Source organism: Neolamprologus brichardi, chromosome 22 (assembly GCF_056152115.1).
Source record: "Neolamprologus brichardi isolate AB-2024 chromosome 22, ASM5615211v1, whole genome shotgun sequence".
Lineage (NCBI taxonomy): Eukaryota > Metazoa > Chordata > Actinopteri > Cichliformes > Cichlidae > Neolamprologus > Neolamprologus brichardi.
The window spans coordinates 19717360-19858809 of NC_142124.1; the positions used below are offsets into that span (position 1 = coordinate 19717360).

The 141450-nt window shown below is 40.2% G+C and overlaps 13 protein-coding genes and 3 pseudogenes across 14 annotated transcripts; 12 read left to right on the plus strand and 4 right to left on the minus strand.

The window, feature by feature from the left end:
* Window positions 1–1964: 1964 nt before the first annotated feature.
* On the minus strand, window positions 1965–9459 carry LOC148096747 (C-type lectin mannose-binding isoform-like). Its single transcript, XM_087834830.1, has 3 exons — window positions 9435–9459; window positions 6905–6973; window positions 1965–2398 (listed from the first exon to the last, which is right to left on the minus strand). The coding sequence occupies exons 1-3, from the start codon at window positions 9457–9459 to the stop codon at window positions 1965–1967; spliced, it is 528 nt and encodes a 175-aa protein (XP_087690956.1).
* On the plus strand, window positions 6088–6799 carry LOC102787740 (lactose-binding lectin l-2-like). Its single transcript, XM_087834801.1, has 2 exons — window positions 6088–6180; window positions 6363–6799. The coding sequence occupies exons 1-2, from the start codon at window positions 6096–6098 to the stop codon at window positions 6797–6799; spliced, it is 522 nt and encodes a 173-aa protein (XP_087690927.1). The 5' UTR covers window positions 6088–6095.
* A 17296-nt stretch (window positions 9460–26755) lies between the features above and the next one.
* LOC102787247 (galactose-specific lectin nattectin-like) lies at window positions 26756–28237 on the plus strand. The gene is made up of 2 exons (XM_087834816.1): window positions 26756–26936; window positions 27284–28237. Exons 1-2 carry the CDS (start codon window positions 26849–26851, stop codon window positions 27712–27714), a joined length of 519 nt encoding a protein of 172 aa, XP_087690942.1. The 5' UTR covers window positions 26756–26848; the 3' UTR covers window positions 27715–28237.
* A 3686-nt stretch (window positions 28238–31923) lies between these two features.
* LOC148096748 (galactose-specific lectin nattectin-like) lies at window positions 31924–33432 on the plus strand. Its single transcript, XM_087834889.1, has 2 exons — window positions 31924–32083; window positions 32478–33432. Exons 1-2 carry the CDS (start codon window positions 31996–31998, stop codon window positions 32906–32908), a joined length of 519 nt encoding a protein of 172 aa, XP_087691015.1. The 5' UTR covers window positions 31924–31995; the 3' UTR covers window positions 32909–33432.
* A 3681-nt stretch (window positions 33433–37113) lies between these two features.
* LOC148096749 (galactose-specific lectin nattectin-like) lies at window positions 37114–38625 on the plus strand. The gene is made up of 2 exons (XM_087835224.1): window positions 37114–37277; window positions 37672–38625. Exons 1-2 carry the CDS (start codon window positions 37190–37192, stop codon window positions 38100–38102), a joined length of 519 nt encoding a protein of 172 aa, XP_087691350.1. The 5' UTR covers window positions 37114–37189; the 3' UTR covers window positions 38103–38625.
* Window positions 38626–39986: 1361 nt separating this feature from the next.
* Window positions 39987–41719, plus strand: LOC148096750 (lactose-binding lectin l-2-like). Its single transcript, XM_087834831.1, has 3 exons — window positions 39987–40007; window positions 40287–40413; window positions 41286–41719. The coding sequence occupies exons 1-3, from the start codon at window positions 39987–39989 to the stop codon at window positions 41717–41719; spliced, it is 582 nt and encodes a 193-aa protein (XP_087690957.1).
* Window positions 41720–45018: 3299 nt separating this feature from the next.
* On the plus strand, window positions 45019–46185 carry LOC102791868 (lactose-binding lectin l-2-like). The gene is made up of 2 exons (XM_006788082.3): window positions 45019–45106; window positions 45752–46185. The coding sequence occupies exons 1-2, from the start codon at window positions 45019–45021 to the stop codon at window positions 46183–46185; spliced, it is 522 nt and encodes a 173-aa protein (XP_006788145.3).
* A 700-nt stretch (window positions 46186–46885) lies between these two features.
* On the plus strand, window positions 46886–48363 carry LOC148096751 (lactose-binding lectin l-2-like; annotated as a pseudogene).
* Window positions 48364–49860: 1497 nt separating this feature from the next.
* On the plus strand, window positions 49861–53017 carry LOC148096752 (lactose-binding lectin l-2-like). Its single transcript, XM_087834832.1, has 4 exons — window positions 49861–49942; window positions 50547–50686; window positions 51577–51703; window positions 52584–53017. The coding sequence occupies exons 1-4, from the start codon at window positions 49861–49863 to the stop codon at window positions 53015–53017; spliced, it is 783 nt and encodes a 260-aa protein (XP_087690958.1).
* Window positions 53018–55889: 2872 nt separating this feature from the next.
* On the plus strand, window positions 55890–57056 carry LOC148096753 (lactose-binding lectin l-2-like). Its single transcript, XM_087835032.1, has 2 exons — window positions 55890–55977; window positions 56623–57056. Exons 1-2 carry the CDS (start codon window positions 55890–55892, stop codon window positions 57054–57056), a joined length of 522 nt encoding a protein of 173 aa, XP_087691158.1.
* Window positions 57057–57755: 699 nt separating this feature from the next.
* LOC148096754 (lactose-binding lectin l-2-like) lies at window positions 57756–59978 on the plus strand (annotated as a pseudogene).
* Window positions 59979–69536: 9558 nt separating this feature from the next.
* Window positions 69537–76841, plus strand: cdca7l (cell division cycle associated 7 like). Its single transcript, XM_006787696.3, has 10 exons — window positions 69537–69677; window positions 71176–71319; window positions 71410–71510; window positions 71815–72040; window positions 72189–72254; window positions 73602–73784; window positions 74149–74304; window positions 74444–74593; window positions 75491–75627; window positions 76338–76841. Exons 1-10 carry the CDS (start codon window positions 69630–69632, stop codon window positions 76357–76359), a joined length of 1233 nt encoding a protein of 410 aa, XP_006787759.1. The 5' UTR covers window positions 69537–69629; the 3' UTR covers window positions 76360–76841.
* Window positions 76842–78250: 1409 nt separating this feature from the next.
* On the minus strand, window positions 78251–79597 carry LOC148096755 (uncharacterized; annotated as a pseudogene). The gene is made up of 6 exons (XR_015717134.1): window positions 79562–79597; window positions 79371–79442; window positions 79169–79270; window positions 79054–79114; window positions 78888–78955; window positions 78251–78777 (listed from the first exon to the last, which is right to left on the minus strand). The product of XR_015717134.1 is annotated as an uncharacterized LOC148096755 (transcript).
* A 1969-nt stretch (window positions 79598–81566) lies between these two features.
* Window positions 81567–90168, minus strand: sp4 (sp4 transcription factor). Its single transcript, XM_006787695.3, has 7 exons — window positions 89523–90168; window positions 89167–89237; window positions 87825–88175; window positions 86533–87733; window positions 85647–85845; window positions 84359–84558; window positions 81567–84062 (listed from the first exon to the last, which is right to left on the minus strand). Exons 1-7 carry the CDS (start codon window positions 89527–89529, stop codon window positions 83791–83793), a joined length of 2301 nt encoding a protein of 766 aa, XP_006787758.2. The 5' UTR covers window positions 89530–90168; the 3' UTR covers window positions 81567–83790.
* A 22218-nt stretch (window positions 90169–112386) lies between these two features.
* Window positions 112387–114282, plus strand: sp8a (sp8 transcription factor a). Its single transcript, XM_006787694.3, has 2 exons — window positions 112387–112422; window positions 112899–114282. Exons 1-2 carry the CDS (start codon window positions 112402–112404, stop codon window positions 114096–114098), a joined length of 1221 nt encoding a protein of 406 aa, XP_006787757.2. The 5' UTR covers window positions 112387–112401; the 3' UTR covers window positions 114099–114282.
* A 973-nt stretch (window positions 114283–115255) lies between these two features.
* On the minus strand, window positions 115256–135036 carry itgb8 (integrin, beta 8). The gene is made up of 16 exons (XM_006787693.2): window positions 134428–135036; window positions 133423–133508; window positions 129454–129625; window positions 128520–128626; window positions 127950–128089; window positions 127552–127717; window positions 124881–125039; window positions 124666–124761; window positions 124399–124491; window positions 123224–123364; window positions 121534–121948; window positions 121186–121408; window positions 120960–121063; window positions 119188–119310; window positions 117981–118147; window positions 115256–116896 (listed from the first exon to the last, which is right to left on the minus strand). Exons 1-16 carry the CDS (start codon window positions 134519–134521, stop codon window positions 116771–116773), a joined length of 2412 nt encoding a protein of 803 aa, XP_006787756.1. The 5' UTR covers window positions 134522–135036; the 3' UTR covers window positions 115256–116770.
* Window positions 135037–141450: the final 6414 nt, after the last annotated feature.

Genomic DNA, 141450 nt, shown 5'->3' on the forward strand with positions numbered 1-141450 from the left:
CTTGCTGGTCCTGGGTGCTCTGATGCAGAGCTGCACTGTGTGTCAGAGGGAACCAACCTTGTGTCCATCCAGTCTGGAGGAACATAATTTTTTATCTAAACCTTGTGTAAGACCTTAAGTGGTGAAAATGTCTTCACTTGGATCGGACTCAGTGACATTCACAAAGAAGGCAGATGGATGTGGTCTGATGGATCTCAAGTCAGCTTTGAATTATGGGGTCAAGGAAAGGAGACCTGTGCACACATAAACTTTGGCCCAGATGTAATATGGAATGACCTCGAGTGTCCAAAAAAACCTTTCTTTTGTATGTGCAACTCGCACATCGTCGTTAGGAATTTAAAAGAAAAAGATATGTCTGATACAATTTACTAATTATGACTGTATAAACTGGGTAATGCACATTAAGACTGCTCAGTAAAGATTCATGTTGTTATGATGTCATGATCCATGATCAGATGTTTACTTTTGTTTATTTGTTTGTTTTTTGTTACACACATTCCATTAGATCATGTGCAGGTGTGTGCAGCTTTCTCCTCTCTGCTCCAGCTGAAAGCCACCTCGGCCCTCTCGCTGCCTCCTCTCACTGTTCTTATTGTTAGAAATAAATATCAGATGCACAATTTGCATTACATTTATTTACATTTATATTGTGATTTACATTGCATGTTAAATATTGTTCAATATTGTGAGTCCTCCTGAACCCATTAAGACATTTCGTATTAAACATCCTGACATTCTGATGTTATCTAACTCCTGGGCTTATGTAAAGCATGATAATATAATATATTATTATGCTTTTTACAACGACATGAATGTACTATTGCTGTGTATTGGTATGGCTACTCGCCATACCGATACCAACTAGATTTTTAAATCTTAATATAAAATGAGTAACAGTAGGGTGGACATTAGGTAAGGCTGCACTTTTTGCAGCGATCTTGTGAAAAAAACTATTCTGCACGTATATAAAACAGGTCCGCGGCTCCGAACCATAGTAAAGGGACTTCTGGCTAATACGTCGGGTTCCGTGTCGGGCTCGTAGCTGAAAACGAGCTTTACTTTGTTGTCTGGGTCAACTTTTCTAACGAGAGACAGAGAGAGGAGTTGAAAGGCTGCTCCAACAGAACTTATTGTTTGGGAGAAAAACACAAACAAAGCGTACAGTCGAGTCTTAATAGCTTACTTACAACTGGGCTCGTCAGACACTCTTTTTGGCTGCAGTGGTTATTATTATATTTACATGCTTCCAGCTCCCGCTTCTGGTCGGTGACAACTCGTACTTTTCAACTCTCCTTTTTCTCCCTCTCCCTCGCTCACAGACACATAACAGGTATGGCAGTCCATTCTCCCTGCAGCACGGACTACACTGCCCATGAGGCTACATTCTTTAGGGCGATGCCTGTAACACTCTGCCTGTTGCCTTCTTATTAAATAATTTTTTGAATAATTTTTTAAAACACTTCTTTACGTCATTATATGGGCCGCAAATAGGGATGACGTGGACCGTTAGATTGAGACACAGGTATTACTGCCTCTTAATGTGTGTTTTGTCTCGTTTTACACCAGCGTGCAATTACCAAAAATAGAGAGGGCATAGCCTAACATATGAAACAGGAAAACACCGCTATGTAATCCATTTGTTTCAACAAAGTAACTGTATTCTAAATACCAACCCATATAAACAGTAACTGTAGTGGAATACAGTTACTCATATTTTGTATTTTAAATGTGTAACGGCGGTACATGTATTCCGTTAGTCCCCAACACTGGCTGTGAGATTAACACAATGAGTAAATATTCCCTGTGATCCACCATCTGAGCTACCAGTGGATGATTCTGTATTCATGAAAATCAAGGTGAGTGAAATTTAATGACTTTTGCACAGACACACAAAGACAGGTTACAGTGTGCATTCACATCTTTATTGTAGCATTGTACTAGCAGGAACAGAAGGTTTGGTGCTTCTAAGGACAGGTAATGCGTGTTGCACAAACATAAGGTAAATTGGTAGCACACGTGTAGTCATTCCATTTCTTATCTGATACTACATTGGTGTGAACACAGTGTTCATTTCCTCCCTGATTATCTGGTTGTGCTCGACTCCAGTAGACAAAACGCAGTGGACAACCATCGGACCACATCCAGGTGCCTTCTTTATGGTTGTCACTGAGTCCAATCCAGGTGAGTCCCTCTGCGTGGTCAAAGTTCTGGATCAGGTTTTTCACAAAACTCTGTTCCTCTGTATTGCGGATGGACACCAGGTTGGCTCCCTGTGACAAACAGTAGACCTCTGCATCAGCCCAGGTCATGCGGGTGGCGACATATTTGTAGCAGCGGTCGTTGAAGCTCCACCAAAACTGGGGACAGGCTCCACGGTGCAGTTTAAATTTCCGTTCACCTGAAAGGAAAACAGAGTTCAGGGCTGGATGAAACTGTTAAGATGTTGAAGAGATTTTTTTTCTCAGAGTCACAGAAACAGAGGTGAAAATGCTCTGCTGGTATTGAGTAACTGCTTTATTAATTGTAGTAACTGAGCAGCAGAGAAGCACGGCTGCACAGTTGAAATAATGCCACTGGTCAAATGCATTCAGCAAAAGCTTTTCCCTCATTCACAGTTACAAAGAAGAGGAGCATAACTCTTTGTGACTCTTTATTTTATGTAGTTATATATTTATTGCATGGTAAAAAGCCTTATCAAAATCATGAATAATTAAACAGGACAGGTCAGAGCTACGAAAGGAAAAGTAAAACAGATGAGTTAATCTAACATAAAGAGAACAAAGTCCTTCCACACAGAAGGATCATCTCTTTCATTTTGGCAGGACAAATAAGTAAATAAACTATTAGGACATTAAAACGTGTTTGTTTTTTGTTGGCTTGCATATTTTTCATTCTTTTATGTTTATAGTTTGAGCACCCTAGATTATTACGATTTATTTCTTTTCTTTTAAAATTAACTTCTTTGTAACTCGACTGAGGAAAATTTGTTCTCTTTTCTGCTTGCTGTCCTCGGCTTTAGGGCTTCTCCACTACTAATTATTACATTGTCAAACTCAATTTTGCCCTTATCATGTGATCCGGCCGTTTATCCTATCCATTTTTTCTCACTGTGCTTTAAATATCAGATATGATTTATAAAAACATACAAAACTCAGCAGACAGAAGGCACCAGAATCCAAAGTAGGCGGGTAAGACACACACACACACGCACGCACGCACGCACACACACACACACACACACACACACGCACACACACACACACACACACACACACACACACACACAGTTGAGAAAACAGGTAAAACTGATCAGTGAGACAAAGAACATAAAACTAATAAAATATAATTGCACAAGTTAAAACTTGCTGAACTCTGGCACTTTCATGTTTTAGTGTTTTCTTTGTCTGAGCAATTGTCGCTTTATCAAGTCATTAAAACATCTTATCAACAAGAACATAATAAAAATTATACCAGGAAATCAAACTCTGTGTTTCGGTAAACAACGATTAAAACCCCCTCCAAAGTCTATGCTCACTGTTATAAAAAAAACCCTTTATGTTGGGATTTTCTGATTCGTTTATGTTGTATCATTTGGGATATTTACAGTGTATTTCCCTTCCTGCCCTAAAATATAACAGATGTTTTTTAATTGCATTTGCAGTGAGATATGATATTTAGAAGTGCATTTTTGTCCTTTATAAACCTCCCAGTGGTTTGGATAGACAGAGGTCTTTAGTGACTCTAAGAAGACCTTCCATTATTGATTGATTCATGCACTAAATACCCCACAGTATTTGCTTGTCTTACACATATGACATCCCATTCTTAAGCTAAAGGGTTTAATATAATAAAAGCCCAACTCACAGTCTCTAATTCATCCCAAAGGTATTCTGTCTGATTGAGGTCAGGAGTTTGAGCAGGCCAAATAAATTCTTCAACAAATTTGCTCATCAGTGCCTTTATGGGCCTTTCTTTGTGCAGTGGTGCAAAGTCATATTGGAACAAGAAGAGGCTGTTCCCAAACGGTTCACACAAAGTTGGAAACATGAAATTGTCTAAAATATCTTGGTATGCTGAAGCATTAAAAGTTCCTTTCACTGGAACTAAGGGGCCAAACTTAGTTCCTAAAAAACAACCCCACACCATAATCCTCCCTCCACACTCCCTGACACTCGGACCGGCGGCGACCTTGGGTCTCTCCTCCTCCTGCCTCCCCTTTCCCTCAACCACCTGCTGGCCTCTGTGGAAGCTCCGCCATATAGCCACCACCAAACAACGGAGTTATTTTTACGCCAGCATCCTTTCATTGTTTATACCATTACAAACAAACAAACAAACAATTAACATCGGCCCATAAAAACAAAAAATATCCATCAGCCCACAGGGCAAATGCCCGGTATGCCCGATGGCCAGTCCAGTTATGACTGTAAATATCCCAAATGATACAACACAAAACAATAAAAAAAAATCCCAACATAAAGTGTATAAATCTTACACCTATGAACATAGTCTTGGATTTTAATGACTCCAAGCAGGCCTGCTACAGTTTCTTTTTTCTTTTGTTTCTTTTGTTTCTTTTTTTATTTTCTTCTTTATAACAGTGAGCATAGACTTGAGAAGGTATTTTTAAATCTTTGTTTACAGAAACGCTCACAAAGTTTGATTTCCTGGTATCATATTGATTATCATTATGTTGATAAGATGTTTTAATGACATGATAAAGGGACAATTGCTCCGACAAAGAACAATAAAGAAGAAGAAAATCCCAACATAAAGTCTATAAATTTTACACCTGTGAATATAGTCTTGGATTTTAATGACCCCAAGCAGGCCTGCCACAGTTCATTGTGTTGTGTGTTCACTGTTATAAAAAAACAGTTGAAAGGTTTTGTTTTTTTTAATCTTTGTTTACAGAAACGCTCACAAAGTTTGATTTCCTGGTATTTTCATTATCTTCTTGTTGATAAGATGTTTTAATGACATGATAAAGCGAAAATTGCTCAGACAGAGAAAACACTAAAACGTGAAAGTGCCAGAGTTCAGCAAGTTTTAAGTTCTGGGATTATTTTTTATTATTGCCATGTGACCAAGTGAGACAGTCGCAGCCAGTGTGCTCATGTGCGCTATATGAAAGCATTTGTTTAGTATCTCTTGTAAATGAAACTAGCAACCACAAAGTAATCCGTCTCCCTTTAGAACCCCTGAGACATATATTTTAGTTTTATTTAGTTTTACTTTCTTCTGTCTCGCTGATCAGTTTTACCTGTTTTCTCAGCTGTGTGTGTGTGTGTGTGTGTGTGTGAGAGAGAGAGAGTGCATTACCTGCCTACTTTGGACTGAAAAGCATAATGACAGAATAATGCTGATATTTAATTAAAGCACAGTGAGAAAAAATGGATAAGATAAACGGCCGGATCACATGATAAGGACAAAACTGAGTTTGACAATGTAATAATTAGTAGTGGAGAAGCCCTAAAGCCGAGGAGAGCAAGCAGAAAAGAGAACAAATTTTCCTCAGTCGAGTTACAAAGAAGTTAATTTTAAAAGAAAAGAAATAAATCGTAATAATCTAGGGTGCTCAAACTATAAACATAAAAGAATGAAAAATATGCAAGCCAACAAAAAACAAACACATTTACTAATAAACACATTTTAATGTCTTAATAGTTTATTTACTTATTTGTCCTGCCAAAATGAAAGCGAGGATCCTTCTGTGTGGAGGGACTTTGTTCTCTTTATGTTAGATTAACTCATCTGTTTTACTTTTCCTTTCGTAGCTCTGACCTGTTTAATTGTTCATGGCCTTGATAAGGCTTTTTACCATGCAATAAATATATAACTACATAAAATATAGAGTCACGTTCTCCTGAATGTGCCAAGAGGAAATGACTGTTCAACAGTTAAACAATTATGAATTTCTTTGGAATTTGATTTTTTCAGGCTTATATTTAATGTTAATGGAGAGTTTTGGTCTATCTGACCAATGATATCACACCAGCAGTAAAAACACCCACTCAGGCAGCTATAAAAGAAACCATCCTACATAAAGAAGCTTCAGCAGCTCCTCGTCATACTGTGAGACTTAAAGCTTCAACATGATCTTGCTCCTCTTCTTGTTTGGTCTGGCTCTGGGTGCTCCTTCTGAGTCTCCTTCTGATGACAATGAAGTGAAGCAACAACCTGCATTTGACCAGTGGCATTATTTCAACTGTGCAGCCGTGCTTCTCTGCAGCACATAAAATAAAGCAGTTACTCGTTTCAATACCAGCAGAGCATTTTCACCTCTGTTTCTGTGACTCTGAGAAAAAAAATCTCTTCAACATCTTAACAGTTTCATCCAGCCCTGAACTCTGTTTTCCTTTCAGGTGAACGGAAATTTAAACTGCAACGTGGAGCCTGTCCCCAGTTCTGGTGGAGCTTCAACGACCGCTGCTACAAATATGTTGCCACCCGCATGACCTGGGCTGATGCGGAGGTCTACTGTTTGTCACAGGGAGCCAACCTGGTGTCCATCCGCAATACAGAGGAACAGAGTTTTGTGAAAAACCTGATCCAGAACTTTGACCACGCAGAGGGACTCACCTGGATTGGACTCAGTGACAACCATAAAGAAGACACCTGGATGTGGTCCGATGGTTGTCCTCTGCGTTTTGTCTACTGGAGTCCAACACAACCTAATAATGAGGGAGGAAATCAACACTGTGTTCACACCAATGTAGCATCAGATAAGAAATGGAATGACTACTCGTGTGCTACCAATTTACCTTATGTTTGTGCAACACGCATTACCTGTCCTTAGAAGCACCGAACCTTCTGTTCCTGCTAGTACAATGCTACAATAAAGATGTGAATGCACACTGTAACCTGTCTTTTGTGTGTCTGTGCAAAAGTCATTAAATTTCACTCACCTTGATTTTCATGAATACAGAATCATCCACTGGTCGCTCAGATGGTGGATCACAGGGAATATTTACTCATTGTGTTAATCTCACAGCTAATGTTAATATAATGAGGAAAGAAACACCCAAAATCTATATTAAACTTTTTTTTTAAATTGTTTTGCTGATAAAGCCTTATTAAAATAAAATACAGTCAAACTAACAATAAATTACTTGTACAGTGACTCTAACCTGAAAGCACCAAAGAAAGAGTTCAGCACGTCTAAATAAGAGATGTTGCTTTTGTCACAGTCCTGGGTCAGTGACCCAATGTTACTACTATTATCTTTAAGTTTTATCTTGGTTTATTACTACCAGTGTTTTGGTTTCAGTTTTGTATTTTGAGCTCCCCAGTTTATCTTGGGATGTGACTTCTAGCTCTTAGGTTTTGGTTCCCATGCTTCCTCTGTTCCTTGTCTAGTCTGTGGCTGTGTCTCAGTTCAGGGGCTGCATTCTTTGGAGGCCGCATTTGAAGGCTGATTACGTCACAGCGACGTGACAAAGGCTGTCCAAATTTGAAGGCTGCTCCAAATGCGGCCAACAAATGCATCCCCCTTTCCCCCAGATTTGAAGGATGGGTCGGGTGTATGCTTCATGGCCCAACCTGGCTTTTTATAAATAATGGATTTGTATTCATGTTGATGTTTGAAGTCTGAACACTCCAAGTGCACATGTTTCTAACGTTTGCATTAAAATGTACTTTTTCAGAGCCAAATGTTCCAGTTGAGTTCTGTTAGATCTGCTGTAGAGTTGTCATAAAGAGCTGCACATAAAAATAAAAAGGAGCACACAGTTATCATCTGTGCATGAAATCACTCACTTCTAAAGACACACTTACTCTTTGTTGTCATTTATACTTCCCAGTTTGTAGTAAGAATGTGTTTAGAGCACAGGATATAAATTGTATTTACTCTTCAGGGTGAGACTACATGCTTTTGATGTAATTTTAATTTACTGTTTAACATTTAGCTAATTATTGATTTCAACCCAAGCTAAAATGCTGCTACAGACAAGTCACCAGTTAGCAAACTGAACATTCGGCTTACAGATATATTTAACTAAAGAACTTTTTATGCAAAAACGCTGATAAACTCAATTTTTTTGAGTTTTCTTAACTTGGAAAAACTAAGTAAGCTGGAAGTTTTGCTTCTCATGGATTATTGATTAAAAGTATTGACATAATCATCACCTCTTGTTTCTGAAACTATGTTTTGGGATAAAACTAAACTTCCCTGAAAAAGTGAGGGTTAACGAATTAAATCAGTCAGTATTATTAAGTAGATTAACAATTATCTACTCACAAACATAAGTTAGAAAGATTCAATTTCTATCAGTAATTAGTTATGTAATGTACTGAGAAGTATTGGGTGGACTTCACCTTATTTGTTTTAGTATTTCATAGCCTTTAATATAAGGGACTATTTACTAAAACTATGTAATAAAATTTACCTAAACAGAATCATTGCAAATTGTTACAAATTTACTGGTTAGATTCTATCAATTGTTTTTACAGTGTATTCTTTACTTTAATTGAACATAAATGAACATTCAGATTAGAAGAAAGCTTTAAATATCCTAACTTAAAAAAAAAGTCACAAAAGGAAGAAAAAAAACATTACAACTTCATATGTATTAATCTTACAACTAACTAACAACAACTGATGACAGCCTTGATTTTTATTGTCTCTAAACAGGTCTGCCACAATCAGGGCATTCATATTCTCATGTTCTTTGTTACATAACACATTGTTTCGTATTCATTTACTGGAAAGGATTGTAAACTTCTATATCATCTTCCTGACATTTGCTGATGTGTGTGTGTGTGTTTTTTTTATAATACAATCAAACCATCTCTGATAAACCACAAAGTTCTGCTGAAACGGCCAGAGCTCAACAAGTATCAGTAAATAGCAAAATAATATTGCTGTGTGATGTCTTTGAGTTGTTTATGGTTTTTAATAAAAAACAAATCATGTGTCCTGAATGGATTTTGTATAAAAGACTTTAATTGCAAACGTGATCTTACAAATAAATAATACTTTATGTTGCAGTAAACCATGTACAACAATGTAAAACTGCACAAAAAATAGAGTTTTGTTAACTAGAGAGTTTTGCAATGACATGTAGCTTCTCTCACATATAGCTTTGAGTTTTTGGTCCCTTTATTTTATGTTTATTCTATTCAGTGCTTCTCTGTCTGTTTTCCACTGACTCTGTATCATGTTTAGTTATGATTTTCAGTCTGTGTCATCCATGCCATGTTTTTCTAGTTTTACTCTTTAGCTTGAGCTCTGTCTCTCTGTGTTAATCCTTTAAAAGACCGGCAAGGTACCCAGCTTCTCTCTCTCTCTCTCTCTCCCTCTCTCTCTCTCTTTGTTCTACCCCCAATGCGAGGGAGTAACAGCTCAAGCTGACTTAATTCAGGTGATTCATGGCCAAGCTCACAACAAATAGACCTTGGGGGACATGAGTGCCTAGGTTGGCTGAGCATTTGACCTTGACCTTCATTGTTAACACCCATGCTTCCAAAAGTTGACCTTGAAGGAAATGTCAAGATGTTCGACTAATGCCACTCTCCAGTGATATGCAGCGAGTGCTACGCTGTGGGCTCTTGCTGAATGAAGCTAGGACAGCCACTGATGTTTCTTCATTAGTGACAGTTTTCTTGCGTCCACATTTTGGCAAATCCAACACTGAACCAGTTTCACGAAACTTAGCAAGCAGTTTGCTAACTGTAGCATGGGAGATGGGTGGTCTCGTAGGGTGTCTTGCATTGAAATCTGCTGCGTTCACCAGATATCAACACAATTTCGATCCGCTACTCACGTGTTAACCTCTTCGACATGTCAATGGCTGTGAACAAAGAGAAACTTGTAAATAACTCATGAAAGAATAAAGTTATGTTGAAACCAAGCACACCATTGTCTTTCTTGTGACATTACCAATAAGTTTGATGTGTCACATGGCCCTCTTCCTATTGAAAAAACAAAAGTTGTATCCAAGATGGCCGACTTCTACATGGCCACCATGGTCACCACCCATCTTGAGGAGTTTGCCCCCTCACATATACTAATGTGCCACAAACAGGACTTTAATATCACCAACCATTCCCATGTCATTACGGTATATCCATATAAATGGCCCACCTTGTATTTAATACCCAATATTATGAGCATGCTTTTTGAACATGAATTTCACAATTCATCAAAGGACATTATGGTTTTTGTCATTCTAATATTTTTGAAGGTGCCTATGGTAAGTATCTCATTAACATTTAGTTTGTTCTGGATTTAAAAAAAAAATCATAATCTTGTTCCTCGACTTCTTTCTGTGTTTCCTTCAGCTGACCATGGAGCTAAACTACTACGTGGAAACTGTCCCACATTCTGGTACAGCTTCAATGGCCGCTGCTACAAATATGTTTCTGCAAGCATGGCCTGGGCTGATGCAGAGCTCCACTGTGTGTTTGGAGGAACATCAGTTTGTGAAAGTCCCGATCAGCAACTTTGACCCCACTGAAGGATACACCTGGATTGGACTCACAGATCTCCATAAAGAAAGAGGCTGGATGTGGTCTGATGGTAGTCCAGTGGATTTCACCTATTGGACTTCAAATCAGCCAGACAACATGGGAGGAAATGAACAGTGTTCATAAAAACTTTGGTATGAAGTGGATTGACAATCGATATTCTGAAAGTTTTCCCTTTGTCTGTGCAACTCGCTGTTCTCAGTAACTGAGATTCTTACATATTAAAGAACTAGTAACAGATCATGATCAATTATTATTTTGCGATTACTTACATATTCAAAGTAACTAGGTGTGTTGAAATTAATGAAATTAACAGTAACTCTGAGTGTACATAGCCTGTCATGTAACATGCAAACAAATTTGTATGTGTAAAGAATTACACCTGTTCTAACCTACATCTATACAAAGATGACCGAGGCTGATCTTGGTTAACTAAAAAAGGAAGAGTATTTCAGTTGAGCTGATTCCAATAAAATGAACTCTGTCAACAAGAGGATCTTTGTGTGTTTGTGTAAGGGAGTGATCAGTGGTTGTTTTGACACGGGGTGCAGCAATATGATATCCTGATAAGTGCTATTAATAACTACTGATCAGTACTACTACAATTTGTAGTTATAATAATTAAACCTTTACAATAGCAGAGAACTTTTATTGTCTCACTTCCAGGAACGTTAAACACACAGAAAGGGTAAACAGTCAAAATCAACATTTTAAGCCATATGATGATGATAATGCTATTGAGAAAAATCTACTTGTTGGCAGCTCCAGAGGTCACTTATTATTTTTCCGCATCATAACAAAATCTGAGCTATGAACTCCAGTTTATAGCTCAATGGTAGAACATATGTCTAGTTGTGGCTGCGTTGTGGTCACTAAGGACAGGGCTGAGTTTGATGAACCTGCTTCCAGGATAAGGAACCAAAAAAGAGCTGGTTGATGTGATGACGCTCATCTCCTCCTTTTGATGTCAAATTCTGTAATGGAGAGGAAACTAAAAGGAGCCTAGAAGCCTACATGGTTGCAACAGTGTTTTGTCACTGTTATAAAAGTATTGTTCTTAAAGCAACATAGTTAAAAACCTGTATATAAAAAGATTACAGTGTAAGATGATAATTATGATTCTTATTACTTCCCGTTCTGATGCTGGGTTTAAATTCACCAAGTTATCTTGACAGTGTCTACATGCCTAAATATACACAGGTGCCACCATATGATTGGCTGATTATTTATCTTAATGAGAAGTTGAACAGCTGACCCTAATACAATCTAATACAATCTAAAATGTCAAAAAAGAGCAATAACTTCCCTCCCATCCAATCACATTTTACTTTGTCACTTCTTGATTCAAAAGGAGCATTTTATTCTGTCAAAATATTGCAGAAAATAAATTTGCTTATAGTTTTATCACATGTCACAGGAAGCTTATATTTCTGATACTGAATGCAGGTGGTAGATTCAGGGACACAACAAGTGCATTTGGCCAATGATATCACAGCAGCAATGCAAGCAGCATTTCTGAAAGCTATAGAGCCTAAATAACTCGAATATAATCTTCTTTCAGTGTTTGGTTTGGCTTCTTGAGATGAACTTGAACTTTCCCTGTATCAAATTCAAATGCACTTAGACGAAACAAGCTGTCAATGAAAGAGAGTCAAATAAGAGAGAGTAAATAATTTGTTTATTTATTTATTTATTCCTCAATAACTCAATCATGATGTCATGAGTCACTTGGACTTTGTGGACATCCACGGTTACCACTTCATGCATAATGCACCTTATATGTGCATGTATATGTATATATATATGTATATGTATTTTTAGTAAGTATGGTGTATGTGTATTTGTACATCTGTGTGTGCATGTACATGTCTATACTTGTTGATACTTATAGATAGCTATTTCTTACATAGTAATAGTAGTAGTAGAATAGTTGAAATTTATTACTTGCATTTTTCCACAAATCTATATCCATAACACACTCTGGGTATGTGTGTACATAGAACCTCAGCTACTGTTGAATACATCATATTATCTTATTTATTTTGTATTTCTTGACTTTATATTCTGGTATAATCTTTGTATTCTTCTGCTATCTGTACCTGAGCGCTGGCAATGTACAAATTTATGATCAATAAAGTTTTATCTTTTCTTATCTTATCTTATTTAATGTCTTAATTGCTTATACTATAGCAACTGACATAATAAATAAAACAATGTGTGGGGCAACAGGAAGAGACCTACATTATCTTATTTGAAAATATTAAGGAAGAAAAATTTTACACTCTGTTTTCTTTTCTTGATTCATTATAGGATATTACAAAAAAATAATCTAATTCTATTCCTTTAGCATTTTAGGTGTAAATTATTTATTTATACAATCTGAAAAGACCAAAGGCATAACGTCCTGCAGGCCCACAGGTTAAAGGGGTTCCATCAATTATGGCAGGTTGTTCAGCAAAGCAGCCCCAGACTACCAACACCATGTTTGACTGTGGGTATAATGTTCTTTCTATGAAATGCTGTGTTAGTTTTATCCCAGTTTTATTTGCTCTTTCTAGAGGCTCAGTGGTTTATAAAACAAAATCCTCCCTTCTAGTTTCTCTTCATTGTTTCGAGTTGATCAGTCCCTTTAAAACATCACAAAAATTGTGATGTACTTTTTAGAAGTGCTGGATTTTAATGTATATGGTGCAAGTTCCATTACAGAGGCTGAATGCATGTCTTACACACACCCTTCAACATACACCACTGGATACATTCCTATCTTGAGTTTGCAGTAACAAAATCTTTTTTGTTGAAGCTTCTTGAAATCTCACAGGAGATCGTAGAGAGGTGGTTGTAAAAGGTTTTGTAAGCACTACCTAAGACAATTCTATGTAATCAAGACAAGTGTCATAATTTCTTGCAGTAATAAAAACTACAGTTGTTCTTGAACTGATATTCAGATGCAGACACAAAGGTCACACTTCAGTCATTGCACACAATAACTCATTTTTATATAGCATTTCCCACACACAAAGGCAATTCAAAGCATTTTACAGAATACAATAAAACAATTAAAGGTAACATCAAAGGAGCTCTTTTAAGTCAATCTGTAATTTGACAAAACGTAATTTAAAAAAACACAGTATGTTGTGACTTCCATCCACACATAAAGCTGCTGCCAGTTGAGTTGGTTTTTGTTTGTTTGAAAAGTTTGCAAAAGAAACCCATTCACCCAGCCTCCCTGTCATACATGCCAGTGTCAGGTAAATAACATGCAACCACCTGAGGTGCAGGAAAATCTGAATACTTGTGTCACCATAACAAATAAACAAAACATAGATATTCACTTTGGCTCTTACACAGTACAAGCTGTTTTTTAATAATAATGATAATAATAATGATAAATGTTATTTATAAAGCGCCTTTCAAGACACCCAAGGACACTTTACAATAGGATAAAACACATAACAAACACACTGAGGGCGATCGTGGCTCAAGAGTTGGGAGTTTGTCTTGTAACTCGGAAGGTTGCCGTTTCGAGCCCCGGCTTGGACACTCTCGGTCGTTGTGTCCTTGGGCAAGACACTTCACCTACTGCCTACTGGTGATGGCCAGGGCTGATGGTGCAATATGGCAGCCTTGCTTCTTGCACAGGGCAGCTGTGGCTACAACTGTAGCTTGTCTCCACCAGTGTGTGAATTTGAGAGTGAATGAATAGTGGAGTTGTAAAGCGCTATATAAATGCAATCCATTATTATTATGGAAAAATGACAAAACGAAGAACAATAAAACAAAAGAACAAGATACAATTAGTGTTTCTAAGTTTTTCTAAATGTAGTTGTTTTAGTCTCTTTGCACAGGAGCCCAGTCTGTGTTACAAGAGCTTTATTGCCATTTCTCCATTTGGGATCTGCCCAAAGAAACACAATCACCACACTCAGTATCTACTTTCAAGATGTAGTTTTATGGGAGAACCTTTCCTGAGTTTCCCTTTTAATGTCCTCATCACTTTTTTATACACTCATTTGTTTTTATCTGTTTTATTGCCATTGACAACATTTTATCTGTCTTCCTTTAAACTTGATGATTTTATGACATGAGTGACGGTTGGGTTTGCTGCCCTTGTGAATTACTTTTTAGCACTGACCTGGAAAAGTGCTTAATAAACATTATTTAGACTATTTTATGTTCACTTACAAAAACACATAGTGGCCAGCTTTTGTATGTCTATCTATAAAACATGCCTGTTTTATTAGAAATAGCATAGGACTACAGAGGAGTCGAAAGTTTCTACTAATATTTGAAAGGAATTTATATTTATGGATCGTGAGGCTGACAGTGTGTCTCAAAATCTGAAGTGCACATGTGATGTGATCTGTTTAGCAGTCGATATGTGCACTGTGTTTAATGACCTTAGAACAAATAGGCCTTGAAGTTTCTCAAACTTTTCCTGTTCAGGAACTGTGGAATTGAACTTCAAAACTTGTGTGTAACTCCTCAGTTTTTGATATAGACACTCATACAGAGGCCATGTTGTCTTTTTTATTGTTAACCATGAAATGAGTTCACTAATTGTCATCACTAAAGAAATGCTTCCTCCTTTTAATTGCCAGTTGCAGTTTATTTTTATCCAAACACACACAATGCACCTTTCTGATTGACTATGATGTGTTTATACAAACAGATAAAAACATATTATTACACTTTAACATGTACAAGCCAGAAGGCTTAAATATTTGTTGCTGAGGGCAGAAAAGAAGCAGGTCAGAGAGATGATGGTCACAAGTTTTATTTGCTGTTAAATTCTGAAATGAAGGGAAACCATTCAGATGCTCTATTTAGCGTCTCATAGGCCTTTATTGCCTAAATCTATTTAAATGGTGAAACACAAAAGTCACAATTCATGTTTGATATTTTATTTATCAGTTGTTCCATAGAAAGTGTTATTCTCTTTCACTAAAATTGAATTTTGGCAGATTCTTACTGCAGCACAAACCTCCTATAGCATGTTTAAAAACAACAAATTAAACAAAATGAATATATTTGAAATATCCTGCCCATAGAGTGAGATGCCTCGATGGGGGTTTGCTATCTCAGAGTTTGCACTTGGTGACCTCCAAGTCAACCATGAACAGTCATCTCTGCTACGTTTCTTTTCAGTTTTTTTTAATTGACACTAAGCTGGCCTGCTATAATCAGTTTATTTCTGTGCTGTTATAAAAACGAAAACAGTGTAGAGAGTTTTTTGCCTCATGTACTGGAAAAGCTCAGATACTTTTATTTCCCCTTACTGGTATACATGTTCGATGTTTTTCTGATAAGAAATTATATTTTTATAATATAATAAAAATATAATTGTCTGACTTTTATTGAGCATCAAGCAAATTTATTTGGCCTCCTATGATGTTCTCTGACCTTTATCTAGACAATGACCAATGATATCTCAGTGATCAGTGAAAACAACCTCTCAGGCAGCTATAAAAGAAACCAGCCCCAAATCTCTGCAGAGACCTGAACATCCTGTAGGAAGAAGCTTCAGCAGTGTAGTTTAGCACTAAGCTCTGTGAGCCCTTAATTTAGTAAGGCCTATATATATGAACTGTCATATAAAAACAATACAATAGTCACTTTTAGTGACACAGACATGTAAACACAAATCTGAATTATTCAGAGTTGTAACTAACTATTTAGTTTTTGTCAGAAGGGCTGGTCAGTTTGAATTGTGCTAGTGGAAAAAGGGGTAAAAGTGAAAGTTTTGAAACGCATTTGACTGATTCCATCATGTTCATTGTTCAGAAACACTTTCAGAGGCATAGAAAAGAAGGAAACCTGCCATCTGGTCTCAAATTTAGGATCTCAGCAGTACAGATCAGTTTAGTTTCTATCACTGACAAAATTCATGATCTTGTTCCTGTCTTCTTCAGAAAACCAGCGATTCAAGTAACTGTCCCCTATTCTGGTGGTACTTCAACAACCGTTGCTATAAGTATGTAGCTACACCAGTGAGCGGGGTTAATGCAGAGTTCCACTGTTTGTCACAGGGAGCCAACCTGGTGTCCATCCACACCAGTGATGAAGAGAGTTTTGTCAGATCCCTGTTCGGGAACTCTGACCTTACTCAGGCACCCACCTGGATTGGACTCAGTGATGTTCACAGAGAGGGCAGATGGATGTGGTCTGATGGCTCTGTGGTGCACTTTTCTAACTGGCTTGCAGGCGAGCCAAACAACCTGGGAAAAAACGAACACTGTGTGCAAAACAACTTTGGTCCTGTTAAGAAGTGGAATGACGACCCATGCTCTCGTGGTTATCCCTCTGTTTGTGTAAAACGCAATGCTTGTGTTTAGAAACGAAGACACTAATTCAACATTAGACAGTTAACCTGTCTAATGCACCTGAAGTGCAAGGCTGGAGTAATGAAATTTAAGGACTCTGTAATACTATATTAAACAGGTGTTTTCATAATGCATTTGTTTGTTTGGTTGTTTTTCTGGATAACTTTAAATCAATAAAATGAAAGTGTTGCACAGCAATAGCCAGTTACCATCTCTTTTATTTCATGATTATTATCTTGGTTTCTTTCTTATTTAAATGCAAGAAGAATTCTTTCAAATAAGGAGCTCGAGGACTTCCTGGGCTGTTTAAATGGGCCAGAGTAAAACAGAACAGCAAATCAGTGCACAGAGGACATTAGAGCCAGTGTCTCTAACACACCCTGCTGTCAAAATCTGATCAAAGTAACCAGTGCATGACAGAGTGGTCAGAATCCAAACACACATCTTTGTCTGCACAATCAGCTCAATGAGACTTTAATGGACTGGACTGGTACTTTTTTTAGCACCTTTCTACTCAGTTGAGCTCTCAAAGTACTTTCTACTTCAAAGCTTCAAATACAGCAGCATCTCTGTAATGTGATTTACTTTTGCTGTGACAGCAGAATACTACTACAAGTGTGCTGTGTACGTTTTTTTTAGGGTTCAGCCATGTAGAAGAGCACTCCTGAGAGGAAAAGATGTTTGTGGTTTGAATTTTCACAGCTGGAATGTAACTACCTGTTATTTACTTTGTGGCCACTTGAGGGCAGCAGAAAAAAAGTCAGTGTGACACTGCTGATGTCAGATGATTGATTAACAGGTGACTTATCAATACTTTAAGATGCATTATGATGAGTTGTTTTAAGCATGTGTGCATGACAAATAACACGTTAGATACTCTGTAGTAGTCATATATCTAATAATAATAGTAGTTACATATTATCTTGGAATAATTTATATGTTGAAATTAAAAAAAAAAAATCTACCTTCACGTGTTACAATTTATGTGATACTCATGGGTGATTGAAAGGCTGTGTGTTCATCTTTAAGATCCTGACCCCACCTGGGCAGTGCAGATCAGTCCTGTCAGTGACAGAAAGCATGATCTTGTTCATCTTCTGTTTAGTCTGGCTCTAGCTGCTTTGTCTATGTGAGAGACAGGAAGTGAGATACAGCTTGGTGAAGGTTCTGGTTCTGATACAACTTCAGTGTCTGCTCGGCACTCTGGTGCTTATTTAACCACAGCCATGACCAGGGCTAATTCAGATGTTGTTAAGGGTAACAATATTGAGAAGAAATGAAATGATGCCATGTGTTCTGATATTTTCCTTTTATTTGTGGAACCAACATAGTGCTAGAAACAAAGATACCTGCATATTCAATAATCTGTTCACCTGTGACATGCTCACATCCATGGTCCTCCACATTAGCTCCCAGTGTACATTTTTATGTTTCTGTGAACTGTTTCTATTACTTCCTGTTTACACCACCAAGTCCGTGTCCTCGTTCCTCTGTCCATAAGACACACTTTGAAGTAGAATTTTTAATTTATTATTTAACATTTAGGTAAATAGTGATTTAAATGTGAGCTAAAATGCAGCTACACACAGGTTACAAGTTAGCAAAACTAACTGTTTGCAAATATCATATCAAATGTCATACAAAGGCCCTGTATTAGTCATTTTAAATATTAACTTGTACATGACCGAGACATGAAAACACACACCTCAGTGAATTCTTCAGGGATTTAACAATTAAGATGTAACCATGTTTTGTAGCCAGTTGAGGGCAGCAGTTGATTAAGTGAGTGTGACGACGATCAACCTGCTCTTAAACGCTGTAATGGAGGAAATCAACACAAGCATATTTTGCTTTACGAGCCATCGTTAAAGTTTTGGATTTTTTTAAACAAAAAACACACAGTGTGTGTGTTTTTTTGTAGACTATTCTTCTAACTCTTAACAGACTGCTAACATGTAAGCAAAAGGCTATATTTGTTATTTATTTGTAGTAAACTGAAATAAAAACACATTACTAAAAAAATCTATTCTAAGATTCATGTGACACATGACTGTTAAGTTAGGTAGAACATGAAGTTCTTTGCTGACCTGTTTATCTTATTTGTAGCTGTGCAAAAGCAAAAGCTTTATCCAGTTTCATATTATGACAACTACAACAACCACTCTGAAGTTTATACAACAAAAACAAGACACTGGGTGTCAATTTAGGGATCTACAGTTCTCAGCTAACACTCTTTGACTCTGAAAGTGAGTCAAAGGAGTGAGGCTGACTCATGAAGTTCAAGTACACTTCTAGTTTAACATTTGAGAACAGCAGCACAGCACTATATCTGATTTTATGATTCCACTGGCTGTAGCTCAGGCGGTAGAGCAAGTCATCCAGTGATCGGAAGGTTGGTGGTTCAATCTCTGGCTCCTCCAGTATGTCAAGTATCCTTGGGCAAGACACTAACCCCGAGTTGCTCTCTGATGCATCCATCGGAATATGAATGTGTGTGAATGTAGTTAGAAAGCACTATGTGCATGTTGTATAGAGTGCTTTAAGTACTCCGGGAGAGTAGAAAAGCGCTATATAAGAATCAGTCTGTTTACCATTCACTACTACTACTCTCACACTTCCAAACTAATGACAGGCTACATGCTTGAACATTATCGGTGTTTAATGTGGCTGCTATTTTATCAAATTAAGTAAACTGGCCTGTGTGAGCTACCATAGAGCGAGATGCAGGGTACACCCTGGACAGATTGCCAGTCTGACAAAGGACATGTTATTAGCAGTACAAGAATAAAGATTTTACCATTAGTAGAAAATTTAACATTAGCTGCACTAGGTAGTTAGTTATAGGTGCAAAAACTCCATGTGTTGAGAGGTAGGAGGGAATTAACATTTTATTAACATTCAGCCTGGTCTTATTGAGCAACAATGCAAACAGCTCTCCCAGTCCCCACAGACTGTGAAGTTTTTAAAGTGTGGAAGCAAGAGATTATTAACAACCAGGTCAAATTTATGGGAAACTGCATGAGCTGGCAGGGACCATCTGAATGCCCTCCCCGGCTTTCTTAAGACTGACAATGAATAAATAAATAAACAATAAATAATAAACAATTTGTGAAATCTGTTACGTAGATTTCTTACCAGGAATTTTACTAATAACATATGGATTGCAAAATTTTAAAATGCAGTAAACTATCTGCTGTGAACCACTTGTTGTTGTGGATTAAACAACAAAAAAAACAACAATATAAACCAATATAAATACTGGACATTTCTTGTAAATCACTGCAGTAATTTTAAGACCAAAAGGAACTTTTACACACAGGTAAGAGGTAACAGAAAGTATTTACATGACACTGTTATGAAAAAAAAATCTTCTTTGTACTTCAGGACAACATTACATTTTTTCAGTGCTTTATCATTTTAGTGCTTGTTGTTCAGCTAACGCCATCTTTTGCATTACATTTAAACTATCGTCACAGCTAGTGACAAAATAAAGACCTTCCCTCTACATATAGGAAGCAACTGCCATCTCTACCTGTCTGTGAAACTTTCTCAGTAAATGGCATTGGTGTGTTTTGTCCTTTAATAAAATTAATAAAAGAAGATTTATTTCTGATTGCAATCCAGAGTATATTAATAAAACTGGTCTTAAGATATCTGCAAACTTTGTGACATCATGTTGAATTTATAATAAAGTGTAACTTAAAAATAAGGATTAGGGTTAGGGCAGCCCTGGCATCGATTCTGTTCATAATTTTTATGGACAGAATTTCTGGGCGCAGCCAAGTGGCCGACACGTTCACTTGGGTCTCAGACTCTCATCTCTGCTTTTCATGGATGATGCGCTTTTGTTGGATTCATCAGGTGATGGCCTCCAACTTGCACTGGAACGGTTTGCAGCCAAGTGTGAACCAGTGGAAATGAGAATCAGCTACTCCAAATCTTAGGCCATGGTCCTAACCGGAAAAGGGTAGAGTGCTGTTGTCCTCTAGCCCTGTAAACCCTGTGTTAGAGAATAAAATTAGTATTAATGTCATGTTAAGTGGGTCTAACTCTTGGCTCCGCCTGGAGCCTGCATCCACACCACAATTACCTAGAAACCAAAATCAGTGAGTAAATACAAACTTCACACTTGCAAACAACTGTAGGGTCATAGGAGTAATAAGGCATCCAACACCACAGACACAAGTGTGCCATGTGCAGTTTATTTCCCCAAATCATTAAAAACACTACTGTTGCCACAATTTCCCCAAATCATGGATCATCCCATCTGTTTAATCAAAACTACTGTAACCAGTAACTTTTCTTAAGTAATGTCACTCACTTGTTTTCACACTATGAGCTCAACAGTGATATGATAATGAGCCCAACACTAAGATGTTCTGTAATCACTACACAACCTGCTTCATTTCACTCATGTCTGCCTGTGTGATGCCAAATCCTCCACAAAGACCCTCAGAAAAAAAAAAAAACATTAGCAGCGGAGCGTCCAGAGGTCAGGTCTGGATCAACAGATTCCAGAGGTGCTGCTGTAAATCATGTGGTCAGCCCTCCCTTTCTGTGAAAGGAGTGATACTGATTTTAACACAGTATGTGTTAAAATGTGTATTCATTGTGCATTGAATACACATTTTCCCACTGTACTGTGTTACTATAACCAACAAGCAGCCAGTAAAACACAGTTTCCTCCACACAAAATCAGTAACACAGAAAAGTGGCAGCTAAAGGGTCAAGTCGGCAAGGCCCGCCCACACTCATGTGGACTTCCAGTCTCTGCTGTCCTCCTGCTCCTGCAAAACAAGCAAACAAAAACACATACATCCACATTTTTTTCACTGTTTGGGGTGGATTAGGCATTAGAAGTGACTAATCCTTAAATAGTTACTGTCTTCTCAATTTCAAGTCAGTCACACTTGCTCCACACCATTAGTCCAGTCACAGTCCATTCATATGCATTAATACCAATGACATATATTTGTACCAATCAGTGCTGACAGTGGAAAACCGTGCACTAATTTAAGTATATACTGACAGCAATATTACGTCATTCCAAAAATAAAAACAATTCTTATTGCTTTTGAAATGGATTGAATTGCTACAATCCTTTTAAACACAAGACTCATCTAATATGGTCAGCGTCCTAGGTAGATGTACTTCTCCTAAGCCATTGTAATCTGGAGAAGCTCACCTTGTATTTGCTCTCAGTAAAGTATTTTATAGCACTTTTACTCCCAATCTTGCAGGCCTGCTTTTAAATCACCAACACACAAAATATCACTCCCAGAGGGATGATACCTGGCAGGTTTTTTCCTAAGTGCACTGTTGCAAAAAAACCAAAACATATTAGGCGTTGTTCAGGACATGTCTAAATATATATGAAAAAATAAACCTGTGTTTCTCTTACAAAAAGAAAACAACCCTAACCTAACTGGCAGAATCAGTCTGGTACTAAAACAAAAAACCCCAAATCTGCCAGAAATCACAGGAAAAGTTTTGCTTTCTGGTGACACAACATGCTGTAGGGATTAGAGCCTGCCATGCAGTGCTGCAGTCACTGCTTCTGTTCATGTTCCCCTCATCATATTTACTGGTTGCCCACAAGTGCTCCAGAATATCACACAATTCTGGAAAGTCTGGGGCCAACCAACATAGATCCACCTGCTAAATACACCGAGAAATTTTCCCCCTTTTTTATTAGCAGCTGCACAGTTCCCGCAACACTAATGTTTACCATTAAATGCTTCCTAAAAACTTCATGGCAGTGTTTCATCACTGGAATGTGAATTTCTTCCCCAGGTCTGTGCTTTTTACACTCATTTTTCATTTTCACAGACCCAATCATTTCATTTAGCTTTTCACCCTTTTTTTTTTTTTTTCTCCAAAAGTAAACGTGTAACATGTCATCATGTATTTCACAAAACAAGTTTGTTTTTATGTAATCAGAGGTGTTTATCTGGGTGCAGGCTTCACCCATACATCAGAAACAGGAAACTCATTTCAACACTCTGCTACATCTTATTCACTATAATCCAGTCATCTTTCCTTGATCTATTAACAATCAACTAATTTGCATATCAGCTGATAACCCACTAAGCTGACAGGACAACAGAAATGCATGTTCAAAATATTATCACAAAAGAGAATTTCCTTCATACAGTAAATTACTTATGCTGCACCAATCAAGCAGAAAGCATCTCACAATTCACTATGTTAACAACCAAATTTATTGTCTGATCCCTGTTGGTCATACCAAATCTCTCTTTTTTTTCCCCCTTTCACAAAAGTTAAACTGTTGTCCTGCAACCTAGAGACACTCAACATTTGATAACAAGTGTCTGTTAAATTTACACTGTTTTAACACTGATGAGACATAACAAGCTGATCTTCATTGCATGTGTGTGTGTGTGTGTGTGTTAGTTGAGAGGTTCAATGGATGTGTGTGCAGTGGAGCTGCATATTCAGCAGGGCATGTCCTTAAAGCTACATTTCCTTCACATTTCTCTGTTTATGTGTGTTTGTGTGCATTTTATTTTTACCTTTGTTGCGACTCTTTCTCAACCTCCACAAGACAGACAGCCACAGTTTTCCAACCCAATTTTCACATTAACAACAACAGACTTCATTTTTCCTCCATGCTCTCTTCCCACTTCTCACAGCTTCTGTCTCTCTCCCACATCTGCAGCAGTTCACGGTTGTGGCGTGTCAGGAGCCCAGTGGGCTGTTCTTCTTCAGCTTTGCCTTATGTCTTTCACTCTTTTCAGTTTCTTCCTTTCCCATTTCAACTCCCAGTATGGCAAATATGAAACTCAGACAGTCTTCTCAAGTCCATTCATACACAGTGATGTCGCTGGTGAACCTCTCAGCTTGTGATTGGGAGCACATGCTTCCATCGACAATTGCATTTGTACATGCTGCTGAACCCTTTAAGGTTTAAGGTAGTGACCGAAAGAACAAGATTTTGGATACAAGCGGCCGTAAAAAGATTTGCCTTAAGGGTGGCTGGCCTCTCCCTTAGAGATAGAGTGAGAAGTTAAGCCATCCGAGAAGGTCTCAGAGTAGAGCCGCCAGTTGAGGTGGTTAGGGCATCTGACAAGGATGTTCCCCCGGACAAGCTGGAGGAGGTGGCTGGGGAGAGGGAGGTTATGGGTTCTCTTCTTAGGCTTCCCCATGCCTGGCCCCAGATAAGCGGAAAAAGATGGATGGATGGATAGTAAATAAAATGTAATTCTCTATTAACCCCAGTGACTGTGGTGTTTGTAAAAGCATGTTTGTTTTTTTGTTTTTAAATCTCAAAACTTCATGAACTCGTTAATATGGAATTAAATGATCCTTTAACACTTGAAGCTACTGTAGGTCATGCTCTCCTTCTGCACTCCCGAGCTGCCAGCCTCTCTCACCTTTTCTCTTTGTTCATGTTTGATTGTAGGAATGGAGTCCGCTGTGCAGGTCACCAAATACTACTGACACAAGTACCTGAACTTTGCTGTACTGTAATTTATTGTATCATAAAAGTCCTTCTTGACAAAATGAAACATTTAGATTAGATGTTAAAACGTGAGCTCTCCACTCCCTTTTTTCATAACAGGAAACCTGCATAAAATTGGATCAATTATGGAAGGCCTACTTAGAGTAACTAAATAACTCTCTATACAGTAGTTTCTATATACAAACCAATTGAAGGCTGTAAAAAGATAGATGTGCACTTACAGTTGTCAGTTTCCACTGTTAGAAATGTTACCAGGAAACTTCAGTAAAGAGATATGGTGGAAGCTCAGATGAACAAAGCTTTAAGATGATCACACAAACCTCTCACGAGTGCCAAATATCTGCAGGACAGTGTAGCTGACACAGCAGTGGTAATGATCTGCTTTTAGATTAGACTGGTTACTGCAGGGGTTTTATTTTGGATGCTTTACAATTGTAATAGACACAAGGGTGAAGTGAAGTAAATCTACTAAACCAAAGGTGTTAATAGTTGATCTATTTTGTCATTTACTCCAATCAGGCCTGCCACAGCAGTCACATATCTCTGGGTCCAGTACTAAGAGAGGATCCTCTTGATTGTGTGGAGTTCATTCTGTCTTTGTGTAATGGAGCAACTCAGGAGTTTTTACCTGCTAGAGCTCTGACCTGTCCTGTTTGATTAGTCATTCTGCTGATAACGCCTTTATGGTGCAATACATACAAATCACACAGCAAAAAAAACAAACAACATTTGTTCCTGATTTTGGAATTTGATCTTTTTTTTTCTGGTTTGTGTTTAGTGTGAAAACACCCTCTCAGAAAGCAATAAAAGAAAGCAGCTCCAACTCTGTGCAGGAATCCCGTACAAAGAAGCTTCAGCAGCTCTTCATCAAAGGTTGAGACTTAAAGCTCCTACATGATCTTGCTCCTCTTCTTGTTCAGTCTGGCTCTGGGTGCTCCTTCTGAGTCTCATTCTGATGGAAGTGAAGTGAAGCTAAAACTTGGTAACCATCCCATACCCCTGGAAGCTCTCACAGCTTCTGTCTCTCTCCCACATCTGCAGCAGTTCACGGTTGTGGCGTGTCAGGAGCCCAGTGGGCTGTTCTTCTTCAGCTTTGCCTTATGTCTTTCACTCTTTTCAGTTTCTTCCTTTGCCATTTCAACTCCCAGTATGGCAAATATGAAACTCAGACAGTCTTCTCAAGTCCATTCATACACAGTGATGTCACTGGTGAACCTCTCAGCTTGTGATTGGGAGCACATGCTTCCATCAACGATTGCATTTGTACATGCTTCTGAACCCTTTAAGGTTCAAGGTTTAGGGCAGTGGTGCTGTCTGTTCATCTTGTTGACTCTTGAAGTCAACGCCGTGGCTCTCGAACTGCATTTTGTCTTCAGGGAGAGATTGATCGTCCTCGAAGCTTGTTCTTCAGGCTAAAATGTACAAATCAAAACAGCTCACCGTTGCAGATCCTTTGCAGTGCCTCTCTTGGTTCTTTTAAAAATTCCTGCATGTGTGAGTCGCTGAAGCACACCCCGCGGTTCCCCCTTTTTGAAAACAATGGTGGGACTGAGGCAATTTTACCTCAGGATGGCCAGTCACCGCGTGCCCGTGATTCAGCAAAACCCACCGGAAGAATCCTGCCCGACAATGCCAAATTGTTGTGGAAAATTTAACAATAACCTGCAACAGACCCAGTGAGCTTGATTTGAAGTGGGTTTAATGAACACATTGCAATGTGGAGAGAGCATCCCAGTGAAACACCAGGACCATCTCTGAATTGTGGCCACCGCCCCTACATCTTATATACAGAGACACAGACAAAGACCATTCCACAAACTCTTACATGTTGGCCCCTCTCACGGGGGGGCTATACCTACCACAGAGAGAATTATGACCTTGTTTTCTGCTTGGTCGTCACCTAAGGATTTACATCCCTGATAAGCAGAAGGAGCAGGAAACTTCAGTAAAGGGATATGGTGGAAGCTCAGATGAACAAAGCTTTAAGACGATCACACAAACCTCTCACGAGTGCCAAATATCTGCAGGACAGTGTAGCTGACACAGCAGTGGTAATGATCTGCTTTTAGATTAGACTGGTTACTGCAGGGGTTTTATTTTGGATGCTTTACAATTGTAATAGACACAGGGGTGAAGTGAAGTAAATCTACTAAACCAAAGGTGTTAATAGTTGATCTATTTTGTCATTTACTCCAATCAGGCCTGCCACAGCAGTCACATATCTCTGGGTCCAGTACTAAGAGAGGATCCTCTTGATTGTGTGGAGTTCATTCTGTCTTTGTGTAATGGAGCAACTCAGGAGTTTTTACCTGCTAGAGCTCTGACCTGTCCTGTTTGATTAGTCATTCTGCTGATAACGCCTTTATGGTGCAATACATACAAATCACACAGCAAAAAAAACCAAACAACATTTGTTCCTGATTTTGGAATTTGATCTTTTTTTTTTTCTGGTTTGTGTTTAGTGTGAAAACACCCTCTCAGAAAGCAATAAAAGAAAGCAGCTCCAACTCTGTGCAGGAATCCTGTAAAAAGAAGCTTCAGCAGCTCTTCATCAAAGGTTGAGACTTAAAGCTCCAACATGATCTTGCTCCTCTTCTTGTTCAGTCTGGCTCTGGGTGCTCCTTCTGAGTCTCATTCTGATGGAAGTGAAGTGAAGCTAAAACTTGGTAACCATCCCATATTCTAAATCTTCCCTCCCCTCCTTTATTTCAGCTTTATGTGTGTGTGTGTTTATTATCTTAATTACATTTTAGTCAAACACACAGATTTTTTTCTGCATGTCAGATGGGTTCTACTATACTGTATAATTATGATAAAGTCCTGCCTGTAAACATAATAAGAGCAGCTTACTTCACTGCATGTTTTAACTTTCACCATGTCAGCTGTGCAGACATGCTTTTCTGATATTCTTCAGAGGTTAGATCAAAGAAAAATATCAGTCACACTGACAAAAACAGTTATTGTTTGTTTTTCATTTCATTTATTGTTGTTCTGACTGCTGTGTCTTCTTCAGATGACCACAGAGTTGAACTACGGCAAGGAAGCTGTCCCCTGTTCTGGTTCAGTTTCAATGGCCGCTGCTACAAATATGTGGCCACACATATGAGCTGGGCTGATGCAGAGCTCTACTGTGTGTCACAGCGAGCCAACCTGGTTTCTATCCACAGCAGGGAGGAAGAGCAGTTTGTTAAATTATTAATTAAGAACTTTGACCATGCTGAGGGATGGACCTGGATTGGACTGAGTGACCTCCATAAAGAAGGCAGATGGATGTGGTCAGATGGTTGCGCTGTGAGTTTCACCTACTGGAGTGCTGGACAACCAGACAACACTGAAACAGTTGAACACTGTGTTCACACTAACTTTGAAGCAAAGATGTGGAATGATAACACATGTTCTGTCAATTTAGCTTCTGTTTGTGCAACGCAGATAACCTGCCCTTAGAAACTCTGGGGTTACAGGGCCCATGACAAAACATTCAAGCACGTATCTGGTGTCACAGACATGCGCTTGCATGTTTCATCAGCACGCATTTAGTACTTTAGATAGGGATGAATGCAGAAAATACACCTCCTCACTGATCTTCCCAGAATTGATTTTAACAATAGATTTTCCATATTTGTAGAAACATGACAAAGGTTTTGTTAGCTGTAGCTCAGGTCACCTACTAACTGGAAGGTTGGTGGTTCAATCCTAGTCTGCTCCAGTCTACATGTCAAATATTCTTGGGCAAGATACTAACCCCATGTTGCTTTCTGATGTATCCATCAGACTGTGAATGCTGTGTGAATGTTAGTTAGTAACAACTTAGGAAAAAGTGCTTGTGTGATTGGGTGAATGAACAAGTGTAAAGCGCTTTGAAGTCTCAGAGTAGAAAAGCACTCTGTAAGAACCAGTCCATTTACATGAACAGTCAATCACTTCAACTCTGAGATGAATAAATAAAATCCTTTTAACCACCCTTTAAAGATTGTGTTATAAAAATGTTTATTTTTTTCCTCAAAACCTTACTGACCTCCATAAAGAAGGCAGAAGGATGTGGTCTGATGGTTGTGCAGTAGATTTTGTCAGCTGGGATGCAGGACAACCAAATAACTGATGCAAAGGAGTGGAATGACTGCCCATGTTCTGTCATTTTACCTTCTGTTCGTGCAGTATGGATAAACTGCACTCAGAAACTAAAATTTACATTTTCCCTGCACTGTTGATGCTATCTGTCTTTAGTGTGTTTGTGCAAAAGTCACAAAATTCCACGGATGTCGATTTTCATAAATGTGGAAACAACCACTGGCAGCTGCACTCAAAGGGAATATTTACTCATCGTCTCAATGTCAAAATTTATGAAAGCAAAGACTGTTTTTGGTGCACAAATAAATGGTTAAAACTGCTCTAAAGTAAAAGGAATGAAAAGCTATAAATGAAAATTCATGATCAGTGCCTCCATTGTGTATCTCTGGGGTTACGAGACACGTCTGCGACATCAGTTACCACATTTCATCTGTAGTAGTTGACAAACACTAAGTATTACAAAAGGAATCAAATGGAAAAAATCAAGTCTAGTTAGGATCTGTTGTTTGGTTTTATCCCAAAACACACACACACATCGAAGTATATCACTGAGGAGGTGAGGAGAGAGGTACAGCAGTAAGTGTCTACAGCCACAGCCTGTAAAGCTAACATCCAAAGAAGAGGTTTGACTGTTCTTCAGGACATGTCTAAATATATATGAAAAAATAAACCTGTGTTTCTCTTACAAAAAGAAAACAACCCTAACCGAAAAGGCAGAATCAGCCTGGTACTAAAACAAAAAACCCCAAATCTGCCAGAAATCACAGGAAAAGTTTTGCTTTCTGTTGAGACAACGTGCTGTAGGGATTAGAGCCTGCCATGCAGTGCTGCAATCACTGCTTCTGTTCATTTACTGGTTGCCCACAAGTGCTCCAGAATATCACACAATTCTGGAAAGTCTGGGGCCAACCAACATAGATCCACCTGCTAAATACACCGAGAAATTTTCCCCCTTTTTTATTAGCAGTTGCTTTGTTCACGCAACACTAATGTTTACCATTAAATGCTTCCTAAAAACTTCATGGCAGTGTTTCATCACTGGAATGTGAATATCTACCCCAGGTCTGTGCTTTTTACACTCATTTTTCATTTTCACAGACCCAATCATTTCATTAGCTTTTCACCCTTTTTTTTTTTCTCCAAGAGTAAACGTGTAACATGTCATCATGTATTTCACAAAACAAGTTTGTTTTTATGTAATCAGAGGTGTTTATCTGGGTGCAGGCTTCACCCATACATCAGAAACAGGAAACTCATTTCAACCCTCTGCTACATCTTATTCACTTGTTTTATAATCCAGTCATCTTTCCCTGATCTATTAACAATCAACTAATTTGCATATCAGCTGATAACCCACTAAGCTGACAGGACAACAGAAATGCATGTTGAAAATATTATCACAAAAGAGAATTTCCTTCATACAGTAAATTACTTATGCTGCACCAATCAAGCAGAAAGCATCTCACAATTCACTATGTTAACAACCAAATTTATTGTCTGATCACTGGTTGGTCATACCAAATCTCTCTTTCTTTTCCCCTTTCACAAAAGTTAAACTGTTGTCCTGCAACCTAGAGACACTCAACATTTGATAACAAGTGTCTGTTAAATTTACACTGTTTTAACACTGATGAGAGATAACAAGCTGATCTTCATTGCATGTGTGTGTGTGTGTGTGTTAGTAGAGAGGTTCAATAGATGTGTGTGCAGTGGAGCTGCATATTCAGCAGGGCATGTCCTTAAAGCTACATTTCCTTCACATTTCTCTGTTTATGTGTGTTTGTGTGCGTTTTATTTTTACCTTTGTTGCGACTCTTTCTCAACCTCCACAAGACAGACGGCCACAGTTTTCCAACCCAATTTTCACATTAACAACAACAGACTTCATTTTTCCTCCATGCTCTCTTCCCACTTCTCACAGCTTCTGTCTCTCTCCCACATCTGCAGCAGTTCACGGTTGTGGCGTGTCAGGGGCCCAGTGGGCTGTTCTTCTTCAGCTTTGCCTTATATCTTTCACTCTTTACAGTTTCTTCCTTTCCCATTTCAACTCCCAGTATGGCAAATATGAAACTCAGACAGTCTTCTCAAGTCCATTCATACACAGTGATGTCGCTGGTGAACCTCTCAGCTTGTGATTGGGAGCACATGCTTCCATCGACAATTGCATTTGTACATGCTGCTGAACCCTTTAAGGTTTAAGGTAGTGACTGAAAGAACAAGATTTTGGATACAAGCGGCCGTAAAAAGATTTGTCTTAAGGGTGGCTGGCCTCTCCCTTAGAGATAGAGTGAGAAGTTAAGCCATCCGAGAGGGGCTCAGAGTAGAGCCGCCAGTTGAGGTGGTTAGGGCATCTGACAAGGATGTTCCCCCGGACAAGCTGGAGGAGGTGGCTGGGGAGAGGGAGGTTATGGGTTCTCTTCTTAGGCTTCCCCATGCCTGGCCCCAGATAAGCGGAAAAAGATGGATGGATGGATGGATGGATGGTGGATAGTAAATAAAATGTAATTCTCTATTAACGCCAGTGACTGTGGTGTTTGTAAAAGCATGTTTGTTTTTTTGTTTTTAAATCTCAAAACTTCATGAACTCGTTAATATGGAATTAAATGATCCTTTAACACTTGAAGCTACTGTAGGTCATGCTCTCCTTCTGCACTCCCGAGCTGCCAGCCTCTCTCACCTTTTCTCTTTGTTCATGTTTGATTGTAGGAATGGATTCTGCTGAACAGGTCACCAAATACTACTGACACAAGTACCTGAACTTTGCTGTACTGTAATTTATTGTATCATAAACGTCCTTCTTGACAAAATGAAACATTTAGATTAGATGTTAAAACGTGAGCTCTCCACTCCCTTTTTTCATAACAGGAAACCTGCATAAAATTGGATCAATTATGGAAGGCCTACTTAGAGTAACTAAATAACTCTCTATACAGTAGTTTCTATATACAAACCACTTGAAGGTTGTAAAAAGATAGATGTGCACTTACAGTTGTCAGTTTCCACTGTTAGAAATGTTACCAGGAAACTTCAGTAAAGAGATATGGTGGAAGCTCAGATGAACAAAGCTTTAAGACGATCGCACAAACCTCTCACGAGTGCCAAATATCTGCAGGACAGTGTAGCTGACACAGCAGTGGTAATGATCTGCTTTTAGATTAGACTGGTTACTGCAGGGGTTTTATTTTGGATGCTTTACAATTGTAATAGACACAAGGGTGAAGTGAAGTAAATCTACTAAACCAAAGGTGTTAATAGTTTATCTATTTTGTCATTTACTCCAATCAGGCCTGCCACAGCAGTCACATATCTCTGGGTCCAGTACTAAGAGAGGATCCTCTTGATTGTGTGGAGTTCATTCTGTCTTTGTGTAATGGAGCAACTCAGGAGTTTTTACCTGCTAGAGCTCTGACCTGTCCTGTTTGATTAGTCATTCTGCTGATAACGCCTTTATGGTGCAATACATACAAATCACACAGCAAAAAAAACAAACATTTGTTCCTGTTTTTGGAATTTGATCTTTTTTTTTCTGGTTTGTGTTTAGTGTGAAAACACCCTCTCAGAAAGCAATAAAAGAAAGCAGCTCCAACTCTGTGCAGGAATCCTGTACAAAGAAGCTTCATCAGCTCTTCATCAAAGGTTGAGACTTAAAGCTCCAACATGATCTTGCTCCTCTTCTTGTTCAATCTGGCTCTGGGTGCTCCTTCTGAGTCTCATTCTGATGGAAGTGAAGTGAAGCTACAACTTGGTAACCATCCCATATTCTAAATCTTCCCTCCTTTATTTCAGCTGTGTGTGTGTGTGTGTGTGTGTGTGTGTGTGTGTGTGTGTGTGTGTGTGTGTGTGTGTGTGTGTGTGTTTATTATCTTAATTACATTTTAGTCAAACACACAGATTTTTTTCTGCATGTCAGATGGGTTCTACTATACTGTATAATTATGATAAAGTCCTGCCTGTAAACATAATAAGAGCAGCTTACTTCACTGCATGTTTTAACTTTCACCATGTCAGCTGTGCAGACATGCTTTTCTGATATTCTTCAGAGGTTAGATCAAAGAAAAATATCAGTCACACTGACAAAAACAGTTATTGTTTGTTTTTCATTTCATTTATTGTTGTTCTGACTGCTGTGTCTTCTTCAGATGACCACAGAGTTGAACTACGGCAAGGAAGCTGTCCCCTGTTCTGGTTCAGTTTCAATGGCCGCTGCTACAAATATGTGGCCACACAGATGAGCTGGGCTGATGCAGAACTCTACTGTGTGTCACAGCGAGCCAACCTGGTTTCTATCCACAGCAGGGAGGAAGAGCAGTTTGTTAAATTATTAATTAAGAACTTTGACCATGCTGAGGGATGGACCTGGATTGGACTGAGTGACCTCCATAAAGAAGGCAGATGGATGTGGTCTGATGGTTGCGCTGTGAGTTTCACCTACTGGAGTGCTGGACAACCAGACAACACTGAAACAGTTGAACACTGTGTTCAAACTAACTTTGAAGCAAAGATGTGGAATGATAACCAATGTTCTTCCAATTTAGCTTCTGTTTGTGCAACGCAGATAACCTGCCCTTAGAAACTCTGGGGTTACAGGGCCCATGACAAAACATTCAAGCACGTATCTGGTGTCACAGACATGCGCTTGCATGTTTCATCAGCACGCATTTAGTACTTTAGATAGGGATGAATGCAGAAAATACACCTCCTCACTGATCTTCCCAGAATTGATTTTAACAATAGATTTTCCATATTTGTAGAAACATGACAAAGGTTTTGTTAGCTGTAGCTCAGGTCACCTACTAACTGGAAGGTTGGTGGTTCAATCCTAGTCTGCTCCAGTCTACATGTCAAATATTCTTGGGCAAGATACTAACCCCATGTTGCTTTCTGATGTATCCATCAGACTGTGAATGCTGTGTGAATGTTAGTTAGTAACAACTTAGGAAAAAGTGCTTGTGTGATTGGGTGAATGAACAAGTGTAAAGCGCTTTGAAGTCTCAGAGTAGAAAAGCACTCTGTAAGAACCAGTCCATTTACATGAACAGTCAATCACTTCAACTCTGAGATGAATAAATAAAATCCTTTTAACCACCCTTTAAAGATTGTGTTATAAAAATGTTTATTTTTTTCCTCAAAACCTTACTGACCTCCATAAAGAAGGCAGAAGGATGTGGTCTGATGGTTGTGCAGTAGATTTTGTCAGCTGGGATGCAGGACAACCAAATAACTGATGCAAAGGAGTGGAATGACTGCCCATGTTCTGTCATTTTACCTTCTGTTCGTGCAGTATGGATAAACTGCACTCAGAAACTAAAATTTACATTTTCCCTGCACTGTTGATGCTATCTGTCTTTAGTGTGTTTGTGCAAAAGTCACAAAATTCCACGGATGTCGATTTTCATAAATGTGGAAACAACCACTGGCAGCTGCACTCAAAGGGAATATTTACTCATCGTCTCAATGTCAAAATTTATGAAAGCAAAGACTGTTTTTGGTGCACAAATAAATGGTTAAAACTGCTCTAAAGTAAAAGGAATGAAAAGCTATAAATGAAAATTCATGATCAGTGCCTCCATTGTGTATCTCTGGGGTTACGAGACACGTCTGCGACATCAGTTACCACATTTCATCTGTAGTAGTTGACAAACACTAAGTATTACAAAAGGAATCAAATGGAAAAAATCAAGTCTAGTTAGGATCTGTTGTTTGGTTTTATCCCAAAACACACACACACATCGAAGTATATCACTGAGGAGGTGAGGAGAGAGGTACAGCAGTAAGTGTCTACAGCCACAGCCTGTAAAGCTAACATCCAAAGAAGAGGTTTGACTGTTCTTCAGGACATGTCTAAATATATATGAAAAAATAAACCTGTGTTTCTCTTACAAAAAGAAAACAACCCTAACCGAAAAGGCAGAATCAGCCTGGTACTAAAACAAAAAACCCCAAATCTGCCAGAAATCACAGGAAAAGTTTTGCTTTCTGTTGAGACAACGTGCTGTAGGGATTAGAGCCTGCCATGCAGTGCTGCAATCACTGCTTCTGTTCATTTACTGGTTGCCCACAAGTGCTCCAGAATATCACACAATTCTGGAAAGTCTGGGGCCAACCAACATAGATCCACCTGCTAAATACACCGAGAAATTTTCCCCCTTTTTTATTAGCAGTTGCTTTGTTCACGCAACACTAATGTTTACCATTAAATGCTTCCTAAAAACTTCATGGCAGTGTTTCATCACTGGAATGTGAATATCTACCCCAGGTCTGTGCTTTTTACACTCATTTTTCATTTTCACAGACCCAATCATTTCATTAGCTTTTCACCCTTTTTTTTTTTCTCCAAGAGTAAACGTGTAACATGTCATCATGTATTTCACAAAACAAGTTTGTTTTTATGTAATCAGAGGTGTTTATCTGGGTGCAGGCTTCACCCATACATCAGAAACAGGAAACTCATTTCAACCCTCTGCTACATCTTATTCACTTGTTTTATAATCCAGTCATCTTTCCCTGATCTATTAACAATCAACTAATTTGCATATCAGCTGATAACCCACTAAGCTGACAGGACAACAGAAATGCATGTTGAAAATATTATCACAAAAGAGAATTTCCTTCATACAGTAAATTACTTATGCTGCACCAATCAAGCAGAAAGCATCTCACAATTCACTATGTTAACAACCAAATTTATTGTCTGATCACTGGTTGGTCATACCAAATCTCTCTTTCTTTTCCCCTTTCACAAAAGTTAAACTGTTGTCCTGCAACCTAGAGACACTCAACATTTGATAACAAGTGTCTGTTAAATTTACACTGTTTTAACACTGATGAGAGATAACAAGCTGATCTTCATTGCATGTGTGTGTGTGTGTGTGTTAGTAGAGAGGTTCAATAGATGTGTGTGCAGTGGAGCTGCATATTCAGCAGGGCATGTCCTTAAAGCTACATTTCCTTCACATTTCTCTGTTTATGTGTGTTTGTGTGCGTTTTATTTTTACCTTTGTTGCGACTCTTTCTCAACCTCCACAAGACAGACGGCCACAGTTTTCCAACCCAATTTTCACATTAACAACAACAGACTTCATTTTTCCTCCATGCTCTCTTCCCACTTCTCACAGCTTCTGTCTCTCTCCCACATCTGCAGCAGTTCACGGTTGTGGCGTGTCAGGGGCCCAGTGGGCTGTTCTTCTTCAGCTTTGCCTTATATCTTTCACTCTTTACAGTTTCTTCCTTTCCCATTTCAACTCCCAGTATGGCAAATATGAAACTCAGACAGTCTTCTCAAGTCCATTCATACACAGTGATGTCGCTGGTGAACCTCTCAGCTTGTGATTGGGAGCACATGCTTCCATCGACAATTGCATTTGTACATGCTGCTGAACCCTTTAAGGTTTAAGGTAGTGACTGAAAGAACAAGATTTTGGATACAAGCGGCCGTAAAAAGATTTGTCTTAAGGGTGGCTGGCCTCTCCCTTAGAGATAGAGTGAGAAGTTAAGCCATCCGAGAGGGGCTCAGAGTAGAGCCGCCAGTTGAGGTGGTTAGGGCATCTGACAAGGATGTTCCCCCGGACAAGCTGGAGGAGGTGGCTGGGGAGAGGGAGGTTATGGGTTCTCTTCTTAGGCTTCCCCATGCCTGGCCCCAGATAAGCGGAAAAAGATGGATGGATGGATGGATGGATGGTGGATAGTAAATAAAATGTAATTCTCTATTAACGCCAGTGACTGTGGTGTTTGTAAAAGCATGTTTGTTTTTTTGTTTTTAAATCTCAAAACTTCATGAACTCGTTAATATGGAATTAAATGATCCTTTAACACTTGAAGCTACTGTAGGTCATGCTCTCCTTCTGCACTCCCGAGCTGCCAGCCTCTCTCACCTTTTCTCTTTGTTCATGTTTGATTGTAGGAATGGATTCTGCTGAACAGGTCACCAAATACTACTGACACAAGTACCTGAACTTTGCTGTACTGTAATTTATTGTATCATAAACGTCCTTCTTGACAAAATGAAACATTTAGATTAGATGTTAAAACGTGAGCTCTCCACTCCCTTTTTTCATAACAGGAAACCTGCATAAAATTGGATCAATTATGGAAGGCCTACTTAGAGTAACTAAATAACTCTCTATACAGTAGTTTCTATATACAAACCACTTGAAGGTTGTAAAAAGATAGATGTGCACTTACAGTTGTCAGTTTCCACTGTTAGAAATGTTACCAGGAAACTTCAGTAAAGAGATATGGTGGAAGCTCAGATGAACAAAGCTTTAAGACGATCGCACAAACCTCTCACGAGTGCCAAATATCTGCAGGACAGTGTAGCTGACACAGCAGTGGTAATGATCTGCTTTTAGATTAGACTGGTTACTGCAGGGGTTTTATTTTGGATGCTTTACAATTGTAATAGACACAAGGGTGAAGTGAAGTAAATCTACTAAACCAAAGGTGTTAATAGTTTATCTATTTTGTCATTTACTCCAATCAGGCCTGCCACAGCAGTCACATATCTCTGGGTCCAGTACTAAGAGAGGATCCTCTTGATTGTGTGGAGTTCATTCTGTCTTTGTGTAATGGAGCAACTCAGGAGTTTTTACCTGCTAGAGCTCTGACCTGTCCTGTTTGATTAGTCATTCTGCTGATAACGCCTTTATGGTGCAATACATACAAATCACACAGCAAAAAAAACAAACATTTGTTCCTGTTTTTGGAATTTGATCTTTTTTTTTCTGGTTTGTGTTTAGTGTGAAAACACCCTCTCAGAAAGCAATAAAAGAAAGCAGCTCCAACTCTGTGCAGGAATCCTGTACAAAGAAGCTTCATCAGCTCTTCATCAAAGGTTGAGACTTAAAGCTCCAACATGATCTTGCTCCTCTTCTTGTTCAATCTGGCTCTGGGTGCTCCTTCTGAGTCTCATTCTGATGGAAGTGAAGTGAAGCTACAACTTGGTAACCATCCCATATTCTAAATCTTCCCTCCTTTATTTCAGCTGTGTGTGTGTGTGTGTGTGTGTGTGTGTGTGTGTGTGTGTGTGTGTGTGTGTGTGTGTGTGTGTGTGTTTATTATCTTAATTACATTTTAGTCAAACACACAGATTTTTTTCTGCATGTCAGATGGGTTCTACTATACTGTATAATTATGATAAAGTCCTGCCTGTAAACATAATAAGAGCAGCTTACTTCACTGCATGTTTTAACTTTCACCATGTCAGCTGTGCAGACATGCTTTTCTGATATTCTTCAGAGGTTAGATCAAAGAAAAATGTCAGTCACACTGACAAAAACAGTTATTGTTTGTTTTTCATTTCATTTATTGTTGTTCTGACTGCTGTGTCTTCTTCAGATGACCACAGAGTTGAACTACGGCAAGGAAGCTGTCCCCTGTTCTGGTTCAGTTTCAATGGCCGCTGCTACAAATATGTGGCCACACAGATGAGCTGGGCTGATGCAGAACTCTACTGTGTGTCACAGCGAGCCAACCTGGTTTCTATCCACAGCAGGGAGGAAGAGCAGTTTGTTAAATTATTAATTAAGAACTTTGACCATGCTGAGGGATGGACCTGGATTGGACTGAGTGACCTCCATAAAGAAGGCAGATGGATGTGGTCTGATGGTTGCGCTGTGAGTTTCACCTACTGGAGTGCTGGACAACCAGACAACACTGAAACAGTTGAACACTGTGTTCAAACTAACTTTGAAGCAAAGATGTGGAATGATAACCAATGTTCTTCCAATTTAGCTTCTGTTTGTGCAACGCAGATAACCTGCCCTTAGAAACTCTGGGGTTACAGGGCCCATGACAAAACATTCAAGCACGTATCTGGTGTCACAGACATGCGCTTGCATGTTTCATCAGCACGCATTTAGTACTTTAGATAGGGATGAATGCAGAAAATACACCTCCTCACTGATCTTCCCAGAATTGATTTTAACAATAGATTTTCCATATTTGTAGAAACATGACAAAGGTTTTGTTAGCTGTAGCTCAGGTCACCTACTAACTGGAAGGTTGGTGGTTCAATCCTAGTCTGCTCCAGTGTACATGTCAAATATTCTTGGGCAAGATACTAACCCCATGTTGCTCTCTGATGTATCCATCAGACTGTGAATGCTGTGTGAATGTTAGTTAGTAACAACTTGGGAAAAAGTGCTTGTGTGATTGGGTGAATGAACAAGTGTAAAGCTCTTTGAAGTCTCAGAGTAGAAAAGCACTCTGTAAGAACCAGTCCATTTACATGAACAGTCAATCACTTCAACTCTGAGATGAATAAATAAAATCCTTTCACCACCCTTTAAAGACTGTCTTATAAAAATGTTTATTTTTTTCCTCAAAACCTTACTGACCTCCATAAAGAAGGCAGAAGGATGTGGTCTGATGGTTGTGCAGTAGATTTTGTCTACTGGGATGCAGGACAACCACACAACTGACACAAAGGAGTGGAATGACTGCCCATGTTCTGTCATTTTACCTTCTGTTCGTGCAGTATGGATAAACTGCACTCAGAAACTAAAATTTACATTTTCCCTGCACTGTTGATGCTATCTGTCTTTAGTGTGTTTGTGCAAAAGTCACAAAATTCCACAAACCTCGATTTTCATGAATTTGGAAACAACCACTGGCAGCTGCACTCAAAGGGAATATTTACTCATCGTTTCAATGTCAAAATTTATGAAGGCAAAGACTGTTTTTGGTGAACGAATAAATGTTTAAAACTGCTCTAAATTAAGAGGAATTAAAAGCTGTACATGAAAATTTGTGATTAGTGCCTCCATTGTGTATCTCTAGGGTTACGACACACATGTCTGCGACATCAGTTACCACATTTCATCAGTAGTAGTTAATAAACACTAAGTATTACAACAGGAGACAAATGGAGATAATACACATAATTACCTTTATCACTGCCGGAAAAAACTCAAGTCTAGTTAAGATCTGTTGTTTGGCTTCATCCTAAAAAACACACACAGAGAAGTATATCACTGAGGAGATAAGGAGAGTCAGTCTTTGTTTACTGGAGCAGCTCAGCAGTTTCTCCTTTTCTCTTATTGTTCTACCTCTGAGCTGTAAGTTTGATTAATCTTATACTGATAAGGCCTTTTATGATGCAATAAATGTCCAACTATGGCCTTTTTTAAGCTTATGTTAAATATTCCCAGTGTTTTTCTCTTATTTGACTTTAACTAATTAACTTCACTAGTTATAATTATTATTATTTTACATACATGCATCTATTGATTCTTTCTTATCTTTCTTATCTTTTTTTTCTTAAGAGCATTAGAGAAATAGATTTACACTCAGTATCAGGGAGTCTGGAGGTGGAAAGAGAGTCTTTAACCATAACCAGTGGTTAAAGTAGGCTGGAAGGATCCTGAACTGTATTCTGGTTCCTTCAATTAATGAGCAGTTAAATTTGATAGGCAGATGAATGTGTGTTACTGGGAATAAGTTAAATTATTATGTAATTCAGTCTGGTGTTGAGTCCACTGATAGAGTAAGAAGAAAATAAAGACATCTGACGGCTCGCTTATCTGTACATGATGTGCTGCAGAACTATGTTCTTCTGAAGTGGCTTGAAAGACAAACTGTAGAAACATGTGTTATTTTTAGTGATGAACTGTGCTGGGCTGCTCCACTGCAGGCTGTGGTGTTCATGGTCTATGTTAGGATGTGCATCAAGGGTAAGAGACATGAATTTATATTTAAAGTGATGAAACTGATTAGTTCAACTCACCAATTTACTTTTTATACCAGCTTTATGGTCTCAAGGAAATTAGTTTGTAAAGCATCTGCTCATATCTTGTTGAATTCAGACCTTCTCTGCAGGTCACCAAATTATACTACCCTAAGTATCTGGACTTTGCTGTAGTTTTATTGTATCAAAAAGGTCCTTCATTGGCAAAGTGTAACATTTAGATCACATCTCAAAATGTGAGCTCTTCACTCTTTTTTTGTTATAGAAGGCCAAAGTAGAGTCACTAGAAAAACATAGACATGCGCTTTCAACTATCACAATCTTGCTCTTCTTCCTGTTCAGTCTGGCTCTGGGTGCTCCTTCTGATGGCAATGAAGTGAAGCTACAACTTGGTAACCGTCCTATATTGTGACTCTTTCCTCCCTTCTTGCATTTTAACTTTATTTGTGTGTGTGTGTGTGTGTGTGTGTGTGTGTGGGTGTGTGTGTGTGTGTGTGTGTGTGTGTGTGTGTTTAAATTATTTTAATCACATTTTAATCAAACACTCGAATATTTTCTGCTTGTTGTGTTTCAGCAGTCAGTGATACAAAATTCTTGGTGTTAGGTTGTAACATAGATTTTTTCCCCATGTCAGATGGGTTCTACTATACTGTAGAGTTATGATAAAGACTTGCTTATAAACACAATAAGAGCAACTTACTTCTCTGCATGTTTAAACTTTCACAGTGGCAACTGTGAGACATGCTTATCTGATCTTCTTCAGTGTCACGGTTCACTGAGGACTTTCACGCAGGACCCTTCAACTTGAGATAAACATTATTACACATTTCACCAGGTGTACGTACAGACAGTGCGGAGAATAGTGCTATATACAAGGTGACAGGGGTATGGGCTCCAGGGGATCCAAGGTTGGGAGGACAGGGGGAAAACACTCGCTCCTCTTCGGTCACTCACTGTTTGCTGCCAGCCCCTCTCCAATCACTCATGACAAGGAATCCTCTCAGGGTAAACAGGGATGGATCCAGGATATCCGAGCCACACAACGGGTGCGTGGGCAGAGGGTGTGAATCCACAGTGAGTTCCGCACCAGCGAGAGAGAGAGATAAAGAAGAACTAGAGACAATAATGCTACTGATCAGCTACCTGCTGATCCACCAGGCCATGACATTCAGAGGGTACATCAAAGAAAAAATGTCAGTCACACAGTCAGTCAAACAGTAATTATTTGTATTTCATCGAGTTCTGACTGCTGTGTCTTCTTCAGATGACCACAGAGTTCAACTACTGCGTGGAAGCTGTCCCATGTTCTGGTTCAGCTTCAATGGCCGCTGCTACAAATATGTGGCCACACACATGAGCTGGGCTGATGCAGAGCTCTACTGTGTGTCACAGCGAGCCAACCTGGTGTCCATCTACAGCCAGGAGGAAGAGGAGTTTGTTAAATCTTTGATTAAGAACTTTGACCATGCTGAGCAATGGACCTGGATTGGACTGAGTGACCTCCACAAAGAAGGCAGATGGATGTGGTCTGATGGTTGTGCAGTGAGTTTCGTCTACTGGCATGCAGGACAACCAGACAACGCAGGAACAAATGAACACTGTGTTCACACTAACTATTCAAACTTAAAGAAGTGGAATGATTACCAGTGTTCTCTCAATTTAGCTTCTGTTTGTGCAACACGGATAAGCTGCCCTTAGAAACTGAAAAATACTTTTAATCTGCACTATTTGGGTTGGAACGATGCAGAACTGTGTTCTGGTTCCTTCAGTTAATGAGCAACTCAGTCTGATAGACAGATGAATGTGTATTACTGGGAATGAGTTAGTTTATGGTGTACTGCAGCCTGGTGTTGAGTCCACTGACAGAGACACTTTATAAGTAACAAGAAAATAAAGAGATTTGACGGCTCGCTTATCTGTACATGATGTGCTGCAGAACTATGTTCTTCTGAAGTGGCTTGAAAAACAAACTGTAGAAACATGTGTTATTTTTAGTGATGAACTGTGCTGGGCTGCTCCACTGCAGGCTGTGGTGTTCATGGTCAATGTTAGGATGTACATCAAGGGTAAGAGACATGAATTTATATTTAAAGTGATTAAACTGATTAGTTCAACTCACCAATTTACTTTTTATACCAGCTTTATGGTCTCAAGGAAATTAGTTTGTAAAGCATCTGCTCATATCTTGTTGAATTCAGACCTTCTCTGCAGGTCACCAAATTACACTACCCTAAGTATCTGGACTTTGCTGTAGTTTTATTGTATCATAAAGGTCCTTCATTGGCAAAGTGGAACATTTAGATCACATCTCAAAACGTGAGCTCTTCACTCTTTCTTTGTTATAGAAGGCCAACGTAGAGTCACTAGAAAAACATAGACATGCGCTTTCAACTATCAGCTATCATTGTCAGAAATGTCATTTTAAAAATCTTAAGTAAACTTTTATGGTGGGAGTTAAGATGAGAGCTGTAGAAAGCTGATGAAGCTGATGAAGAAAGCTTTAAGGCTGGACTTCACATTTTAGGATAGAAAGCGACACAAACTCCCAACATGAGTGTCGGATATCTGCAGGACAGCCAAGCTGGCACAGCAGTGGTAATGATCTGCTTTAGTTTAAAAGTCTATGGTTTTGTTTAGTTTGGCTTATTTAAAAAATGTAATAGACACAAGGGCATTTAAACATTTGTACACACTGCAAATAAAGTGGCAAAGTACAAGCAAAAATTAAAGATTAAGCGTATAACTCTTACAGTTACATAGACCGTCGTTCTTTTTATTGACTCTGAACAGGCCGGCCACAATCACTTCATTTATATGTGTTCACTGCAATAAAAAGTGTGCACAGGGTTTGTTTTGGATTTGTTTACTGAGAATGATCGCACACTTCTATTTCCTCTTCCTGATATAGTAACCTATTCTGTTTAGCATTTTGCTGATGATGTCATTTTATAATATAATAAAACAATAAATACTCAGTCAAACAAACAGTGAAGTTCTCTGGAAAAGGCCAGAGCTCAACACGTGTCAATAAGTAGTTAAGTGATGTCTTTGAGTTGTGGATAATTTTACCCAACACATTTGAATGAGTTTTGCAAAAAAAGACTAAAAGTTCAACGATGATCTCATAAATAAATAATATGTCTGTCCTGAGGCTTTTGTTAGAAATGAAGTAAGCTAACTAACACTGCACGATCTGATATCGTCGTGTTGGTGTTGTTCACAGATCGTCATACTAAATGTTGTTCCAGGATCAACATTGCAAGTGACAAATCAGAATGTTGTGACGTCATACTTTTGCGACTTCGGGAAAAACCGGCATAAAACAAAAAACTGTACTTAAGCTGCAAGAAACCGCCTCTGTCTGCCGATCAACGGACCCTGACCCTAACCCTAACCATAACCTTTTGATAAACGGTAAGCAAAATTGATATTGTCCTTGCAACACTGGAATTTCATAAATGCACGAATGGCTTGGCGCGCAAAAGAAAAACGTCACAACAATGTGATTGGTCGCTTGCCATGTTGAACCTGGAACAACATTTTCATGATGATCTGGGAACAACACCAACACGACGATATCAGATCATCCAACTAACACTAGGAAAGACAAGCAGTTTCATTCATATGGACTTCGTTATGAGTTTATTTCCACCTGTTTTGCTTTTCTTTTTTGAAAAACAGAGCTTACTTATACTGGACCCATCCTACTGTCTCTTTCTCCTGCTGAGGTCCAGTTCTAGGCTCAGCATCAGCTGGGAGCACGTGCACCTGGACCAAACCAAAACATGAAATAAGGAGGGGGGAGGCTGACTGGAGATTATTGTTGTTGCCAAAAACAAAGCTACATTAATCATCCTCTCTGTTGTAGCTCAGGTCTGTTTTTTGATACTGCAATTATTCGGATTAATATTAATAAGATGTGACCAAAAATACTTTTATAAACTGCTCAATGTCATGATTCCAGAGTTTTCTAATGACATGTAGCTTTTGTGACAAGGATTTAACAGCTGGTTTGATATCATGATAAATATCACACATATCCAACAGGTGTGTATCAATCTGAATGCATGAAAACATTATTAGTGTACTTACTACTATTACTATAATTACTGGATAGAGTAAAAAGTAAGTATTTCTGTCTCTCTCCTTTTGCATACTTGCACAGAGGCAGTCAGGCGATATTCAATATGCAATCAAATAATAAATGAGTTTATTGATATCCATTGATGTCTATATAAAGCATTGTGAGACCACAAAAAGCTTGATAAAGACTAAATGTATTCAAAAATCATGCAGTTTGTGGATAGGTTAAGTGACTAATCTAAATTGCCCATAGGTGTGAATGCGGGAGGGAATGTGAGTGCAAATGGTTGTCTCTCTCTGTGTGTGTTAGCCCTGCGACAGACTGGCGACCTGTCCAGGGTGTACCCCGCCTCTCGCCGTATGACAGCTGGCATAGGCTCCAGCACCCCCCACAACCCTGAAAAGGATGAGCAGAAGCGAATGGATGGATGGATGGATAGTATTCAAAAATCCATCTATAAACCAAAGGTTCGAATTATGTTAGTTAATTCATTTTAAAATTTGTATTTACTTCAACTTTACTGTCTGCCATAGCAGAGTCACATATCTCTGGGTTGACTACATAGAGCGGATCCTTCTGAGAGGGGAGAGTTCAATCTGTCTTTGTTTACTGGAGCAGCTCAGGAGTTTCTATTTGGTCCTTCCTGTTAGAGATCTGATTCACCCTGTTTGATTAATCATTATGCTGATATAGCTTTATGGTACCATAAACATAAATTACACATCAGCTCAGTTCATTGGAATTTGATGTATTTTTCTGGCTCATTTTTAGTGTTATTGCTTAGAGTGGAGTGAAAACAGCCTCTCAGGCAGCTATAAAAGAAAGCAGGACCAACTCTCTGCAGAAATCTGAACATCCTGTACAAAGAAGCTTCAGCAGCTCCTCATCACACTTTGAGACTTAAAGCTCCAACATGATCTTGCTCCTCTTCTTGTTCGGTCTGGCTCTGGGTGCTCCTTCTGAGTCTCCTTCTGATGACAATGAAGTAAAGCTCCAACTTGGTAACTGTCCCACATTCTGGCTCCTCTTTTTGTTCATTTACTTATTGTAGTTTATATTTTGTGGGGGTTTTCTTTTTGTCTTTTTAATATTATTTAGCATACCATTAGATTTTAAATGCACTTTTATCATCTTTTTTGTTTTGTTTTTCAGAGAAATTTGTGTTAGTATAATTGGGGATACATGCATTAATTTGGTTCCACGTTTCAAACCTCCAGCAGAACCAGGCTCAGAGAGGAGCAGCCATTTGCTGTGACTGGTAGAACTTTAGGCCTCATCAAAAAGAAAAGCTTAATATTAAAAGTAAGATTAGTGTCCTGAATCCAAACTGGAGCTGGTTCCACAGTAGAGGAGGCTTAAAGTGGAAGGCTCTGCCTCCCAGTCCACATTACCCTCAAAACCACAAGTAAACCAGCAGTCTGAGAGCAGAACAGAGTATTTAATACCTTGTATGTGAGGAGAAGGATTTTAAATTTTAATCTGGATTTAGCAGGGAGCTGATGCAGAGAAGCTAATATGTAATGTTTCTTTCTATTCCCTGAAGTACATACAGAAAAGCAGCCTGACACCAGGTCTCTTCAGGTTTCTTCTGTTACTAAAAAACAAATCATGTTCTTTTTTCCTCTTCTTGTTTCTGTCATTTTCAGATGACCGGGCAGTGAAGCTCCTGAGAGGAAACTGTCCCCCGTTCTGGTGGAGCTTCAACGGCCGCTGCTATACGTATGTAGCTACACCGATGATCTGGTCTGATGCAGAGTTCCACTGTTTGTCACAGGGAGCCAACCTGGTGTCTATCCACAACATGGAGGAAGAGAACTTTGTCAGATCCCTGATCAGGAACTTCGATCCTGCTCAGAGAGCCTCTTGGATTGGACTCAGTGATGTTCACAGAGAGGGCAGATGGATGTGGTCTGATGGCTCTGTGGTACGCTTTTTTAACTGGCTTGCAGGCGAGCCAAACAACCTGGAAAAAAAAGAACACTGTGTGCAAAACAACTTTGGTCCTGTTAAGAAGTGGAATGACGTACCATGCTCTCTTGGCTATCCCTCTGTTTGTGTAAAACGCAATGCTTGTGTTTAGAAACTATGACGCTAATTCAACATTAGACAGTTAACGTGATGTTATGTTGGCATGTAGCGTCCCTCCACAATAAATTTATCAATGTTAATATTAATATATCCTAATGAATATGTTTATTAATTAAACATATTAGAAGTACAGAAGTGCAAGGCTGGAGTTCACAGATTTAAGGACTCTGTAATACTATATTAAACAGATATTTTCATCATGCATTTGTTTGTTTGTTTGTTTGTTTGTTTGTTTTTCTTGATCACTTTAAATTGATAAAATGAAAGTGTTGCACAGCAATAGGTTGTTTGGGTGACTCTGGGTGCTGAGTCCTCTTTAACGTTGAGTATTTGTTCTATATTTGTTTATTAGAGCAGGCCATAGCTAGAGCTTGTGAGCTGCTGTCTTCTTGTTACAACCTTTCATGTTTGTTTAATCATTATGCTGAAAAGGCCTTTGATCATATCATAAATGCAGAATTATAGCAAAAAGAGTCCCGTTCTTCTGAGTCTGCCAGGAGGACGTGGCTGTTCAGCAATTATTCATTTCTTAAGAATCTGATGGTGTTTACTGCCTGGTGTTAGTGATGTTTACTGTGGAGAGTTTTATTCCATTTGGCCAATGACATCACAGTGATTGGTGAAAACAGCCTCTCAGGCAGCTATAAAAGAAAGCAGCTCCACCTCTCTGCAGAAATCCTGTACAAAGAAGCTTCAGCAGCTCTTCATCAAAGGTTGAGACTTAAAGCTCCAACATGATCTTGCTCCTCTTCCTGTTCAGTCTTGCTCTGGGTGCTCCTTCTGAGTCTCCTTCTGATGGCAGTGAATTGAAGCTACAACTTGGTAACCATCCTATATTTTGACTCTTCCCTCCCTTCTTGTATTTTAACTTTATTTGTGTGGGGTTTTTTCGTTCAATTATTTTAATCACATTTTAGTCAAACACTCCAGGATTTTCTTCTTGTTCTGTTTCAGCAGTCAGTGATACCAAATTCTTAGTGTTGGATTGTAACACAGATTTTTTTTCTGCATGTCAGATGGGTTCTACTATACTGTAGAGTTATTATAAAGACTGCTTATAAACACAATAAGAGCAGCTTACTTCTCTGCATGTTTTAACTTTCACAGTGGCAACTGTGCAGACATGCTTATCTGATCTTCTTCAGTGTCACGGTTCACTGAGGACTCGCACGCAGGACTCTTGAACTTGAGAAGATCACAGTGGCATTTATTACACGTTTCACCAGGTGTACGTACAGACAGTTCGGGGAATAGTGCTATATACAAGGTGACAGGGGTATGGGCTCCAGGGGATCCAAGGTGGGGAGGACAGGGGGAAAACACTCCTTCCTCTTCGGTCACTCACTGCCTGCTGCCAGCCACTCTCCAATCACTCACTACAAGGAATCCTCTCAGGGTAAACAGGGACAGATCCAGGGAATCCGAGTCACACAACAATCTAGCGATGAAAGCTAATATCCCTCTGCTTAAATGCTGACAGTGCAAATGAGACTCAGGTGTTTCCACTTCACGGGTGTTTGGGCCGAGGGTGTGAATCCGTTCCACCCTGGCGAGAGCTACCTGTTGATCCACCGGGCTGTGACATTCAGAAGGTACATCAAAGAAAAAAAGTCAGTCACACAGTCAGTTAAACAGTTACTACTTCATGGAAACTGTCCCATGTTCTGGTACAGTTTCAATGGCCGCTGCTACAAATATGTGGCCACACACATGAGCTGGGCTGATGCAGAGCTCTACTGTGTGTCACAGCGAGCCAACCTGCTGTCTATCCACAGTGAGGAGAAAGAGAAGTTTGTTAAATCATTAATTAAGAACTTTGACCATGCTCACCTGGATTGGACTGAGTGACCTCCATAATGAAGGCAGATGGATGTGGTCTGATGGTTGTGCAGTGAATTTTGTCTACTGCCATGCAGGACAACCAGACAATGATGGAACAAATGAACACTGTGTTCACACTAACATGTTTGATGCAAAGAAGTGGAATGATCATCAATGTTATGTCAATTTCACTGGTAATTTTGTCTACTGGCATGCTGCAGAGCCAAGCAATGGTGGAGGAGCTGAACACTGTGGTCATAACAACTATGATACAAATAAGAAGTGGAATGATGTACCGTGTTCTGTAACTTATACCTCTGTTTGTGCTACTCGTGTGGCTTGCCCATAGCAACTGAGAACCTTACATATTCAAAGACTTTCATGTTAATGATTGCTGGATCAACAACTGTACATATCACCGATGTGAAGTCATACCTTAATTCTAAATCTATATGTTATTCTGTCAAAATCTTTAATTTTATCATAGTTTTGTGACATTTTAGAAGAAGCTGAACTGTCTGATATGAATCCAAGCTGTACATTAAGCTTCATGAATGAATCCAGCCAGTGATATAATGACAGTGTGCATCTCATGATTAAAGCTTTTCGATCTGGCTCTGGGTGTGTTCTTGCATTCAAATGAACTTAAAGTAAAGATACTGAGTGCTAACTATCCCATGTAATTTTAGAACTACATATATACAAGATACACAGATGGAAACACAAGCAAAACTCACCTCTTGTATCCAAAATTTACAAAGCCTGAGTTTCTTTGCTGTACCAGTCAAGTTGCAGGTCTTTGACTCCAGGCAGATGCATTTCTCAGTGAGTGAGACAGGAACTTCAAGTGGGTAACTAGGAAGCAGACAAGACACAAGGGCGACTGAACCGAATTTACAAAAGTCATCATCAAACAAGTTTAGCCAATTTGCCACCATAATGAAGACACGTTGTCACAGCTAGTCCTTAAATACACAGTACAGATAAAAGCAATGAGTTGCAGGTGTTTGAGCAAGCCTGAGAAAGGGCAGCATTGCCCGTGAGTGGGCAGAGGCACAGGTTATCTGCTTACCTCTTCATCACCTAAGATGCACGGACATCAACAGTAGCTGTTCAGTGGACATCAAAAACGTTACAAAACTACTCCTTCAGTGGACCAAAATTGGATGTCCAAAAATGACGACATCTGTTTACACAGTGGGAATGGTCATCCAATTAATTAGGCTGCATTTGAAAGTTTGCAAATGTGAAAAGGGGTGACGACAAACAGCATATTCCATTAATATTAATTATTCAGTACTGTATGCATGAGATTATGATTTGGGGCTGACCCCCCTAAAAGTCTGAACCTAAAATCGCCTCCGAAGGAAAGAACAAAGCTCTTCCTTATTAAATTTTACAGAAAAACTTAAAGAGAATGAGAGCTAATGCTCTTTAATGCAGGGAATTAGCTCGCGCTGTGTTTACTAGAGCAAATCTACTTGTCTCTTTCTGTTACTGTGACCTTTCCTGTTTGTTTAATCATTGTACTGCAAAGTCCTTTGATCATAACATAAATATACAATTACAGCAAAAACAGTCACGTTCTCCTGGAAGTCCCAAGAAAATGTTACTGCTTAAAAACTATTAACTTTTTGGCATGTGATGTTTTTTCTGGCTTATGTTTATTGTTATTGTGTACAGTGGAAAGCTTTGGTCCATGTGGCCAATGATGTCACACCAGCAGTGAAATCTCGCTCTCACTCAGCTATAAAAGAAAGCAGCTTCAACTCTGCAGAAATCTGAACATCCTGTACAAAGAAGCTTCAGCAGCTCCTCATCACACTTTGAGACTTAAAGCTCCAACATGATCTTGCTCCTCTTCCTGCTCTGTCTGGGTGCTCCTTCTAAGACTCTGTCTGATGAAAATGAAGTGAAGCTCCAACTTGGTAACTGTCTCATATTCTGACTGCTCTTTTCTCTACTTTTGCCTTTATTTATGTCTTTTTTATTTCACTTCGAGAACATGTTGTTCATATTTCTGATGTCTCTATTTAAGCAGAGTCAATGATACAAAATTCTACAAAATTCCCAACATCAGATGGGTTCTACTCTTGTTAATCTAGTTAAAGTGACGTTAAAGCCATAACCGCTTTAACGCAGCAAATCTCCGTTAGCAAGTTATCACGGATCGCCCTGTCCGTGGGGCTGGATGGCACTAATGCATTAACGAGTTAATTGTGCTAAGGATATGACACCTTGCACCTTCCCGCATTGATGCAGCTACACGTTAAAGTAATTTTAATGAGATTAACGCTGACAGCACTAGTTTTACTATACCACAGAGTTATGATAAATACTTGCTGGTAAACACAATAAGAGCAGCTTACTTCTCTGTATGCTTTAACTTTCACAGTGTCAACTGTGCAGACATGCTTGCCTGATGTGCCGTCTCTGAAGAACACCAAAGAAAAAAGTCTGTCACACTGACAAAAACCTGATCCCTTTCATTCCTGCTTTTTCATCGAGTTCTGACTGCTCTGTCTTCTTCAGATGACCACAGAGTTCAACTACTGCGTGGAAGCTGTCCCATGTTCTGGTACAGCTTCAATGGCCGCTGCTACAAATATGTGGCCACACACATGAGCTGGGCTGATGCAGAGCTCTACTGTGTGTCCCAGCGAGCCAACCTGGTGTCCATCTAAAACCAGGAGGAAGAGGAGTTTGTAAAATCTTTGATTAAGAACTTTGACCATGCTGAGCAATGGACCTGGATTGGACTGAGTGACCTCCAGTGAGTTTCGTCTACTGGCATGCAGGACAACCAGACAACGCAGGAACAAATGAACACTGTGTTCACACTAACTATTCAAACTTAAAGAAGTGGAATGATAACCAGTGTTCTCTCAATTTAGCTTCTGTTTGTGCAGCACGGATAAGCTGCCCTTAGAAACTGAAAAATACTTTTAATCTGCACTATTTGGGTTGGAACGATGCAGAACTGTGTTCTGGTTCCTTCAGTTAATGAGCAACTCAGTCTGATAGACAGATGAATGTGTATTACTGGGAATGAGTTAATTTATTGTGTACTGCAGCCTGGTGTTGAGTCCACTGACAGAGACACTTTATAAGTAACAAGAAAATAAAGACATCTGACGGCTCGCTTATCTGTACATGATGTGCTGCTGAACTATGTTCTTCTGAAGTGGCTTGAAAAACAAACTGTAGAAACATGTGTTATTTTTAGCAGCTGCTTCAGTGCAGGCTGTGGTGTTCATGGTCTATGTTAGGATGTGCATCAAGGGTAAGAGACATGAATTTATATTTAAAGTGATGAAACTGATTAGTTCAACTCACCAATTTACTTTTTATACCAGCTTTATGGTCTCAAGGAAATTAGTTTGTAAAGCATCTGCTCATATCTTGTTGAATTCAGACCTTCTCTGCAGGTCACCAAATTATACTACCCTAAGTATCTGGACTTTGCTGTAGTTTTATTGTATCAAAAAGGTCCTTCATTGGCAAAGTGAAACATTTAGATCACATCTCAAAATGTGAGCTCTTCACTCTTTTTTTGTTACAGAAGGCCAACGTAGAGTCACTAGAAAAACATAGACATGCGCTTTCAACTATCACGATCTTGCTCTTCTTCCTGTTCAGTCTGGCTCTGGGTGCTCCTTCTGATGGCAATGAAGTGAAGCTACAACTTGGTAACCGTCCTATATTCTGACTCTTGCCTCCCTTCTTGTATTTTAACTTTATTTGTGTGTGTGTGTGTGTGTGTGTGTCTGTGTGTGTAGGTGTGTGTGTGTGTGTGTGTGTGTGTGTGTTTAAATTATTTTAATCACATTTTAATTAAACACTCCAATATTTTCTGCTTGTTGTGTTTCAGCAGTCAGTGATACAAAATTCTTGGTGTTAGGTTGTAATATAGATTTTTTCCCCATGTCAGATGGGTTCTACTATACTGTAGAGTTATGATAAAGACTTGCTTATAAACACAATAAGAGCAGCTTACTTCTCTGCATGTTTTAACTTTCACAGTGTCAACTGTGCAGACATGCTTATCTGATCTTCTTCAGTGTCACGGTTCACTGAGGACTTTCACGCAGGACCCTTCAACTTGAGATAAACACAGTGGTATTTATTACACATTTCACCAGGTGTACGTACAGACAGTGCGGAGAATAGTGCTATATACAAGGTGACAGGGGTATGGGCTCCAGGGGATCCAAGGTCGGGAGGACAGGGGGAAAACACTCGCTCCTCTTCGGTCACTCACTGTTTGCTGCCAGCCCCTCTCCAATCACTCATGACAAGGAATCCTCTCAGGGTAAACAGGGATGGATCCAGGATATCCGAGCCACACAACAGGTGCGTGGGCAGAGGGTGTGAATCCACAGTGAGTTCCGCACCAGCGAGAGAGAGATAAAGAAGAACTAGAGACAATAATGCTACTGATCAGCTACCTGCTGATCCACCAGGCCATGACATTCAGAGGGTACATAAAAGAAAAAATGTCAGTCACACAGTCAGTCAAACAGTTATTATTTGTATTTCATCGAGTTCTGACTGCTGTGTCTTCTTCAGATGACGACAGAGCTAAACTACTGCGTGGAAGCTGTCCCATGTTCTGGTTCAGCTTCAATGGCCGCTGCTACAAATATGTGGCCACACACATGAGCTGGGCTGATGCAGAGCTCTACTGTGTGTCACAGCGAGCCAACCTGGTGTCCATCTACAGCCAGAAGGAAGAGGAGTTTGTTAAATTTTTGATTAAGAACTTTGACCATGCTGAGCAATGGACCTGGATTGGACTGAGTGACCTCCATAAAGAAGGCAGATGGATGTGGCCTGATGGTTGTGCAGTGAGTTTCGTCTACTGGCATGCAGGACAACCAGACAACGCAGGAACAAATGAACACTGTGTTCACACTAACTATTCAAACTTAAAGAAGTGGAATGATAACCAGTGTTCTCTCAATTTAGCTTCTGTTTGTGCAGCACGGATAAGCTGCCCTTAGAAACTGAAAAATACTTTTAATCTGCACTATTTGGGTTGGAACGATGCAGAACTGTGTTCTGGTTCCTTCAGTTAATGAGCAACTCAGTCTGATAGACAGATGAATGTGTATTACTGGGAATGAGTTAATTTATTGTGTACTGCAGCCTGGTGTTGAGTCCAATGACAGAGACACTTTATAAGTAACAAGAAAATAAAGACATCTGACGGCTCGCTTATCTGTACATGATGTGCTGCTGAACTATGTTCTTCTGAAGTGGCTTGAAAAACAAACTGTAGAAACGTGTTATTTTTAGCAGCTGCTCCACTGCAGGCTGTGGTGTTCATGGTCAATGTTAGGATGTGCATCAAGGGTAAGAGACATGAATTTATATTTAAAATGATGAAACTGATTAGTTCAACTCACCAATTTACTTTTTATACCAGCTTTATGGTCTCAAGGAAATTAGTTTGTAAAGCATCTGCTCATATCTTGTTGAATTCAGACCTTCTCTGCAGGTCACCAAATTATACTACCCTAAGTATCTGGACTTTGCTGTAGTTTTATTGTATCAAAAAGGTCCTTCATTGGCAAAGTGAAACATTTAGATCACATCTTAAAACGTGAGCTCTTCACTCTTTCTTTGTTACAGAAGGCCAACGTAGAGTCACTAGAAAAACATAGACATGTGCTTTCAACTATCAGCTTTCATTGTCAGAAATGTCATTTTAAAAATCTTAAGTAAACTTTTATGGTGGGAGTTAAGATGAGAGCTGTAGAAAGCTGATGAAGCAGATGAAGAAAGCTTTAAGGCTGGACTTCACATTTTAGGATAGAAAGCGACACAAACGCCCAACATGAGTCTCGGATATCTGCAGGACAGCCAAGCTGGCACAGCAGTGGTAATGATCTGCTTTAGTTTAAAAGTCTATGGTTTTGTTTAGTTTGGCTTATTTAAAAAATGTAATAGACACAAGGGCATTTAAACATTTGTACACACTGCAAATAAAGTGGCAAAGTACAAGCAAAAATTAAAGATTAAGCGTATAACTCTTACAGTTACATAGACGGTCTTTCTTTTTATTGACTCTGAACAGGCCGGCCACAATCACTTCATTTATATGTGTTCACTGCAATAAAAAGTGTGCACAGGGTTTGTTTTGGATTTGTTTACTGAGAATGATTGCACACTTCTATTTCCTCTTCCTGATATAGTAACCTATTCTGTTAAGCATTTTGCTGATGATGTCATTTTATAATATAATAAATCAATAAATACTCAGTCAAACAAACAGTGAAGTTCTCTGGAAAAGGCCAGAGCTCAACACGTGTCAATAAGTAGTTAAGTGATGTCTTTGAGTTGTGGATAATTTTACCCAAACACATTTGAATGAGTTTTGCAAAAAAAAGACTAAAAGTTCAACGATGATCTCATAAATAAATAATATGTCTGTCCTGAGGCTTTTGTTAGAAATGAAGTAAGCTAACTAACACTAGGAAAGAAAAGCAGTTTCATTCATATGGACGTCACTATGAGTTTATTTCCACCTGTTTTGCTTTTCTTTTTTGAAAAACAGAGCTTACTTATACTGGACCCATCCTACTGTCTCTTTCTCCTGCTGAGGTCCAGTTCTAGGCTCAGCATCAGCTGGGAGCACGTGCACCTGGACCAAACCAAAACATGAAATAAGGAGGGGGGAGGCTGACTGGATATTATTGTTGTTGCCAAAAACAAAGCTACATTAATCAGCCTCTCTGTTGTAGCTCAGGTCTGTTTTTTGATACTGCAATTATTCGGATTAATATTAATAAGATGTGACCAAAAATACTTTTATAAACTGCTCAATGTCATGATTCCAGAGTTTTCTAATGACATGTAGCTTTTGTGACAAGGATTTAACAGCTGCTTTGATATCATGATAAATATCACACATATCCAACAGGTGTGTATCAATCTGAATGCATGAAAACATTATTAGTGTACTTACTACTATTACTATAATTACTGCATAGAGTAAAAAGTAAGTATTTCTGTCTCTCTCCTTTTGCATACTTGCACAGAGGCAGTCAGGCGATATTCAATATGCAATCAAATAATAAATGAGTTTATTGATATCCATTGATGTCTATATAAAGCATTGTGAGACCACAAAAAGCTTGATAAAGACTAAATGTATTCAAAAATCATGCAGTTTGTGGATAGGTTAAGTGACTAATCTAAATTGCCCATAGGTGTGAATGCGGGAGGGAATGTGAGTGCAAATGGTTGTCTCTCTCTGTGTGTGTTAGCCCTGCGACAGACTGGCGACCTGTCCAGGGTGTACCCCGCCTCTCGCCGTATGACAGCTGGCATAGGCTCCAGCACCCCCCACAACCCTGAAAAGGATGAGCAGAAGCGAATGGATGGATGGATGGATAGTATTCAAAAATCCATCTATAAACCAAAGGTTCGAATTATGTTAGTTAATTCATTTTAAAATTTGTATTTACTTCAACTTTACTGTCTGCCATAGCAGAGTCACATATCTCTGGGTTGACTACATAGAGCGGATCCTTCTGAGAGGGGAGAGTTCAATCTGTCTTTGTTTACTGGAGCAGCTCAGGAGTTTCTATTTGGTCCTTCCTGTTAGAGATCTGATTCACCCTGTTTGATTAATCATTATGCTGATATAGCTTTATGGTACCATAAACATAAATTACACATCAGCTCAGTTCATTGGAATTTGATGTATTTTTCTGGCTCATTTTTAGTGTTATTGCTTAGAGTGGAGTGAAAACAGCCTCTCAGGCAGCTATAAAAGAAAGCAGGACCAACTCTCTGCAGAAATCTGAACATCCTGTACAAAGAAGCTTCAGCAGCTCCTCATCACACTTTGAGACTTAAAGCTCCAACATGATCTTGCTCCTCTTCTTGTTCGGTCTGGCTCTGGGTGCTCCTTCTGAGTCTCCTTCTGATGACAATGAAGTAAAGCTCCAACTTGGTAACTGTCCCACATTCTGGCTCCTCTTTTTGTTCATTTACTTATTGTAGTTTATATTTTGTGGGGGTTTTCTTTTTGTCTTTTTAATATTATTTAGCATACCATTAGATTTTAAATGCACTTTTATCATCTTTTTTGTTTTGTTTTTCAGAGAAATTTGTGTTAGTATAATTGGGGATACATGCATTAATTTGGTTCCACGTTTCAAACCTCCAGCAGAACCAGGCTCAGAGAGGAGCAGCCATTTGCTGTGACTGGTAGAACTTTAGGCCTCATCAAAAAGAAAAGCTTAATATTAAAAGTAAGATTAGTGTCCTGAATCCAAACTGGAGCTGGTTCCACAGTAGAGGAGGCTTAAAGTGGAAGGCTCTGCCTCCCAGTCCACATTACCCTCAAAACCACAAGTAAACCAGCAGTCTGAGAGCAGAACAGAGTATTTAATACCTTGTATGTGAGGAGAAGGATTTTAAATTTTAATCTGGATTTAGCAGGGAGCTGATGCAGAGAAGCTAATATGTAATGTTTCTTTCTATTCCCTGAAGTACATACAGAAAAGCAGCCTGACACCAGGTCTCTTCAGGTTTCTTCTGTTACTAAAAAACAAATCATGTTCTTTTTTCCTCTTCTTGTTTCTGTCATTTTCAGATGACCGGGCAGTGAAGCTCCTGAGAGGAAACTGTCCCCCGTTCTGGTGGAGCTTCAACGGCCGCTGCTATACGTATGTAGCTACACCGATGATCTGGTCTGATGCAGAGTTCCACTGTTTGTCACAGGGAGCCAACCTGGTGTCTATCCACAACATGGAGGAAGAGAACTTTGTCAGATCCCTGATCAGGAACTTCGATCCTGCTCAGAGAGCCTCTTGGATTGGACTCAGTGATGTTCACAGAGAGGGCAGATGGATGTGGTCTGATGGCTCTGTGGTACGCTTTTTTAACTGGCTTGCAGGCGAGCCAAACAACCTGAAAAAAAACGAACACTGTGTGCAAAACAACTTTGGTCCTGTTAAGAAGTGGAATGACGTACCATGCTCTCTTGGCTATCCCTCTGTTTGTGTAAAACGCAATGCTTGTGTTTAGAAACTATGACGCTAATTCAACATTAGACAGTTAACGTGATGTTATGTTGGCATGTAGTGTCCCTCCACAATAAATTTATCAATGTTAATATTAATATATCCTAATGAATATGTTTATTAATTAAACATATTAGAAGTACAGAAGTGCAAGGCTGGAGTTCACAAATTTAAGGACTCTGTAATACTATATTAAACAGATATTTTCATCATGCATTTGTTTGTTTGTTTGTTTGTTTGTTTGTTTTTCTTGATCACTTTAAATTGATAAAATGAAAGTGTTGCACAGCAATAGGTTGTTTGGGTGACTCTGGGTGCTGAGTCCTCTTTAACGTTGAGTATTTGTTCTATATTTGTTTATTAGAGCAGGCCATAGCTAGAGCTTGTGAGCTGCTGTCTTCTTGTTACAACCTTTCATGTTTGTTTAATCATTATGCTGAAAAGGCCTTTGATCATATCATAAATGCAGAATTATAGCAAAAAGAGTCCCGTTCTTCTGAGTCTGCCAGGAGGACGTGGCTGTTCAGCAATTATTCATTTCTTTAGAATCTGATGGTGTTTACTGCCTGGTGTTAGTGATGTTTACTGTGGAGAGTTTTATTCCATTTGGCCAATGACATCACAGTGATCGGTGAAAACAGCCTCTCAGGCAGCTATAAAAGAAAGCAGCTCCACCTCTCTGCAGAAATCCTGTACAAAGAAGCTTCAGCAGCTCTTCATCAAAGGTTGAGACTTAAAGCTCCAACATGATCTTGCTCCTCTTCCTGTTCAGTCTTGCTCTGGGTGCTCCTTCTGAGTCTCCTTCTGATGGCAGTGAATTGAAGCTACAACTTGGTAACCGTCCTATATTTTGACTCTTCCCTCCCTTCTTGTATTTTAACTTTATTTGTGTGGGGGTTTTTTTTCGTTCAATTATTTTAATCACATTTTAGTCAAACACTCCAGGATTTTCTTCTTGTTCTGTTTCAGCAGTCAGTGATACCAAATTCTTAGTGTTGGATTGTAACACAGATTTTTTTTCTGCATGTCAGATGGGTTCTACTATACTGTAGAGTTATTATAAAGACTGCTTATAAACACAATAAGAGCAGCTTACTTCTCTGCATGTTTTAACTCTCACAGTGGCAACTGTGCAGACATGCTTATCTGATCTTCTTCAGTGTCACGGTTCACTGAGGACTCGCACGCAGGACTCTTGAACTTGAGAAGATCACAGTGGCATTTATTACACGTTTCACCAGGTGTACGTACAGACAGTTCGGGGAATAGTGCTATATACAAGGTGACAGGGGTATGGGCTCCAGGGGATCCAAGGTGGGGAGGACAGGGGGAAAACACTCCTTCCTCTTCGGTCACTCACTGCCTGCTGCCAGCCACTCTCCAATCACTCACTACAAGGAATCCTCTCAGGGTAAACAGGGACAGATCCAGGGAATCCGAGTCACACAACAATCTAGCGATGAAAGCTAATATCCCTCTGCTTAAATGCTGACAGTGCAAATGAGACTCAGGTGTTTCCACTTCACGGGTGTTTGGGCCGAGGGTGTGAATCCGTTCCACCCTGGCGAGAGCTACCTGTTGATCCACCGGGCTGTGACATTCAGAAGGTACATCAAAGAAAAAAAGTGCTTAAAAACTATTAACTTTTTGGCATGTGATGTTTTTTCTGGCTTATGTTTATTGTTATTGTGTACAGTGGAAAGCTTTGGTCCATGTGGCCAATGATGTCACACCAGCAGTGAAATCTCGCTCTCACTCAGCTATAAAAGAAAGCAGCTTCAACTCTGCAGAAATCTGAACATCCTGTACAAAGAAGCTTCAGCAGCACTTTGAGACTTAAAGCTCCAACATGATCTTGCTCCTCTTCCTGCTCGGTCTGGCTCTGGGTGCTCCTTCTAAGACTCTGTCTGATGAAAATGAAGTGAAGCTCCAACTTGGTAACTGTCTCATATTCTGACTGCTCTTTTCTCTACCTTTGTCTTTTTTATTTCACTTCGAGAACATGTTGTTCATATTTCTGATGTCTCTATTTAAGCAGAGTCAATGATACAAAATTCTACAAAATTCCCAACATCAGATGGGTTCTACTCTTGTTAATCTAGTTAAAGTGACGTTAAAGCCATAACCGCTTTAACGCAGCAAATCTCCGTTAGCAAGTTATCACGGATCGCCCTGTCCGTGGGGCTGGATGGCACTAATGCATTAACGAGTTAATTGTGCTAAGGATATGACACCTTGCACCTTCCCGCATTGATGCAGCTACACGTTAAAGTAATTTTAATGAGATTAACGCTGACAGCACTAGTTTTACTATACCACAGAGTTATGATAAATACTTGCTGGTAAACACAATAAGAGCAGCTTACTTCTCTGTATGCTTTAACTTTCACAGTGTCAACTGTGCAGACATGCTTGCCTGATGTGCCGTCTCTGAAGAACACCAAAGAAAAAAGTCTGTCACACTGACAAAAACCTGATCCCTTTCATTCCTGCTTTTTCATCGAGTTCTGACTGCTCTGTCTTCTTCAGATGACCACAGAGTTCAACTACTGCGTGGAAGCTGTCCCATGTTCTGGTACAGCTTCAATGGCCGCTGCTACAAATATGTGGCCACACACATGAGCTGGGCTGATGCAGAGCTCTACTGTGTGTCCCAGCGAGCCAACCTGGTGTCCATCTAAAACCAGGAGGAAGAGGAGTTTGTAAAATCTTTGATTAAGAACTTTGACCATGCTGAGCAATGGACCTGGATTGGACTGAGTGACCTCCAGTGAGTTTCGTCTACTGGCATGCAGGACAACCAGACAACGCAGGAACAAATGAACACTGTGTTCACACTAACTATTCAAACTTAAAGAAGTGGAATGATTACCAGTGTTCTCTCAATTTAGCTTCTGTTTGTGCAGCACGGATAAGCTGCCCTTAGAAACTGAAAAATACTTTTAATCTGCACTATTTGGGTTGGAACGATGCAGAACTGTGTTCTGGTTCCTTCAGTTAATGAGCAACTCAGTCTGATAGACAGATGAATGTGTATTACTGGGAATGAGTTAATTTATTGTGTACTGCAGCCTGGTGTTGAGTCCACTGACAGAGACACTTTATAAGTAACAAGAAAATAAAGACATCTGACGGCTCGCTTATCTGTACATGATGTGCTGCTGAACTATGTTCTTCTGAAGTGGCTTGAAAAACAAACTGTAGAAACGTGTTATTTTTAGCAGCTGCTCCACTGCAGGCTGTGGTGTTCATGGTCTATGTTAGGATGTGCATCAAGGGTAAGAGACATGAATTTATATTTAAAATGATGAAACTGATTAGTTCAACTCACCAATTTACTTTTTATACCAGCTTTATGGTCTCAAGGAAATTAGTTTGTAAAGCATCTGCTCATATCTTGTTGAATTCAGACCTTCTCTGCAGGTCACCAAATTATACTACCCTAAGTATCTGGACTTTGCTGTAGTTTTATTGTATCAAAAAGGTCCTTCATTGGCAAAGTGGAAAATTTAGATCACATCTTAAAACGTGAGCTCTTCACTCTTTCTTTGTTACAGAAGGCCAACGTAGAGTCACTAGAAAAATATAGACATGTGCTTTCAACTATCAGCTTTCATTGTCAGAAATGTCATTTTAAAAATCTTAAGTAAACTTTTATGGTGGGAGTTAAGATGAGAGCTGTAGAAAGCTGATGAAGCTGATGAAGAAAGCTTTAAGGCTGGACTTCACATTTTAGGATAGAAAGCGACACAAACGCCCAACATGAGTGTCGGATATCTGCAGGACAGCCTAGCTGGCATAGCAGTGGTAATGATCTGCTTTAGTTTAAAAGTCTATTTATTGCAATCTTTTTGTTTAGTTTGGTTTATTTAAAAAATGTAATAGACACAAGGGCATTTAAACATTTGTACACACTGCAAATAAAGTGGCAAAGTACAAGCAAAAATTAAAGATTAAGCGTATAACTCTTACAGTTACATAGACGGTCTTTCTTTTTTATTGACTCTGAACAGGCTGGCCACAATCACTTCATTTATATGTGTTCACTGCAATAAAAAGTGTGCACAGGGTTTGTTTTGGATTTGTTTACTGAGAATGATCGCACTGAAGCTCACTTAAAGAGACAAAGAATGAAACCACACTTGTTGCTTAATCACTCCAGAAAAATAAAAAATCTTCAAATAGATGACAAAAGGTGCATATGTTCTCCTTAAAGATAAAGGCAGCAGTGGAGAGGTGATCGTTTTAATTTCAGATTACTCCGCTAGAGCCCCAAATTATGTTGTTGCTGAACACTGAAGTACTAAGTCAAAGTACTGGAATTTGGGGTCTCTTTAATACATCTATAAGGACAGAGAGACAGAGTACGCAGTATTAGTGTGGATGTGTGATTACATCAGAGATCGGCTCTGTGCCCCTTCGTATTTGGTAGATGAGGTCAGGCAGGACGCTCTACGGACTGTGATGTTCGCAGATCACATTGTAAACTGTAGTGAGAGTAGGGAGCAGGTGGAGTAGAGCCTGGAGAGGTGGGGGTATGCTCTGAGGAGAAGAGGGATTAAGGCAGAAGCAAGACAGAATACGTGTGTGAATAAGAGGGAAACAAGTGTAACAGTGAAGCTACAAGGAGCCGAGGAAGTGAAGGATACATTTAAATACCAACCATCCAAAGCTACAGAAAGTGCACAAGAGAGTTGAAGAGTAGAGTGGAGTCAGGGTGGAGTGGGTGGGAAAAGGTGTCAGAGGTGAGGCGTGACATTAAAAGATGGTAGTGAAGCAGTTCTCACTACCATGAAGCATGATTTTAGAGATGGTTGCACTGACAAAAGGACAGGAGTCTGAGTTGAAAATGTTAAGATTCTCATCTCATTCTCATCAGAATGGTCAATAAGAAATGAGTACATCAGAGGGACAGCTCAGGTTGACCCATTTAGACAAAATTAGAGAGGTGATGCTTACATGGTTTGGAGATGTACAGAGGGGGACAGGGTATATATGAATATATAGTCATACAGTATGTTAGCAAAATGAGAGTTCATTATACAGATATAGCTAAATTAGATAAGAGTGAATGTCTAACAAAGTCAGGTGGCATACATATTAACTATCATATTAACTGGCATTGTGGCAGTCATTTGTAGTTTTGACTTGTACATGACAGACATGTAACCACACCTCTGTATATACATATATATTACTCAGGCTTTGTCACAGTATCTGTTTTGGGGCTTTTGTCATTTACTTTGGGTCCTCCTTTGAATACCTAACAGAAACTAACACTATCCTTAAACTGTAGTCAGTGTATCCATTCAGAAAATCCTGTCTAAATTCTAGGTTTGCATGTTATGTGATGGCATGGCTGCACCAGCAATGATTCACTAAGAAGAAGAAAACTCACACAAATGTTCAAGGCCAAAAAAAGTTAAATGGAGCAATTATCATGGTTTGGGGCTTTTTTGATTGCTCATGGTCCCTGTTACTTATTTTAAATAGCCTACATTCTCACTTGCCTGAGAAATGTCGCAGGAAAAACCAAAAGAACATTATTCTCATAAGGTCACATAGTTTTTAGATGTTTGATGTTTAACTGTGTTGGTTTCTACCTGTTTCTAACTTTGGCCCAGTTTCCTTCTAAAAGATCCTTTAAGACTTGAAGCTACTGAGGGTCATGCCCTCTTTCCGTACTCCCTAACTGAAAGCCTCTCTCATCTTTCCATCTCTTTGTGTATGTTCAAGAAACTTTAGTAAAGGGATATGGTGGAAGTTGAGATGAAAAAAGCTTTAAGACTGCACTTCACATTTTAGAATAGAAAGTGAGACAAACCCCCCACATGAGTGCCAAAGGACAGCCTAGCTGGCACAGCAGTGGTTATGATCTGCTTTTAGTTTAAATGTTTATTTATTGCAGGGATTTCATTTTGGTGAATTTAAAAATGTAATAGACAAAAGGGAGCATAATTATTTGCATGCACAGTAAATATTTCAAAGTGGCAAAGTAAAAAAAAAGGTTAAATAGACGGTCTTTCCTTTTATTGACTCTAAAGGTCTAGGCCAGCCACAATCACTTAATTTATGTGTTCACTGTTATAAAAGCTGTGCACAGAGTTTGTTTTGTATTTTTTACTGGAGAGGCTTGTAAACCTCTGTTTCTTCCTGGTACAGTAACCTATTCTGTTTTTCTTTTCGCTGATAATGTGACTTTGTAATATAATAAAACCATAAATACTCAGACAAACAAACAGCCAATTCTCCTGAAAGTGCCAAAGCCCAGTTTAATACATAGTAAAGTAAAATTTCTTTGTGATGTCATTGAGATGTGGACGATTTTTAACCCTCTGTTCCCTTTCTGTTCAGAGTCAATTTTTGGACTCTGCAATTATTCAGATTAATATTAATACGTATTGAAAACAACTTTTGTGTTTCCCTGTCAGTATTCCACTGTCTCTATATTGTATATATTGAGTCTTTTTGTCATTATGTTCAGTCTGTGCCATTTATAGAGTTTGCAAAAAAACAAGAGTAAAGAAATAAATTAAGAATAGCAATCTGTCTGCGGTGCTCTTTTCATACACTGTAAACATTAAAAGAGAGACAATAGTTAAAATTAAAAAATATGTTTCAAAGTTGCAAATTACAATACCATAAAAAACACAAATCTACTAAACCAAAGGTTCTAATTGTTTATCTACCTGCCTCTGAACAGGCCGCCCACGATCACTTCATTTATATGTGTTCACTGCAATAAAAATCGTGCACATGGTTTGTTTTGACAGTTTTTATTTTACTGAGAATGATTGTACACTTCTATTTCCTCTTCCTGATATAGTAACCTATTCTGTTTAGCATTTTGTTGATGATGTGATTTTATAATATAATTAAACAATAAATACTCAAACAAACAAGCAGTGAAGTTCTCTGGAAAAGGCCAGAGCTCAACACGTGTCAATAAGTAGTTAAGTGATGTCTTTGAGTTGTGAATAATTTTACCAAAACACACTTGAATCAATTCTGCAAAAACAAGACTTAAAGCTCAATGATGATCTCATAAATAAATAATATGTCTGTCCTGAGACCTTGTGTTAGAAATGAAGTAAGCTCACTAATAAAAGGAAAGTCAAGGAGAACATTTATAAATACATTTATAAGCTGCTTAATGTCACAATTTTCCAGAGTTTTCTAATGACATGTAGCTTTTGTGACAATATTTAACAGCTTGTTTGATATCTTGATAAATATCATACATTTCCAACAGGTGTGTATCACTTTGAATGTGTGAAACTATTATTACTGTACTTACTATAATTACTACATGGTTTAAAAGTACTGACTGACTCTCTCCTTTTGCACATTTGCACAGAGGCAGCCAGGCCGTATTCAATATGCAATCAAATAATAAATCAGTTTATTGACATCCACTGATGTCTATTTAAAGCAATGTGAGATCATAAAACACTAAATGTTAGTTCTTACTGTCATTATTTCGTACTTCATAATTAGTTAGAGTCTAGAAAGGATCAGAAGGATGAAGAAAGCTTTCAGATAAAACTGCACCTCCACCTGGAAGGATACAAAGTCAACATGACAGCCATGGAGTTGCAGGAATAAAGGTGCTGAATGCACCAGTCACTGTGCAGCAATGATGTGCCCAAAAGGGTCAAAACTAAGAATTGCTTTAACTTCTGTACAAAAGTATATGTCTCCCCTTATTTTAACTTCATTCAATTAAGAGTATCTTGAAATATTTTTAAATTTTAATGTCTGTTTTCTGTAGATGTGATACTGAAACATGTTTCTTATTAAATTTAAATAAGAAATAAACAATTTGCTGTAATAAAAGGCATCTCAAACTTTTTCATTGACTTTAAATATCCAATATTTATAGAAGACTTAAAAAAATGTTTCAATCTGTTAAAAAAAATCCATCTAGAAACCAAAGGTCCTAATTGTATTATTTAATATGTTTTTATAGTTTTGTTTACTTCATCTTTGTCTGCTATAGCAGAGTCACATATCTCTGGTTTCACAACATAGAGAGGATCCTTCTGGGCGGGGGGAGTTCAATCTGTCCTTGTTTACTGGAGCAGCTCGGGAGAGTTTCTACCTTCCTGTTTAACCTTTATTTTGATAAGACCTTTATGATACAATAAATATGGAGTTGCAAAGCAAAAACAAACATCACTTTGTTCCGAGAGAACGTGAATTGTTCTTCAGGTCCCTTTTCTCCCCTTATGAAGTACTGTTTGTCCATGATGTGGACGGGGGGACAAATTGTGGCAGGATCAGCCTAATGTTATTTGTATCCCACTGTAACTTTGCAGTTTAAAGAGCTAACATCTCCAAAATTTCAGGTGAGTTAATAATTATAAGAAGTGTTTGTGAACAAAAAATCAAAAATGTGGGATACTGTTTGTCTGTGATTTGGACAGCCCAGCGTGTGCTCTCGACGCAGGGGAAACTAATTCTGTCGTGGAAACCTAACTTGGCACCAACATTGTGCAGGTGAAGCCAAAGGCAAGATATGCTTCATCATTTTTTCTAGTCTTTGGCTTGGAAGGAAGTTGTTTTCGAAGCATATTTGCTAATGCTTTATCTTCTGCTTTGCGTTTGTGTGAGATCCCCATAAAAAACCTGTCTATTATGCTAGCAGTGTCCAAGTATTCTTTTTTTTAAATTCATACCCCACCCTCCCCAGCCACTGACTTAAATGTCCTTTGTACCCCTTTTGTAAAAACATAGAGAAACGCACCACATAAAATATTGCAAAAGGAAAAGGTTGCCTTATATGCATATAGTGTACAAACTCAAAACACACATTTCACCTAAAAATTAAGATGTGCAAATGTGAACAAATCAACTTGTTAGAGATATTCATCTCCTCTTGAAAAAAACACAACCCCACAAAACAAGAAAACTCCACCAAACACCACAATAATACACAGTAAAGCCAAATTGATAAGTCTTCTCATCAGACATTGATTCTTCACTATGTGACACAAAAAATAGGAGACAGTTTAAAGTTCCATCCATCCATTCATTCGCTTCCACTTATCCTTTTCAGGGTCGCGGGGGGCGCTGGAGCCTATCCCAGCTGTTATAGGGCGAGAGGCGGGGTACACCCTGGACAGGTCGCCAGTGTGTTGCAGGGCTAACACACAGGGACAGACAACCATTCGCACTCACATTCACTCGCACATTCACACCTAGTGGCAATTTGGATTATCCAATTAACCTATCCCCACAAGTTTAAAGTTCATTCATAATTAAAACTGTAAGATGTTTAACTATAATGCTGTCTGTATTATTGTTGAAGTCCTAAATTATCACCTTTAAAGTGTTTATGCTAATAACACTGTGTACAGTAAGACTGGCATGGAGAACAGCACTGACTGGGTGAGGCTTTGAACAGATCACATACTCGTTTCAGTTAAACATATAAGACTTGCACAATTATCTACCTAAAATCTATTTATTTAATATATCATCGTATGTACAATTATAACATATTGTTCATCTCCCTTAAATAAACAGGCAGCCTTAAAGTATGAAATATTCATATATGAAAACACATAAATTTGTCTATTGCCTCAGTGGTGGATAGCGCCCCACAGGCCTCAATGTGAGCTTGAAGCCATTTATAATGTTTAAGTTGTTTAATGTGTAGGTACTCATGATAAACAGATTTTGAATGAAACCTTTTTTTATAGGCATTGGAGCCATTGAACTCAGTCAAAGAGGTGGTAACATTAATTTTATCAGATAAAAAGAGAAGCATTCTGGATATTTCGTTTACAGACTTTACACCCGAGAGGCATGAATGAGGATTTTTCTATCAATGAGTTTCTGTGAAATGTACCTTTTGTGTTTGTATGTTTTTGACTAGATTTTGGCATTGTCTCCCTCTTTTAATGTTCTTGTACTCATATTAACTTTTTATTTTTATCTTTTTTATTTTTTAAATCAACTTATTTGCATTTTTTGTGTCCAGAATCTATTTGTACTGTGACTTAACCAATTAGCCAATACCACCTCTTAAATGTCAATTGTTCATGTGGTTTATTTGTGAAGGTGTGATTGGTCCATTTGAAAAAATTTCAGTTTCTTGTCTTTTATTTAAACACAAACTGTTTCACTTTTTACAATGACCCTGAGGCCACAAGCCGGAACGAGCTGGTCACGTAATAAAGTTGTTTCTCATTACTTTAAAGTGTAGCTTTAGTCTCCGCGTTGTCAACTCATTTTATTTCTCTTTCTGATAAGAAAACTATTCAATCAGATAGTTATTTGTGGTGAATAAAATAAAGTTACAGTTTCAAGCACCTTTTAGCACCACATCTGAAATTCAAGCACTTAACAAACCTTGAAAATATAGTATTAAAATTAAAGCATTTTCAAGGATTTCAAGCACCCGTACGAAGCCTAATAGATTGATCTGGAAGTCAAAGTGGAAATAATTCTATATAGACCTTTTTATTAAAACTATGTTTCATACTGCCATTGTTTGTATTGACAGGATAGAGACAGTGAGAAAATGATATGTGGGGATTCTAAATACCACGTTACTTTGGACCTCTGACATTTTCTACAAGGTCCGACTTTCCTAAAATGTCTTTTAGCTTTAAAATTTGCTTAAAACTCTACTGCCTTTGTTTCTAAAAGTACATTATAGTTTACATTTGAATATCATGTCACATTTCACACACGTCACAGTTAATCTCTGATTTTAACTGCAATACAAACATCTCATAGCATGTTTAAAAACAACAAAGAAAACAAAATGTTTTGTTTTGTTTTGGTGGTTCAGTTTTTTTTTATTGACAGTAAGATGGCCTGCCATAATCAATTTATTTCTGTGCATTTACTGTTATTAAAAAATATATAATTATGTGCTGTAAAACCTCACAAACTTCTATTTCTCCTGTTTAATTTATTTATTGAGTCCTGGGCTGTTTAAGTGGGTAGAACAGAACAGCAAATCAGTGCACGGGGGACATTAGAGCCAGTGTCTCTAACACACCCTGCTATAGAAAATATGATCAAAGTAACCAGTGCATAACAGAGTGGCCAGAATCCAAACACACATTTGTCTGTACAATCAGCCTAATGAGACTTAAATGAACTGGACTGATACTTTTTTAGCACCTTTCTATTCAGTTGAACTCTCAAAGTACTTTCTACTCCAAAGCTTCATACAGCAGCATTCTTGTAATGTAATTTATTTTTGGGGTTAAGCCATGTAGAAGAGCTCTCCTGAGAGGAAAAGATGTTTGTGGTTTGAATCTTCACAGCTGGAATGTAAGTACCTGTTATTTACTTTGTGGCCACTTGAGGGCAGCAGAAGAAAAAGTCAATGCGATGCTGCTGATGTCAGATGCTTTAATTAAATTAACAGGTGTCTTATCAATACTTTAAGATCCATTGTGAAAGGTGTTGTTTGAACCATTCCTGCATGACAAATAACATGTTAGATACTCTGTACTTGTCATATGGTATTATGATGTTATCATATATATCATGGAAATTAAATAAACAACAAGACAATCGACAAGTCCACATTTACATTACAGGTTTTATGTTATTGGAAGGTCTTGTGTTGCACAAGTTTTGACTCCTGGAGTGCTATATAAGGACAAATATTGCTAATTCAAAGTCTTCTATGAACTCAGTCTCTGAATCATTATAAAATAGGTAGCAACAAGACAATATGAGTGAAGGTTACATGAGTAACAACTAGTTTAACTGTCTAACTAAGAAGCTGGCAGCTTCATTAGCTGAGCACCTGACAGATCTACACAACATCATCATATTTTCTGTGATGAAGAAAGCACTCTCAGTGCCCGATCTGCTCGTGGTCCTCTTCGAGACCCCCTCATCAGTCTCCACCAGTCCATGAGTCCATAAACTTTCACGACAGCGAAGTCAACCTCAGTGGGTTCCTGATCTTCTGACCTTTTTTCCCACATCATTTCACTTCATTTTCAGATTTTGGTCTCCTTGTCCTCTTTCCGTGTCAAACAACATCTTTTCAGTTTTCCTCAGTAATGCAAAAAAAGTTAATAACTCTAGAAAACTGAAGTATTATAAGAGTCAAGAAGAAAAGCACCTCAACATTGTATTTCCCGGTTGTCTTTAAGTTATTGTTATTAATTTATATTCCACCACTTCAGAAAATAGAACTGCGTTAAATATAGTCAGCAAGAAACTCCAATCATAACGACAAGAAACTTGCCTTCAGGCAAAGGTTTCCCTGGCTCTAAACATAGACACGCCCACATGCCGTTTTTCGCGCGAAAAGCGGGACTAGACCATTTTGAGTAATGGGGGAAAGTACAAATACTACTACTTCAAAACATACATAAACCTTTTTACCAAAACCTACAAATGAATGAGACCGTTGTGTTTTGATATACACACCGTGAGTGGAGTCTCAAAGTTTAAGCAGTTGGACTTAACTATAAATTAAGCAAAAGATCACCAAATACAAAACCCCCATGTTTGCATTCGCCGGGCTTTTCTAGCGGTTAGTTTTTAAATCCACCTCTATCGCCGAGTCTCATGTAACAAGATAAAAGTTATTGTTATGCCACAGTCTGGTTATAAACAGAGTAAAATGACCCTCACGTCAAAGGTAAGTCGTAGAGCAAATCTCGTGTAAGCGTGGCTTTCTTTTGCCTGTTGGATTTTAGGGTAAAGAAAAGTCCTGCCGAGTCACTAAACGAGATCCAAAGCTGCTAACATTGGTGGCATGGTCGGCCTGAATCACTAAAGTTACGATTCGTTTTCTGAATTATATACAGGCTAGTTCAAAGGTTTCTTTTGTACATGTCATCTGGCAAAGCAGCGACTTGATACGTACTCAGCTTCGGATTAGTGTTCAGGTACATTCTGAGTTTAAGGTTGTGGTAAAAATGAGCTGATGCTGGGTTTAGTTTTGTTTTTATGGGGGGGCTTCATAGGTGGGTTCCGGTTTGTTTTTCTGCGAGGTCAAAGGTCAGCTTTGCTGAAGCTGAAAGAGGTGGTTTAGCCAAACAACTTGGACATCAGCTGCTTTCCTGAGACAAAGTTAAGATGACATAGATTCATTTACAGCACGTAAAATCTGAACCTCTCCCCTACATAAATGCCTGTAAACAAACTTTACATTTGATAAGCTGCCTATAAAATTGATCTTGAAGCAGTGATGCTACTATAACATCTGATTTGAGCTGGTGGATTATTTTATATTTACTTTATCAGTAATGGTGGAGAGATGTTTTTTTCTATTGTAAAGCCCACTTCTCCATTTAAAATTTGGAAATCATAAAAATCATATGTAATTTAAATTCTTGTCTTCTCTCTATTTGACCTACACTGGCAAAATGTAGGCACCCAAAGTATGTGAAAAGTTGCTTTTCCTAGAGCCAGCTTACTCTGATTGGCTACCCCTCACAAACAGAAGGTGGGTGGTACTTCTACGCTCAGCCACAGATGTGTGCCAGAAACAATCACAGATTTTTCCTTTTTGACATTATACAGAGTCAAGTGTGAAGAAAAAAATATTTGTGATAGGCTTGTATCAAATTATTTTAATTTTTTTGCCATGTTAAATATGAGCATCTAGAATACAATAGAATAGAATAGCCCTTTATTGTCATTGTACATGGAGGAGTGCATGTGCAGGAGGAGTAGGATATAAATCGTAAGACGACAGGAATAAATGGCAAATAGAAGAAATGTGTACAATCAAGAGGAAGACAAAACAAAAGAATGGGACAACAGGTCACCGTTAGATCTCTCAGAAGAAAAGAAAAACATCATATGAAGAAAAGGCATATTAATATCAATATTATTATTATTAGCCACAGAAAATTAAGGGACTGTAGAATCAAACAGCAATGCACTGTGTGGAGGACCACACATAGGAGTCTGTCAGGATTGACGTGCTTTTGGAGTCAGCCTCAAGTGGCAATGAAAGGAACTGGCATGTGCATTTTGGCCTCATTTCACAGCTCTGGAAGTTGCCTCTTGTTTTCACTGCACCTTTCACATAGTGGAGAAGCTTGTCCACTAATAGCGAAGTAGCTCCCTCTAGTGAAAAATGTTGACTGCAACTTGTTTAATATGGTGCTTTACATATCTGCCAACAGGCTCCATGCTTCAAATCCAAGTATATAACTGCCGAGCTGGCTCATCTGTTCACCCAGTCAGACAGTGAGGAGGACTTTGAAGGTTTCAGTGAGGATGAGGAAGAAGAGGATAGAGGACGCTTTAACAAGCAACTAAGGACCAAAGTATGAAACTGCTAACGCTGTGTTGTTTCACAAAAATGTTACAGCCAAAGCAGAAGCCTGCATGCTTTCTTTTTCTTTGGTTTTCTGCAGGTGGTGGATTCAGAAGAGGACAGTGACATAGACACAGGCTTCCACTCTGATGAGGAGGAGGCCCCACCAGCAAAGAGAAGGAGTCTTTTAGTAGCTCTGAGGTAGGTGCATGTGTAAAACTGGTTTAAGTAAGTTTTGGGTTGTTTTTTAGTTTCTGTTGTTGTTTTTAAGTGACTTGATTAGAGTGAAACTGGGCTCCTTGTCACTGTCCCTAAATCTGTGATTGCTGACGTATCTTCTTTTAATATGTATAAGGTAAAAATATAAAGGCACTATTATTTAAAATGAAAAAGCATAATGAGCATTCAAATTATCATTTTTTTGTTTCTCTTTCTGTCTGTTTCATGTCTGTTGTGCTGATTCTGCAGTGATTGAATAGACTTTTTTTGAAAACCTTCTCCTCAGGTTTCCTGTCAAAAGAGTGTCTTCACCCAAGAAGGAAACACAAGAGAAAAGTGTTAAAAAGCCAGTCAAAGGAAAATCTCCCTCACAAATATCCAGAGGAAGGCAGAAGGTGAAGCAGAAACAGGATGAAGAAAAGGAGGAGGAGGAGGATGAAGACAAAGAGGAGGAGGAACTCTCTCATAGCCTAAAGAAACGAGACAAGAACATCCAAGAAAACAAGGCCATGGTATTGAACCCTTCCTGCCCTTTCATATTCTGACATCTCAACACATTTACAATAATACAACAGCTTTTTCTTTGTCAGTAGTTCTTAACTTGATTATGTGGTGGTGTTTTTTTTGTTTGTTTGTTTGTTTTGTTTTGTTTTTTGTCAGCTGGCCAAGTTGTTTGCTGATCTGAGTACAACGATGGCTGACCTGACAGCACCCACCACTCCTCAGGTGAGTATATGTGGCAGTTTCATGTGATGGAAAATAAATAGACAAAAAAAATAAAACTAGTGAAGCAATCTGAAAGCCCATCGAATGTTGTATTGAGGTCAAGACAGTGTCCTTATGGCGATCGTGGCTCAAGAGTTGGGAATTCGCCTTGTAATCGGAAGGTTGCCGGTTCGAGCCCCGGCTCGGACAGTCTCGGTTGTTGTGTCCTTGGGCAAGACACTTCCCCCGTTGCCTGCTGGTGGTGGTCAGAGGGCCCGGTGGCGCCAGTGTCCGGCAGCCTCGCCTCCGTCAGTGGCTACAAAGTAGCTTGCCATCACCAGTGTGTGAATGTGTGTGTGAATGGGTGTGTAAAGCGCTTTGGGGTCCTTCGGGACTAGTAAAGCGCTATACAAATACAGGCCATTTACCATTTATGCAATAATGACATTATACTGGTCATTGTTACAAATATAGATGAATTAAAACAGCTAATAGCTAATATTACAAGGCTGACTTGCAGTCTGATGATAACCAGCGGTTGTAAAACTGTATTTCAGTAAATAAAATCTCTCACTCGCTGTTTACGTGGACCTTTTTACCCTCAGCCGTAAAAGGCTGATTGGGAATTGTTGTCACCCTGCTGGGCGGCGTGGAAACCCGAGTTTGTGAATGCGATAAATCTTGAATGAGGTGACGTATGAGTTTCAAAATGATACAATGGATGTATCTACTAAAATCTAATCTGGGTAACCTTGACCGCAAGGCCAGAGGCAAGTTTTCTGAAAATCTTGTGAATGCAGTAACTTGAGAATAAAAGTGACGTATTATTTTGAATGGATACCATAGATGTGTGTAGTAGGAGGCTCAGGGGTAGCACTGGCAGCCACCAGTATTTTTTTATTTTTTTTTTAACCTACAGTATATGCAACCAAAGCACTGTCAAATTTAATGGGTCCATACTACTCAGACTACAATCAAAAAGCAGAAAATGTCCAGCTTCAGTTGGTTAAAATTCTACACATTCTAATAAAGATATAGTCTCATAGAAATACATGGAAATATCGGAAGAGTTTATATTTGGTGCATTCAAACTATGTAGAAATAAGACTATACTAGTATATGTCTGTACTGAAGTATGAACCGTTCTTGTAAGTAGGCTTTAAAAACACACACATAATACTAAACAAGAAAACAAATGCAAAACTGGACACTGGTGTGTATGTGTGAGTAAGAGGCAACCTCTTAAAAATGTAAAAATATTTTTATAGGTGTTTTTTTGTTTTTTATGTTTTTGTGTTTATTTTGTTTATTTATTTTACAGAGTCTGTGTTTTTACTGACAAACATTGTCTTTGCTCTATTTCCACAGAAGAAGAAACGGCTGTCAGAGAGGGCAACGCCAAAGAAACGCAAGTCTGAAACGGACGTGGTGTCAGAAAGGAGGAACCCGTCGCGTAAGGCTCGTCCTCCCGAGAACTTTGCAGTGGAGGAAAAGAGCGAGCCAATTCATGTCCGAAGCCCCCGTACTGTAGACATCAAGAGACTGGTGGAGGTACAACACCCAACACACTGTCTGCTGACATATAGCAACACAAACGCATGGATGAACTCAAAAGGAAACAAAGGGCTTTTTGATCAAACAGGTTATTGAAAATTTCCTTGTCTTTAATCTGGACTTGGTACAATTTATAGTTAGTGTGATAGCACAGACATGCATATCATAGTAAATTGTAATAATGATACTCTGTTAGATGTTTAGTTTTGAGAGCTCTTTAGTGGAGTACTGTGTGCACATTTTCCCCCAAACCAATTACTCCTAAAACATCTGCTATGGATTTTATGTATAAAACTGATATTTAGTCAGTAAGGATGAATAAAATTTGTTTGTGGCATTTCACTTTTATGTAACCTGGCAGGTGGATGACGACCATGTTGGTGAGAAACACAAAAAGAGAAGGAGCCAGTCTTCCAGGAAGAGTCAATATTGCGTGAAGTCGGTTGACGAGATCACCAAAGAAGACCTGGACAACATAGCGTACCGCAGCAAAGACAAGATCTGGGACAAGGAGAATGTGAGTGTCATCAGGCCGTCCTCAGATTTGGGCTAACAGTAGTCTGCAGCAGTGTGTTGTATTCTTAGGTTTCCTGAGTTGGAGCAATTTTTTTTCACCCTGTATGTGTGCGTGTCTATATGTGTGTGTTCTCATCCAGGGAAGCTCATGTCACCAGTGCAGACAGAAGACTCTGGACACTAAGACAGTGTGTCGCAGTGGTTTCTGTGTGGGGGCCAAAGGTCAGTTCTGTGGACCGTGCCTCAAGAACCGCTATGGAGAGGACGTATGCACCGTGCTGCTAGACCCGGTTAGTCCTAATCCACACGTGTTAAACATGTTTCTCACTGTGGGTTTGGTCTACCCCAGGCGATCGTGGTTTCTTTTGTCTTTCGAATAAGTAATAATCTTTTGGTAGTTGTGATTACATTCTTAAATTTTCTTTTTAAAATGTGTTTTTACAAAAAGTCGCTGCACAGCGATGTGATGCTCGAGGAAGTCTTACATAGTGGACAATGTTCTGAATCTCTTTAAAATCCTCTGTCATTGGGAATTTTTAAATAAAACTAAACTTAGAAGTGAACAGCAATTGGTACAAGGCAAAGAGCGCCCCCTGCTGAAACTTTAATGTAATTACTGGAAAGTCTGAGCACAAAAGGTGCAGAATGTTGTAAATTCGACTAAAATATATTAAGGAAAAAATGCTGCTTTGCACATGTATAGGCTTTTTTTTAACATCAAGTTTTCCTTTAGCTGATGATCATTGCTGTCAAGTATCAGTTGTAATTTAAGTACATTTACATATATAGAGAGGGAATGGAGATGAGGAATATCTGTGTTAGCACATAGTGTCCAGCCTGAGATGTTTCTATGGCAGCCGTGCTTCATATTGATCTTGGTTCTTACACTAAGGAGCTCACATGTGGCTCAGATCTGAGTGAGAGCTGTGATTTAAGTTGAGGAGGAGTTCAGTATGACTGGGGGCAAACCGAGGAAGCTTCAACAAACAAAAATCTAACAAAGAGATGAAAGGTTATAGATTTTTCACCAACAATTTGTTACTTATTCTTTATTACTGAGATCAAAGCAGAGACCATTTATATGAATTATTTAATCATTTCCAATAGAGTGTGCTGAAGCACAGAGCCTGAAGAGCAGACAATTAGTGACCAACTGAACAAATAGAGTTGGGATCTTTTCTTTGTAGACGTGGTCGTGTCCCATCTGCAGAGGGATGTGCAACTGCAGCCTGTGTCGTAAGAAAGAGGGCCGCTGTGCCACCGGTATTCTGGTCGGTTTGGCTCGCTACAACGGCCACGACAACGTGCACGAGTATTTGGAGAGGTGAGTCTGTGGTTTGGGATTTTTGTTTTGTTTTGAATATCACAAACTGGATTTCCCAAGAAACTGATATGATGTAAAATTATTTTTCTAGATTTATTGACAATAAAGGGCACAAATTACTAAACAGCATAAGTAAATGGCGTGTGAGCGCAATCCCCAAATAGCGCTCATAGGTGTGGTTAGTTTTACAGCTGATTTACAAAAGTTACACTGTTTTATTAAGTACAGGTGGAGTCGGTTCATTTTGTTGTCAACCACAGAATAATGTTTTTTTTAATGTCTTTAAATAAAATTGCATGTTGCAAATATTATTATCAGTTTGGATACTTGATGTTGATATTTTATATTATAAAAGTGAACATTTCCTAAAATACCTGAATACTCAATGCTTACTAATTGAGTCTGAATGTGAGCAATTACTGAAACAATTACAATGATTAGCCGAGACATGAGATGCATAGATCGTAAATATAAGTGTTGGGTCTTGTTTGCTTTGTATTTGTTGTCTCATTGATTTTTGGGTGTCTTTGGTTGAAGGCCAGTATGCAGGCAGTGATCGATTCTTGAGCTCTGAGCACCGTGTGTTCAGACTGAAATTGTTGACGGATCAGTGATGATCATAACCACTGGTTGCAGCCTTTATTCAGCCAGCAGCTAAAAACTAGACCTGTCATGTCTGATTGTGGGGTTTTTTTCTTTCTCCAATACAGTATTCGAAAAGAGCTGCAGTGAAAACAAGAGACCCGATCAGAGGAGAGAACTTGCAAAAACAGATGATATCCAGGGGAGGAGGATCTGATGCTGCACAGTACATGTACTGTAGAACTCATTTTAAATGCACATTTTTAGGTTTAGAGCAAACTTTACTAGACATACTAAATCGAAAGTTTGTTGTTGTTGTTTTTTTAAGCTGAAGCACCTATACTGTTCTATGTTTTATATATGCTGATTTTCTTTTATTTTTTGAAGACTGCATAAGATGCAGGGATGCTTTTTCTTTGTTTTAAAGCCAGTACTCACTTTTTACTTGGAGGTTTGTTTTCTTTTGGGTTGATTTATAATTGTGATGTTGCTTGGACAGCTGTAATGTTTTAATTTTTGTGATTTGGATACAAACAGAGCCTTTAACACAAACTACTGTTTTAAAACTGAGTTACTTTGCAGCTTTCCTGTCATTCTACTGTTTATCCTAATAAAGGACATTACTATCTGAACAGTTTGTTGTTTTTTATGCAGTACTATATAATCAATAATCATATTCATCATAAAAATAATAATAATAATAATCTAAGTGTTAGAACAGTTCAACCCTTTTTTGGAATTTGTTTGACATAAAGTTGTGAATAATTAATTACTGAACCAAAATTACTTTAGTTGATGTCCAATTAGTTTTGGACCCTTTCTGAACTGTGTAGATGCAAGTGAAGTGAGTACCTTCTAACTGACCCATAAAGATCCTCATGGTTCAAACAGTATTTTGATAGGACTTAAGATTAGTTAAGTTAAGACTTTTCATCAAGTGCACAGAGAGAAATTTGAGCGTGATTTCCCACAGAGTAACACTATGTCAGTATTTACTGCAGTCCAGCTGAAAGCTGTTGGCTTTTATCTTCAGATGGTGAATTTAAGTGTATGGGAATTATAGAGCATTCTGATCGGTACATTAATTTCAGGCTTATTTTTCATTGGTCGATTTGTCTTCAGCAGGCAGCTGGTTCAAATCAGGGCAGTTGATGACTCGTAGAATCATTTTTTCCGACTGGATGATTAGAACTGAAAGCATTTGTCTGTAGTTGATTCGCCCACATTTCAACTCATCTAACCTATTTTAATGTCTCTGCTTTTAGTGTGTAAAGGTGATCTCCTAATTAACACACAGTGAGTCTTAAAGTGAAATCCACAAAACAGTTCAAGATTAAGAACTATTTTACCTGTACATTTGATTCCCCTCTTTCTCTATATGTCACTCACTCGCTGATACTCACGCACACAGAATATATTCTGCAAATATTATGGTGTTTCCTGCTTGAACTTCAGCTTTGAACAGCTCTGCACTTTGGCTTTCGTGTGAATCATTCATTGTATTTGTTATTCAACATTTTTTTCACCAAAGATTCAGCAGTTATAAAAATATAAATCAAACAATTTTTTTAAGGAAATGTATTCTGAGGTTTTATATACCAGTTTCAGTTACTGTTGTTAATATGTTAACAGTAAAAATAAGTTTTCTTAAAAATAATAATACTACTGTTATGTTACTTACTGTACTTGTGGAGGAACCCTAAGAGACTCTTATAGACATCTAAAGGAAAAATATTTTTTAAATATAGATGCAGATTCATGCAGAAATATTGATGAGTTTTTTTTTTGATTTTGTAGCGTGAGAACAGACAGATGGGAGTCTCATAGTCAGTCAGTTTCTCTGGCTCTGAAACAGCAACAGCACAGACTTTTGAGTTTTTGGAAGACACCCCGTTCTTTCTTCTTTTTCTTCCTGATTTTAAGGTCTTCAGACTTCTCTGGAATATTGATAACAGATACAGCTGACTGAGACATGGATGGAGTTTCAGAAGGAGGTTCCTCACAGGGAACTTTCAAAAGGAGGTTCTTCGCTGAGGGGAACAGCAGGCATTGGCCGACTTTCAGACTTTTTGGCAGGGTCTTTCAGAAGGACATTCTTCATTGGAAAGAACATCAGAAATTGGTGGAGTTTCAGAAGGGGGCTTAAAGATCTTGGATATATCGTTCTTTTCTACATCTGCAATTGAAATGAGCAGCACTGGCGCAAAGTTTGCACTGTTGGTGAGTAGAATTTCTTGAGGATATTTGTCTCTGATTTCTGTCAGTATGCTGTGGACCATGTCATCTCTAATGGAGCAGGAGAAGATGGCCTGGCTTTCCACCGCTGTGAGAGTTTTGGTGACATGATCCAAAGTGGCCTTTGTGACACTGAAGGAGATTATGCTCAGATTCTAGGAGGCCCTGTTCAACAGGGGGCGAGGAGGAAGCTCCCAGAAGCCCTGCAGGACGCAGGGAACTACCTGTATAACCAGTTCGTGTGCGGTGAGCAGTTTGGTGCTTTGTGCTTCCTGATGCTTCTCTTTCAGGATCTGAATGTAATTTCTCACCATGCTGAAGACTTTAGGTGTTCTGTAGAGTAATGTTATAAGAATGATCTTTTAAACATATTTAAAGAATGACAGAAATATTGAAACACTGTAGCTGGACTATTAAGAATCTCATTGATATTTAGGACGTACGGCCTAAGGAGCATCCACGCTTGAAACTTTATATCCCTCATTTTGTTAATGACATTCACGGCCCAAACCTAAGATGAAAAACACATTTACAGTGCATTTTTTTTCTAGAGGTTATGTGAACATAATGAAAAAATCTCCAAAAGTCTTGTGAGCTTTCTAGTCTCACCAGTTTCAGAAGAGGTTTGGCTTCTTCTTCATCAAAATCATCTAATTCAAACTCTCAAAGCCTTCAAAAGAAAACAAAAGAGAGGTTTTCTCTCAGCATTTACGCTTTAACTCACTGCTCTCTGAGTGTCTCTTTGCTTGTCTCTCTCTCAGATCTTCATGTTTGATGGGATTTTGTTTTCCTGCTGAAGCCTAAGAAACTCCATCATCATTGCAATCTAAAAATAAAAGGAGACATTTGAACACCACCAAACTCAGGTCCTCAGAAATTACCTGATGTTTTATGTTTGTTTTGGTTTGCATGGATCTGGGTCTTACCTGAGCCCTGTAGCCTGGAAGATATCAGCAGGTCTCCACAGCCATGTCGTGAATGCATGTGTTGAACAAAACCTGTCAAAGAAATAACGAGTTACTCATTGTAACTTAAACTGATTGTCAGTTTGTCAGCTTTTAAAACTACATCAAATTCTTTAAACTGAAATGCAGTAAAAACAAATACTGTCACATACCCTGATGGGTTTGTAGATTCCTCTACTTGCTTCCATTGAAATGTTGTAGTTGTATCACAGTCGGGAACAAAAAATGTCAAAAAATTGTGTAATGTAAAGTGTAGACCTGAACGGGAAGGTTTCTCTTGCACAAATGAGCTGTTTGAGCTGCAGGAAATATTGGTGTAGGGGACTAATGCATAAATTTAAAGCCTGGCAGAATGTGGTCAATGCACAGCTTTGGTTATTTGGAGTAACTGGCCCTTTAAACAGTCCAGATCAAAAGTTTTGACCTTCACCACCATGGAGCTGTGGGTTTAAAAAAATATCTTACACACTGTACTACACTGTACACTGTAACTACTGTACTTCTAATTTCTGAAAAAAATACTCTAAAGCTTCTTCTGATGCTTCAAAGTCTATTTGGACAATTTGGACATGACAACCATTTACTGAAGTATAAAATTATGCGTTCCGAGGTTTATGTTGGGACCATGGGGTCAGGAGTAAATTAGATTTAGTCACTGTCTGAACCTGAACTAACAAATATATTCATATTTAACACACTTCCTATTGTGTGACAGGAAGATGCTCCTCTTACTCTTTATGTCACTCACTTGCTGACACACACACAGACACACACACAGAATATGTTTTACAAATATTCTGTTTTTTATTTGAGATTCTTGAGTTTGGGCTTTTAAAAATACATCATTCCACTCTTAAAGTGATTTAATGAATATGAGATTTCAATATTCATTCAGATTTTTCCTAAATCTAAATTTTCTTTGATCATTGTACATGTACAACTTTAAAACTTCGTCTGTGGGAACTTTATCTTATCATAGGTGAATGATTTGATGTATTTCCATTAAATTTAACAAGCTTCCCAAAAATTTCAGCAATTAGAGGATTTCAGCTAAAAAAAACCCCTATGAAACGCTAAACTAATGGTGCCAAAGCCATACATATCACAGTGGTCGGTATTACATAAGAATATCTTCAACAAGAGGTAAGGGGGGGAATCAAGCTCACGTGTTTAAACTACAACACAGTAACCTAACAGGCTGCACCAGCCGAGCCTGAATAAGCAGTTATTTTGTGTGTATCTGGTGTTATTTAGCCCCGGCGAGTGGGGTCAGGTGCAGGTCATCTGCTGGTCCCTCTGGTTACCAGCTTGTGTCATGTGAAAGCATGGTCAGAGGTTATCCTGAGGTCACCGGCTCTCTATGCATCTCATTATTATGCAGCACGAGTGAGAAAATTATTACAGCTATCATTTGAAGCTCTAATCTTACCCATGATGATCAGTGTGGGTCTCCTGGTTCTCGCTTAACATTACTGGGATTTTTAAGCACTGAAGAGCCACAGAGAGGCTTTATTGTAGAAATTTCCCCCCTTTTCCCCCCCTCATGCTTCAGTGTGTGATAGGAGAATAAAAAAGTCTGCCTTTGTTCTGATACTTCTATAGCTTATTAGATTAAAATAATTGATACCTACAAAACTTGACAGAAGCACCTGAGGGTGCAGAGAGAAGAGCTGCGAACTGTATTTGAAGTGCTTCAAAGGAGTGACACGCCAAAGGTACACGTGAGGTGCCAACTACGTGACACGCTTTGTAAACCCGACAGAGTGACTTGTGGGTGAACCCTCACAGGCTTGGCGCTTGGCGTTGCAATTAAGATGTTGTTTTTATTTCTGGAGTTTCCATCATCTAAGAAAAACCTCCAGAAATAAACAAGAAGAAATTCATTGATTGTCCTGCGACTCAGGTCGGATCTTCGCAGCGCCATTCTGAAGGCCACAAGTGGCACAAAGAGAAACCCGGGAGCAGTATTTGTTCCCACAGGGAGGGCGGCTACTTCATCATCACCGCTGTCAAAACACAGCTGAGAGAATACCCAGTAATAAGGAGGCGGCACGAGTTATAGCTATGTGTCTGTGCAAAGAGCACCATATGTAAAAATATAATAAATTCGCAGTGACTCACTCCCCACTCAGAATCATCAGAGATGAAATGTGAGCCTCACTTTAAGAATCACTTTATTGTCAAGTGTTATGCAGGCAAAGCATCTTTTCTGCTTGTAATTTTTTTCCCTTTTTTTTTTGTTTTTTGTTGACATAACACATTTGTACAAACCAGTTTTAAAAATATCAATAAACTGGAGCCTTTGAGGCTGACCTGCCAAAAAACCCATTATCAAATGTCATGGAGACGAACAAACATCTTTAGAAAAAGATTTACAAATGAGATGTCACTACAAAATATCAAAGAAAGGAAAAAAAAGAGAAGTCGTCACACAAAATATTACCAAAAAACATCTAAATTTGTTTGGTATCAACATTTTTCAGCTTCAAACAATAGTAAATTTTTTTTTCTCCTTTTTTTTCTTTTTCTTTTTTTTTTCTTTTTTGCTTTCTTCTTCTTTTGTTTGTTGATTTTTTTTCTCCAAAAACACGTTATGGCGCAGAGAGAAAAGAAAACAGAAGAAGAAATGAACAGCGATGGTCAGACATAGAAAGACAAAAAAAGAAAAAGAAAAAAACAGAAGCACAGAGAATAAAGAAGAGAGAAGCAGCACTACGGCAAAGAACTGAAACATGCTGTACACAACCTCAGAGTCAACGCGCACAAATACAACTCCAGCAAAAAGGCAAATATTACAAATCAAGGATAAATAATAAATTAGCCATACACAGTGGGGGTCCTGTGTGTTAACATACTTAAGGAGGGGTGGGGGAGTTAAAAGAATTGATAAATTTTATAAAATAAAAGCATCTTATTATTATTATTTTTTAATTTCAAATGAATATACGCACTGAACTAACACAGAGAAACACCACCAGAAAACATTTCGTAATATCCACGTAGCTAAACGGCCTGACCGACTCCCACCCAACAGCTCTTATATATATACCTGCCTGTGCTTTGGTTTGCACTCCGCGTCACCCTCTTACAAGTCCGGAGAGCTCCCCTCTGACTCCGTCCGGCTCACTCCGGAGATCCCTCTGTACGACAGCTTGTGTTAAGGCAATTGTGGTACATCGGTCATGTAGCGGGGTGGGGGGTTTAGAGGTTTAGAGGGGCGGTCATTAGAGCACAGAAAGCAAAACAAATTTGAAAAGAAAGAAAAGAAAGCAACGCTGTCACCACAGTTACGCCGACCGTGCCGTGTTGTTTTGTTTGATGTAAAACCTTCAAACGCGTGGCGGCGTGAAGTGTGCAGCCGTGATGTCAAAGCCACCCTGTGGTACCAGGTCATCCGGACTACGGCGCTGCTTCTCGACGCCTTCCTTAATCTTAGAGCGAACTGGCTTGTTGTATTAACAAGAGAAAACTTCCCCTGACAATGTAAACATGGTTTCACTAGGATTGTCATTATTACAGTATTGCTTTCACTACACAAACAAAGTTGTAGAAAGCTAGATTGTTTTTCTCTATAGAAACCCTTTTTTTTTCTAATGGCCACTGCGCCTCAATAGGAATGCATTTTATAAATCTTTTTTTATATGTGCTTTTTTTCCTCCCCATCTCTTCTTTTTTCTTCTCTTTTCTTAGAATTATCCCCCTATATTTGTCATCTGATCGCAAAAGAATCAAACACCTGAATCTTATCTGAGGACTTAAACCTGAACCATGAATAAAAACTCAAATTAGGTAGATCCTCTGCAGGACAGCATGGGAGTACACACTCATTCACACAGCTCACATTTACACCCACCCCCCCTCCCAATACTGCCCCTGTTCTGTCACTGATCTGCAACAGCTCTGTACCTTGATTGACCCTCAGCACTGTCTGACAGGTGTGAAGCAGGAACACAACTTTTGTGCATAGAGTTCTGTTGTGATTAGGAAAATGTCTCTCAGTGTCGGGTGGTTTCAAATTCAGCAGGTCCCCTGTCTTGTGCTAATCTGCGTACATCCCTTCCCCGCCACACCTGAAATTCTTAATAGATTAAATTTTTATAAATGCCAGACTAATCTTTGATACACTCTAAATTTCTTTCTTTTGTTATTATACGCGTTAGTTTTGTTTTAGACTGTTTATATTTTTCAGGTTTCCCTTCATCGCATGGATCCCTGCCCGTCCCTTTAGAGTCTCTTCGTGAGCGAACCCTTTCAAAATAAGGTCAAATTTTAGAAAAAAAAAGGAAGAAAAAAAAAGAGAAAAGTAACCCCTTACAGTCCTTGCAAAGACCTCCAAAAAACAGGAAGCCAGCCTTCCAGCGAAGAGACGGGAGGCAGGCGCCTACTCAAACTCCTCCTCTTCCTCCTCCTCTTCCTCCAGGTGATTGGAAGTGGTCGGCGTAGCGGGGTCAGAGTCACGCGACAGTGTTGCTACGGCGACAATCTGCGGGGAGGCGCCGAGGTCCTCGGGAGTGTCATCCTCCATGTCGTCAGTGGTGATGATTGCCACCGCGGCGCTGCTCTTCTTGTTCTGGTGGGTCTTGATGTGCTTCGAGAGGTGGTCGCTGCGCATGAAGCGCTTGGAGCATTCGGGACACTCAAAGCGCTTTTCTCCTGCGACAGTGTGGAGAACAAAAAAGTCAGTTTTAAGGAAGACTTTAAAAGAAAGAAAGTAAAGAAAAATTGTGATTCCACCTTCTTAATTATTTTTGCAGCTTTTCTTTGCCCTATAGATTATTTGGGTGGTGGGAAAAAACAAAAACCTTTAAAGGTGCCACTTTGGCTTCTGCTGGAAATTTCTCAAGAACTGAGGGTAAAATTAAAACATTGCAGCTCTGGTTTGCATTCAGCAGTGAATTCAAATTCAATTCAAAATCACCCTGCATGTCTGTGTCTATGCTTTCTCCCACCTGTGTGTGTTCTCCGGTGTCTCTGCAGCTCGTCGCTCCGGGTGAACCTCTTGCCACAGAAGATCCAGTTACAGACAAACGGCCTCTCACCGGTGTGCCAGCGCAGGTGGGCCCGTAGGTGGGATGTCTTTCCGTAGACCTTCCCGCAGCCCTCCATGTGGCAGATGTGCTGCTTTTTCTTTGTGGGATCCCCGCTATTCCTACAACACAAACTTCTGTTATGAGTGAGGACCAGGAGGTTTGTGTGTGTGTGCTACAGATCAAACTCAAAATACTCCTATAATAATTACATATTTATATTTGTAATTCCATAATTTTTATATTACAAAGCCTTCTGCTTATTCCCCCCCCCCCCCCCCCCCCCATATACTCTGTAACCCTAAAGCTTTAGCATTACCTGAAAGAGACGCATGCAGGAAAACAAATGTTCTCAGGCAAAGTCCCTCCCCTAAACCAAATAGAGCATTTCCTGTAGTGAGAATATGGCTGTCATGCACTCCTCCTGTTGCTGCGTGTTGTGTTTAAGAAGCCAATTCTCATGACATTTTCAGTGCTTCATGTGTGAAAACAGTTTTAGATATAGTTTTGTGCTTTTGTCTCATTTAGTATGTGCAGATGCATGAATTGTCGAGTTGGACCCCGCCTTCTCTTTCAGTCGTTTGCCTGCACCCCACCCCCACTTCTCTGCATTTGCAAGCCTCAGAAGTTATCTCACGAGTGCTGGGCCCAACTGCCAACGCGTCTGTGTATGTTAAGCAGCGTAGCAGAACAAGGTACAAATTCTTTATGAATCAGGAAGTAAACTTTATGTCTCATTAGCATATGTACATATATATATTTTTTTTTAAAAATCATATGGACATGGTAACCAACATATGAGTATGTAAAAATTTCAGCTTAGGAATCATAATCTTTTACTCAAAAGCAATTAAAATTCAATTGCATCTTTTTTAAACCACTGTTGGTGCATGATATTGAAAATTCTGGAAACAATAATTTTTTTTCTCAATGTTCTCAAAATTGAGAACATGTAACTTATGGATTTATGGAGAATGAACTGTGTCAGTCTTGTCAGTTTTGTTAATTTGTTAGTAGTAATCAGTACAGTAAGAAGACCGCTGTGAGGTGATGAAAAAAAAAAATCCACTACGGAAAGACTTTTAAGTCCAAAAACAAAAAACTGCTTCCTTTGAGATTGTATAGTTTGGATTCACTATAACTTCTGACCCTTCAAAGTCCCTTCAAAGACTAGAAATAATCATGAGTATCTTATGCATGCTTTGCATACCTTCCCTCCCCATCCCTGCAGTTTGGACAAGAGCAGGCAACACGTCGAAGCCTCTTGCTGGGCGGTCCCTCCTGGTCTGAAGAACTTTGCACAGAGCTCAGCTGGTCTGGACTCATTGACGAGCCTGATGCAACATTGCCCACAGTGACAGTCACTGGAGACGACTGAACTTTGACCCCATCTTGACCCTGTGGTTGACCTGGAGGATGATTGAAAGTGTGTAAACACATGATCAAAAACAAGGACAGTTTCTATATTACAACAGAGAAAGTTAAAAAACAAGAACACCTTTGACTACAGACTGTACATACAATATGGAGCCACCATTATGTCTCCCATTAGTTTGAGGTGATCTGCTTTGAAACTTTAGGCCTAAAGCATATGCTGCATTGTCTGTTCTATTCTAAATGTACTAAATGAGCATATGAACTTCACTCGAGAAGACTTGAAACTAACACTTAAAGCCATTAACTCTTTAGGAAAATAATTGCTGAGTTATTAAAACAAGTGAGATGTAGTATCATTTTTCATAGACTTTTCTACAAACTGATACCAAAAGAGTCACCCTCTGCTGGTCACTAGAAAGAATGTAGTTCAATAACTTGGTCTTCGCTTTAAAGACAGAGAGGCAACATGCACTTTTATTACAGACTATGTGTCATACACACAGTCTAACTGAGCAAGCAGGAGAGTAGGACATCCTTTAATTCAAGCTTTATAAATTAGTTTGTCATGATATGAGGGATTAGCGCACTGGACTACTATGATATTTTCTCAAGAAATAAAGACTCTCTGTCTCCACAACCCCATTGCATTCACAGTTTATGAAAGTGAACAGATTGGTGCTGAATACAAATTTAGACAGTTACTCTCATAATGCCCTTACCCTGTAGACCAGTAATAGTGAGCGGTACGCCCTGCACCTGGACCCCAGCTGTGCTCAGTCCTGCAATGCTGACCGTCTGCACCCCTGACCCGGGGTTTATCTGGGCTGCACTTAGCGTCAAGGGAGCTCCACTAAGAGAGACTAGCCCCCCACTTCCAACTGCAGTCCCACCAGCTACCGGAGCCAGTGTCAGCTGCTGTGGCACAGCTGTCCCGAGACCACCCTGCAGGGAGACTCCTCCGGGTAGCTGCAGCGTTTGCCAGGTGAGCTGCCCAGAGGGTGATAGGGTTGGGGTACGAATAAGGACCTGGGCAGAGTTCGGGAAGGCCTGGATGGGCTGCAAGGTCTGTCCAGGAGCCAGCTGCAGGGTCTGAATGTGCTGAGGTTGCTGTTGGCCCTGTGCCTGACCCTGACTCTGAGCCTGGGGCTGCAGCTGGATCTGCTGCACCAACTGGTGCCCCACCTGGCCCACAATCACCTGCTGAATGGCTCCAGGTGTGTCTGTCTGGTTCTGTAGCCCGTTGGTCTGATTCTGGCTTTGAGAGTCTGCCTCGCTGCTCTGCACTTGGGCGTCAGCTGATCCACCCTCTGATCCAGCTGAAACCACTTGAGCCCCATCAGGCACGCTGTCGCCTTCGGCTACTGCCGTTGTTGGTCCAGCTGCCGCTGTGGTAGGAGCCACCCCTGACACAGCTGTTGTCACCAGCTGGTTGCCATTAGCAACAGAGAATGTGCCATCTGCTGATTGGATAAGCTGCACAGCTCCACCCCCTCCGACATTATTGATCACAGGCAAAGCCAGGGTCATGCCACCAAGGTTTATAGGTACTGTGGTCATGACAGGAGTTTGGGAGCCTTGCAGAGTCTGCAGCTGAAGTGGGAATGACTGCGCAGGACGGATCTGCAGTGGAACCGTCTGATTGGCTGTACTCGTCAGGATGGCCTGCTGGTTGGTGGGTTGAATGATAGCTTGGGTCTGGCCCGAACTCGGAGTCTGGATGAGCTGAACCTGCTCGGGAACGGCCCCGATGGACGCTGTTTGAGGGCTGATGTGGATCTGCTGTCCATCTGCAGTCTGCAAGTGCGGGATGACCTGATACTGGACTCCTGCTCCGGCATTGGGCAGGTTCTGAACCTGGATGATCTGAAATTGCTGCTGCTGATTGGCTGCAACACTGTTGGTCCCACCTACTGCCTTTACCTGCCCAACAGGAAAGGAGCAGTAATTCAGTTATGTGGACAAGGATTAAAAATTGATAAAAACATTTGCACAAACACACCACTCCCCTCACCTTACGTCCACCAGGTGAGCTGTCATTAGTCAAGGTGGTGGCCACGGTCACAGCAACAGGTTGACTGGTGTTCTCCTTGGCCATAGTAGGCGCTGCTGTAATGATCTGCCAGCCGTTCCCTGTGAACTGTGCCGGGACCAGTTCTAGCTGCTGGGGCACTAAGGCCTGACCCCCAGCTGTGTCCACCACTATTTGACCCTGGATCTGTCCCGCCTGCAACTGGATCTGACCAGCCTGGACCTGGATCTGCTGGGCCCCTGCTTGGCCCTGTGCCCCCTCTACTCCCCCCTGCCCTCCAATCTTACTGCAGGTGGCTGCTAGCAGAGCCAATGGAGAGGGCTGAGAGGAATCCTAGAGGAGACAGTGGAGGAAAGGGGATGGAGGAGTAATGGATGGATGGATGGGAGGGGTGAGAAGGGTGATAGGGAAAACAGGAGTGACAGGTGAAGGAAGGACAAGAAAGGAGTCAGGGTTAGAAACATACATTAACAGCTTGTACGCATACACAAACAAAGCAAGAGTACATGTGCAAAGATAAAAACGCTTAAGGCCGGGGATGATAGCAGGTATCATTGCAAACGCTCACACAATGATTAATTTTAAATGAATAAGAGAAAAAGAGCGAGGGGTGGGAAATAACATGGTGCAGAAAAAAGAAACACAAAAAGCTGAGTGAAAGCAAGAGAGAGAGAGAGCTGTCAGTGGAAGTGGGCGGTATTACAGGAAGCGAGTGGGTGGGCGTGTGAGAACCACATTTCTGTTTTCTCAGAACACTGGAAGAAAATGCCGCCTTCTCTCTCCTCCCTTTTCAAAGAAACTAGGTCGCAGGCAAATTTTTAATGCTCAACACCTCACAACAGTGCACGGGGAAACAGCCTAGATTTTGTAACAACTACAACAGCAGGAAAATTAACACAGCAGCGATGCTCGTCATGCACATTTAATGACAATAAGATGCGCTCAAGAACAGCTGCCTGGCTCAAAAATAATCTCAAAGATATATATGTATACAACCTGCTGCAGAGAGAAGTTTCACAGTCTTGGGGCCACTTAACCAAAGCTGCAGGTCTTTCAATAATATCCACGTGCAGAATTAAATCATTCTGACCATAATTCAAACAGACAGTTCAAAAAGTATAGCGGCTGAAGTGTGACAGCCGTGTAAGCCTAGGCTCTGGGTTGGCTCACTGTAGGGCTGCACAGAAGCAGGAAGTGGAATTCACCAGAGAAACGCCCCCAGAGGTGTCTGGCTGGCTAGGCTGGGAGGGAGGGAGTACATTTTTGGCCTACAGGCAAGGGAAAAGTAACGAACTATAATAAACTCCTGTCTCCTTGCTTTTACCTGTGATCCAGAACTTTTCCCCCTTTTAGATGCTTTCCCTCCTTCAGTTCCAGATGATTCCTTCTTCGAGTCTGTGAGGAAGAGGCAGAAATGTTAGAATATTTTCAATTACAATATTATCACATGGGGATTACTGAGTACTACAAAGTCCCGAGCAGTATACGGGGCACTGCATGCTGCAAATAAAATCCAAGCAAAAAAAAATAGCATATATGGCATCACAGAGGTGATCAATATAGACAGAAGAGAAACCAGTAACCTTATCATCAATATCAAAGGGGCATTGAGCTTCCTATCTGTCAAACGGCTATAAAGAGGGAAAGAGGGGTGGAGACGGGGAGGGGGAGGGTACCTACCACTCATAACGCATTAATATACCGAGAGGGAGAGGGTGTAGTTCACGGTAGAAGGCCGGCCGGGTACACAGGCGGAGGACGGCCTATATGTTCGGCTCTGAGCCGTGGCGGATCTGCCCGTTTGACGAAACCACCCACCGGCCAGGAAGGGCGGTGCCAAGCGCAGGAACAATCAAACAGCCCCAAATAACGGAAATAACAGAGAGAGCGGTGACCGTCCCCGGTCCGCCGGACACCTCACAGATCCGTCGTATGACGCCTTTACCGGATAGACAGTCCATAAACGAACAAATTGGCGGTTGTCAGAGTGATATCCACAGAGAAGTTGGCAGTGTGTGACCGTAGAGGCCCACCCACTTCCATTTAAGCATCAGGACAACACCCTCCTCGCAGCTCCTGCCTGTCACCGCTGTTTCTCACGCCGCACGACGCGGGGACGCCTCGTCGCTGTCCGTCGCGCGCCGAAAACAAACCGTCACCTGTGTTGGTATTTTAAGCGTGTTCCCCTTTTTTTCGTGCACAATTGATTTTTTAAAGGGGGGGATACAGGGAGATAGCTGTGGCTTTTGTGGGCGGACGCGCTCCTCCCACATATTCAGATTGGACGACGGGGCTCGGCGTGCGAGGGTCGAGATGGGAGTTGTATTTTGGTGAGGCCTCGCCTTCTCGAACTGGCTAGCGCGAGCGGGACTACAACTTCCGTGATGCTCCGGCTTGTCGGTTGGGTTTGGAGCGGCGGTGTCGGTAGTCATGTTGGTGTGAGAGCGAGAGGGAAGGGCGGTGACTTCTGTGTTGTGGGGGTTGGGCAAACGGGAAAGGAGGTGTGTGCGCGCGCCCGTGTGTTTTGTGCACGCGTGTCAGTTTCAGAATGTCAGTAACGGTTAAAAAAAATAAGATAATCAGGGAAACAAACGATTTAATTATTTTGAAATCATTTAAAAGGTGAAAATGCAACAGTGTTGCTTCTAAGTCAACTTTAGATCGTATGTAGTAGAAAATTACGTCATTGCATTGCCAGAGGCTTTAGGAAATTCACAGTACAAGATTTGTGTGTGTGTGTTTGGCTGATGTTATGCAATTGTGAATTGAATATGTGGGTTCTGATTGGCTAGTTCAACAAAAATGGCTCTTCAGACAAATTGAACTTTTGGGATATGCATTATAGCTTCATTCTGCCAATCAACAGTAATTTTTACAGTGGGGTGAACAATTATTTGATCCTTTTGAACAATTTGTATTTGAATTTGTATGTTTGGTCAGTTGCAAAGAAATAAACAGTCTAATTGTTATGAAAGTTTTATCATGGAGAGAGACTACTTGGATACTAACCCCGAGTTGCTCTCCAATGCATCGGAGTATGAATGTGTGTGAATTCTAGGTAGGAAGCACTTAAAAGCATAGAAAAAATGTGAAATGTGAAAAAATTAATGTGGCATGTTGTATAAAGCGCTTTGGGTCCTCTAGAAAAGTGCTATATGTGACTTCAGCTTGGGTACCTTGATGGATGTGGTAAACAGGCTAACATCCCAGACTGCCATAACCCACAGATGTTTAAAAGAATGCTAAGAATCTGAACAACTGATGCATTTAAAAAAGATCATCTACTAACTAAATCACAGTAAATATAGTAATTATTTATTTGTTCATTAAGTGACTTTCTAGAAGCTGGTTGCTTATATCATCCAGCTACAATACACACTGTTTTCTGTTTAGACCAATAATACATAAGCAGTCCATCTGTTTAAGCATTCAGGAGCTGTCCATGAAATAAGAATCAGCCTGGCATGATAACTTTAGCCCATAAAGTGACACTGTTACTACTGTTCTGTAAATGCATCTGGGGTGGCTTCAGGCCGAGGAACAACAGCTGTACTTAAGTGTCTAAATAGAAACAGAAGTCAAGTCTGTCACTCTAGTGACAAAACCTCTTTCAGACTTCTAAACAGTGTGTTTTTAATGCATCTGAGAAGTGGAGGTTTGTGATGAAGCAGAAGGCCTGTATGAGGGCCTTTAGGCCTGTATTGGTTTCTCCGTGGCTTTAGCCAGTCACAGCCCTGGTTCACCAAGCAGAAAACATCATTAGCAAGAGGCCAACTGAGGTTATGGCTCTGGCTCACATGGGGAAATATTTAGGCTTATAGACTGGCAGCCAAGGCAATGCAGTTGTCTCAGTGTCTCACCCTAACATAACATCATAAAGACTCAGACAGGATGGTATAGAAGTTCCATATCTAGTATTAATTAAAAATGTGACAACTCATCTCTTTTAGTCTAATTGACGTGTTAATAAGTTGTTTCCCTGAACATGATCCTTTTATGCCTTCGTGTGCCTAAATGAGGGAAAAGTGCATAGGTAGCCCTAAACCTTTGCATCATCTTAGTATGCACAGACCTCTAAATGTGTAAATAAGTGTCTCACGTGTCTTCACCAGCCTATCTGCTGTGTGCCTGTAAGTTAAAAAAAAAACTCTGAAAACTATTGCAATATATGTAACAATCAGAAGTCATTGTTGAGAAAGAAGAGAAAATTGAAAAAAATAACAAATGTACAGTAGGATTAAGCATCGTGCTTGGCTTTTTGGCTGTCGCCATCTTAGTTATAAAATAATTTTAGCACTAGTTAGGTAGCCTGTTTAGCAGGGTGCATCAATGATCCAATGGGACATTAAAGGGGTTGTTAACTTTGGCTAGCATAAAACAAAATGACCTGATGGAAACAGCTGTTTATTAGCACAGCTGAATTCTCAGCAAAAGGTTGCCAGTTGCTTTACGTGTCAGAATGTGTTCAATATATCTCATTTTAAAATATTAAATGGTAAAAGATATCATAAGCCTTCAGCTTTGTTCCTCATTGCTCACACACAGCCACTAAGAGGTTACTGCTTCCCTAACTTTGAAACCCTGATGGTGTAAACCAACATACCTGAACAGTCCTCAGGAGGAACTGTTCAGCTGTAATATCAGCTGCTTAGTTTCCTTGTGGCTTTCACACGTTAACGCTGTTAAAAACACAATTTTCACTGGAGCAAGTCTTTCAGCCTTGTCCATGCATTTAGCTTGCATTTGATAAAGCCTAATTTAGTCCCTGTGTGTCTCATAGACATTCTTAACATGGCCTTTCACATTTGAGTATCATAATGCTGAGACATATCTCATGAACGAGACTTTTCACACTTAGAGACCTAAAGAAATTTTGAGAACTTTATTCTTGTAGCATGCTCATACACTTTATGCTTATGTGGTTTCGTTTCCCCTTTTCAAAGGTTTTTATTCTGTTTGTGTGTGTGTGTGTGTGTGTGTTTGGGGGAACGCTGCAGTCTAAACATATTTTCATAATGAAACTATGTTCACAGGAAAACACACCTGGGCTGGCCTAGAAACATACACGCACATGCACTGTAATTACTGCGGAAGCCACGGCCCTTATTCCCGCCTCCTGGGCCACTCGGCAGGGCGTTGCTAGGCAACGAGGTCTGCTCGGAAGAAGGGGTGTTGTTATATATGTATGTAAGGTGGTGGTGATGGAAGGGGGTGTGGTAGAAACAAGGCTGTTCTCTGGGACAGATAAATATCCCGCTAACAGAAAAACTAATATCCACTGCAGTAAAACTCTATGAAACAATAAGGCTTTAATTTACAGCAGGTTCAATCCTCGTTAAAGTTGTATTTATCATATTTGTCTGAAAAGTCATTGAGTTTCCTGCATAATTTAGCATTCCTTTATGCTCACCAAAAGACAATAAATAAACAAACAAATAAATAAATAAAATATCAGCATATAAATAATAAACATTACAGCTAAAGGAATCCACGATGGGAACAGGTTATAAATGATAGTTCCATTTGTGAACATCTGCAACCACTAGATGGCGCCATGTACCAATCAGATTGTGTACTCGTCCTTGCAGCTGTTATCACTAAAGACGTTTTTAGATTTCTTACAATGAAAAAAAGTTGTTTAAAAAGAATCCGTTGCAAGTCAAACTTCTACATTGCAGGTAGAGTCAAAGGTTTTCTGAAGGGTCCTTTTATTTATTTTCTGTTGTTATACAGAGCCACGAACAAAGTGTTTGCCACCTTGTTGATTTCTTAGTTTTTTGCTTACTTGTCACACAGACTAGTTTTAAATCATCAAACAAATGTTCATATTAGACAGAGATAACCAGAGTATTTCAGAGAAATTCAGAATGAAATGATAATTTTATTTATTAAGGAGAAAACATATCTAAACCCATCTGGCTCTGTGCGGAAAAGTAATTGCCCCCTCCCTTTTTTCACATCACGAATTGACTGTGAATAAGCAAATGTTTGGAAAGCTGAGTTCAATTTCACTGGCCACACCCAGGCCTGATTAAGTAGAACCTGTCTGACAAAGTGACGTAAGATAAAAGATCTCAAACAGCAACACATTGTGCCATGAGCTAAAGAAACAGATGAGAAACCAAGTCACTGATATCTATCTATTGGGGCGATTGTGGCTCAAAGAGTTGGCAGTTTGTCTTGTAACCGGAAGGTTGCCGGTTAGAGCCCCGGTTGTTGTGTCCTTGGGCACAACGACCTACTGCCTACTGGTGATGGCCAGAGGGGCCGATGGCGCAATATGGCAGCCTCGCTTCTGTCAGTCTGCCCCAGGGCAGTTGTGGCTACAACTGTAGCTTGCCTCCACCAGTGTGTGAATGTGAGAGTGAATGAATAGTGGTATTGTACAGTGCTTTGAGGGCCCCGAAAAGCGCTATATAAATGCAATCCATTATTATTATTCATTATTATCAGTCTCACAACAGTTACAAAGCCATCTCTAAGACTTTAAGACTCCAGTGAATCACGGTGAGAGCCATTATCCATAAATGAAGAAAATACGGAACAGTGGTGAACCTTCTAAGCCAGCCTACCAAAATGACGCCAAGTGCATATATCAACGACTCATCCAGGAGGTTACAAAAGAGCCCAGAAGATAATTTAAAGAAGTGCAGGCCTCACTTGCCTCAGCTAAGCTCAGAGTGCATGATTCAACAATAAGAAAGAGACTGGGCAACAATGTCATTTATGGAAGAGTTCTAATGTAAAAATCACTGCTGGCCAAAAACAACAAAAACACTCATCTCATATTTAACAAAGAAACATCTGGTTCATAACACATTAACATTTAATTACACTATAGTTGAATTGCGCTATAGTTTAACAGCACATAGCTTTGTTGCATTTGTGTCTATAAAATTTGTTGCTACTGTTGTCATTTCCGAGCATCATAGAAAACACTCAAGAGCCTATTCTTGTGTGCTTTAATGTAATTATTGTAGTTCAGCTTGACTGTCTTTCTGATGAAAGGCAGACTTCATAACCAAACACATAAAGTGTCCGGACACAGTGTAACTGATGCGACTTCATTTTGGACAGTGCAGAATGATTTCAATTTCTTCCTCTGAATTTAATGCACTGTGTTTGTTTGTGTGCGTTTGTACGTATGGGAATGGAAGGTTAATATAGTGCATCAGCACGCAAGCACGTTTGCAGGTATGAGTCAGTACAGGCTTGTGTACTGATGTGTGTTGTTTTGCGTGAGATCCACGAGTTTGTTGCACACGCATGCAAGCGTAAGTGTGCATTTGTCACATGCAGGCTTGGCGTCAAGATGTCTCTGTTTCCTAAAGGTTAGGCTGTAAAGATGGAGAGATTTATGACTTCTAGCATGAGTTAATGTTTTGGCAGTGGCCTCTGTTGCTCATCTCATTGTGTGTGTGTGTGTATTTGTGTGTCTTTGTGTAGGCCTAGAATTTGTTGACAAGTGATAACAGATACGCTTCGCATAACTCTCCTATAATGAAATACATGATAGATAGACAGACAGACAGATAGATAGACAGATAGATAGACAGATAGATAGACAGACAGATAGATAGATAGATAGATAGATAGATAGATAGATAGATAGATAGATAGATAGATAGATAGATAGATAGATAGATAGATAGATAGATAGTCATTCTTTAGTCACTCTATGTTCCAGTAAATGTGAACAGGAACAGGTGATATCATTGCTTTACTATTGCTCATCATCATCACTCATACTTGTAGTTTTACCCTGTGATGGATGATGACGATGGTGAAGCCATAGACTTAAATATTTCTGTATTTTCTGTTTGTTGAAGAAATGTATCCGGCCGTGACATTTTATTGTTTTACTGCTAACACCATGGAGCATCACATAAGACTGACCCGGACTTGCATGGAGCTCTGTGGAAGTTGGCTTTGTTTTAGTTTAAATGTTAGCTAAATGATTGATGCTTCCTGGTGTCTGGCTTGAGTGGAAGACAGCCGGTATGTCTCATTGGGTATTGTGCCAGTTCAGGGTGTGGGTGGAATATGCTCCTAACCTGCAAAGAGAAAAACCTTTGTCAAGGTGAATTTTTTCTATGTGACTGGATGTTTCATGGATGTTTTTTAGACCAGTGCTGTTTGAGTTTACCACCCACTCCTTGTTTGTCACTCTTTAAAAAGAAGCAGCTACCAATGCTCATCATTTCTTCAACCTTCATCACAGGCTGAATCTCCTGCTGATGATCTGCTGAAGTTCAAACCACAGAATAGGTTTTTACCTGCACAGTTATCACTAGAGTTTGCAGTGGGTGTTCAAAAAAAGAGAAAATATTTGGTGAGCAGCAGTGGTGAGAATACCTTGTTAATGTCAAATGTCAGAGCTGAATGGCCAAACTGCTTCAGGCTGATAGGAAAGCTACAATGATTCAAATAGCCTCTCATTACAACCAAGGCAAGTAGAAGAGCATCTCTGAATGTACAGCAGGTTGAACCTTGAAGCAGATGGGCTACAGCAGCAGAAGACTACAGCTAAGAACAGGAAACTGAGGCTGCAGTTAAGACATGCTTACCAAAATTAGCTGGTTTAAATAGTGTGGGGGACTTTCTTGGTTCACTTTGTTCTTTTTTATACCAAATGAACATCATTTAAAAACAGTCTACTGAGTGTTGTTGCTAACCATGCCCACCCCTTTATAAACAGATTTCCTTTAGTCTTGTGACAGATTCTGTCAGCAAGATGTCACAAAGCTCAACTGATCTCAGATACGAATGTGGCAATAAACTCACTGATTAAGTCACCAGATCTCAATCCAATAGGGCACCTATGGAATGTGGTAGAACGGGACATTCACATCATGGATGTGCAGTGGAAAAATCTCCATCATGTTAGTGTGGACCAAAGTCTCTGAATGTTTCCAGAACATTGTTGGATCTATGCCATCTATGCTAAGAATTAACCCTTTCAAACATGAATTATGACAACCTTTTTTCTTAAGTATTTCTATTCATCTTTAGGCATGAAAAAACATATTTGAACTACTTTTCAAAGAGTTTTTTACATGCCCACTTAGGTGGACAGCATACGTTTTGACAAACTAATAAATAATATGCACTGTGTGTTGTGTTTATGTGCAAGTATACCATCAACACTGACACAAATACAAGAAAACAGCCTTTTAATAGCTGTCCGCTGCAGTGACCACTATGAGTTAAAGGGTTAAGGCAGTTCTGAAGGTATATACTGGGTCCAACCTGGTGCAAGGTGTGCCTAATAAAATGACAGTTGAGTGCATATCTCAACTTTGTGTTTAATGTTATTGTTCCTCTCTATTGTCATACGCTATTCTGCAGGTCCATAATTATTTGTGTCTGCAGGGGGGAGTTAAGAATTCAGTAATGTCTTTACTGTCTGCTTAGCACAGTAACACAGTGTAATGTAGAAAAAAAACCCTTTTCTCAACCACCTACTGCTGAGTGATTCTAAATAGGGGAATTAAAACAAAATGTTTGCAAAAAACACATGTTTTATATATTCCTTTAATCATCTTTCGATATCTCAGGTTCTGCATTTTTTTTTGAAAAATGCTGAAAAGGTATTTCATTTTGTTTCCAGTACATCAGACTTCAATAAAAAACTGATAAATAGGATTTTTTGTGTTCATTTTAAGTGAATAGCTGCATCAAACTGAATTACAACCTAGTTTTGTTTCTTGTTTGTTAGTTTTTAATCCCTTTTGAATTATACATTTGAACAGTTTGTAAAAATATAAGTACAGTGTTTGTCAGAAATGAGGGAGTGCTCTGGTTCTTTTAAATAAAGAATGAATGACAGACATAATCCGGATACAGAAAGAATTTTTGTGACATCAGATACTGGTTTTCACACCCTGCTAGAAGACTCTGATAAGCCTGACAACAGTTTTTGACTGTAAAACTAATAACAAATTACCTTGTGACAGGCTGGATTACTGTCTGTGTGCGCGCGCGTGTGTGTGTGAGTGTCTAAATGTGTGTCAGTGGGATACAAGTTTGACAGATTCTGTCTGTGCCCAGAACATTCTTCACATATGGTTTAATTGACTGGAATAATAAGGTTTTATTGCTTAAAAGAAAAAGAAAAAAACAAAATAAACGTCTCTACTCTAAAGTATGCGTGCATGTGTGAGTGTGTGTGTGTGATTGTATGTGACTGAGAGAGGTGTGTCCAAAAACAGAGGTGAAGTGTTTCCAAAGAAATACTTCTGCAGTGACCTGGAACACAAGAAAACAGAGCAGTGTGCTAATACTTGAGAAGCATCTAATCAGACTTTTAGTATCCTTCTCGCCTGTTCTTGTCCATATCTTGCTGTTAAGTGCTTGTGTTAGGTGTTCTCTTGTTGTGATTTTTCCTGTTTTATTTTGATATTTATTTGTCTCTTTCTTTTAGCTTTACTTCCCATCTCGGGATCTGTGATTAGTGTCAGCTGTGTTTAGTTCCCGACCTGTTTCCTGTTCCCTTGTTGCCTCCTGTGCGTATTAAAACCTTGAGTTTCCTGGTGTTCCTCCTGTTGTCCCTATAGTATTTGGACTTTAACCCGGCTACCATTTGAGCCCGTTCTCACTCCCGAGGCGTAACATGCCGACGTTTTGTCACGTCCCGCGGCGTTCTTGAGGAACGCGAAAGGAGACCTTCGGCGTTCTTATGGTATGCGGCGGGTTATGGCTGAAATCCAGTGCAATGACGCTCCCGTGGTAATAGACGTTCCAGCCCTGTATTCCAGCCCTAAACCTAACCTTATCCCTAGCCCTAACCATAACCTTTTTCCTGACCTTACCCAGGACTTTAATGATGTTAAATAGCGTGTTTCTAAGCGATTTGAAGAAAAAGAGCGAACATGTGTAGATTCAGTCCATACGGTTCTCATATTTCCTCATTTTTCCGAGGTCGTCATTTAGGAACGTGGTGGGTAGCCGAAAACGTAATATGTTGACGATTTGTCACCTAGCGTAAAATGTTACGCTTTGGGAGTGAGAACGTGTTGACCATTTTGGGCTATTTCCCTCCCTGAAAATAATACTTTTTCCTATTTATTAATTATATCCCTCTACTATTACAATATAGTAATTGAGAACAAATCTAATGCAGGGTTGCCTTACTTAAAATCTTTTAAGCAATTTTTCAGTGTTTTTTTTTTCCAGTTATTTTATGGACATATTGTGTAATTCAGTCAAAGCTGCAGTTATAATAATTAACTTTGTTGTTCCCCCCTTTTTTTCTTCAAAGTGAACAGTTGCCTCAAGCGTTTTCTCCCCACAATCCAAAACATTCTCCTTTGATTGCTTCATGATTTCAAACTGGACATACTGTAGGTGTGAATGTGAGAGTGAGAAGCTGGGTCTCTCTTTGTCTTAGCTCTGGATTGGCTTGGATAGTTTTCATACATACATCATATGGCATGATTTTGCATTCATGGTTTTAATGTGACCGTACTGTTTCAAAAATCACTAGAAGGTATTAGTTATAGTGAAATTCTAATCATCAAAAGAGAATATCTTTGAGTTTTACTGCAGCCTGTACTGTTACACAAACTGTTTACCTTTCTGTCTTCAGCTCTTTGCTCCAACTTCACCCATGATACTTAAAGCCAAACCTACAGTAATTAACGCTTCTGTGACTCAGAAGACATCCTCAAAGACCAAATCTGAGTGGCATGTGCAGGAGTTTACTATTATATGTACACATTTGCAAAGGTGATAGAGACATAAAAGATGCACAAAGAGAAGGGAAAAGTCAACCAGCGGTCAGTCTCCAAAACTATATGACCCTGAGAGATCACAGGTCAAAGACCTGCTGAGGAGATGAGATGCACAAAGATATAACATCATTACAGGAGAGGTAGGAGCAAGACCTTGAACTGAGAGTAAACTCTGAGATGAACTTTGCCCCCGTAAATCATCCAGTACAGCCTAAATTTAGTTCAAATTATGGGCAGATTAAAGCACAAACTCAGAATTCCTTGTTATTATTATTTTTTAGTTCAAAGCACTGGAATTGTTTGGCTTTGTTTATGAGATGCATACACAAATGGGAAGTTTTTTCAGCATCGCCACTTGACAGGAAAAATGTATAGCCGAATTCAAAGACACAGAATTAAGCTGCACTGAAAGACTATTAAAGAGGACAGGTCTCATGCTGTGCTTTCAGACAGTGAGCAAGTATGTGTTTAAACAGTCTCTTTGAAGCTAAATGTGAAATGATTAAGTCCACTTAGAAGTCTGCGTGGCTCTTCAGTGTGCGTTCATGTGTGCGTGCATGGAGCTCTTTGAAGATGGCACTCTTGTGAGCTCAGGAAAACCTTTACAGCAGTGCTAAGTGGAGGGTGCAGCACACTATAAAGATCCAAGATAAGTGTGTAATGTGTGTATTCACGAGTGTGTGTGTTTGTGTAGTTGAGGCAGGACCTGACATGACTTGCGGGCCCGGTAGAGCTGACGCCAGCCCCTTGTTTCTGGCTGTCTGTATGCATCCTGAATGACAGCCCAGAGGCAGTGCGTATGTGTGTGGTTAGGTGGGAAAAGAAAGGTTTCATGTTCGACAGGAACCATCAATAAAACAGCAACCGTCAAATTGCCTCAAAACCACCTGAACCTGCTCTGAGAAAGTGTGGAGGAATGTGTCCGAGTGTGTTTGAGAGGGAGAGAGAGAAGAAGAGCAAGACGGAGAGTGAAAGATAGTAGAGGATGTGTGTCGACATGTATTTTCTCTTCTTTAATTTGTTCACTGACTTCAGCAGCTCTGATTGGTGGCCATGTAAAGCATGGTTTGCGTGAGGCTGTGCCTCTGCAGAGATTTGTCAGATGCACAGATGATATTTAAGCTTGCCCACATTTCCAGGCAAATCTTGGGGGGCGGGGTCTGCATTTATGTGTGGAATAAATTAACAATTTGTTGCACGGCAATTAGCATGAAAAAGCAAGCGGCTATTTTCCAGTCAATTTAACATCAGCCATCTCTTAGTGCTTTTCTTAGCGCCTCCCTTCTTCTGCTCTCTCTAGCCTCGGAATTTTATGGCAGGCATTGTGGCGAGTTGAAGCGCAATGATGGGGAGGAGGATGAGCTAACCATGAGCGTAGCGTTGATTGTGTGGGTTTGTTAGTATGTGTCTGTCTCTGTGCATACGTATGTGAGTGCTATTGCATTAAGTTGCACTGAAAAGTGCTTTGGCCTGCAAATCTGCAAGACATAATTGACATTTCACAGCAGCAGAGTTAAAAAACAAGCAAAAAAAAAAAAACAGATTCATGCTTTAAAGAATATAATAGTACTTGTAATACAATACTACTACAGCACTGTGTGCACATTATACACTACCTTATGACTTACAAAGTAAGTTAAAGCACTTAAGTAATTTAGACTTTTAGGATTAGTTGAAGAGAAAGCACTCAGAGGACTGCTGCAGTCCCAGTGTGGTGTCATTTTCCATAACTTTTCATAATGATGTTGTGGGAATTTAACCCATGCAGAGACTACAGAGATGCACTTGCACACGGTTGTCCAAAAAGTCAGCACATAGTCCAAAACCCACAACACTGCATGTAGGTGCTTATTGAAGCTAACTTGAACAAGACCTTCACTGCAAATAAGTTCTGTATCCATTATGACTTATGGTTATAGTCAGTTTACATACACTCATCATATATATGTGTGTCATGGTCACTTTGGGCTTTTACTGATTTCTTCAATTGTTCTTTTCCTGAGTGGAATTATTTTACAGCATATATCTTTAATGACTTTAAAAAACAAGAACTGTATGCAGAACTTTGGCTTTATTTAGGATGTTCTCTAATCCACACAGCATGAATACATTACTCCTAATATTTGGATAAATCTCCCTTATCAACTTTCATCAAAACCAGATGCTTCGGGTAGCCATCATCGAGCTTCTGTCTGGTTATTTGACCACAGTTCTTGGCATAACTGCTGCAGTTCATTTAAACTGGTTAGTTTCCTGGCACAGACCAAGTGTCATACATCAAACCCCTAATTTGTTATGAAGATGAATAAGTGGAAGAATTTCTCCTCCTTGTTATTCCATCTACTTTGTGCAGTGTACCAGTACCTGTTAAAGCAAAACAGTCCCACAGAATGATGCTACCACTACCCTGCTTGGTAGCTGATACAGTGTTTCTAGGTTTGAAGGCCTCACCTCCAAACGTAGCTCTTGCCAGTTGTTTTGACACTGCCCCCTGGAAACAGTACACAGCTACACCTTTGCAGAGCACCTTGGACCAGCGCAGCACACATTCACAATTCACCTATTACCATTCATTAATTAAACTGATAGTTTTTCTTAAGAAAATTTCTACCTATTTAACTTACATTTCGGTGCTTTGCACTTTTCTGAGGGCAAATTCTACTCTTTATGAAGGATCTGGTTTGTACCTTCAGCAATGTTATTTATATAGCACATTTCATAACATGTGAACATAATGTGCTTAACATAAAAGTAATAATTTCAAAACACACATGCACACACACAGTTATTAGGTGTAAGCCTGTGAGAACAAAAATGTTCTAATTGACCTCAGGTCAGCAGGCAGGTTGTTCCAAAGAGCATCACAGTAACTGAAAGCACCCTCAGCACACTTAGATCTAATTCTGGAAACAGATAAAAGATCTGGAGCTGATGACCTGAGAGGTCTAATTGGGTTATAGACAGTGAACAAGTCAGAGATGTACTGGGGGACCAAACCACTGAGAGCTTTATCAACTAATAGAAGGATTTTAAAGGCTAGTGAAGCGAGGGAGAATGACAGTTATCTTTCAAGCCCTTTTGATCAAATTTTGGATTTGTGATCTGAGCTTAACAGACAGGTTACTAAACCATGTAGTATTGCCATAATGGATGAAAAATTCAGTAGTTGCCCTATAGAGTAATTTTCCAATGCTTTCAACCATCACATGGGTCCCAAAGTGATCACCATAAGTACCTTAACATTGTCCCTTGCTTAACCTTCTCTCCACAACTTAAAACCAAGCTGTGATCTAAAACTAATCTCTGATGGATCTTGGCTTGCTTACCTTTTTGCATTGATTTCTGCAATGTTTGTGTATACTGTGAAAAAAAGAGAGAGCTCAAGCAGCTCTTGGGGACTCTCACACTCATAACCTGCATGTACTACCGAAACCATAACGTTCACCTGCCATTTCTTTTAATCAAAAAAGCAAGGAGGAAAACAATGCCTTTTTACTCTAAACAAAAGAGCAATCAAGGACAAGGCTAGGTAGCAAAGGAGAGGGGGCAGGGCTAAGGAGGCGGACACTTATACGGCCATACCCCATATACCTTGCAGGTGTCCTGTGTTTAGCATCATTGGGTGACACCTGTGAACTCAGAAGCAGAAGAAAACAACAACAGTAACAATGATCCGTAACACCAGGTACATTTAAAGTGAGCACATAATTGAAAAAAGTTTAAGAACTGTTTAATTCTATCTAAGCACTGAAATCTTAATTAAACTGAAAGCTTAAAAGAGTCAAACTTTTAAATGTCCAAAATATCACTTTATATGAAGAAGTGCTAGAGAAACATATGAATGCTTAGAGGAGTCAGGGTGCTTATAAGCATCAAGAGCAGCAGATATCCGTATCCTAGAGTTTTCCATGAGACTTCCTTTTGCTTTTTTGATGACACTTGATCAAAATAATTTAAGATGCCTTGTATTAAGCTCATTGAGTCATTGATTAAGACTAAGAAGAAGACTAAGATAGGTGCTGTAAACTCGTAAATGTATTTAATTAAGGTTTCCAGATTTATAGAGCTCAGATCTGCACTGATTATACAAGAAGACACAATTACAAAATATAAATCATGTTCAAAAGCCAAAAAAAAAATTATAAATCACAATAAACCTGGCTGATGGTCTTCACTTTAGCAAACATGCAAACTTAAATTCTCAGAAAGTTAGCTGCTGCGAGCGGTAGTCGTCCAGGTGAGGATGGGAGGAAAAAAACCTCACAAACAAGCCTTCTAATGCTGATGTGGGTGTCTACTCAATCACTACTTCCATCAGACAGACAGATGGACTGCTAGCCAACAGGACACACACACACAAGATGACCTAGACCCCCCACGCTGAGGTAGCAGCGATCAGACGCATCAAGTCCATCCATCAAGACTGAAAGTGAAAAATGACGTCTGGAAGTGTATGATTATGCTCCTGGGCTTCAGCTCATCAATCAATGAACGCACATACATTAAACACAGAGAAGACACAAAAACCTGAAAAATGAACATGAGTAAATTAATCTTCTTGTCTGAGGAGTGTCTGTGAGGTGGTGAAGAGCAAGAAGAGGAATGAACAGAGTTATTGGTGAAGAGAACCAAGATCACGGTCAGATGGGATTTAATCAAGGAGAACGAGTTTGTCCGAGTGCTCCTCAGTGGTTGAGTTTGGAGAACAAGGCTGGCTTCAGGACAAACACTGCGGCATCTTAACTCAGACATGTGACATGTGTGGCATCATGGGCTTTTTTGTTTTTATATCTTCATCCTCTTCTTCTAGTTCTTCTGCTCTTCTGTTTGTCTTCCTTCCACTTTGAAACCCAGCATTATTACTTCACGTGTAACCAAAAATGTTGGTTTTCTGATTGTTGAATGCCACAGGAAACAGATAGTAACAGCAAACCTGAGTCAATAAAGACAACATCTTGTTTGCTGATTGTTTTAGGTTTTTGCTACCTTATCACTACATGCTGATAAAAAAAAACTTCAACACCGTTTGCAGAATGGTGATACATGTGTTTGAAGCTTAGCCATGATATCAAACACTACAGGGTAGTGTTTGGGAGATATGCTTCCTGTTAGTTCTGAAGTCAGATTTCGGAGTTGGGTGTGACATCTAATTAAAGTTGACTTCGTTCCAGCAGTAGTAGTCGTAAAATAACTTTTTCCCAATAAGACAATGTCAATATGAAGTTGGTAAAACTCAATCTGCCGATGTTTTGACAGACAAATCCTCCCTCCTCCTCTGTTGCTAACACAAAGCTAGCCAAGAACTCTTTAAGCTGAGTGAATGCTGACCCCAGCCCAGCAGCCAGACCCTGAACTTCAACAGGTAACAAACTTATGAGCAGTCAGCCTGCAGCCTCTGTTTTTATCTGTTTATGTTTCTAAGGCAGAATTACTGTGGCAATTTTGGCTGTTTTTCATCTTTGCTTTGTCCCGTTGGTTTTTTGTGCTTTTTACTAAGTGAAAAATTTACTTACCAAACAAACTCAGCAGGTGACTGCTTTGATGGTCTTTTAGTACAATACAGCACTTGTACTGCATCTATCACTACTTATGACCATACAGATGAGGAGGGAGAGGCTATCCGGTCATTAAGTCTGATGTCACTAGCTGTGTCTGGGCCTAAACTCCGCTGCAGGTCCATATATCAAACGATCACAATGGCATTACTGAGAGTTGAAAAACTGTCTAAAGTCTTTAATCTTTAATAAAATGATCAGTGTTCTGCTCTACCAGGTGTAACAATTGAGTTTAACATCCAGGCATCCATGAAAACGGAATTTATTACATTTAACAGAGTTAGAAGTTAGCAGGAAGTTAGCTCGCTAGCTTCTATCTAAATACAATATAGCATGTCCTGACTGCAGGGTTTTGGAAACAAATTAAAACGTACAGCTCTGTTATCACTTCCAACATAAATGAAGACAGAAAACTAAACAGCAGTGACATTTGTAGGGTTACTGAAGTTTGGCTAGCTGGTATATAATGATCTGCTACGTGACCGCTAGTGACACAGCTATGTTAGCATAATATAAACAAGCTAACTTTTTTCCCACTCGATAAAAGTTAACGTGAGTGTTCTCGGTGGTCAGGAACAAATGTAATCGCATGGCAGGATGCTGTAAAAGGACCAAACTTCAGCCAGGAGAACAACTGAGATAATCCATCCACAATACGAGGTTAGTCATTCATATACTGCTGCATGGGCTGGGCTGTAGTTACATCCTAAGGTTTTAAAAACTGAGCATAAATAAATGATTAGCAGTAATAAAAGCCGAGGGAGGTCAACAGTGATCACTGACTGTTTTAGGAGCTTTTTGAGATTAAATAGAAGAAAATACAAAACATTAAACATGTTAACAACACAAAAGCCATATTAAACGCAGACTACTTTAGGCCCGGAAGTAGGATTCGTCACGTCATCACTTAACGACCGGATAGAAGATATAGAGAGTTAGCTCCTAATGCTAGCACTGGTTAGCAATGTGCATCGTTTTTGTAGTTATTTCCCTGTTAAAATGTGATTTCATGTACACCACACACTGAACAAAAACTTAACTCTGCATAACTTTAAGCCATTGTAGGATTTAAATAAGTTATGCAAACCCTATTAAACCCTCTTGTATTTGCTATGAAGGGGAAATTATCTGTAGAAACAATCAGTGTTTTTATATCAAACTGTAAACATATTTATTTCTGCTATAGATTTTGGGCATTTAAACATAAGAGTCTATGGAGACTGAGTCACGTTTACAGCCAGTCAAAGCAGTCATTTGACAAACTGCAGTTGGATCCATTTTCTTAGCCCCAGAGGTTGACCCTTCACTGTGGCCCACAGTTCCGTGTTATTGTTGAGAATCCGCTAATAGTCACACGAGACAACAAACTCAATTCTGCTCAAGCACAAAAGTCAATGTAGTGTCCATAAAATAAAGTCTTAGAGAGAAAAAACAATGAAAAGTGTCCACTGCAATCACTGTTTTATGTTTTCATGCTTTTCCCATTCCTTGTGAGCTCCGCTATCGCTCCCTTCCCGGTTCCGGTCACTGTCAACCAATCAGCATTTGACCGACAGATGCCGAGCGACATGCAGCTGGGATCTTAAAGGACTGGTTGACAGCACTAATCTGTGGGCTCGCTGTAGACACAATTGCAGTACCCTAAAGTTAGCATCGACCTTTCCAAACCTTTAAAAACTGTCATTTAATTAGCAGCAGTGGTAAAAGATGGCCTGAGAAAAAACAAAGAAAGTAAAATATGAAACAATTACTTCTACTTACTATTTACTCTCTAGAAATCACTGCATCACCATTCAAAATATTTATAAAAATCTATTTATTTATAGTCAATTCCTAGCACAGTTAATTGGTAGACCAGTAGTTGTTTTTTTTTTTTAATACTTTAATATTAAAATTTGCAAACCTGAGGTGACACTTGGGTTATGTACACTGAGATGATGTGAAGACAAGGCGGAGGTCTCTCCATGAGGTTTAAGCTACGTTAACAGAGTGCAGCAAGAGTGTATACAAGCAGTGACCTGCAATCAGCGTACACACTCCCTTTCATCACAAACATCAACGACTTCTGAGAAAAATCAATGAAGACTCCTCCTCCAGAGGCATCTCATTAATATCTCGGTGCGCAGAACAGCTCCTCGGCATAAATCAGCAGCTTTACTGGGAGTAGTTAACAGAGACGAGACAAAAGTTGATGGAGGAGCAGAGAAACTCATAACGCAAGCAGCTTTAGTGAAGATGCTTGTTGAAAAGATACCACTTTCAGCACAACGTGCATGTGTGTGCGTTTGTGTGTGTGTGTGTGTGTGTGTGTGTGAGTGAAACTCCGAGTGAGACTGAATGAGAGCTTTTCATCCACTCTAGTTACTAATCACAGTCTCATTCTCTCACACCCTGCATAATTCTCCTCCCCACCTTTATAAATCTTTCTTCTCACTCCACCTCTTCCTGTCTTTCTGAGGGCAGAGACAGCAGATGTGTTGGCAGGTTAAATGACCTCTGTGATGTACGACTTAACAAACCCCGAGCATCCATCAACACTAACCCTCAGCGTGTGTGTGTGTCTGTGTGTGTGTGTGTGCGGAATAAAGAGAGGAAAGAGAGTGCTCATAAAATGCAATTTCAATTCACCTTCATCCCAAAACTTGAGCCAAACAAACTCGGCAGAGGTGTCTACACACTCATCCTCCCAACCTTTCTCTCCTCACTGACAAATCCTCCCTCCTCCTCTTTTTTTTTTTCTAATTTCATGAATGGGTTTGTCTGCTGGTGTATGTATATGCGCTGTATACATGAATGCGAATGAAGCCGTTCAACAGTGTAATTACATTGGCCTGGATTCCCTCAATCTGCTGCACGGGCTGATGAGAGATGCCCTCTCTGACCCCTGTATGTGCGTGAGAGCGACAGAAAAATGAGGGTAAACTTCTACAGATTTCAGGGCAGCTTATTGTCACTGTATCCACTAACCAAAGGGATAATCTATGAAACCAATGGAAACCAGTCCTCTCTACGCTTGCTTTCCATTACTCTAAAGCACTGGACTTTTTAAGATGTCCTCCGATGACCTTATATTTATCTTTTCTTGCTATTGTATCATATATAAGCGTTAGAATTCCAATAAGCTGCTATGTGAGTGATTAAAAGCATACAAAGGGTAAATGAGTCGAAGAGATTTCACTATGTACTGATTCTTTATGGGATGTTTTTTTTTTCTTAAAAAAAAAAAAAGAGGGGTGAATCTTATGATTTCATCACAGCAACTCAAACTAATTTCCCTGACTCTGCTGCTACAGTCGTCCATCAGCTCCGTGCTGACAGACAGGCTGCGGACGTGCCCTCTCAGTGGAGTAATTACAGGAAGCCAAGGAGGAGCTGCTTCAGGCACATCCTGGCGCACAGCTCACCTGGATGACTTTTCCTGCACTTTAGAAAATAAAGTTTATTTTATTTTAACGTCTTAATGTGTGTCCTCACATTGATTGTCGCAAGGTCTGGAACCTATGCTTCTTTTTTTTTTTTTTAACTAAAATTGAGTGGCTACCCCCTGGTTACAATGAATATTTTTTTGTCATGTTTAGCAGCTTTGTCGTTTGACTCTGTGATTCTCCCGCTAATTGTCTCAGCAGGGCAGCTGACCAAGATGGCTGGCCTGCCCTCTGGATCACTCCTGACTATGCTCCAACCTACAAAAGGAGGAGATGGGGAAGAAAAAGCAAGGAGAAATAAAATACTTCACCCACCCCTCTCCCGGAGAAGTGCCAGATCTTTATTTCACTCTTTTCTCCCAGCTCTTTCTGTCTCGGTGCCCACAAAGTGATTGGAAAGCACACGACAATCTTTTTTTGTTGACGTTCGATGGCGCGTGATAATGCGGTCATTATCGTGGCTAAAGGAGCAGGTTGAGGCTCAGACAGGGTTTCACTGGGGGCCTTTAAAGCACACACATACAAAAACACGCACACACTCTCAGTGTGGGAAAAGAATGCTTCGAAAAGAGGGACAGCTGTTTGGGTGGCTTGTGAAGATGGCGATTAGGTTTAGGGGAAGATGGCCCACTGTAAACTCCACCTGTGCATACGGCCATGCCCGAGGCTGTGGGGAAAAGCAGAGCCTCTCATTTCATCCAGTCTGCTGAGAGGTGTGTGTTTTTGTGATTTCGCTGTAATAACTAAAATACCCAAATCCAAAATTTTACAGCTATGAAGCCCAACTTCTAAATTATTTTCTGGGTTTCATTTCAAAGTAGAGTAAGCAAATATTCATTTGGAAGCTAATCCAGCAAATCAAATTTATGAAGCCAATTTTAAGTTGAAAGCTGTGACATTGTCCACCACAGCACAGTGGATTTAGCAATAGCTGCAAAACAAACTGAACTAAGAAATTGTAGAAACAACTCAGTGTAAAGTGTAGACGGTATGAAAGAAAACCAAAGACATCACGGTGGCACCCACTGCTTTTAGATTTTGCATTTTGAAGCTTCAACATGAGCATTTTTGGCCGTCACTTCTTTGTTTTTGGTTTCCTTGAGAAGTTACATTAGATGAATGAAAGTGTGGAATTCCACTTTAACAACTAATGCTAGCTAGCTTGTTTAGCACGTTACATTCTCAAACTGTATGGGTGCAGCTCACAAACACACATATCGGCTAATTAGTGCTAATAAAGAGCTACAGTTTCACTCAAAACTAAAGCATATAGATATTTTTGGGATGACAGATAATCCATTAAAAAGCTCAAAAAGACAGCAGCAGCACAAACAAACAAAGGTTGGTCGGCCAGCAGACACCGAGCCAGCTGCCTGTACTGGGACACCTGTCAGTCAACATAGCCACGCCCCTTAAACCGTACACACTGAATGCTTTTTGTTTGTTACACATTTCTCCCTGAAACTGACAGCTGGTCATTTGGACTGGCAGGTTATGGTTTCCTAGGTAACCCTATAGGTGGTTTTATGTCACTCAACGGTATTCTTCAGTCTCATTGGTAGTCACTTCAGTCGCCTGCCCAAAAGTTTATTACAGGTCCCGCCCACTTCACATCGCCAGCAGTTATTTCGTTCATGGTTGCTTCACGAAATCATTCTTTGGTCTCTGTGAATCACCTCTAGTGTTTATGCAGCTCTTCCAGGGAGATAAGATCTAAAAACATTGACCTCACTCAAATTGATTTTAAATACAACAAAGCAAATGTATGCAAGCTTCCATCAGTAAGAAAAAATGGGAAGAAAAAAACCCCCAACATTCTGGGTTATTATGTCAAAAATTTAATTTGGGATATGAAATTGTTGAATTACTTGAAATTTTTAGTTTCTGCTGAACAAGTGAAAATTCTAAGATATTAAATTGAAATTTTGAAATTCAATTTCTTCACTTTTGTTTTCTTTTTTGGTGGCACAAAAAAACTTCCATACAAAGCCACCTGGTTCAATTTACAGAAGAACTAAATTGACTGTAGGAAGTATCATTATTTAATTTAATTTTAAATTAAATTAAATTAAATTTTAATTTGGTTTTGGGGTAAAGTACCCCTCTAATCTAAGCTGATACACCATGCCATCCTTACTTACTTAAAATTAAAAAGGCTTTGCAGCTGCTTGTCTAGCTTCTCTACATTTTACAAAAAGGTGCAAGTACAGCAGACCAACAATGTATTTCTTATTTTCCTGGAGAATAACTGAATCCTTGGAAGGAAGCAGAGGTTCTCAGACCTCGTTCGGAGTTGTTAGGCCTATACACTACTAATCTAGCCACTGGTCAAGTAAGTCAATGCATTGTACATCATATGTTTGAGATATTAGTATCTTGGTGTGTTTAAACCATCAAGTATATGCTGAATAATTTCCTTCAAGAAACAAACAACAAACATCTGCCTTAACATTTTGAAGTGTACATGAAATCTAAGCTAAAATGATATATCGGACTTTGCATTGCAACACCAAAAATAATTATGCACACTAGCAGCCACTTGATTTAAACTGTGAGATGTGATTAACTTTTCTGTGAGTGTGCAGCTGACTTCATTTAGGATAGTCAAAGCGATGAGGTAAGGGCAGGAAAGCAATATATCAAGCAAATGAAGAAAGTAGCTTGAATCCTGCTGTTTTATTACATTTGAAATTCAAATGAAATATAAGTGCCTTTGCTCTTACATTAGGTTATTTCTAGGGTGCGTGTGTCATCACAAAGATTAAACATGCCTGATTTAAGTGTAGGACTATCTATGTATTCAAATAATAAAAGTTACTTCCTCCCACTGTTAGTCTGAGCTTAGCCAAGTGTCTAAATGAGTTATAAAATTAGGGAAAAGAACAGAAAAAGGTGCTTTATTTTAAAAAGTAATTTGTTTTGTGTTGAATAAGATGAAATTGTAGAGGCAGTGATGGTATCCTCCCTTCCCTCCCCCAGGGCTGACTGGATACGCCCCAGGGACAGGATGGGACGGACCTGACCAGCCTCCCATTCATCAGCCTCTCCCTCTGAGTGAACTCACACATAAGTAAAACAAAACTGCGCTTTGCTGTTTTACATGCACAGAAAGCTTCCCTTGTGTATTTTATTGTGTTTACTAGCACGCATTATCTTTCCTGGCCGACGGTACAAAATCCCCTTATGCCAGCGTAGTTGCTTTTTAGTTTATTAAATGTTGCCTTTTTATTGCTAAATTAAGGGGTAACTTAACCTTAACACAGCTTTAAATTCAACTGGCAGTGGATAGGTTTGGGGGATTTTAACTGCAATTTGCCTACTTTGCCTTATCATGGAGCCTTGCGCTGTTCGAAGTCCAGTAACGAAATACATGGAGCATCAAATATAAATACACGTGAAACTTAATGGCATTACTGCTGCCACATTTTTATTAACCTAATGAGGAAATGCCTTAAATCAGTCACGGAACTATTCACTGCCACTTTTTGTGGCGTTATGACGTGTATTTTGACCCAGTGGTGAGAAGGAAGAACATTTCTGCGCACTCATCTGTTGCTTCAGTGTCTCCTTTTGAATTTCATGCCTTAAACTTTAAAATATTCTCTCACTCTTACTTTGAAACTATACTCGCTTACAATGTTTGAAATTTATGACGACCCCGAGCACAAATGTTTGGAGACGATGACAGCTGATCTCTGATTGGCCAGCGGATGCTGAGCGCCACTTCAAAGCCACGGGGAAGATACTACTACTACCAAAGCAGTCAGAGAGGAAAACAGACCGATCACGCAAGCTACCGAGAGCACACACAGACACTGACAGCAGAAGATATCACTGCACGGAGTCCATGGCTGCCACACTGCTTGGGGTGAGTTTGCATTTCGACGCAACTTTTATTTTTCTCTGAATATTTTTTTTAATTTTTTTTTTTGGCAAAAGCAAATTCTTAAAAGGGTCTGTCCATTTGCTTATTCGATTAATATTTATTTTATTTCCTTTATCTCGTTTAAATGCCGCTGTTTATAATAAAAGTATCGTTATTTAAATTAATCGAGCTTTAGTTGTTTTCCCATCTACATTTTTAGCTTTCACAGCTTGCGCTATTGATGGCGAGTTGCTATGTCTAATAGAAAAGCGATTTTTTTTTTTTAGTTTTATAAGTTACTAAGTTATCCCACCTGCTGTGGTGCTGGTTAAGTTAAAAAACAACAACAATGTAAGCTTCATTTGTGTTTTGCAGACAGTGTCCAACTCATTTGATTTACATGCTTCCTTTTACGCGTGTTTTGCGCACATGGTTTCAGTGGCGTGCTGGCTCTAAATGCGTGCTTTGTGTTCCCGCAGGAGGAGCCACGGTTGGGCAGCACCCCGCTGGCCATGCTGGCCGCAACCTGCAGCAGGATTGGGGAGCCCAACCCCTCGTGCTCCCCTGCTGTTTCCGAGGGAGCCCCCGGACTCGTCAAAGGGTTCCATCCGTGGAGAAGGAACTCGCAAGTCACCAGCAACTTGGGTACCTGCCTCACCTCGTTTGGGGTTTCTTCTGGGACCTCCAGGAGTAACAGGACCGGACTGACTGACGCCTCTAGCGCTTTCACTGTGACAGCTGCTACTTCTTCTTTAGGGAATGATTTTTCGATGTACCAGACCGCTGTGCCACCGGACAACTGCGTTCCCAATTCCGCACACGCACAGCGGCCCGTGCTTCTGACCAAATTTCCCTCCTCGGTGGAAAGCATAGCCGGGATATATCCGAGGATGCATGCACATCCCTATGATCCATGGTTCAAACCCGTGGGGGATACTGGTAACGGGCCTTCTGCTTGGTGGGATATGGGCAGCAGCTGGGTGGACGCACAGAACACAGTCGGGTTACCCTCTCCTTTGAGCAGCTACACCAGTGACTACAGCTCTAACTTCAGCCCCGGTGCCTCTCAGCACCTGCTCCCCGCGGCGCAACATCTCTTCGACGGCTTCAGACCACCTGTTCCCGCAGCCTACACAGAGCCTCTGGTCACGGCGGCACCTCCTCTCACAGGTTCCCCAGTCGTTTCTTTGCCCCCATCCTCCCGCTCCTCCTCACGGCGCTACTCCGGTAGAACCACTTGTGACTGTCCAAACTGCCAAGAGGCGGAGAGCCTCGGCCAAGGGCACACGAGTCCCCGGCGGAGGGGCTTGCACAGCTGCCACATCCCAGGTTGTGGTAAAGTTTACGGCAAAACTTCGCACCTGAAGGCCCACCTGCGCTGGCACACCGGGGAGAGGCCGTTTGTCTGCAACTGGCTTTTCTGCGGGAAACGCTTTACGCGCTCTGACGAGCTCCAGCGGCACCTGCGCACACACACCGGAGAGAAGAGATTCGAGTGCCCCCTCTGCCACAAACGATTCATGCGCTCTGACCATCTCAGCAAGCACGCAAGGACACACAGCACGGAGGACGGCGGGGAGCCGGGGCTCACGAAGGGCACCAGCGACACGGACAATAGCGGCAGCCCGAGCCCTGGACTGAGACAGCACAGCACCGAGGGACAGAGAGCGGTGCAATAAACCACAGAGCTGAACCCGATGAATCCACACGTGGGTTGTTTGCTTTACGGCGTGCCGTGGCCTCTAAAGAACTGAAACAGCACTTTATGGATCACTCTGCTTATACCTCATCTGTTATTTGTACCTTTCTATGAAAAATCTTTTACTCATCTGTCGTTTAGTTTTCTTTTTTTTTTATTTCTCTATTGCCTAATTTATTCTGTTTTTTTGTAAATATAAAAAAGGAAGAAAAACGAGCCTTTCATGATCCCTTTTTACTTCATTATTATAGTAATTAAATATATAAATTACAAAAAAGTTTGAGTGACTACATTTCTATAATTTACTCGTGTTTGAAAGTCTGTGTTGCACTGGGATTAATAAATGGGGCAATTTTCAATTAAAAACAAACAAAACAACTACTCACATGCAATAATCTAAGTTTTGTTGTATATTACAATTTGCCTCAGAAACAAAGTCTTAGTTTTCAGTTTGCAGTGATTATATATAAAACCATAAAAAAAACTACATAACAATTCTATTTTTTATTTTACTTTATTTTTTTTTAATTTAACAATTTAATTTAAGTAGGCACATCTGCACATTTGGCACCTTTAGATACAAAGAGTTCTGTAGTCAGTGACGTCAGCTGCTGCTTTATAGGGGGAAAAATCTGCTTTAAGTTTTTGGTTTCAATGATGAAAAGATGTTGCTATTAAAAAGTGCTGTAGAGTTGGAGTAAAGAGACTTGGAGTGAATACTCACAGTGAGCTTTAAACACAGTTGTGTAGGCGGAGATCTCCACCTAGTGTTCAGTTTATGCAGTCAGCAGCTGCTTGGATCACATGGGCTTGGACTGTAATATTGAATGCAGGTCCTGGTTATGCAGCAATCTTTTGTTGCACCGATAAAATAAATTAAAATGTAAAAATCTTTGGCACATCTACACAAATATATTTAAACAAACAGATATTAAAAACGTGTAGCGAGTTGTATTCATTAAAAACTACATGCTTCAATTCTGGTGTTGGTCTTCAGGGACTGTCATGGTTGAATATTAAAAAAGTTTTTGCATATTTTTCATTAAAAAAATAATGTACATGAAATTTTGGGCCACAGGGCCTAAATAAATACAACTAAATAGAATAACTATAAATTAATAAACACAGTTCAAGAAACAGTTTAAAAACTCTTGCACATTTTTATTGGAATGAAAACAGTCATGCTACACATTAATCGACAGCAAAACTACAGAGAAAGTGCTGTTGTCACTCCGAACATAATGCCCGGTAAGATGAGATGATTAATACCTTATTGCTGAATTCATTTCAGTTTTAGAAACAGAGACAGCTCACAGTATTCACTACCTATTTACTGCTACTCAAATATAGCATAACAAATCAAATAAACATAAAAAATATAACAGAATCATAATAAATATTCATTAGTGTTCCGAGGTTACAGTAAAACAGAGCAGCTAATGCTGTAAACAACATGTTAAAAAAAAAAAAGAGGAACAGGAGTGGGCAAGCAAAGTCTCTGAACAAGTCACGAAACTGGCACTCTGGTTTCAGAGGATCTAATCCTTTAAATTTGCTGAAGAGTGAAGTTCCACCTCTGATCTCAGTACCTTTGGAGCAGATTTGTGCATTAGTCTATACCTGTGAAACAGCAGGTAAATGCAGACATTATTCTGATACAGAGTTCACATTCTCAGGCTTTTGATGATACAACTGCCATTATGTCAGTATGTAAAATATAAATCTATATCCATTGTCATTCCAGTGTTCCAGTGGAGCTAATCCACTCCTCCAGTGAATTAGCTTTAAACACACTTAGGTACCTTTAATGCCTAGAGATCCCACACCTTTCAGTAGTAAAATGCAATTGTTCTAGTGCAAGTCTAACCAGATTATTAACAAAAGACAATCAAATGAAAGTATTCTTGCTTGTCATTACACAATGCCATGATATAACACTAATTTGCAATGCAGCCGATGTTAACAGAAATAAAAACATTAAACGACAAGATTCGCCATGCGTGACTAAAATGTAATCACAGTAAAATAAAAGCAAGCTACTTAGTCACTTGGTGTATGCAAGGCAACACAGCTGAGGTCAGTAATGTGAGTTATTTGAAAGAAAATGTCGTACATTACACTGACCACATGGGGGCAGACTAAGACAGGGAGACAGTACTGTCAGATTATTGTAGTCTGGCACAGTCACATGATTTTTTTTTTTTTATTAATATGTAGTGTTGTCACTATCAAATAAATAGAAAGCATATGTGCACCTGCACCACACACACTCACACATGCACACTCACACATGCACACTTACTCATGCTAGAGTAGTGCATGGCTAAAAAGCGAGGAGTGATCAACTTTCACCCTGTAAAGGTGAAGTGGCTTCTCTGCTCCTACAAAAGAAGGAGAAGAGGTGGGGAATTTGTGCTCTTCATCTTCATCTCCAGGACTCCCAGGATACTGGCCGCGTCAGTCACACAGTCAATAAAAGTTTGGTCAGTTCAATTGACAAATAAAATCCCGTGGAGGTTTCATAGTTTACTTCGCTTGAGTCTCTACGTACTACGTACCGCTGGTTGAAGTTTTATGAAGGTTAGGAGGCAGAAAAGAAGCCTTGAGTCCAGCTTTGCTTCTATATGTCTCTACTGCCTTTGGTATGACCTTTTATTGCCAGGGGTCACCCAGAGGCATCTTAGGAACCTGAATGTGCATTTCCACAGGGCGATCAGGTGGATGGTCCCTCCTGTAGGTGACAGTCTTCTCATTGGTTGTAGGAATGTATGACAGATCCTGGTGGGGAAGGGGGGGCAACAGAAATATGCAGTCAGTAATATTGGAGTCTGAGATGAATACAGATGCTCACTTCAGAAGACTTCTTCACTATTAGTCCAAAATACTACATACTACAGTTCCCATAATGCTATACAAGTTGCCTTTTCCCCCCACATGACTCCTACATGTCATGTGTGACAGATGTTTCCGTGGTTACAGCTTGTGAGTGTTCATATTAGTGGAGAACTCAAAGTGTTAGTCTGTTTAATTGTGATTTATTTCTGGTAAAGATTTGTTGGTAAAGCCAAGATCATAAGTTAAAGGTCATGTTCACAGTCCTTCTGGAGCCTTTACAGGTACACAGAGGATCTTAACCTCTTAACAGCCACCAGGTCACTGGGTTTGGTTAATGTCCTCCCCTTTTTATAGCACTTTCACCTGCTTCAAACACCCACGTGGAAAAGCTTTTAACAGAAACTCTGTGGCTTTATTTGAAATCTAAATGCGTCCCCTATTTACTGAAAGTTCAGCATGTGGCTAAACATGCTAAACTTAACCCTTGGTGGATATTAGGCAGGTAAACTAAAAGTCTATGTGGCCTTTCCCATGACTGAGAAGTGGAGAGTAAGTCTTTGTTACTCAAAAGCAAAACTTCCCCCTGAGTGTAAAATGTCATAAAAAAAATCAGCAAAGAACTGTAAATGTTAACCAGACACATGGTCCTGATTCTTAAACACAATCCACAATCGTCAGTATCATTAAGATGATCTGCAGCAGTGCCATAAACAGGAATCCCCCTCGCAACCCCTAACCAGTAACCATTGCTAAGAAATTCCCATCTTCTTCTCCAAAGTGCTGTATGTCATTATAAGGTCAGAAAGCTGGAAACTGTAGATGCTGAGCTGGGAGTTGGGAGGAAATGTAAAACACAGCTGTACCTCTAAGAGCACACTCACATTCCTCACTGCTGGTTTCAGCTGCCGGTACTACTTCACATAAATATCCTAATGAACCTTTGCTGCTCAGGGCTCCAGGGACACTTTGGCTCTTGTTTAAAATCAGACAGACCTGAGAAATTCCTCAAGCATATCAGAGAGCTAACCTTTCCAGTGCAATGGTACCCTGCATCTTCAACAGTGCCCCCTGGTGACCACCGCCTCTTCTGCAGCAACAGCCGGGACACGGCCACAACCACCAGCCCGCACAACACGGTCAGGGCGCACACGCTCAAGAAAGTTCTCACCAGCCGAAGGCTGCTGCTGACACAGTCTGTAGACACATACACATAAACACACTCAGTTTTACTGTGGGGAGCTATAACATTGTATTGTTCACTGATGGGGACAAAAGTTTGGAGTATTTTTGATCAAAATCATCATTGAGCAACATGAAAGTACAGATTAAATAAAACTAAAAGTACTGATTCAGCAATATGAAACTGTGCAGAGCTAATCAGGTATGTTTCAGTGGCTCTAAACCCAGGTGTAGGCTGGGTATGGTATGTTTTGGATGTAAATGTTGGACTTGCATGAATGAATTTGAATAAAAGTTACTAAAAGAGGAAAGAGACCGTCCACTGAAAAACAGGGGAGACAAAAAGGCAGTACAAAGCAGAGCTACTCATTTAAATGACATATGACACACACACACACACACACAGAGCTCACTCGGCGGCAGCTGTACCACTATTGCGGTACTGAACAGTCAGCTGGCTGTGTATCTGCTGGGGAGCATGTGTGGATGACGGGCTGATTGCTCGACACAAAGAGCCCAAAGATTGCTCTGACATTTTGTAACAGAGTTACCATAGAGACCTGGCTCCTGCTGCACCCGGGAGGAGTGGGTGTGAGCAGGAAGAGAGTGTCCCGTTGGGTGTGGGGGGTTGTTGGAGGGAAGCTTGAGGGGATAGGGGGAGATGGGGGGGAGATGCACAATGAGCAGTGCTGTTCCAAAAATTGGAAAAGGGTGGGGTGTAAGGGTGGCGGGGTGCTCTGTAACACTTAGATGTGCAATAATAATGTGTGTGAAACTGAGGGCAAATGTGAACTGTGAGGTTTAAAATTGTGTGTTTGTGTGTATGTGTGTGTGCGTGAGGAGGTGTGTGTTTGTGTTTGTGGATGATTGAAAAGAAAAAATCCATAAAGTGAGAATGGAAACTGAGGGGAAATCTAAATTACAGCTGTAACACTGACAGCAGGCTTGCTGACTCAAATACACCAGGGTGCAGTAGTGCAGCAGAGGTATCAACGGATATGACCCCAAGTTAAAGCGTGTGTGTGTATGTGTGTGTGTGAGTTTTGACTTCATACCTGGTCTTGTGCTAATAAGAAGCTGAGCCTGACCAGACTTCGAGCTGGTCTGAAAGCGATAGCTGTTGCGACAGCTGTCGTTACTGATGTACATGCAGTGAATCCACGTCTCCCCTGCTTGACCTGAAAATACAGCCAGAGAGAGACGGAGCAGTGAGACCCAGACATATATCCAAGATCCAGAACAAATCCTGGAGGGTTAGTTTAAACAAAAAAATTGATCAGAGTAGTGCTGCTGCAGAGCTGCTCTGTTTTAAAGCTCCTCTTGTTTCAAGTAAATTGAATTCAGGTTTGTTTATATAGTGCCAAATCGCACAACAACAGTCACCTCAAGGTGCTTTACACGGTACCCTACAGAATTCTGCAGAAAACCCCATCACTCAAGTGACCTGCCTGTGAGCGAGCACTTTGTGGTAGGAAGGAAAAACTCCCTTTTAACAGGAAGAAACCTCCAGCAGAACCAGGCATAGGGAGGGGCAGCCATCTGCCTTGATGGGTGGGGGTTGTGAAGGGAAAGAGAAGAGAAGAAACAGAAGCAAAAAGAAAAAGAGAGCATAGGGAGACAAAACACAGACTAAGGGAGAGAGAAGACACAAATTTGATGAATTTAAGGCTGCTGCAGCGGTATATAAACACATGGGGAGTGAAAAGAAGAGAGTGGAGAAGAAGCGCTCAGTGCATAACAATGTATGACATGAAGGCAACCTTATTTTAGTAAAACCAAATTAAGTAATTGAAGATCTGTGTGCAATGAGAATCTGACTCTACAAATCCTCTCAGTAATCTGGGGTCTTGATTCTCGAATAGTGACCAACTGTTAGACAAAGCATTTTGAAGCTAAAAAAGCTGATTTTTTTAGGAGTCAGTGGAGAACAAAACTGAGCTAAAAGGACAGTGAATAGTAGGCTTACACTCATCAGGTGGTCAGAAATGCAACTCTAACTGTATATGAAAAAGAATGTGATGTAGAGGCAGTCTTCTTAGTGGCCAGCAGGGGGTGGCATCTCTGGTTGCAAAACGAGGTCAGGATACATAGTTATCTATGAGAAACCCAACTTTCCACTTCTTTTATGACTTCAGCAAATGCTTGCCTTGTGAGTTTATGGCCCCTGAAGACAGTTTTAAGTCATACTTAATAAAACATGGTGTTCTTTTTTCATTTCATTCATTTTCAATGGTTGTATTATTTAAGGTATAATAGGTGTTAAAACAGGATGTGGGTTAGTTTGGGGCTACCTTGTGATTGACATGTTGCTATCATGCAGTATGCTCAGCTCTCAGTGAAATCCATCTGTCGCTCTGTTTCTAAATAACCAAATGGCTCTGGCTCAAAAATGCAGGCAATAAACTGCCAACATGTGCAACAGCACTTCGTGTAACTTGTCAATGTCGTTTTTATAGAACTTACCAAAAAAAGATGAATACAAGCAGCTCTAAGGGTTGCTTGTTAAATAGTAAATACAAAGTAATATATTTCAAACCCAAGAGCAAATTCAAACTGAGCCAAGGCTTTTATTAAAATCAACTAAATCTGTCGTAGCTTCAATTAAAGAAAAAAAACATTTTTTAGTGTCCACAAAACTACAAATATGTAAACCTGAACCTGGAGGTTTGTTCCTGTTAAAGGGGAGTTTTTCTTTCCCGCTGTCGCCAAGTGCTTGCTCATATGGGGTCATATGATGGGGTTTTCTCTCTATTATTTACTTCGAGGCAACGGTTGTTGTGATTTGGTGCGATATAAATAAAATTGAATTGAATCACACCAGCTCTACCTGACACGTCATCCATGTAGCCGACCAGCGGTGCACAGGTGTGGTTGCACTGTCCCGCCTCTTCTTGGGTCAAACCATGAGAAAGGTGGCAGCCCACACACGTCCTAAGAGGCAAAACAACGCAAACAGAAATAACAAATCATTACAGTTTCAACTTCAAGCATACAGCTCGATCTGTCGGAGCTCCCATCGTGCTTTGCGGTACCAAATATAAGTCGCTAATTACCAGTATGATTGGCAGGTGCTTTGGCACGCAGGGCAACGCTCGCAGAAGTCTCCGGAGTGTTGGGGGTCGTCGCACGCGCACTTCCCACACACACACTTCCCTCTCCCGCTGCAAAGCAAGCCATTTGATGACTGGCAGGTTGCTGTGGCGACGGGACAGTTGCAGCTATCGCCTGTCCATCCATCCTCACACACACATTCACCTAGCACACACACACCCCGACCTGAGAGACAAGAGAGAGATGAGAGGAAAAAGCATTAGAGAAGTTAACGAAGAAAAATCGTGCACTAGTCATCTTGACATTAGCAGTATCACTATGAACTGATTTTCAGAGTGTGCCCCGCTTACTTCCACACAGCAGCCCTCCTTCGTAAGGGCAGGAGAAGTCGTCTAATTCGCAGTATTTCCCGTACACTGCACCGAGCCTGCTCTGCTCACAAACACACTTCCCACATTCGCACACTCCGCGGCCACTGCAGACCACATCAGACCCATCTGCTTTGCAGTTCTTGTTTGAATCCGAGTCCTTCATCATCCCGTAGTTCGGCCTCTCCTCCTGATTGTTGCCATTTTGGGTCTGTTTGCATGGTGACGCGTTGGCATCACGGCACTGTCCCGCCGGTCCACATGTGCACTGACATTTAGAGCGGATCCTCACAACAGTGGATTCGTTGTAACCCACGGGACGGACCATGACTGTCACATCTTCATCTTTACCGTCATCAGGACAGGAGTGCTGGCCAATTGTGATATTGAAGTAGACCTGCGTAAAACAAATATGTTTATAAAGAGCAGCAGGATGTTGAAAGAGGGATAGAGTTGTGTTCTAGTTGTATATTTATATGGGCGGCAAAGTCGGTTGGTCATCTGGTGCACCACCATGGCCCAGTTCAAAAAGAACTACTGTAATATTTTATGCTATGAATCTCATCGATTTAGTGATAGAGTGTCTTGTTTCCCTAGCAACAGCAGGTAGAAATTCCAGTTTCTTCACCACTTTTGTTCACGACTAAATGACCACATCTCATGCCATCCTCATTAGTTAACATGCTAAACTCAGGCCCTCAGTATTGTTGTAAGCATGCTGACATAGACATTTACAGCAGAGAGTCTATCTTAAACATCCTGTACACTTACACAGCGATGTGGATCATTTTTCTGCACCAAACTGAGGCTGTAAATCTAAAAGGTGTGAATAAGCCAAATCTTGCTGCATAATTACAGAAATCCCTAACAGCTCAAACAGTTGGATAGGAAAATGGATTCTTAGGCTGAATTTGAACAATTATTCTGTTGGCTGATGTGGAAAGTTGTGCATGCCAAAGCTTTGAGTTCACAGTAAGCCTTTCTATTGATTTTTATCTCCATTCTGGTAATTGTTTCCATAATTCGTCTCTAATCCACCCACAGATTAAAGTTTCTTTGTACAGTGGAGTAACTCTGTAGAGCAGTGATTTAGTATGCCGAGGTTCAATAAAAGTTTAGAACCCCAAAATGTGACGAAAGAAATCTCACAGGAAGCTAAGGGGAGTAAAATCATTCCCAAATGCACTGAAGATGCTATAATTAGTGCCAAAGCAAAGGTCTCTTTGGCTGCTACAGTTGAACATTTTGTGAGAGTAACCTCTGATAAAGTCATGCTGCTTAAGTAGAAAAACTACCGTGCACAGCTGAGAAATATCAAAAAGTGCTCTCGGCACTGGTGAAGGTTTCTTTTTCTCTGCTGGATACCAACACAGGTATTTAGGAGTACAAGTCCAATGACCTCATTCTAAATATAAATGTCCTATTTGTCTGTATCGAGGCTCTCGTGTTAGGTGAGGTAGGGATTTCAGGAGGAAAAGGTCGCGAAATCACATGGAAATGTTTTCCTCTTAAATACAGTCCGTGTAATCCGCTCAGCTCGGATTATTTTTCAAATCTTCTCTGTCACGTAAAGCTCTCAGTGCGAGGGCGTTTGTGTATGTCAGGGTAATCTGATACAACTAATATATGCCTTGTGACATCTCTGGTGGCTCTGACGCTGCTGGGTGTTTACCGTCTGGTCGGGCTGCACCCCCGTGCAACTGTGCTCTGCAGCAGTGGATCCATCGGGGCAGAGAGGAGTTACAGACACCCAGTACCTGCTGACCGCCTTGTCCTCCAACGACACGGACACCACCACCTCTGATAACAACCTCTGGGCACATCGAAAACAGAGAGACAAGCAGCATTACATTGAGAGCCCGATATAAAGAAACTTATTATAGCTTACTGTGCTGACTACAAAGCAATGTAGGTTAAGATAAAAGGGAATGCTAGGAACAGCTTGAAATTTTAATGAACGTAATCTGTGTGAGTGAACAGCAATGACGAAAGAAAGGGGGGGGAAAAGAGGCTCATTAATTAAAGTTGTCACATGTTGCCTAAAAGCCCTCTGTCGCCCTCTCTTTCTTCCTGAAATACAGGGATTTATGGGAACAAGGAGGTGGGGCCGAAAATAGCATCTTTGTGTTCCTCTCTGATTAGGACACATGGTTTCTGTGGGGATCTGATAGCCATTATAATGCCAGCTTCTGTTCAGGCGGCGCTGTTTGTGTATGTGTGTGTGTTTCTGCACGTATGCGTGGCTGCGCACCCGATTCTGTGGATTCGGCAGATTCTCGAAGCAAACAATGGAGCGCTGTGCCTGAGGCGAGATTATACTCTGCCAACTGAATTAACCCCGTGGTGAGTCTCACTCACCCACACACACACATACAAAACCTTAACCTTCCGTAACCTCAAATTCTCGTCCGTGTTGTTTCCTGTTGTTGTTTTTCTTTCTTCAGTTTTTAGGTCTCTCCCCATCATCAATTTTCCCCAAACTTTAGCACTTTAAGTTTGAGATCATTTAAGATTTTTCTTGCATTCCCCATTTTCGAACTTCAACTTCTGGGGTACACATAAACAGGACGCACTTTTCAAACAGGAAATGCGCTATTACTCAGTCCGCATGATTCAACAAGTCAAGGAGAACAACAAAAGTTCGTGTTGCTTCAGCAGACCGGCAGCAAACTTTGTCTCAACATTTCTGAGCCAGGAATGTGTGGGGTTGTGATTCCAGCTCTCACAGTGCTGCTCTTCTCGTCTCTCCCACCTTTCACTTGTCCCCGTCTTTGTCCAAAGAATGAATAAGACGCTACAAAGAGGACAAAGAGCCTACGAGGGGAGGTGTAGCTGAGTGCTTTGTACCTTGTATGCATCCACCACCAGGTCTATGAGATTCGGAGCCTGGAAGAGGCCTAATTTTCCCAGGTAGGAGCCAGGTAGCAGATGCATCAGCTCCTGGAAAAGGAAAGGGAGACGAGAGTAGAGAAAAACGTAATGCTTTTAAAAATCTTCCCCTCTCAAATGTGCTCCTGAAATGAGCAAGATATGTATGAGTCAAAACTTGAGAATCTGTGGCTGATTGTATGCCTTCTCAGTATATTACTAAGTGCACGTGTAGGGGCACATTACCTCATACCACTGGTATTGCTGCTTTTCCACAGCAAAGATGGAGTAGATATGGTTTTCAAGGAGCTTATCAGACAACTGACCCAAACTGGGATGGTCCTGAAAAGCAAAGTAAACCTCCTGTCACCTCAAAGCCTGTAGTATTTCATCTGGTCCACATTAAAGTGAGATTATGTGAGATTAAAGTTTGATGCTTTAGCTTTTGTAAGTTTCCTCACCATCCTGGTACTGCCTTTGTAGACGTTGTCCTCCAGGTGACACAGGCCATCGTGTGGCACGACGATCCCTGCCAGCCGGCTATCCAGGGCGAGGTGAGAAGGCTGGTCGGTCATCAGGAGCAACAGACGCTTTGCCTCTGGTCTCCAACCAACAGCCCTCTAAAATGCAGAAAGAAGGCAACGTGCAATGTTATTTTTGGCCATTAATTTAGCAAAACTTAGATATTTTCATCCTAATACCAAAAAAATTCAAACACAAGCAGAGATCCATTGAACGTCTCTGCAGCCTGTTTTTGCAGAGTGGTTTTTGTTATTCCTTTAAATCATGACGGAGTGATGTGGAAAAATGTGCATGCGTCACATTTTAAGGATTTACAAGTGTGGGAAAAAATGCAAGGCGAAACATTTTACACATGTGAACTGGATTATTTTCAGTGATGATCAGGCTTTTCTGTAATGTCCAATTAAATAAAGAACCGGGAGTCTCGATTTTTATGTCTGTGACTCATACAGTGACTCCTTTCTCTCAGCGTGAGAAAATGGGCCAGTGTGCATGTGTGTGTGTGTATTTAGGGAAACCTAGTGAGCTTATAAGTAGGCCTGGCGTAATGGAGTCTATTTCTAGACTGATGACCACCGTGATGTTTCCCTCCGAGATGGCTACTCAGGGGCCCCCTGCATGGTGTGACACATAACCCCCGCAGAAGCTATAATGTAAGCAACTGTGAATCTGAGTGTGTGTGTCTGCCATACCCCACATGTGGAGTTAATACTTAGCGGGATTCCTGTGGCAATATGCATTGCTTTCAGGGTGCCACTATTTTTCCAGAAAAGAGTAAACACTTCTTTTAGATTTGCAGATTTAACACCTACTTACAACTAGAAAACACCCCTTAGATTTACATATACAGCTTCTAATCTACCACTTGGTTGGAATGGAATCAGGGTCAATATAATTTGGCTTTTTAACAAGACACTAACACTAAAGAAACTGTTTATGTAAAGTAGAGGAAAGTAATCATCCATTCTCTTCTGTTTATTCTTATCAGAGTCGTGGTGGTGGTGGATAGACAATCTATCTAGTCTATCTACCATAGGGCGAGAGGCGGGATACACCAAGTCGCCAATTTGACACAGGGCTAAATTAATCAACATTAATCAAAAATATATAAATATATAATAAATAAGTCACTGCATAAATATTCAAACCCTTTAAAGTAGCTGAACTAATTCAACAGAGCTCCAGCCAATTGTAGTTTCACAGTTAATGAAGTGCAGATTACTAAAGTGCAGTGAATGTGTCTCAAGTGACTGTAGTATAAAGACACCTGTGTGTGAAAGATTCAGTCACACGTTAATCGGTATTCCTGGCAACAATTACACCATGAGGACAGAAGAACGCTCCAAGCAAGTCGGGGAAAAGATTAGGAAAACTATAGGTCAGCGTACAAGTCACTGAAAATCCCCTGGAGTTCAGTTAAATTCGTCATGACTGGAAGAAACAGCACATGTGTAAATCTGCCTAAAGCAGGCCGTCCTCACAAACAGTGACTGTGTGAGAAGGACACCAGTAAGGTGGGGGCCACAAAGACACCTATGACTACACTGAAGGAGTAAAAAGCTTCAGCACCTGAGATGTTGCTCAGGCTTTATGGAAGAGTGGGGGGGAAGTTCATCTAAAAGCATGTGGGAGTCTGGGGTCTCTAGTCTGATGAGACCAAAATCAACTTTTTAAGTCATCACACTAGACACTCTGTTAAGGTAGCAACAGACATTCTATATATTTTGGCAAATACACCATCTCTGGCAAAACATAAAATGAATACAGCAATGATAGATAAATCCTGAAAGACCATCGGATTCAGTCTCCAAGAGAATTCCAACCTAATACGCAAACCTAAGACACGAAGCATTCAGGCATGAGCTAGACGGAAATAGTTTAAAGTCAACAAGGTGAGTGTTTTGGAGTGGTTGAATCGAAGCCCGGAGCTCAAGCCAATGGAGAATTTGTTGTTGGACTTGAAAAGCACTGTTCATGCCTGACCCTGTGCAACCTGACAGAGCTTGAGGAGTTTTGCAAAGAGGAGTGGTGTACAATTGCAGTATCCAGATGTGCAACCATGACTCAGACCTGTCCACAGACTCAGTGCTGTGACAGCATCCAAAGGTGAATTTACCAAATAATGACTTGAATTAAGATCCAGAAAAACAAAGCTGGAGCTGAGTTCAATCATGATGCGGCAAAGTAAAATTTGTCCTGTGCTCTGACTAATTACAGAGCTCTCTGGGCTGAAGAGGAGCTTGTTAGCTTGTTATTAACACACATTTCAAAAGCCAGAAGTCTCAGTGGTATGTAGTGAGCATTAGGGTAACTTGCACTGTGGAGGCAATATAGACAGGCTATGGAGTGACACATGTTGCCATGTAGATGATATTGTTTTAGGGAAGCCTTTGATTATTTCTGCAACCTAAACTAATACATCTGATGGATTATAGCAACAACAATTATGAGAATGCAGGGTTGAGCCGGCACAATCGAGTAAGGGTGGAAAAACTACATTAATAACTGTGCTGTTAAAACACATCACTATACATCACTAACAGCCTCTGAGGGAGTTTTATATGCATTCATGTATTTATGTACGCAAACTACAAATGAACAAATGCCCACCTGGCAGACCGCAGCTTGCAGCATGGCATCTAGTCCTCCTTCAGGTGTGTCCATGTTACCAGAGATGCGCTGACGCTTGATCACCCGCGTAAACTCGCTCATATTGCTCGTCATGCTAAGGACATGGTGGAAGCCGTGGGCTGGTCGACAGCGTATTTCAAAATCACTTGTGAGAGACAAAAAATAAATAAATAAATTAAAAAATGAGGTCCTGTTTGCAAGATTTGGAACTGCAGAGCTATTATGCTCAGCTTATCCTGATGACAATGTTGCCCCAAGCAACTAAAAAGCTAAATTATGCATCTTTGTATATATTTTTTACATGATCACTGAAATTATGACATCCCTCTTCGAGTGTATCATTGTATCTTCCAACTCTAGCTAACAAATGATCTTACCTGCAGGGATTGTGGATCTTTGAAGGATGAACGTTGATGTAAGGAGAAACAGGCTTGTCCACAAATGAGCCAAAACCCAGCCAAAGGTCTGAGGAGTGCTCCGTCATACGAAGGGACAGAGCTACACCCACCGTCTTCAGCTGTGCCGCACGCAGAAAGCAGGTTGGAGAGGTAGAACAAGGACAGGTAAAGAGCAGCAGGCGAGAAGGGAAGAGCAAAAGAAGGAGGCGTGCAAGAGGATATAAAATAAGAAGATTTGGAAGATGATCCAGAATAAATCAGGCACAATAGACAAAAATAAAGCTGATTTACTTCCCATTTCCTCTGCTTCATTTAAAAAAAGTTTAATCTGTAGTAGTTATAAAGTCGGTGTCCATCTCACTGGGCCTACTTACTGTTTATAGATCCTGGTGAGACTTCTCATTTATGCAAGCCTTGACTTAATTATGTTTTTACACAACAAATAGTCCTTGCAGCTATATTTATATATAGAACCTTCGAGAAGAAGGCGTGGAACAAATCCTCACTGACTCACTGAGCAGCAGAGTGACAGAGCATTTTCACACCTACTTGATCAAGGTTTTCCTGCATAGAAGCCGATACATCCACCAGGTAGTACAGGTCCACGGGATAACGCTCCAGCTGCTTCACCGACACTATGAAACTGGCCGCTGAACCTAGAAACAAACACACACACACAACATAAACTGCAATGAGCAAAAGTTCAAAAATACTGCATGGTGCACTGCAGCACCAGCATCTACGTGAAGCAGAGATGCAGTGAAACATTTGTCAGGTAGAGGTTGGCTGAACTGTCCGGACTGCAAGGCATCTTCCCTTTACTCTCGCTTTGCTGCTCATCTATATATATATATATGTGTGTAATTACGAGGAAGGACAGCGATTTCAGTGGAAGGGGACTAACTGCACTGCTATTCGCAGCAGCCGAACCAGCTACCAAAAGCTCAGAATACAACACACACACTCACACTGGGACTGTGACTTCATTTAGTGCTTAGGGCACCATTTCTCCACAATAATGCCTTTATTATAGTTTTTTTTTCCTGAAGGCTTAAACACTAACAGTGATTCTTGAAGCACCCATCTCAGAAACTGTTAACACTTTTAGTCAGTGGAAATTCGAACACCCACCCCTTGGTGCTGTATGCTGCCATACGGCGCTGCAGGCAGTACTCGCTGTGCTGCTGAGCTACTAAATACAGCACCGCATGTGATGAGGTCTTATGGCCTGATCCTTAAAGAAGGTGAGATTTTTCACATTGTTTTGTTCCTTTTCTTTCCCGCAAGAACGTTCTTATTTTCTGATATTGCACTGGTGTTCAGCACATTCACAAACTGCCCTGCTTGGCACACAAAATAATCAAAAACCACAAGTGCTGGTCATTTACACTATCGCCGCAATGGTGTGCTTTCTGCATACTGAACACGTTATTAAGAGAGTCTGATCGTTTTTTCATCCAACCCAAGTTATCACGTCATCTACCTGGTCTGAGGGTGATGCTGATGTCTCTTGGGGAAACTTGTGTGCTGCTGATGGTGGCGTTGACCTCCACCTTAACCTCTGACTGCTCCATGAACTCCAGTGCACAGCCCCTCCTGAGCAGGTTAACTGGCAAGTCACAGCGCTGACTTAGCCCCGCCCCATCTAGAAAGTCCTGCAGGTGAAAACATAAAGTTCAAAATGGTCAGTTTGCCCTTCATTCAAAATATGCTGGTTTTAAAATCCAACCCTGTATTTAAAACAAGTTAGGATGATGTAAGGAAGAGGGCTTCCTTACTAAGAGGGCTTAGTAAGGCTTCCTTACTAGTATAATTTGTATTGTGGTAACTTGTACAGCACTTTAGAAGCACCTTTGCACTTTATTAAAAGCACTTTATTGAGCACTGCACTTTAAGGATAGACTTGCACATCAATAACCATTTGCACACAAGAGGTTTAATAATTTATTGAATATTTATTGAGTTATTTAATAATTAGCAGGTGGCCTTTTGCTCCAGGTCCTGCACAGCTGCTCCTCACTGAGAAGTGTGGTGGTTGTCTGTGAGGAAAGGTTGTTACTGGGAGCAAATAAGGTCTACTGCCAAGTAAAACTTAGGCAAGTGTGTGTGTTTAAAGTCTACAGGTAAAAGTGTTGGTGCAAAGACCTTTTCTGTGTCCTCTCCAGGGTGTTTGGGCAAATATTTCCCCAGTGGTCCGGACACCATTTAAAGGTTCCAGGAGAGGCCATGGGTTAAGGAGGTGTGAGAAATCTCTATACATGGGTTTTTGGTGTTTTTTTAATAGGGTTAAGGTATAAGGTTAAAATATAACATATTTAATTATCAGAGAATGATAAACTGTATTTATTTATTAACTCAGATTGTGTATTGTATATAGAAGGTGGAATGCTAGAATTTGGTAAACTCACCTGGGAGTAAATAATGGTTTAGTCCTAAACAGCTGAGAGTATTTAAAGCTGCCATTTGTCATTAGACAAGAGATTGTTGTTGCTGTTAGTTGATCTACCACTAACCGTCATGGCGTTAGATACATGTGGGCAAATAAACGCCTCTTGCTTCCACCATACTTTGTCTCAGTCTTCACCTTCACTGTAAATTCATCTGCAAAAGCTTTGTCAGAGGTGATGTGGGAATGGACGGATGAGCAAATAATTTAAACGTGTCCTCGAAAATAGCAAAAACATAATACAACCTGAAACGGCATTGTTTTTGTTCCAAAAAGCAAATTCACTTCCAACAAAACGCTAACAACACTTTAGGTAAAAATGTCTCCAAAAGGTGACAGAGGACTCTTTTTGCATTATCTTGACGAATTAAGCAAAGCCTTCTTTTATTAAACAACAATGAGAGCACATGTGACTTCAAAGCCTGTAATATTGAATATTAACGGTGCCTTTGCACATGTAAGTCACTCACGCCATGTGCGCTAATGAATACAAATAACAGATGGTGGATGTTGAGATGGTCTCTCTCTTCCTCAGCCCACGGGAGGCGGCGTCCTTGATTTCCAAAAGGACTTTTGTTTGGTCAATTTTGCACCCTCCTAAATGAGCTTGGGCCCACCCATTGTAACTGTATTTCTGCATCTTGTATAAATCCTTTTTTCTCCTTTTCATTGTGGATAAGTGTGCATACAATGACGGTCTGTTTGTTGGCCGACGTTGGTTTTAAAAGTGCTCCAAAAGCCATTCAGTGATTTCCACTGTGTAATTGAGTGCTGCCTGAGGGCAACAAATCAAGGCCATTCAATGTTGGATTTCAGCCTTTTATTTCCCCTTATTTTTTACAGATTTCTCTGGGTTCTACATTATTTTATATACTGCAAATAATAAAAGGTAATAATGGCTTTAGAGTGCTGTTAAAGACGTACTGCCCTTTATCAAATTTACGTAGGATATGTTCCCCAGTTAGTTGGTTACAAGTTCAAATGTAGTGTATGTTTCAAAAAACAACATGTTTGAATTTCATCAATTTTATTTAAGATTATAAATTTTAATATAGGAGAGCATTTTTTCCACATGCACAATATAACAAAGGTCTGTAGGGTATAGCTCACTTGCAATTTTAAACTCTATAAACAGAGCATACAAGGAAGCCATGTTTTTGCTGTAATCTCATCTGTATGATGAGCACATCTCCTTCAGCCCGTCTGGAGCAAGAGCGAGAGTAAACAATTTCAAGGTCAGAAGAAAAAATTATAGATTTTCTCGACACTTGTGCCGACGTCTCCATCGTCTCCATCAATTCAAAAATGTACGCCTAACACTCTGCGTTTAAAGGCTGCAATCTAGTTAATGTTTAACCCATTAGTTAATTTTTTAACCTTTGCTCACTGTGAAGTATGTAGCGAAAGACTCACACATGCTGCAGAGTCCTGCACACAGACAAACATTCAAAAAAAAGGATTTATTTCTGGAGCCATTGGGCAACTTTTGATCCGTTTCTCTTTCTCCTGCGCACCTGCCTGGTGTCACAGACGTGCAAAGCCTTCCCTCATTTATTCCACTCAGGGAAACATGCTATACTGAAACCAGTTTCACAATTAATCAGTGGTTTCATTTTTCATTCTGATTGCTTTCAGTGTGCTTGTATTGATTTTTGATGGAGTTACCCCGACATGAGAGCCATGACTGTTTTTGCTATCGGACGCTTGAAATTACTCATCAGTTTCAAGTACCAGGTGGAGGTGCCTGTTTGGATTTACTCCGGATTTATTCTCCGTGTATTCCAACACGATGGAAATTTGCTCAGTGTTCGTTTGGACAGTTCAAAATGTGATTAGACGCCCTTATTGTCTTCAGATTCTTGATTAAGTTCTCCAAATAGTCAGCTGCCACAACGGCAGAATGTAACAGTGTCATGCCTTATAGCTTTGGAGAGGCTTAGTGACCTTTGGTACTTAAGTCTGTAGCAAAAAAACTCAGAAATACAAAGAAGTGGCACAAAACCCCCCCGTAAAATTACACCCCTGAATATGTGTATTTACACTGTAATTAATCTGTCATGGGCCAGACTGAGATCAGTCCTTTTTAAAAAAAGCATGAGGGGGAAACAGATAAGGGATGAAAGAGTGAAAAAAACACACGGTTGAGGAAAACCGTGGTCTACAATAGAACCTGAAACTGTAGCAAACTATGTGACCAGGACCTGAACCTGAAACCTGGACTGGATTGTGTGTATTTATGGTGTTCCCTGTGGCTATAATTTGCCCTGTAACAACTCTGAATGCCAAAAAGTTTCAGACTGACTTTCTGGGACTTTCCTTACACAGTCTGTCTTTTCACTGGACTCTGAATATTAACAGCCAAATGTGAACATGCATATTAACAAGACCGGCACTGTTTAATACTTATCCAAGCATGGCTCTGTGAGTTTATATGACCTTGTATGTGTGTGTGTGTGTCTGTGTGTGTAGGAGGTAATGTTTGAGGGCTCACACACACACACCAGTGAACCCAGCCCCACTTGATGATGTCAAGAAGTGTAGGACTTACGGGGTGGGAAAGCACCTGAAGTCTGTAAATGCACACATGCTGACAGTTTGGTCTGGTATTTTCTATCTGTGTGTTGTTACTGGTGTGGCACCAGAAAGCTTTACAGCTCCTCAAGTCTGTTTCGGGGTGGGCTCTTTACGAGACAGACCGACACACAGACAGATAGAGGCATGGGCGGAAGCAGCAATATGTGTAAGTGTGTGGAGACTAAACACATGGATGGAAAAGTGGCTCTGTCTCTGCTTTCTGCCTGAGAAAACGTGCATGGAAACATTCACACGAGCGGCCGGCGCAACTCACACGAGTCATAACGCAGGCCGCCGAGCTCTAACGTGCATATTATATTCACATTTGTGGACTGGATCAAAGCTTTGGTTCGTGTCATCTGAGGAATGCTGTCCAATGCCTGCCACGTTTGTCTCTGACACACGCAAACACACGTTCATACGCATTCCTACCTCTTTGAAACACCAGGCGCACTGTGGCCCACGGCTGAGGCAGTCTGTACAAGAGGTGATGCCAGGAGACCGACACACGCCGTCACCTGCTCAAGGAAGGGAGGAGGAAAGGTGGAGGAGGCAGAGAGAGAAAAATGATTGCAGGGAAGAAGAAAAAAGATAGAGGAGGAGGAGGGAAGAATCTGAGATTAGCATATGAAAGAATGTGTGTGTCAACACTTATTAGCCATGCAGCTGAACCCCTGTGGACGTTAGACACTTCTGATGATAGGAGCACCACTTAGCATCTCATAAGAGGCTGTTCAGCACAAATCAGCCACCATCTGGAAGCAGGCACTGGATTTGCTGGAGTAGTAATCCCTCGCCCAACACCAATACACACATCCATACCACATCTAATTATTAGTCAATCATTTAGTGAGTGCATATGTAGGGAGTCCATAACTAGGCACTCAAACAGGATATGTCTATGCAAGGTTTGCAGAAAAAAATACAGTAAGGATGCAGACTTTACTGAGTGACAAAGAAAGGCTTTTTGTAGTGGAATTAATGTAGTGATTTATCTGCTGGAATCTAATTTTCCAGAGTTATTCCAGGGAGCTTCAGTGAGGTTGTAATGTAGGACAAAAGGAGAAAAGCTGCAGGTCTGAGCATCACTAACAGCGCACTCTCACCCAGTTAAAATTCTTGGCCTCTGGCAAAAAAGACTTTGAAGGTTAATCGCCTAACTTCTAATTTTAAATGTTCGGTAATGTGCTCAACAAAGAGGGCTGGAGTGTTACCTGCTACTGCAGTGAGGCTGTCATTACTTCTCATCAATAACTAGTTTGTAACTCCTCCACATGAGACAAATGCCCATTACGAGTCTTTTACGTGACCTCCTGCAGAGACTACAGAGAATGTGGGATGTGGGGGACGCTAATGATCGCTTGACAGTGATAGCTACAAGATGCAGGCTAATTGCTGAGATGGGATGTAATTAGCCCCCAATGAGCCTCCACTCACCGGCACTGAAGGATTCCCCGCTGAAAGCGACCACCAAACAGCAGAGCAGGAGGCACAGGCAGGCGCTGTCGTATGTGCGTAGCCAGGAAGTCATATTATTCTGTCCACACCGGGTAGGAGACCGGAGCCAAGCAGCGAGGAGACACGGGAAGCGGAGCTGTACGGCTACTGGAGATGAACCGGGGGAGACCGGACACCGTGCGTTCGCCGGCGCATGAACAATAACCGCGAGTGCTGGCCCAAGCCGCGGGACATCGTGGTTCACCCAAATAGCCCTCTAATCCCGGAGAGGCATTCACATCGACCGGTCAAATCAGCTTACAAGCGCGCTCCCCCGTGGGCCACGAGAGGAGGTGAAGCAATCGGCGGAGTGCGAGTCACCTCCATCTATTTCCACCCAGCCGCAGGTGTGCGACGCGTCTCCGAGAGCTTCTCACAGCTTCGCCTCACAGCTGATGGTAAAAGTCTCATCCCGGGACAGAGCACACGCCGGAGTTACACACGGGAGAGCCAATCAGCGCTCAGCCGGCGCGCAACCGACATGCTGAGTGAACATCATACGCCGAGAGCAGGAGAATAACCGTGTTTTAACCACTGCCATGGTAACCACGCCGCTGTATGTACGAGAGAGAGAGAGAGCTCAGAAGGGGAGGGGGCGTGTGTGTGTGTGCGTGTGCGCGCGGGGGGTGGCTGACAAATAAGGAGAGGAGGAAGAGAGGTGAACAAGGAGGAGTTGCGGTGGATTCCGAGTGTAGCGCTGGTGTTTATGTTGTTTCTTAAGGGAGCAGTAAGGGGGACCGCTGAGCGCGAGGACCTGCGTGGATGGATGATGGTGTGGGGTAGTTGGTGGGGGGGTGGTCAGTAAAAACCAGAGCTCTCGCAGAGGGCTTCACAGGCTGGTGCTACAGGGGGAGGTGACGCGGTGCGGGGGTCTGACTCCATTGTGCGCAGATTCCAGTGACATAGAGTAACCTCCTCGCCGGCTGCTCCGCTGGAGAGAGCCAAAAATACTTAGTAAATAACTGAACGTTTTATCCACGAGGAAAACAGCCACGAAGCAAGAAAACACTAGCAACCCAGACCATCTTTGGCCTGCTCGTATCTGGTGGGGGTCTTCAAGGTAAAAGAATCAGAATCGTGTTTATTGGCCAAGTATATGTGCAGACACATACAGGGAATTTGGTTCCAATAGATGGTGGCTCTCAAGCACAGCAATGTAAAAAAAGAAAGAAAGAAAGAAAGAAAGAAAGAAAGAAAGAAAGAAAGAAAGAGACTCCAGTCTTGTCTTGGCTCCTGGTGAATGCGCCAACGCGCAGCAATAAGATCGCGCTTATCTCCTCTTCTTTGGCCTCCATCTGTTGCTCAGGAGCCTGGAGCAGACCCAGCCGCCTCTCCTCTCATTCATTCATCCATTCATTCACATAATTTGTCCAATGGGAATTTTTGGAGTGCTGACACCTCCCCATCCACACTCCAAGCAGTCACCCTCAATTATGATAATGATGCAAACACACACCCCACTGTTTTCTAAGTGTGTGAAACATCCCTGAAAAGCAGCTTCCACGCAGTCTCTTTCTTTCTCTCTCTCTCTCTGCCCAGGCTCAAGTCTCTCCTCTCTGCAGGCTGAAGGTGACAGCGACGGTTTTGTAGTGACCAGAGGGCATAAAAAATAGAGGTATTCACTGCTGAGCAAACTTGATAATGGACTCCAGTGTAAACAGGTCCTCTGCCCTGGTCATCAGCACTGGCCTACATCACTATCTTAATGACAGCTGTCATTGTTGTTAACCCGACACAAGCCACTCTTCCTCCGAGTCATTCCTCCCCCACCTTTCCCACCTCCACACCCTCCTCCCCCTTCTCTTCCCTTTCTTCTCCCCCTGCTATGTTTGTGTTAGCAGTCGGCTGGGCTTTCCATCACGCTGGTCTGGCCTCATCGTTCTCCAAACACACACACACACACCCACACACACACACATGCATGTGTGCACAAACACATACATACCATACTCTATTTTGAAGCATCTCAAACACCTGCCCAACTTTATTCTTTCTTTCTTTCTTTCTTTCTTTCTTTCTTTCTTTCTTTCTTTCTTTCTTTCTAAGTGGTCATTCAGAGAGTTCTCAGTGATTTTCTCTCTGAAGCCTCGCCCTCACTCTCCATTCAGCCTCCCATTCTTTGGATAAGCTGATGCGAGGACAAAGTAAGGGGTCAAATGTGAGAGGGGAGCAGAATGGGAATTCTCATACATGGATCCAAACCAGCCACCACAAGTGCACAGAGTGACTGACGTTTGGGGAGATTTGGCACAAATTTTTCTTTGTGTTTCTAAATGTCAGCATTTTTGAGCCTTTTGTTATCGAGTGGAACCAAACAGCCACACAGTCATAACAAATTTGCATTTCATCATGATTTAACACTCGACAGTCTAATCTGAAATCCCCTCTCACATTTATATGTCAGCATTTGGCCTTTGGTGAAATGAATTCCCCCTCAAAAATCAGAATCACCTATCATCACCTTCCTACTCATTTTTTTTTCTTCTGATGCTGAATTGTTTTTTTGTTTTCTTCAATTTTATGTTAGGGAGGTGGAGGAGGAGTCGAATCTCAAATTTCCGCTTCTATCAAAATGTCAGTCTAAATAAGGTATTATGTAAAGCAGAATCAAATGTGCCTACTGCTATTATTCACACGCTGACAGCAGCCACGTTTCAGTTTACGTCTGGGAGGTCTAAAAATAGGAAGACCTACTTCTGTTCCTGTTTTGAGTGAATCAGGAAATTTGACACAGAACTGAAATTTTTTGAAGTCATAAAAAAACGGTGTTTTTATTTCACTGTCACACTCTGATCTAGTCTTTTGTTGTGGGTAACCACTAGATTATTTTTAATATGAACAGGAAGCTGCTATGTGAACTGATCCATATTTGGTCAATGTGAAACGGTAGTGATCAGGTGGTCTAATTTTCTTTTGCGTAAGGTTCAGATGATGTAAAGTTCAGAGTATTTTAATATTTTTAACGATAACATCGGAAAAGTCATTTTGACTCAGGGAAATGTCAACATGGGGAAAAAAACCCAGCATCGCCATGAATACAATAAATTTAGCTGTGAAATCATTTTTTCTAAAGCGATTATAAGAATAGTTTTTTTTATATGAAAACCTGGGCTTTTAGGAAATAGTACTCTTATAGTAAATAAATGATAGTAAATAAATAGCAGACATATTTCACCTGAATATCAGTGAAATGGCATAACAAAAAAATAACTATGAAATGTGTCAGTTTTAGTGCAACAGTGTGACTTTATAAGTTTGAGTTGTTGTTGAAGTGAAAACTTAAACATATCAGTCACAGTGTCATACAGCACTGACTGGCAACATGAGTAACACTGACCTTGTTGTTACAATGTTACTTTGATTCATTCACCCCTTGCCACAATCTTGCCTCTTTCCATCAAGACCAAGAAGAGCCCACAAGTCCAAATGACCCCCAGGTTTCAATTTCAAATCCCCAAAGGATTTGCTGGACTCCCAGATTTCCACTCAGAATTATTTTAGTGGCACAAGGGAAATCTACACTGCATTAAGGAGCTGGTTTTGTTCCTGACTGTTATGATTCCAAGGAAAGATCTTTTGAGTATTAGGCTGCTAGCAAGATAAAATCTGTCCTCAGTTCATTGTTGATTTTGGCCTTTAATTTCTTGTTTCTTCAGCTGATAGTCTCGAACTCAAAAACCATTCTACCGCTTACATCCGGCTCTGACTTTTATGCTTACGTGGTGGAGACAGCAACACTGATATCAAAGTTGCTCTTCAAAATAAAAAGTATCTGTCTTTGAAAAAAAAACAAACCCAAAACACATCATGTGGTTGACGTGTGGAGGACATGATGAGTCTTCAGGAAACATAAATGAGAACAAACATTCAAAATAAAGCAAGATGCTGCTTTAACAAAGACATCCTGAAGAAACGAGGCAGCATTTGTTACATAAACAGTAAAATCATTCAGCATAATTTAAACACCTAAAACACAAAGTAATTATCCAAATGTATTTATTCAGATTATGATGTCTCTGCTACGCAGTAATCATTTTATCATATTCAGTCTTCTGGTTCGTTAGCTCGTGTGACAGTAATACCCTCACTGGCCACTTTATTAGGCACACCTGTCCAACGGGTTGTTAATTACAAATGTCTAATCAAAAAATCACATGGTAGCAACTGGATGCATTTAGGCACATAGACGTGTTCAAGGCGACGTGCTGATTTTCAAACTGAGCATCAGAGTGACCTTAAATGTAGCAGGGATGCTGGTGCCAGATGGGCTGGTCTGAATACTTCAGAAACTGCTGATCTGTTGGGTTTTTCCCACACAATCATCTCCAGAGTTTACAGAAAATGTTGCAAAAAAAGAAAAAATGTCCAGCGAGGGACAGTTCTCTGAGTGAAAATGACTTGTTGATGCCAGAGGTCAGAGGAATAGCCAGACGGTTTGGAGCAGATGGGAAGGCGACAGTAACTCAAACAGCCAGTCATTACCTCTGAGTTACGCAGAAAAGCATCTCTAAAAGTAAAATATGCTGAACCTTGTGTACCCATCTACTGATGGCTGCTTCTAACAGGAAAACTTCCCATGTCACAAAGCTCAGATCACCTCAAACTGGTTTCTTGAACATGACAATGAGTTCACTGTACTCTGATGGCCTCCAGAGATCTCAACTGTTTGGGTAGAAAACAAGAGTCACGTCATGCATGTATAGCTGACCAATCTGCAGCAGCTGTGTTATGCTATTGCACCAACATGGACCAAAATCTCTAAAGAATGTTTCCAGGACCTTGTTGAATCTGTGCCATGATAAATTAAAGCAGCTCTGAAGGCAAATGGGATCCAACTGCAACGTGTGTTCGTTTAACTCAATTTAAACTCTGAATTATGTTTCTAAAGGTGAAAATTCAGAACACTTAATTTTTTATGTCACTAGCAGTGTGGGCAGTGGGCCCACACAAAGACTTTGTTCCCCTACAGAAGACCAGCTTCTGTGTAAGTAGTTTCTATACATATAACCAGCCTGTCAGATACCCTTTGAAGTAATTGTAATAGAAGCAACATGAAACATCTTTAACCCGTGGTATAGTTTGCGTGAGAGTTTTTCCATATCAAAACCACAGTACCCATAAACCCCATCGCAGCTGTTTCAAAAACGATGCAGCTACCAGACAAAGTTCCTCCTCGATCTTTCACTTTCATGAAGACATCAAGCCTGATGCTCTACACGGGAATTTCAACGGAAGCACTTCGGCGTTATCAGTAGCATTGAATTTCCGCCTTTGAAGCAACTGATTTAGTGTTCGTATACAATAACACCAAGAAATTTTGCATGTATTTCTTCGAATTGAGTCTGAATTCCTGTGAGGTTTCACGGTTGGAATGATGGCATGTGCTAAGGTTTCAGAAAACATCCGTTTACTCTCCGCTGGACATACCCAAGGAAACCCCGTGGTCACTGCGATGTCACAGCTGATATTTATGGTGGCCTTGTGGCTGAATGCAGACGCAGACAATAGTACAGAAACATGCAGACACCTCCACTTCACTCAACCACGAGCATGACTGTCAGCACATACAAGAACTTCCACAGCAACCCATGTTTTTTTGTCATTGTTTTTTCAAAGAAACTGTGGTTTCAGTAAACGATTACAAAAGAAATTATCCCAAATGACTCACTGCTGCTTTCTTGGGCTACATTATCATGATCTGGGATCAGAACTGGTAGTTCTTATCAATCTCTAAAACAGCAGTGTGAACATTTAATCTGTGTATCTTAGCGTCATTTCATAGATTCAGTTTCTAAGGTCAGATGAAGAGTTTACTTGGGTGGCCTAAAACTCTACTATTGCATTTGTGGGGTTTTTAGATTATCCAACTAGAGCAATCAAATCGAACGGAGGCAGCTGCTTCTGGCAAACTACTCGTAGGCAAGACTAGAGCGAAAGACCTGTAATCAGCAAGGATCCTGTAACCAAATGGATGCTGTTTAGTGGTTGTAGAGTAGACAAGGAATATTTCAGATGACTAAGCAGTCCTCAAACTACACACGAAACGAGAAGCAGTCAGAGTGCACAAATATCCGCCAAGACATACTTTTAAGGGAATACTGTTGTATTTTCTATATATTCCTTTTTTATTTTTTTGTTCTTTTTAAAATGAACTTTAAGGAGTGTGTAGCACAGTTGTTTGTCTCTCTGTGTTAGTGCTGCGACAGACTGGTTCATGGTGTACCTCTCGCCCTATAGAAGCTGGAATAGGCTCCAGCAACCCTGATAATGATAAATGGATGAATGATTAGCAAGAAATAGGAAGTGAAAAACTATTTTGAATGCGTTTATTTAAAAGAAATTCAATAATATTAATAACAATAATAATAAAGTAAATGCCACCAATACAAAACAGAGGCAGTAGAATTTTAAGCATAGTTTGAAAGTTTTAAAGATATTTTAAGAGAGTTTGACTTTATATGACATTAAAGAAGAGGTCAGAGGTCCAAACTATGGTTATATTTAGATATATATCCCATATATTATTCCTTATATGCTGTAATACAACTAATGGCATTATAGGAAACACCATTTTAAATAGCTCTATACACAGTAGCATTATTATCATTTTAACCTTCAGATCAGTCTAATGAGCAGGAAAGGTTAGAGGTCAAATGTGTTAGGATATTTTAAACATTTATATGGTGCTTAAAAATCATCATCACACTTATTGGAGATTAAGTATCAGAATTTCAGGAGCAGGACCACGCCTCCAAACACGCTCCTTCCTGTTCTCATCTATATAGGTTCCCCCAGTCCTACAAGCTGTTCATTCTCATTTACGTGCCCCACCCTCCCGCCCCTTTTCAATTCTTTAACTTCTTCACTTCTATTTAATACATGGCGATCTGCCAGGCCCGGGAGCTGCCGCCAGTCCCCTTTGAGGCCTTTCCCAAACCGCAGCTCAATTCATGTCCAAGCCAA

Excerpts from the sequence above, each read along its gene's own strand:
- LOC102787740 (XM_087834801.1), top strand. The coding sequence starts at position 6,096 with ATGATCTTGCTCCTCTTCTTGTTTGGTCTGGCTCTGGGTGCTCCTTCT. Across the intron at positions 6,181-6,362 it reads CAATGAAGTGAAGCAACAAC|CAGGTGAACGGAAATTTAAA; the intron begins CTGCATTTGACC and ends CTGTTTTCCTTT.
- LOC148096747 (XM_087834830.1), bottom strand. The coding sequence starts at position 9,459 with ATGGGTGTTAACAATGAAGGTCAAG. Across the intron at positions 6,974-9,434 it reads TGTTAACAATGAAGGTCAAG|TAAATATTCCCTGTGATCCA; the intron begins GTCAAATGCTCA and ends TAACACAATGAG. Across the intron at positions 2,399-6,904 it reads ATTCATGAAAATCAAGGTGA|GTGAACGGAAATTTAAACTG; the intron begins GTGAAATTTAAT and ends TTTTCCTTTCAG.
- LOC102787247 (XM_087834816.1), top strand. The coding sequence starts at position 26,849 with ATGATCTTGCTCCTCTTCTTGTTCAGTCTGGCTCTGGGTGCTCCTTCT. Across the intron at positions 26,937-27,283 it reads TGAAGTGAAGCTAAAACTTG|ATGACCACAGAGTTGAACTA; the intron begins GTAACCATCCCA and ends TGTCTTCTTCAG.
- LOC148096748 (XM_087834889.1), top strand. The coding sequence starts at position 31,996 with ATGATCTTGCTCCTCTTCTTGTTCAATCTGGCTCTGGGTGCTCCTTCT. Across the intron at positions 32,084-32,477 it reads TGAAGTGAAGCTACAACTTG|ATGACCACAGAGTTGAACTA; the intron begins GTAACCATCCCA and ends TGTCTTCTTCAG.
- LOC148096749 (XM_087835224.1), top strand. The coding sequence starts at position 37,190 with ATGATCTTGCTCCTCTTCTTGTTCAATCTGGCTCTGGGTGCTCCTTCT. Across the intron at positions 37,278-37,671 it reads TGAAGTGAAGCTACAACTTG|ATGACCACAGAGTTGAACTA; the intron begins GTAACCATCCCA and ends TGTCTTCTTCAG.
- LOC148096750 (XM_087834831.1), top strand. The coding sequence starts at position 39,987 with ATGTTAGGATGTGCATCAAGG. Across the intron at positions 40,008-40,286 it reads TGTTAGGATGTGCATCAAGG|AAGGCCAAAGTAGAGTCACT; the intron begins GTAAGAGACATG and ends TTTTTGTTATAG. Across the intron at positions 40,414-41,285 it reads TGAAGTGAAGCTACAACTTG|ATGACCACAGAGTTCAACTA; the intron begins GTAACCGTCCTA and ends TGTCTTCTTCAG.
- LOC102791868 (XM_006788082.3), top strand. The coding sequence starts at position 45,019 with ATGATCTTGCTCCTCTTCTTGTTCGGTCTGGCTCTGGGTGCTCCTTCT. Across the intron at positions 45,107-45,751 it reads TGAAGTAAAGCTCCAACTTG|ATGACCGGGCAGTGAAGCTC; the intron begins GTAACTGTCCCA and ends TGTCATTTTCAG.
- LOC148096752 (XM_087834832.1), top strand. The coding sequence starts at position 49,861 with ATGATCTTGCTCCTCTTCCTGCTCTGTCTGGGTGCTCCTTCTAAGACT. Across the intron at positions 50,687-51,576 it reads TGTCCCAGCGAGCCAACCTG|AAGGCCAACGTAGAGTCACT; the intron begins GTGTCCATCTAA and ends TTTTTGTTACAG. Across the intron at positions 51,704-52,583 it reads TGAAGTGAAGCTACAACTTG|ATGACGACAGAGCTAAACTA; the intron begins GTAACCGTCCTA and ends TGTCTTCTTCAG.
- LOC148096753 (XM_087835032.1), top strand. The coding sequence starts at position 55,890 with ATGATCTTGCTCCTCTTCTTGTTCGGTCTGGCTCTGGGTGCTCCTTCT. Across the intron at positions 55,978-56,622 it reads TGAAGTAAAGCTCCAACTTG|ATGACCGGGCAGTGAAGCTC; the intron begins GTAACTGTCCCA and ends TGTCATTTTCAG.
- cdca7l (XM_006787696.3), top strand. The coding sequence starts at position 69,630 with ATGCCACAGTCTGGTTATAAACAGAGTAAAATGACCCTCACGTCAAAG. Across the intron at positions 74,594-75,490 it reads GCACCGTGCTGCTAGACCCG|ACGTGGTCGTGTCCCATCTG; the intron begins GTTAGTCCTAAT and ends TTTTCTTTGTAG. Across the intron at positions 75,628-76,337 it reads GTGCACGAGTATTTGGAGAG|TATTCGAAAAGAGCTGCAGT; the intron begins GTGAGTCTGTGG and ends TCTCCAATACAG.
- sp4 (XM_006787695.3), bottom strand. Across the intron at positions 85,846-86,532 it reads CACTATTACTGGTCTACAGG|GTCAACCACAGGGTCAAGAT; the intron begins GTAAGGGCATTA and ends ATCATCCTCCAG. Across the intron at positions 84,063-84,358 it reads ACACCGGAGAACACACACAG|GAGAAAAGCGCTTTGAGTGT; the intron begins GTGGGAGAAAGC and ends ACACTGTCGCAG.
- sp8a (XM_006787694.3), top strand. The coding sequence starts at position 112,402 with ATGGCTGCCACACTGCTTGGG. Across the intron at positions 112,423-112,898 it reads TGGCTGCCACACTGCTTGGG|GAGGAGCCACGGTTGGGCAG; the intron begins GTGAGTTTGCAT and ends GTGTTCCCGCAG.
- itgb8 (XM_006787693.2), bottom strand. The coding sequence starts at position 134,521 with ATGACTTCCTGGCTACGCACATACGACAGCGCCTGCCTGTGCCTCCTG. Across the intron at positions 128,627-129,453 it reads CAGCATCACCCTCAGACCAG|GTTCAGCGGCCAGTTTCATA; the intron begins GTAGATGACGTG and ends GTTTGTTTCTAG. Across the intron at positions 119,311-120,959 it reads CTACATGGATGACGTGTCAG|GTCAAGCAGGGGAGACGTGG; the intron begins GTAGAGCTGGTG and ends CTGTATTTTCAG.